We start from the raw sequence: 144179 nt of genomic DNA, 5'->3' as shown, positions 1-144179 counted from the left end.
TAGCGCTTTTCTCGGCACTCAAAGCGCTTTTAGAAGGGGGAATCTCCTCAACCACCACCAATGTGCAGCATACACCTGTAGATGCGACGGCAGCCATATTGCGCCAGTACGCCCACCACACACCAGCTTAATGGTGGAGAGGAGACAGAGACTATTGCAATAATACTACTTGTACAAATACTACTGCACTGTAAAATTAACAGCTTTGTATTTTATGATAATAATAATAATTATTATTATTAATATTCAAAATATTTTAATTATTTAATTATTTATTTATTATTTACATTTTAAAAATTAAACAAATCAGTAAAAATATTATACTGTAAAATAAAAAAGCTGAGTATTTAATAATAATAAATATTATTATTATTCAAAATGATATAGGAATATCCTACACATCCGGCTTTGGAAGAAATCGGAGAGAATGGGGAAGCCTCAGACGAAGATGACAGGTGTGTGGGCACATGGTGGTGGACCAAGACGTGATCGTGTTAAGACCAGAGATGAAACTGGAGATTTGCGGGGGAGCCTACCAAGAACAAAGCCAATATGCCAAGAAACAGAAAACTCTGTTGACACACACACACACACACACACACATCACAGTACCACAGTATCACAGTACTATCAGCAACAACACAAGTTTCTCACAGGCGGCCAGCCACTGCAGTGATCAAAGGAGCCTATCAAAAGACAGTGTCAGGCAGAACTGACTCCGGGATATTTAGACAAGACTAATCAAATTCAAGCACTCTGCAAATATTTATAAGCTTCTGCAGATTTGAAAACTGGTTCTGTGTGTAGTTGAATACAGTAAACCAATAGCCTACTGCTCTAGAAGTCTTTTGCATAATTCAGACTAGCGCTTTATCTTCATATCTCAAGGCTGTTTCATGCATCGGCGAACTTGGAGATAATCTCTCAGTCAAAACTCAGCATTTTCCTTCATAAAGTATATTCTAACAGTGATCAGGTTGGCATGAAATAAGGATCAGTCAGTCAAACATTCGCTATGAAAATAGCTACTTGAGCATGAGAGCATAAATTTCTACCAAAGACTCGGGAGGCAAAATGACATAACAAAGCATTAATTTATTAACAGGCTAGCAAGAAAGTGTTATGTTTTGAGATTCTTTGGCGTAGGCCCCATCCGTAGCTCGCAATCAGAGGGTAACGGAAACTGCATTTCCTGCCTGAAAACGAAGGCAGGGGACCAGCCGACCCCTTGGGAGGTATGGGCAGGGACCATCCTGGTTGTGGTGGGGAGAATGTTGTGAGAAGGATGTGAGAAGGATGAAGCTGAATGTTGGCATCAACATCTGCGAACTCAGACATGTGTAATTACCGATCTGTTATACTACAAGTATTAGAACATGATTGGTTAGATGTGAAGGTAATAAGTGACGTAACAATTGAGTCTTCCGGGCAGAATTTACAGAATTTACACTAGAGCTTTCTTTTCAGTAACAATTTTACATTTTGTCACACATGCAAAAGTGCTGTTGTTCAAAATATTAGCAAATAAACAGCAAATTTATTATTAAAAAACATACATTTTAGATAATATTTCCAATAACATTGTCTATTTTTGCCCACAAAAATTATTTCAGACAAAGTTAAAGAAAAATTGACCATTGAGCGTCTCACAAAGTATTCTTCATTCTTTCCTGAATGAATTAGTATTTTGAATTAATCCGTTGGGTAAAGGATTCCGTGACAGTCAGTTGTCTAGCTTTTAAACAAATTGGTTGAATGATTCAATGACTAGAGATAATTGCTGCCATCTACTGGTGTAATAAAATGTGGAACTGGGTGAGTAGCAACGGATCCAGGACATCATCTCGAGAGACCCATGAATGTTCCTCTGGACAGTACCCCTCCCAGACGATCAGGTACACTCAGGGCCGGCTCTGTAAATCTGGGGGCCCTAAGCAGGAAAATGTTGGGGCCCTGCCTTGCAGTAAATAATGGAGTATTGCCACAGCAAACCAGCAAATACAATCTAACCCCAATCTAACAAATCTTCAATAAAGTTGTTCCATTTAGGCTACAGGTGTTGCTGGAGTCTCCATCTTTGAACTTTTCCCTTTTCCACACTTTAAAAAGAGGGAGAAGTTGGACCAGTAATTTCTTTGCTTCCTTCTAAAGTGATTTAAACATATTCTTCTTTTTTTCTGCACCCGATGGATAGACTCGTTTCATTTTTGCGGTCAAATTTCCAAGTCCAGTGAAGACAACGATCTGACACGGTTGGTTGACTTAAAGGAGTAGTTCACTTTTAAAAAAACTTTTGCTGATAATTTACTCACCCCCATGTCATCCAAGTTGTCCATGTCTTTCTTTCTTCAGTCGAAAAGAAATTAAGGTTTTTGATGAAAACATTCCAGGATTTTTCTCCATATAATGCACTTTACTGGGCACCAAACGGTCCAAGGTCCAAAAGACAGTTTCAGTGCAACCTGCAAACTGTTCAAAGGGCTTTAAACGATTCCAGACGATGAATAAGGGTCTTATCAAGTGAAACGATCGCTCATTTAAAAAATAAATAACAACGTTTAAGTTTTATAAGCTCACATGCCCTCCTTGCTCTGTTCTGTGTGACTCTCCTGTTCGAACTCGTTCATCAAAATGAACAAATCTTTTTTCGAGTCATTTGATTCATTTAACGACCGAAATGAACGAATTGACTCGGAAAAAGATTTGTTCATTTTGATGAACGAGTTCGAACAGGAGAGTTACACAGAACAGAGAAAGGCGAGCATGTGAGCTTATAAAACTTAAACGTTGTTATTTTTTTTTAAATGAGCGATCGTTTCGCTTGATAAGACCCTTATTCATCGTCTGGTGTCATTTAAAACCATTTGAACAGTTTGCAGCTTGCACTGAAACTGTCTTTTGGACCTTGAACCGTTTGGCTACCACTGAAGTCCATTATATGGAGAAAAATCCTGGAATGTTTTCATCAAAAACCTTAATTTCTTTTCTACTGAAGAAAGAAAGACATGGACATCTTGGATGACATGGGGGTGAGTAAATTATCAGCAAAAGTTTTTTTAAAAGTGAACTAATCCTTTAACGCAGTGGTTCTCAAACTTTTTCGGTCATTCCCCACTTTGGACAAGGGGGAATTTTCACGCTCCACTGCCCCCATCGCCCCAACACAGTGCCAATGAAATACGCAACAAGCTGTTCCAATTTATTGAAGTAACAAGTAGTATCTAAATACAAACTAACTATATCTACATCAAATAACATAACAGCAAGTTCAAAAATAAAGAAAATAAAAGTGCAGCTGTGTCATAACTTGCATGGAATTCAAAAATAGAAAAGAAATAAAAGTGCCACTTTGCAATCTGTTAAAAAAAGAAATGAAGAGAAATCCATTTGGCAAGACAGGTCTATTTAAAAAAATTAAAATAGACATAACATAGGCTACTGTGTTTGATATGGGATTAAAATGATGGGCAGTGTATGAGATATAAACTAATGATTTATTATTTTAATATTCCTTTGTTCCGATCAGAGCATGTGAGCGGAGAGCGCATTTCTAAATATTCCTCGGCTCGCTCATTCCGGCGCTCAGGGTCGCGCGCTCAACCCTGCAGGTTCGAAAATATGTGGAATAAGGGCTGCCTCCGACTAAAGTTTTTTTCTAGTCGACTAGTAGTTGTTTATTTAAGCCATTAGTGGACAAATCGCCCCTTTATATTGATTTAATAACTTAAATAGGCTATACAGGATAATGAGTGTTATAAAGCCGCACTCAAGCGTACGAACCGGCAAAAGTAGCCAGGCTTATGATTATGAATGTGTAAAAAATAGCAAGGAGACATTTAATTGTTTATTAATAAACTGGTGTTTTCTGCGTCGTTGCAAAGATTAACCCTCTGGGGACCAGAAACGCGCCCGCGCGTTTTGCCGTTTTTTTTTCACATAGCAGAAAAATAGACTTAAAATACTCTGTTGATTTTGATCGTACATATAAGTGTTATACATCAATCGATCTTGTTAATTGTCTATTATTTTTCTGTATACTCACAATAAAAACAAAGTTTTGTGCTTTTTGTCAAATAAAGAAAAATAAACATGATGCGAGTTTTGCCTTCTCTCTGTCAGTGCAGTCCATTCTGAAACACGTCCGAAAAATTAACTCTAACTCTGCAAATACTTGTCATACAGGCACGAGAGATTTTTCTTTATGAAGCTTGAATTCTCTTCTTTTCAATGATGTAATTTATATAAAAAACAAATATTCTCAGTTTATGTAATCTGTACGAAAAGAGAGTGCTGTCAGATTTTTTTTCCCCAGCTCATTACACTTCATTACGCGTTAATCTGACACGCCCACGGAGGACGCGCGCTATTCAAACGCAAATGTTGAGGCAAGCCATGACAATGCCCACATCAGCCGTTCCACCGCGGCGGTAAAATGTGTGGTGTATTTGCTGCCTTTTACCGCCAAGAGGCGCTACAATCATAGACTCTGAAAAGTGTTTGTTTATTCTCTCTAATGCGTAATCTGCTGCCGCACCGCACTGATTCAGAGCGATTGAAAGCTGGTAGCAGATGAATTCAACAAGTGAAACGTATAGTTAAAATAATTCATAATCACAATACTGAAATTAGGCTACTGAAATGAAATTGAATAAATAATGAAAAAGTAAAACATTGCAATAAAAACATTTACAGACGTACAGACGATAGCTCAGTGGTTAACGCAACAACACGAGCTTCGAGGAGCTTCAATCGACTCGAGATCGAATCTCAATGTAGCATACATGTTGTTAACTGATGTTGGCCAACAGCGTTTATATTTAACCTTCTTGATGCTTAAATAGCTAACTGTTTATAACTGTTTACTTATTTAAAGTCAAGAGTTTTGTTTAATTATTATTACAACATAAATTTGCTACATTCCTGTAGAACCGCAGCCGCTGCACAAACGACAAAAACTGATGAAGGAAGATTGTCAGCCGATTGCATCAGAAAATGAAAATGAAGAAGCTCGTCTTTAGTCTGCTAAATTATTGTGTAATGTAAAAGAACACTAAAATTACTTAAGTTTGAAACCAAGTTCGAACATTTCAAGGTTTAAATAAAGTGTCGGGACAGTTTTTTTAATTTAAAACAGGGTTGCATCGGGTTTAGAGTTTATTTCTTTTGCGATGCAAAATAAGAAACACTAGGCTAATCTTATTCTTGCGACATTTTAAATTTGTATTGCCAAAGAAATGACAGCTATATTAAACAATTAAAACAGTAGGCCTACAAAACGAAAATTGTCCAAAGCAACATAATTAAATTAAAACATGCGTTTTTCTTTGCCTCTCTCGCGCTGAATCTCTTTTTAACAAGTTTATTTAGTCTCCCTCGCTCTCCATATGAAAGAGGAACATTAACACCTATGCCTATTGTCCTGCGCGCTCGATACAGCACTGAACTGTCCCTCCAACCCCCCACAGGCTATCGGAGTCTGAGGCTGACTTAACACAAAGAGAAGTCGCAATTCACACTTAAATCGCTATTCTAGACAGTGTTGATAATGAAGGAATTAAATGATTTAGTTACATGTAGCCTAGTGATATTTCTATCATAAAAGTTTATTACTAAATATTTCATTATTTCAGTAATTGATGAAATAAAACTGGTTTGGGCCAGCTTTTTCCAAGCAAAACTAAATATAATCTGAAAAAAACGCATGTTAATTTGTTTTCATGAACAAAATGTTCAACTCAATATTAAAGTCTACATGGATCTTTGGATCCTTTCAACCAGGCATGCAATTTGTGAATTAAGTTTTTTATTTTTTATTTTTTTATTCAAATAAATATCGAACCACGGTGCTTTGTGGTAATGCTGCTAAATTAAATAACATGTATTGAATAATTATGAACTTAAATGAAACAATATCGCAACATTTCGACAAATACATTATTTGATCTGTTTTTACATTTTAATTCAGGGCGATTTAGCCTGCTACATTTAATTAGAGCGAGATTTTCACCCTTGTCATTTTCTCATTGGGAAGCGCTTACAGGCTACATGTTTGAGTACATCCTCTGTACCTCTCGTTTTCATATGGATTACATAATCAGATAACATTTATTAGCCAGAATATTTAGACATTTAAAGGCTTTAGACAGAGCCGATTTCTTATAGTGACTGAGCTGAAGTGGCTTCGGTTCATTTTTGTGACGCGCAGTTCCCGGAGACAGAGACGACAGATAAACTGTTTTTGTCGTTAGCAAAAGTTCGAATAAAACCCGACTTTAGAAAAATGCATAGGGCCACTCGGCGTGGTCTGCCAAAACACTTAATTATAAACTTCAATATTTCATTCAAAATAATCTCAACACGCTTTGTAAAATTTTGAAAAGCCGTGCATGCATTAAGGCCACTTGAACTAATGAACAACTGAAACGCTGGTTTTGATTTTATTGTTTGTCGTTGTTTAAACGTGCTTGTTGCATATCTCTATTTTATATTTGATATGGTCTATTGGTGAAGTAGCCTATAGCATTGATTACTGTGGAGGGAGGGGTGTGGGGATTCAAATAATTCAGCAGAAGCAGGGATGTTTAGACCAGAAGGAAATCCCCGTCCCCCCTGGCAAATCACACTTTACTTAAAACCATGTTTTTAAAAACTCTAGGTTGTAGGGAATCAAAATAATAATGATAATAATAGGCCTAATAAAAAAAAATATATATATATAGGCTATATATGTAAAATTACTTTTTTTACAGAACTGCTTTTGAAATTACGATTGGTAGCCTCGTACGATTGGTACAGATGCAACGTCGTTGTGTTCGATACTATTGTTCCTAGTGTAAAATGGAAATGCATGGTAATTTTATTTTATAAATATAACCAAAAAACTGTATGGCGTAACAGAGTTTTAGAGCTAGACAAATCTCTCTGCATTAATAAATATAAAATTTGCAGTAGATCATGTTTGATCGGGATTTGAACCCGTGTCATCTTGATGATGAACCGTAAGTTCTACCGCTCGGCTATTAATTTCCTCACTGAGAAATGCCCAAACGTTTGTTTCTCACATGAGCGAGAAAACGTTTTGTCGTTAGCCTGTGTGAGTGTAGGCCTACTTTAGCCTACATGAATAAAAGTAGACCTTTTACAGTTTTAAAAGATGATATCTTATCTGTATGACCAACAATTACGCAGTAAGTTCTTTTAGCTGTTATGAGAAAAATAAATCCAAATGAACGCGCCGCCGCGTTTGTCAAACTCTAATTCAACATGCCAGAATAAAGCCAGATTTTAGAATAATGCATAGCCACTCGGCGTGGTGTGCCAAAATACCCTAATTATAAACTTCAATATTTCATTCAAAACCATCTCAAAACGCTTTGTGACATTTTAAAAAGCCGTGAATGTATTAAGGCCACTGGAACCAGGATCGTAACTGAAACGCGCTGCATGTCTCAATACAGGAGCGCTGGTTCAGATTGTATTGTTTGTTGTTTAAACGTGCATGTTGCATATTTAAAAATATTTGTTTAAAAATAAATGTTTGTTGTAGGCTTATTTGTAAATTACCATAACTTGTAGAATTTCATCCTTACTGTTGTTAATTGACATTAGCCCCACTTACGTTTTGATAAATGTCCCTTTGCGCCACCTGGCGGTCATTTCGCGAGCGACTTTGAAATGCGACTGGTTTATTTTTATTGTATTGGTCTACTTTAAAAAATAATACTTTATAAGACATTTATGGGAAAAGACTATTTTCTTTTCAAGATGTTTCCAACTGTAACTTTGAACCAATTCTGTAGAATGGCCCATATAGCATTTGACCAGGATTTGTTTCCAGGTATGACTAAAAATGTGCTTTTGGCTTTCATTTATATTTTGATTGTTTGTATATATATATATATATATGTGTGTGTTTGTGTGTGTGTGTGTGTGTGTATATATATATATATATATATATATATATACACATGTAGGTTATATATATATACAAGAAAGAATGCAATGACAAAATATATATATATATATATATATATATATACATGTAGGCTATATATATATATACAAGAAAGAATGCAATGACAATATATATATATATATATATATATATATATATATATATATATATATATATATATATATATATATATATATATATATATATTGTCCTTACATTCTTTCTTGTGTGACACCCCTGAATGAAAGGCTCATTATTATGCAGGGTCACTGTCTGAGAACCACTTAATTATTCATGATAGGGGTTGGGCCGTTCCGCCCATCCGCATATTGCCTTGGCAAACAAAAAAATGTTTTTCACAATTTAAAACAATCTATTGTTTTATGTGAATGATTAGGAAGGATGATTTTCAGATCATTTTGAAGCAAAAACTCTAGGCAACAACGTACATTAGTCAAAAGTCTTGTGGACTCATATTTAGTATGTTTTTTGTGTCCTTATTTCAAAAACTTTATTTTTTAGTTTTTTCAATAACCACGCATAAACAATATTCTCTCAAAAATACAAACATGTACATACATGTTGCTCACACATTATGGTAGACCTGTTTGTGCTAAATAGAGTTTAATTTCACCTGTGCCATTAATATGTTTATAAGCAACTGAAAAAAGCACAAATGTCAGAGCATGTCAAAACATCCAAAGGGCCCCAAAAACACTCTGGTCCCCAGAGGGTTAAGTTGACGATGCGGACTCGCCATGAACGAATAAAGATATTAAGGCATAAAAAGGAAAATTTCCTCCTGTTGGCGCGCCCCACCTGTCACGTCTCTATTCCCCACCAGTGGGGCGCGCCCCACACTTTGAGCAGCGACGCCGGCGACTACCATCTGTAGTTAGGGGGCCCACTAGTGGCGGCGGGGCCCTAAGCAGCCGCTTAGTTCGCTTATAGGGAGAGCCGGCTCTGGGTACACTAGGCGGGAGCCCCGTCGCTGTAAGTCGAGGATGGTATGGACTCAGTACACTAGGTCCTTGTCAGTGACTTCGGGAGGAGGAGGTAAGTCGTCCATGGTGGGTTCTGTGGGGGAAGAATGTTAATAAGAGGTGAATAAAATGAATAATATTGTAACATTTAATACTGGTGCAATTTGTACATTAAAATGTTAGTTTGACTTATAAAACATTAATTGATCAAAATAATTTATATTGAATAATTCTTACTATTTTTTTAGAATATATGTTAAACGACAAAAACAGATGAGATAGGGGTATTTTACAACTATGAATGCACCACGAGTTTTACCAGTTTTAAGTAAACGCAACCTTTATTCACGTCCGTGTTGTTTTTCCGACAACAGCAGTGAGTGACCAAGTGCTACAATACAGTCACACTTTTACACCGTTTAGCTGTCAGCATTTTAACTGTTTAACCGTGACAATTTCATAGTGGTTGGTGTAAACCGGACGTCTGGTCACCCTACTAATAGCCTACCCACAGCGACACTTAAAATTGAATGTCAACCTCCGGACAACTTTGCACTTTGATAGATTAGGCTAGCCAGCCGGCACATGATGGGTTTAAACAATGGATTTGTCTTCTCAGTGGATGTTGTTTTCCATGGATTTTGACCATGTTTTAAAAAAAGGTAAGCTGCGATCTAAGTTAAATTTGCTGGGTTGGTTTTTGTGCGTGGTAATGTTTTCTCCTCGCCAGGGGAGGTGTCGTGAGGCATCCCCATCCCACTCGCGTTGTTTTCTGTCAGTGAGTGGACTGTCAGATTGGCAGGCAGCTAGCCACCCTGTATGGCACGAGGAAACTTGTAGGCCTACTACTAGTACCCAATTTTATTTTCACTTTATTTAATGGGTGTGGCAAAAGTGTTTCAATTACATAGGCATAACACCGTAACTTCAGCGCGGCAAACGCGTTGCTGGTGGATTCCAGGAGATTCCAGGATGCCAGGGATCCAGGAGATCCAGGATGCCAAGAGATTCCAGGACAGAGACTTGGGCCGGTTTCTGAGGAGTGAGGTGAGCTGAGGAGACTGTAATTCTGGATGAATCTTCGATAAAAGTTGGCGAAGCCTAGAAAGCGTTGGCCTTCCTTTATAGTGACAGTTTGGGGCCAGTTAAGGATGGTGTCCACCTTCCTCTGGTCCATTTGGATACCTTGTTGGTCGATGATATATCAGAGGAACTGGACAGATGGTGTGTGGAACTTGCACTTCTCCAAATTGAAATAGAGGTTGTGTTCTCTCAGCTTCTTGAGGACCTGCGTCACCTGTTGGCGATGTTCGGCCAGGTTCAGGGAGTAGATCAGAATGTCGTCGATGACGAAGCATTGGAGATACTCCCGGAAACCCTCATTCATATATCCCTGGAATACGGAGGGTGAGTTGGACAGGCCACACGGCATCACCTGGTACTCATAGTGGCCTGTCGGGGTGATGAACGCCATCTTCCATTCATCACCCTTGTGTATTCGAAAAAGGTTATAGACGCTCCGCAGGGCTAGTTTGGAGAAGATGCAAGCCCCACGGAGCTGTTCCAATGTGGCAGGGACCAGAGGAAGAGGATAAAACACTAAGTCCACTGTAACTTAATAACAGCGTTCTAAAGTGCAGCGGTACAAAGCTAAAAGACTGTAACTCATGTTAAGGTCTTCTGCCTTTGCTTTCCCTCTGCTTTTGGAAGTTATGGCAAAAACAACATCTTATTTTTAGCAGAAAAGAACAAAATTGACACAAGGTTGTAAAGTATTTGGGCCATTGGGGAATATGTATTCAATATTTAGTAATTACAAATTAATAACTATTGATACGGGTTTGACCCAGATAACAATACATGTTAAAAATCACCCGGCAAAGGGGGTTACGTTGCCAATCTGTTATGAACGACTGAATACAATGGATGTATAATCAATTATTCATACAGATCGGCAAGATAGATCAATTTTATTTATCAATAATCAAATCATAACGAATTATAATTCAATATTCATATGCAAATTGTCTAGAATATATAGATTCTCAGGATATCCTCAATGGAATTAATTAGTATAGAATAATCTGTTTGTCCAGCAAACTGGTCATGGATCTTCATCAATTTCCACAGAGAAATTACCTTTAAGAGACTCGCAGGAAGAGACGATCTTTACGGCCGTAAAAGATAGCTCTCCTGTTTTGTCACAATACTATTTAAAGTATTATACCATTTCAAAGCTTGTAGCTGATCGAAACATTTAAGTGATTTGAAGTATGAGCACAGGCAGAATCAATCAATGAATATATGTATTTAATAAAGGTGATTACGTATACGGTTAATAAACGTTACAAGGAATAAATGTATTTACAAACACAATAAAACATCGAGGAAGGAGAATGCATATAGAAAGAGAGAGAGAGAGAGAGAGAGCTGGTGAGTTTGGCAAAATTCATCAGACACAGAACCGTTAAGAGAGACAACTAGAGTCAAATCGTACCCTAATTAGGGCAGGCAATCTTAGCAGTATTTAGATCTCGGTAAGAAACGAATACTTGCTGATCATGTTCTCTCGTGTGGGTGTGCGTGTGTTCCGGACCCGGTCAGAGGTCCTTTCCGGCGCGCCCGTGTGGCGGGATGTTCAAATCGTCCGTTGAAGGTGTTGCCAAAGAAATGATTCAAACTAAGTTCATTTCACTCGCCGGTGAGAATGAACAAAGGAGAATACAAAAAGGAAAATAAAACTGAACTAGACAAACAAAGGAAAGATGGGTCATCGCATGAACACGAGGTCCCGATGGACCAAGGAGTCACATGATGAAGGAAGGGAGAGTCCAGAGTACGAGCGAGCGAGAGAGTCAAGCGCGCGTCACATGTTGGAGGAAGAGCAGTCCAGGGTACCAGCCAGAGAGGGAAGACAGGGACAGGAAGAGCGAGTCCAGTTCTCTTTAAAGGAACTGGAGTCCACACCTCTGAGGTGCGAACTGGCCAATGACATTCAACGAAACTCTTGGCGGCAAAATTCTCTTTGTCTTGTCAAAGCTAAATTATGGCCGCATTCACAGGTTTTACGATCAGTCAGAATTTGTTCAGAATCATTTCAAAGATGGTAAAACATAGTAAAATACATTTTATGGCTTGTTCAATTACATAAATGACCTTGTCAGATCACAAGGATTCTGAACATAGGAAGAAAGACATTTAAGGAGAGTTATATTGCAAAGTTACATTAAAAGCATAATTAACTGCCCTTTTAGTTTGTTTTAAACTAACACACACTCATAGATCCCTTCATAGGACCTGGGCAATCGACAAACATAACAACATATCAAATATACCTCAGTAAATGTCTTTAAATGAGGAGAGTAGTAAAAGTTCATATATGTGTGTGTGTTTGTATCTGCGTGCATTGAGCACCCAACAGGGGGGGGGGTTCTCTGGAATTCCTTTGAAGCTTGGACTACGTGAGTGGGAGAATGTAGGGTTAGTCTCTGGCGAGTGTCGCAGGGTCGTAAAAGTGTTAGGAGCAGACTTGTTGGCACCAAAGTCCAGTAATTTTCATTAATCCTAAAAACTTTGGGTTTTAGGAAGAATGTGCTTTATTTGCGTTCAGGACAGAGTCAATGAGGTATATCCCAGATACCTTACAAGGTATTTGTCCACATGATAAAACTGATGTCCATTGTTCCAAATATGGCAAAAACTAATTTTGACCAAAATTGAAGTTAAGGTCTTTTGCCTTTGCACGGCAGAGTGGTTCAGTAAATGGTTTAAGGAGGGAAACATGAAAGGAAGGTGAGATACGGTAGTGTGATGGAAGGTTGAGCCTGTAGGTAACCTTGTTGACCTACCTCTGCACAGTGAAGGGACCTATATAGCAGGGACTCAGCTTATGGCAGGGCAGGCAAAGACGGATGTCATGGGTGGAGAGCCAAATCTTTTGTCCCGGTTGGTATTGGGTAGCCTCGGATCTTCGGACATCCGCCTGGCATTGGTGTCTTCGCACTGCCTGCTGGAGATGCACGTGCGCTGAATCCCACACCCTATCGCTCTCTTCAAACCAGTGGCTGACAGCTGGAACCTCCGAAGGTTCCCCGGACCAGGGGAAAATAGGTTGATTACTGAGGATGCATTGGAATGGAGTAAACCCAGTGGTGGATTGACGTAGGGAATTCTGGGCATACTCCGCCCAGGGTTTGCAGGCTTTGGAGAATCGGTCTACGACGAATACACAAGTGTGATGGTTGGACGGAGTGAGGTCGGTCATGAAATCAATGCCTAGATGAGACCAGGGGCTGCCTTGCAATTCTTGGTACCGGGTCGGTAGGTCATGGTGAAGTCGAACCGTGTGAAGAACAAAGCCCAACGGGCTAGTCTTGGGTTGAGTCGTTTGGCTTCTCTGAGATATTCCAGGTTCCGGTGATCTGTGATGACCTCAAAATGGTGGCGAGCTCCCTCCAGCCAGTGTCTCCATTTCTCTAAGGCGAGCTTGATCGCCAACAGCTCACATTTTCAGATGTCGTAATTCTGCTCCGCCGGGGACAGCTTCTTGGAGTAGAAGGCGAATGGATGCCGCCCCGTACTACTCCATAGCCTTCTGCCCCCCGGGATGGACAGAGGGTAGACCTTACCCTTCGGTGAAGTGGCCCCAGGCACGGGTCGATGGCGTAGTCCCATGGCCGATGAGGTGGTAGACGGGTCGCCAACCGCTTGCTGAACACATCCTGGAACACCCGGTACTCTGGAGGAAAAGTTTTGCTCTCGGTTTCTTGGCTCTCAACGGAGGTGGAGTTCACCTGAATATTGAATGAAGACTTCGAGGTATGTCAACAGGTACGGCATGTCGATGGTTTGAGCACAGATGAGAGACAGTACTTGAAACAGGATTCACTCCATTGCAGAATTTCTCCAGAGTTCCAATTGATGGTGGGCTCATGTTGGTTCATCCAGAGGCATCCCAGGATGAGGTCAGCGGTGGATCCTTCCAGCACCATGAATGTGATCTCCTCATGCAGGCAGATGACGCGGAGCATTTCTGTAGGGGAGAAGTGATGAATATGACCACGGCCCAGCAGTTTGCAGAGAATGGTGTGGATGGCTAATTCCTGGGAGCAGCGTTTCCTCTGGAGGTTGAGTCTTTGGAGATGTTGATGAGAGATGAAGTTCCCTGCGGACCTGGAGTCGATGAGTGCTTGCGCTGAAACGAGAAGTTTATGGGTGAGAATTTGGACAGGTGTGTGAGTGAGGGGTGCGATCTGAGGCAGGAACTGGATGGTACCATCCTAGCTCGTGATGTGGCCCTCTCCCCCACAATGCAGACATAAATGGTGCAGTAATATTTTTTGACGCTCCGCGCTGGTAAGATATGAATCGACCTGCATGGGTTCAGGTGCTGGAAGGACGACAGATGGTGAGGTGGGCGGAGGATGCGGGTTGATCCAGTGAACAGGCTGATAGACGCTGGGAGATACGCACAGCTTTCTGAATGAAACCCTCCAGACCGACGGTCTAATGACCATCTGGTGGCGCACTTCCAGGTTGAGACCCCGGCGAAAGGCTGTCAACACGGCCGTCTCATTCCACCCGCTAAAGTGCGGAACTGAAGAGCATATGCATTGATGGGAGCTTTACCTTGACTGAGGTTGAACAGCTGATCATGGGCGGATAATACTGATGTAGTTTGACCGAAGACTTCCTTAAAGTGGTTGGTGAAGGATGCCAAGGAACTCGTGACTGGGCCATTGGAATGCCAGATGGATTGCGCCCAATGCAGCGCTTGTCCAGACAACAGCAAGATCATGAAGGTGATACGCGCCCATTCAGTGGATAAAAGCTGTGGCTGCATCTTAAAGTACAATGAACATTGTAGTAGAAATCTGCTGCAATCCTCCACCTCACCGGTGTATGTCGCTGGTTGGGCCATGGGACTGGCAGAGGCAGGTGGCGAAGGAGCGGGTGGTGCAGAGGTGAGAGTTTGCCGAACTGCTTGCACGAGTTCGGCAAACGGATCTGGTGGATGGTCCTCGCTGGTTTCGGCAGGACTCTGCATTGTGGTCTGGTCTTCTGTCACAACACAGAAGGAGACAGACAGGTATTAAAGTGCAAACAGTGTTCATTAAGCAGAGTGGGAACCAGACGATGGTGAGAGGATGGTGACTTGTTGAATGATGGTGGTGACTTAGCTGGCGATGACTGAAGTGGATTCTCTGTGCAGGTGACGAGTGAACACGAAGACAGGATATCTGGATCAGGATAACGTATGGAAGATGGACAGAAGACTGGAGACTTGACGAGACAATCACAGGTAAGTAGAATGGTAAGGAGTCTGGCGGTAAGCAGCAACTGCGACGAGACTTGACACTGAGGTGAAAGTGAAGCGTGTAGATATAGGTTGTGTTGATGAGGGTGTGCAGGTGCAGCGAGTCAGTAATCTGGTGATTGTGAACGAGTGGGCGGGTCCTGGTGATTGGGTGATGATTGGGGCTGTGATGGTGTGGCTGACTCTGTGACAAAAAGACTATTGTAACTTCAGTTTCATGCCGACTTTAAAGGCCTGGATACAAAGTGAAACGTTTTTTTTTTTTCTATTATCAAAAATAACAACAGTTTAATCCAGGACTAAGCTTAAATAGAGTCTTGGAAAACAGTCCTAAAGTATAATTCCAGAAGGTAAAATTAATTTCATGCTAGTGGCTGTTGGAATAATGCAATAAGAGGATTCTGATTAATGCAGAATACAAGCTCATGGCAATGTTTGCACACATGTTATAATTTAAATTAACATTAGTTTCATTCAAGCAATGGGAAATAAACATAAGGGCAGCCTTATTCTCAGAATGTCTGTAAGGTAGAGGCCTGATATGATGTATATGGTGAGAAAAGCAATAAACATGAAAGAAAAAAGTCAAGGAAAACCTTAATGAAGTTTCTAAAACATGATGGAAATGCATTCCTTTTCATACGAGTTACTGTAAAAAAAGAGAAGGCCATGTTTAATATTCCAGGAATGAATCTATGACTTCACACCTCTCCTTCCGCTCTGCTGAGCACCCATTTCTTATTATGCATATCATTTTGCATCTGAATCCACTGCCTTTATAAGTATCCTGGGGATAGGAAACGCACAGAAAACCCTCATACCCAAACTCACCAAACATCAGCTCAGAACTCACCTGGGCAGCGATACTTACATGTGCCATGAATATTTTTATAAGAAGCACTGCGAGTAATTTACTCCTTAGAAACAAGAGCTTAGTATAATATGTTAAAAAATGAAACGTGTGCTTGCTTTTATCTGTTAATAAAACTAATTATGAAAGCTATGATAATACCAAAATTATTGCTTTAATGCTCCATTGCCCCTAATTTCACCATGTTGTTTCAGGGTCAACGTGGCCCTCCTTACTCAATAACTAAAATGAACTATAAAGCACCATTAAAATATGTCTTTGTAAAATATTTCACTTTTTTTCTGTTTTTGTCAAGGTCTAAATTCCCTTAACAGCTGCTGCTATGACAAAGTAGTTGCAAAACATCAGTTTTGGGTAGCTATTTAATCCATCTAGTCCTCTGGCACTCAGTTTAGACTCTAAAGCCAGTGTAGCTGTTTGTCTTTGCCTCTGCCACAGCATTCACGGTTCATTTACTGCCAATAACCGCGCACATAATCTCACCTAGCATGCACAGGTAGCGTCTCCATCGTTCTAACATGGCCATTAATGATTTTAGCATGTGACAGTGATCCATACTGGGGTAAATTTATGGATCTCACTAGGCATACTGTCTGATTATTCATGTTATGGTGTGCTGGGGAGCAGAGGTGTAGTGGTAAAAAAAGAGGTGGGTAAACTATAAATTCTGGTGGACCACGACGTGGTCACCTGGTAAGGTGGGCCACTGCCTACCGGTGTATGTGTATCCTGATGACATTGCTATAGGCAGGGCTCGAAATTAAGCCTTTTCATACGCTTGTCCTTCGGACAAGTAAATCTTTCATTCGAATGAAGTGATCACTTGTCCGAGTAAAAGTTTCTCGTTTTTTTATTAATTTATTCTGAAACAATATTCTCATCAGTGTTCAATCAGCTTTGATATTTAAATCGGCATATTGTAATATGCCGATTTAAATATAGGGGGTCACTGAAAAATTACAATTGCATAAAATAATGTTATGAACTTGATTTAAATTTACAAATAAGAAACGTTGGAAAGAATGATCTACTTTTAAACATAACACTAAACCGCCAGTAGGTGGCGGCAGTCGACGATCATAATTAGTGAGTTATTGATTCATTCAATCAAACGATTTGTTCAAACGGCTGATTCATTCAAGAATGAGACAGATGTTTATGAATGGGTCATTGAATCTTTGACTCAATCGATTCGTTCAAAATGCTGAATCATTCAGTAATGAAAACAGTGAGTGTTCCTGTGAGATGCGCCGTGGTTCTGCTGTGATTTTTGTTTGGAACTATTTTCGCTGCTGAAACAGAACAAAAAACAGCCAATATTGCATCTAAAATGTAAGTGACTTAATTTTAACTGTTTATTGAACTGTTGTAGGAAATCAATGTCACGTTTTCAATCGTGATGGTGTTCAGGAAAAATAATTGAGGTTGTTTAACATATGTTAAACATATAAAACTCCACATTTAGATTTTTTTAACTGAGTGTGTGCGCGCGCTCATTTGTGTAGATTTCTCCTCGAGAGGCTGCGCGAGCGTCAACAGCGCAACCGTCAGTAATAGTCAACAACACTGACAGTAATGCAGCGCAATATGAAAGAGTTCGTCTTAGGTTTAACAACCTATGAAACTAATAATGAACAATATGAAACTAAAACGACATAAGCTTAATTTATAGCTATTTAGAGGTGGATAAACGCACTTTGGAGGTGGGTAAACGCTATTTCCGAATATTGGGAGGTGCGTAAACGGCGTTTACGTGCGTTTAGCCTACTACATCCCTGCTGGGGAGATAATTGCCCATTGACTGTTCATGTACCCTCTGCAGTGAGCAAAGTAAATAGCAATGCTGGGCTTAACCATCTGTATGCACGAAACTCACAGGTAATAGGCACATTCTTTAAAAAAAATATATGATTATTATTTTTTTGTAAGCATCTATCATTCTTTTTTGCACTGGATCTAACAGGCTTTTGTCTCATCTAACTTAATAGACAGCAGTGTTATTTTAACATTTATATACTATTATAGTATTTATCAATATTTTGAATTAGATTTTATTATGGTTTAATTTTTGTTCATTATTTTTGAAATTTTGTGCTATTGTGTCATATAGCTTTATTTTCCACATGCAGAACACATTAGCAATGCCTTGGCATCACATGCCATGCCCATGTCCTCTAACATTTTCTTCAGAAAATCATAAAAGAGTTTTTAATATCTTTCTTGTTAAATATAATTAAATATTGGCAAATGAGTGACAAATAAAAATTGTAATTGTGGAAATGATTGTACATTTTGCTACTCTTTTTCATGGCTATGCAATAATCTTAGTCATATGGATCATGTGAACTTTCTAATAAAATAGAAGGTAAAGACAGGCATGGACTTGTTTATGGGTCTCAAATCGCAAGACATTTTGGGTGCTGGGGTCTCATGTAACAAAGCTGCCCCTAATGGACCCCTAATAACATTACTGACATTCCATGCGCAAGCCAATTAGACATGCTAATAAGTAATGCTTAAGTAAATCACTCCCTTGGATTTTATTCCCAGTGCCGTTTGCTATCACACGCTCCTCATACATTATTAAATTGCAATTCAGAATTTGAGGCTTGCCTCTCAGCAATACTGAAGACATACACCGTAGGTCTGAGGTCTTTATTTCATCTGGAGATGTTGAATTAAAACTGCAACTTCAAATCCAATGGAAGCAAGTTTCAAATCTAGAACACAGTGATTTAGCTGAGCTGAGCACATTCATTCCATGTTAAGTGAAGTTCAGTCATAAAAGTACAGTATTCACCTTTAAAAGACTGACACCTTACAAGCTGAAGCAGTCCTGTAGATTTATTTAGTATTGCTGCAGGCTTAAGACAGACTCACTCAAAATGATCTGGGTATATGATTTCGTTTCTACCTTTACTTTTCTCTCTATTCTTCACGCTCACTCGCTGTCTTTTTTCATGAAATCAATTTTACACACATCCTGCCAGGCGATTAATTGAACTTCATGATATTTATGGTACAGCAGATTTATCCTGCATACAGTCTGTCTTTGGCTGATAAGAAGAATGGAGAGCAGGTACTTTAACAACAGCTTAGTGATACGTCAAAAATAACCCCACAGCGAAAGACATGCAGCAGACTTTTAATATCATAAAAAAACATTTAGACGTTGCATTATAATATATTACAAAAATATTTTTTTTCACTTAATTATTTTTTTAATGTAATATACAAAAATAATGCAGTGACAAATATTATTTTAAAAATCCCAAATGGCTTCTATAAAGGACTTATTTTAAATAAAAAATAGATTTGAAATTCAATAAATATACATATAAATTATATACATTAGGTTATGTATGTTAAATAGGTTATAAATGGGTGATGAACCTGGAACTTGTTCTGAAAGGTTAACTGGAATCACTCCAGAACATTTTGATTGAAAGGAAAAATAAATTGGCATATTTGAAGGTTGTAAATTGTGCATTTGTACTTTCTAAAACTTCTGAAAGATGTAATTAGAAATGTCATAAAAGTTTGATTAATATATTTTCATATATTCATACTTAAATATACATAAACTACTGAAATGTTCAGCATGTTATTCTTGTTAATGACTTATAAATGAAAGATATTAATTGTTTCCCCATTTTGCTATCATAACACCACTGATTAATTTCTGGTGTCACCCATGTTCACACAGCAGGACACCTTGGATAAATTACTCTTTATCCACTATACGTGGGTGTCTGGATCCATATGCTGCAAAAATATGTTCATCTTTAAATGGAAAGCACAATTTTGCATAAACCAACTGCTTTTTTCCCTTTACATTCAAGGGCACTTATACACCTTTGTACTATGACAACGCTAGCGGTACTTCATGGTAAAAAAAAAATTAAGTTCAAGTGGATGAGTGCCAACTGTCAGTGAGGTTAATGTGGTATCTGTCCTCCTCTGTGCTCAGTGTGACAATGTGCTGATTGTAATTGCTGAGCACTAATAACAAGGAGGTGCGGCTGTGACTGTAGCACTAATTAACTCTCTGATGCAGATTACAGAGGGAGAGAAGAGATGAAAACACGCACCCTCCTCTCGGCCCCAAGAAGCAACTTCTAAAACATTTCATACTTATAATAACTAGAACTCATGTATACAACACAGGCACTCCACATTACAGATGTTTATAACATGTCTCACTGGAATACTTGATCCCATAGTCAGTACATTCGAAGTCATTGAATTGCTTACTCAACCGATTCAATAAACACTAAATTCACAGAACACAGAAATCTCAATACTACATTTGAATAAGTATTTACTTTGCAACTGTTAAATAAGTAGGTTCTGTATAGTATGGATGTGTTTATATGAATGAAATCTGTGCGTATCATATCCACCTTGTTGTCACTGTTGTGTGACATAAGGCAAGCAGTTGCTTCACTTCACTGCCATTTACAACTTCTCTCCTGTCGTCTCTTTGGACAGTAAAGTGTCCATCAGACGCCCACTTCAGAATCTCGCCGGAAGTAGATGGTCACCTAGAAATTTTTTCGCCAATATAGGCCGCACGTGAGCTGTATCGTTCAGTTTCGTTCCGACAAACGGGGCACTACATTTTCTTTTGCTCAATATGTTCAACGTTAATAAAAGGTATCCAAGCAAAAAGTTCTCCACGCATTATCCTGCAGTTAATGAGAAAAGTGTAATTTATTGGCGCACTATATATTGACTGCGTATTGAGACATATAAAACTGTTTAGCTAGATTTTCAACCAATCAGCATCGAAAATGTAAGTAGGTCACAGCCAAAATCAAGCTAATATCACTACGCACATGTAAACATTGAGGAGGACGTAAGCAGCGCATCTTCATCTGATAGCGGCGATCAAGCTCGATTAACACCCGTAAAGTGTATTCTTCATGTCGGAAAAGATGAGAAGGAGGTCTCTGCAGAGCAACAAGGGGCGTGCCTCAATTTGGGGGCGTTTTACAACCAGGTAGGCGTTTTACAATCTCTCTGCCTGGTTTGCTAAAACTTGAGTGGGTGATACTTGAATACGCTTTCCCCATCAGATATTCAGATATTAGTGATAGCGAGAAAACGGTACAGTCTATGGGTGAAATGAGGAGAGAGGTCACCTGTCCTGCATATGGATGTAAGTGGATTTGTGTAAATTCTCATTTTACGTCAGTTAACGCTAATTAGTTTGTGTAAACTTGCTTGCAACACGATTAAGAAAAGCTCCAAGAGGTCTGCCACTTACAATCTATCGCTAACCACTATTAGCAAACATTCGCTAACTTTTTGGTGCATGCGTTTGTTATTTTAGTGTTGATAGTGGTAGTTTGCTTACTGTCGGCGTATTGTAATATAAAAAAATAGTTAACGTTAGCTTGTCAGACTAGAAAACAATAGTTGTAAACAAATATTAGTGGGCTATTCCACCGAATTATGGCCCGGTTTCACAGACAGGGACAGGGTTTAGCCTAAACCAGGATTAGTCCATAGTTCAATTAGGACATTTAAATAATTTTCATAAACATGCTTAGAAAAAAAAAACATTACTGGTGTTCATCTTGAGACAAAACAAAGACACTGATATATTTTAAGATCAGTCAGTGCAAGTGTATTTCAGTTGGAACAGCTCGGACTTATTTGGTCTAGGACTAGGCTTTAAAATTGTTTGTGAAACCAGGGGATATAGGTAGCCTACTAATATGTTCTATAAATACAATAATAAATAAAAAAATAACTATAAATACATTTTAAGGAAAGTGTTGTGCACATTAATCTAACTGCAAATTCTGTCTAATTAAAAATGATTAAAAACGATTAATTTTTTTTTTGTGGATAAATTACGTTTTCATTCAGTCCAGAACCCACTCCCTTCATATAAGAAATGGTGTTTGAGTGTGAGGTGCGCTGTAAGAAAACAAGAAAAGCTGAAAAAGCATTGCTTGTTAAGTTTATTATTTTTAATATCAATTTTAATGTAATATTTATAATTTTTCTGTTATTTATATTATATCTCATAACCCTAACAAAAACCTCTGCAGACACCTAGATTTAAATAGAAACATGATTTGACCTTTTTTTAGCTGTGAGATCAGCTCACTAGTCAATGTTCAACACTCTTCATTATATCAGTGCAGGCATTAATACCTCACATGTGTAGTCAAACCTATAGACTAACATAATTATGTACAGTGGAGGAAACTTGTTAAATTAAAATGGATGAAATTGTTGTCTATTCACCACATCACAATTCAGCGGAGAGGACAAGAGCCTCAACCACAGCGCTACCTTGCAGATACTAATCTATTCACATGCCCCTTCTGCACATCTCAAATATGTAAACCCAGACATTATCATCAAATAGTGGCCCATATAGCTGGGCATAAAATAAGGCCCCAGCAGCACCTGATCCACCACAACAAACTCCTTCGCTGGCCCCAGCAGCACCTGATCAATGAAACTTGATATACTGTATTATTAATGTGTTTTTATGTCATAAATTTATCAAGATCGGTCATGGAAATCCAGCAAAGAAAGAGAAGGCGGACTGACAAGCCACACAAAACTGGTATGATTTATTTTGTTTGAGGTGCTCTATTATTTATAGTAAATGTTGACTGTTATTTACTGATGTTCTTCATTTGTCCCTTCATAGTGGCAACTGTTGACCAACCCCTGAACATACAGGAGGCATGTATTTGTTATTACTCAATTTATAAAATGCAAGGGAATCATTATAACCACAAGAAGTTCAGATTATGTTTTGTTCATGTATAGCTTCCTCCGCTGGTCCTTCGTGAAATCTTACTGGAGGTTGTGCTTCAAGATGGTGATGTTGCAATTGGCTCCCTTGCCCTCACCTGCAGGTGCTTCAACAGCATTGTGAGCATGGAAAGTTTCCGCCGAGAGGCTCACTTTCGGTGGTTGGACAGTAAGTTTTATTAGTGTCACTGTTTGGTTAATCACAGCTCTCTCTGTTTTTCTCAGTTATGTATGGTTGAATATTAAGACAATGATGAGGTCAGCTGACAACTTTTTTTTTAGGTGTCGTGAACTGGAAGGCATTCAGTGAAAATGTCAGAAACCTGTACAGGGTTCCATACAGTCTATCCAGATGTCTCCATTTTGATACTACATACAAAGACTGTGGCGAAGGCTACAGAGGAAGAGGGCAAAGAGGTGTGTTGCAGGGGTTCTATGGCTCTGATGACTCCCCAGGATACTGCGGAGACTGTTTCTATGTGGCTGTGGAGGAAGCATCTAATGTTTCATGCAATGTGTTCCTCATGTTTGAACTTGCCACATTTATTGCTTATTTTATTTGATTGGATTGGATGCTCTCTTTTTTACTATTACATTAAATAGAGAATGCTGCATTTATCAATACAGTTTTTCATCATATTGGTTACAGTATCTATACGGTCAATAAAGTGATGCTAATGTTTAAAGTTTTCAGAGTCATTATTCTAATTAAACACATTTTACCTTAATTTAAAGGTCAATACGTTTTACTTTATATATCATTTAATGTAAGCTACAAATATCACTTAAATATCAGTCATTACATATAAATATATTTTGAAAAATACAGGTGAGAAAGACCAATGCAATAATTTTCACCATTGCTTTACAGTAGGATTTGGTAACTTTATTGGAAATTGAATTTTTACTTGTTAATCACCGTTACAACTTGATTTATGTTGTGTTGTTCACACACACACAAAACGAAAATAAAACTAATGTAATTATAAATAGTTGAGTAATAAAGTAATTTTTAATACTTTTACCTTTTAAGGTTTACATTTAGAGAAAAATTGCATGTAGGTAGGAGAGAATATTATAAAATATAATACACACTCACAGGCTATAACAACATTTACATATACATTGCGACAACATTTATGTCAAAATAAAATCCAGCTACTTATTTTCTTTAAAAAGGAATTCTTTCATAAACCAAATTTCCCGTTATGTTATAAGATACAGATCTTGTATAGGCTAACTATCTTATGAAAGAATTCCTTTTTATATCTTATGAAAGAATTCCTTTTTAAAGAAAATAGGTAGTTGTAGCCTGTATTTTATTTTTTACATAAATCAAATGTTGTCGCGATATAGACATAATAGTAAAAATCAAGAAAAAACCCGAGAAATAATAATAACGCATTTCCGCTTCTGAAAGTGCTATATTAAAATTTCCGCTTCTGAAAGGGCTTCCGAATCCGTACGGTTATGATTGGATGGTTGGAAAATGCCTAGACCGGTTTGAAAACGCCCATTAATTGGAAAACACCTTCTTGTTGTTCCGCAGAGACCTCTATTTGGAAAAGATGGCGGGAAGGTCCGCAGCCCTTTACTGAACTCCGATGGGAACAAATCAAGCAATGTGCGAAGGAATGGCTCAAAACGTCGGACACTACGGAGCTAGCTATCCCATGCTGCAGGTAAGTTACTTTCATAACATATCAATATTTGTTCATTATCTTTGGGTGATGCTAATTTACAAACTTCCCGATCAGAATCCCGATAAAAACATCAACACGATGAGAGACGTTGTCCTCCGTTGCTTGATCTGTTATCTGGGTGAAAAATAGGATAACCTCATCCATGAGTACAATGTAAGTGACAAGAATTATTCTATATATTTATGGTGTTTTGAGAAATGTATTTGTACATCGTTTTTATTTATAAAAATAGAAATTTAACTTAAACAATAATCTTTTTTCTAATTAAATTATATAAAGCTAATGTGAAAATATTTAACACAAAATAGATTTTTGTCAGCCACTTATATGAAAAAAGGTAACACTTTATTTTGATGGTCCACTTTAGACATTCTACTGACTATAAGTAACTGCAACTACATGTTAACTTACTATATTAACCCTAACCTAGCAGTCTACTAATACTCTGTGTTAGTTGACATGTTACTATACAGTTAGTAGAATGTCTATAGAGGACCAGCGAAATTTAATTTCCCCCTCTACAATAGTGTCACCAAATGTAATTTTAAATTTATTTAATTTTTTCTTCCTGAATACACCCTCTGTCATTGGTGAAACTGTACTTATGTTATTGTGACAGTCTTTGTGGTCCGCAAAGTGGTGGTCTTTGTGGTTTCAGTGATTACAAAGAAAATAAACTATAATGGTGTCTTAGCATTTAAGCTGTTATAAGAAATTTTTACAACCGTACACAAATCAAGTTTATAATTATGGACAGACTTATAATGAGACAGACGAGATAAAAATACTTCTTTAATGTTTGTTTTTTGTCTATTGTTGTTTGTGTGACAATGGAGATATCCTGTAGCACATAATGAAAATTGCCATCTGCAAGAGGGATTCTCAGGAGGATTTCAGCATCATCTTGGAGGGGATGCAAGTCATGGCTGGCTTGGAAAATCTGACCAGGCCTGTGCTGTTCTTCTTGGACTCACGTATGCACTAAACCTCACCTACCCGAAAGAACTGAGGCACACTTTTGAGGCCTTTCAGAAGCTCTTCTTGGAACTGGATGTTTGCAAGTTTTCCCCGAAATTACTAACACTTAAAAACAAACTCATGACTTAGATTGAGACAATGCATTATGACCAAGTTCTGGTGGAAAAAAAACTGCATTGATTGATGAACATTTAATATTGTTCTACAAGCTTTCAGCAAGTACAAATGATTTGTTTTGCTACAAGTTATTTACAAGTTTTAGTCAAGAATGTGACTTTTCCAACAGAAATGTGTATGCACATGTTTTTGTGTAACAAAATTATTTTTCTCAATGACATGGAAAATGTTAGCATTTTTTTGCTTTTATTTTTCATATCTTAAAACTGCTGTCTTACATTTTATATAGATTTGTTTTATTTGTGCAAAAAAATACAGAATAAAAGCATGTTTGATAACAAAAAGTGCATTATGAAGTCATTATTATCTTAACCTGAAAAATGCAGTAAATGTTATAATTAAGTCAATTTCATTAATACAAACGAGTAAATTCTGCTTAATTTATTATTGAGACAACTTATATTAAAAAAGCACATTCCACACTAATAATATTAAATGCATCATGTGCCATAGACTAAATAATTTAGGAAATTTTACTTAATTTATTTGGGTAGATTTCACACAAAAAAAAACCTCAAAATCTACTCAAATATAATACGTGTAATATTGTTACCATAATTGTTTTAAGTATAGCATGTAAAAAATGTGTACATGCAGTGCAGTTACTGCTCGTGTATGCGAATTGACAATTCACCATTAAATGCGTTATTTTGAAAAGTGTTTTTTTAATATATATATAGCCTATATATATATATTATATTTTGGCTGAATTCTATTTGTAATTCAGATTTTACCTCAAATATTACCTTTGAATTGGAACAACATAATGAGAAGTAATTGGGATGTTAATGCTACAGTAGAAGTTTTCTTGATAATCTTATCATGTTTACTGTACATAATACTGTTTTATGAATACTATGAATTCAGACATACTACTCATGAAATTTTGCCTGCTATATAGTAGGGAAGCGGGCCTATTCAGATGCAGGATCTTTATGAGTGAGTCACTGAATCATTCACTGAACCATTTGTGATGCGATCTGGGAAAACCGTTGGATGTCGCGCTGGTACGTTTTCAGTAAGGTTTAAAAATAGGTTGAATGTCAGTTTTTTTTTCAAATTTGGGTTTTCATAAAATCATTATTCTATAACATCTTGTCTATCATCTCTGAATATATCTTGGCAAAATTCACTAGTTTAGTGCAGAAAAATAGTGATTTATAGTGGCAAGCTGAAAAGACTGTGTCTTTCTCTTTAAGAACACGCACGGTGGAGGTGCAAAACAAAACAAAACAACGCCCATAGCTCTCCTTCTCCTAACACTACAAAGACAGTTCACCTATCAAAATAAACCACATAACATCTAGAATAAAGGTATATCAATACGCATTTCCGGCCAGTCCTGTGTAAACTACAACGGCACACAAGTTTATCCAACGTTGTCGTGAGATGGAAAATTCCGTTCCTGAAAATCATAGTGATCAGCTGATTTCAGATAACCATACCTTGTGTTACCGACAAACTATGAAAGAAATAAAAACAGATTTGGAAAGGGTTTAATATAGTACCAGCTTTAATATGGTATCAAAACCTGTAATAGGTAAAATTTCACCATGTGATGGGTTTTCCCAGATCGCATCACAATTAGCTAAAAAACAGTTTAATTCAGAAACGAAACGCCACTACTGTGTGTTGCTTGGAATGGTTGATTCTGCTTTGACGTCGATTGAAACGTTTCATTTGCAGAGCAAATGTGTCTAAAAAATAAGTTACTCCATATTGAGTTATTGTATAAAAGAAATAAGCAAGGTAAAGATGTGTTACTTAATGGTTTTTTGATAACAGAGTGAGGTGTTTCACCATGGGAATCGCTTTGGGCATGACCTACTATACGGAAGCTCCTATGACACCACATCTTTGCCCCCACCTTTATCACTCAGGTCATCCCATGTCAAAATCATTAAAAAGAGATTTCTTCCCCTTCCTGTGCAAGGAGGGAAGTTTTGGTGAAACTCCTCGCTCTGTTATCAAAGAACTTGGGATTATGTTAAGTTACCCATTGTTCTTTTCTTTTCTGTTTGGTGTTTCACTATGGGCGATATAGTCCACTCCCAGATTAGACAACATATTACTGCTATACATAACAATTAGTTCTGACCTGCTGGCTCCTTGCACCGCATGTTCTAAGGACGGCTCAGACATATATATAAAACTGCACAAAATTTTGCGGTCTAGCCCAACTTGCCACTGCACAGATATCCTGAACAGAAACTCCCCTAAGTAGGGCCCATGATGTAGCCATGCTCCTAGTGGAGTGGCCTTTAAGCCCTCAGGCAGTTGAGAACCTCTGCATTTATATGCTAGAGATATAGCATATATAATCCAGTGGGACAGCCGCTGACGAGACAAAGGCTTCCCTTTGTGAGAAGTAGCCCAAGACTTAAACATCTGGTCATTCTTTCTGGAATCTGCTGTCCTCTGCTTCAAGACAATGAATTCAATCTTCAATCCTCCGGAGAAGAGAACGGAGTAGGGTGGAAAGCTGTAAGTTCTATAATTGGACATCCGTAAGCCGAGTCCACCAATTTAGTTATGAAAGCAGGGTTAGGACGAAAATAAACCTTTGTGAGCCCTGTAGCAAACTGCAAACAAGACAGACTGACAGACAGGGGTTGTAAGTTACTCACACACATGGCTGTCACCATAGCTACAAACAGTGCTGTCTTAAGAGAGAGAAACTTCAACCCTATGCCTTCCATGGGCTGTGTTGAAAAAGGCCTCTAAATCCATAGACAAATCCCACAAACGGACCATCTGCCCTCGACACCAAATGTAACCGGTCCTACTTGACCCTTTCCGAGTGGGATTTGAAACTTAGACTCCGGCGTGGGAGGCGGGTGAGCTAATCAGGATGCTAAAAACGGCAGCCTCTAGTGTCTCTTGAGGCCAGGGGAGTTTTACCCGCACAGCTTTTACTGGCCTACATTCGTTACACTAGAGGGTCTAGACTGTTGGGCTGGGAAGGGAGAGTTGTCTTCCTTATCATCCATGTCTAAGCCGAGGAGGTCAGAGTTAGCAATGCCCACTGCGTCCATGTCACCAGGTCCTTCCTCCTCCTGTGCGAGAAGGCCTTCAAACAGAGGAGGCTTATATATGAATTCGGCTTCTATAATGTCCACCCAGCTCGTGGTAGCTTGCGTATGATGGGAAATGGCCATAGATTTCACGGCAGCTCCTGACAGACATGGGTCTTGTTGGTTAGCCAATGCCACTCTCAGCCTTCTTTCTAAAATGTTCACAGGTATTGACGCACAGTGGACGCATGAATGCGGCTCCACAAGTGACGTTTGAGCGTGTTTAGGGCCCCAACACACAATACACATTGGGTGAGGGACCCCGCCTTAGATGGTTGCTCCACAAGATGATGGACACGGGGTGATGAATGTCGACATAAAGGCTGATGAGTGAAAAAGTAATCCCATGACTCTACACAATACGTTAGTCTATTCGTAGGGTTGTTAACCCTTCTAAAGACTCGCCTTAACGGTTGAAACCTGAAGTTTACTTGATGCCACTGAAGTTCCTACCATCATAATTTAATGATTAACCGATGATTATAAAGATTAAATCTTTGGCGCCCATGTGTGTGGCTAGCCGTCTGCCCTTGTTACCTGTGTTGTGTATTGTTTTATTTTTATTGTTTTTAATTAGTGATGTGTCGCCGTTACTAGTGTATGATCGCCTCACTCTTTTAAATATACGTGATTTTGTGGAAAAACTGCCGATCCAGGGTTGCAACGGACGACCAAACACACTGCCGCCTCTGCTGGCGTCCATACCTCCCCACCTGTGTCATTTTCCTAGCGGGTTGGTCCGCAACAGCCGCCGTAGATGACGAGGAAGGAGAGGTGGATTAAGTTGCAGATTGAGAGCTTATGGCCTCGTCCTCCGCTCATCGCTTGGGTCTTCCAGGGAGAGTGTCAGCTATTACATACGAGGAACAACTGATCCCTGCTACCGATGGCTGATACCGGCTATTTCCGAGGCTGGGTACCCACGTCCGTGCTGCCGGCCCATGAGGATCTGCAGACGGGGCTGCGTACCTGACAATCTTCGCCCGGTCGCTTATGCCTCCGAACGGATGGACCACAGTTTAATTCGCATGGCTCTGATCAACACTCGGTCAGTTGTGAATAAGACTTTTATCCTCAGTGACTTTTTTATTTCTCAATCCCTGGATTTTCTCCTGTTGACGGAAACCTGGCTGAAACCAGGTGATAACACCGCATTTTCAGAGCTCCTTCCACCTGGATGTTCCTACTTCAACTCCCCACGATCATCTGGTCGAGGAGGGGGTCTTGCTGCTGTTTTTAATGACAGATTTAAATGCCGGCTTCTTTCTACAAACGCTTACTCCAGCTTTGAGCTGCAATTATTTGTGATGGACCTTGTGAGCCCTGTTCTATGTGCCGTTGTTTATCACCCACCCAAATATAATAAGGACTTCATTCATGAGTTCTCTGAGTTTTTGGCAGACATCTTTCCAAAATTTGATAAACTCTTGATTTGTGGGGATTTCAATGTTCATGTTTGTTGTCCGTCCGACCAATTAGCCACTGATTTTAAAAGACTTTTAGAAACTTTTAATTTAACTCAATCAGTGGATAAACCTACACACTATCGTGGGCATACCTTGGATCTCATTATCTCTTTTGGGCTTTCAATTTACGTTAAAGAGATCTCTGAGACTGCCATCTCAGATCATTTTCCCATTGTGTTTGAATATATAGCCCCCCCTCCAGCTAGAAAGTCTTTGGCTCCATCGTGCCAGTGTCGCATCATCACTTCAACCACAGCTGATGAATTCGCTGCTGCATTCAGAGACTCTGAGTTTTTTGCCATGAATGGCATGGTTTCTCCCATCTGTCCAGACAATATTCTTTCTTTCTTCCATTCTACCTGTTCCGGGATTCTGGACACTATCGCCCCTTTTCGGCATAAATCGGCTAAACCAACAATGGATCCCTGGATTAATGATAATACTCGTACCATTAGGCAAAGTTGTAGGCAGGCTGAAAGGAAATGGAAAAAGGATAAACTGCATGTCTCTTTGGATATTTTGCGGGCCGGTCTTGCTGATTACCAGAGGGCCCTACGAGAGGCAAAATCTCAGTATCTTTCTGATATAATTTATAGCAGCAGTCACTGCCCCAGGGTCCTGTTTACTACAATTAATTATTTTGTGAACCCACCAATTTCTGCTCTTGCTAATGTCTCAACTGTCACCTGTGAAAATTTTCTTCACTTTTTTGTTGATAAGGTTGACTCTGTTAGACAGAGTCCTAGGAAAGGTTTTAATAAGGAATTTTTTGTTGCTCCAGCTCATTCTGCTGTGTTTGAGGAGTTTGAGTTAGTTTCTCTATCTTCCCTTGGCTAGATAGTGAAATCATTGAAGCCTACAAATTGTCCATTTGATATTATACCTGCTAGAGTGCTGAAACTGTTTTTTAACGTTGTTGGGCCTGGGCTTGTGGTTTTCATGAATAGCTGTCTTAGTCTAGGAACCGTCCCAGCTGCCTTTAAACATGCTGTGGTTAGGCCCTGTTGTGGCAAAAATTCATCTCAAACAAACATCACTGCGTAAGAGACACTCAGAGTCAAATTATATAAAATAGAAGTATTTATTCTTGCAAGAATAGGAGCAGTCTAATACACAGTTGTTACCCTGTGCAGAAGAGTGACACACCCCCAGACAGACTGAACTAGCTTTTATCTTAGTTTCAAGGCCTTCTTCCCCCCAGAGCCTTCCTCCCAGTAGTTTTCCATAGACGTCACTAGTTGGCCCACTAAGCTCCCCTGCACCAAATGGCCTTCTGACATCTAGGTCAGAGGTCCTTGTTCGTCCGTTCTCTGGAGTGTCTCCCTCTTCTGCCTCCCCAGGTACATAAACAGAATCTTCTCTCACTACAAGTGAGAGACACACATGTGACATTCTTTGAATCATCTATATTTAACTAAAGATCAATGAATATCATTAAAATTGCCACCACAACTCCTCACTTTTTATCATTCTGATTACCCATAATCACAATAATAAACAATAAGACAAATTTTAAGTCATATCACCACACTTATACTCTTACAAAATCTCTGATTTTTGCATAAATGATCACTCTCCTTGAACATGTGAAGAAAAGTTTAGAATGAAGAAGCATAAGGCTGTTTTTGTGGGGGAAAGGCCCCGTAATATTTTAGCAAGCAAGTAAACATTTTTACTGGGCCGGGCTAAACGAGAAATCTCTGTTCCTGCGCTCCTGTAAACAGACCCTCAGTCACACCAGTAAGGAGTAAATAGTTATAACACAATAAGGAAACCAACAGAAAAAGTATAATAAAAAATCCCTCAGTTTCAACCCCTGTCCTTGTACGCCATCTCGTAACACGGATGACCGCTGCTTGTAACCTTCTTTAAATCTTTTGCCCTTAATCTTTCTCAGAAAATAAACAAATAGAAGAAAACCAAACAGAACATACATTTAACACATATCTCACTGTAGCTCCCGCTACCTGTATCGTCACATAATTTTGTTCATCCTTGGGATAGACTGTCATTTTCACCAATTGAACAGACAGCATGTTTCACCTGTCACTGTAATCATATTCCCCCATGAATAACAAAATTATTAGAATAACAATCCTAACTCCTATCATTAAGCCTTTTCCATTAATCTACGCCCATCTCCATATTTCACCTCGGTTTTCCTAACCATATTTTGTTCACTTCTAATTCAATTTAGTAAGCTCTATTTAATGCCATATTTAACAAAATCTAACCAGAGAAGTCTTATAATTTTATCCATTCTTCTAACCAATGCAGTTGTTCAATATTAACTCTAATATTTCCATTACAGACACAATCAATATATTTTCTACATTTACAATCAAATCAATACCTAGTTTGATTCAATCAAACAAAATCATCACAAAAACAGATTCTTCTGTTAAACTTAAACCATCAGTTGTGTTGATCATCTCGTTCGCCCCACGGACGTTCCGTGTTCTTTTACCTCTAACTTTTAATTCAAACATGCTGTGGTTCTACTTAATAAGCTTCAACAATTATCCCTATAATTTACATTAATTAATAGATCTTCTCTTCCCAAAAACATTTTCCTTAAATATTTCCTAATGAATAAGTAACCAATCAAATCTTTTGATCTACTGTATATCAATACTAAGCCCTATTTTGATTTGATCAAATAAAATCCTCAAAATAATCACAAAACCACATTCTTAAACCTTTAGTTGGTTCACATCCTCCTCCAGGCGTGTTGATCATCTCTTTCGCCCCATGGACTATGGGATGGTTGTGGCCTGTTGGTGTAGGTGAGAGGCTTGGACCCAGGTGTCACACTCTCCAACCATTTTCTGATCCTTATAAGGTTTTCCCTTATATCACGACCGCACCCCCACTGGAGTGAACTGTCACCTGTGAATGTAGACCTTAAGTATTTTGTTAGTGACCGCTTGTCTAGCAGCTCGTCCCCTTTGGTGTGACCTGTGGAATCAACAACCTGAAACATATTATCACCGGATAATTTCTTGCTCACTTAATAGCACTCGGGGTCCTTTTACCCTGAAAAACACTCAACCCACTTTGCTCAAGTCCACACAATATTTATACATTTGGAACAGAATTAGTTCTGTTTGATCCAATCCATCCTGACATTCTGTAAAAGGAAAATTTTAAGTTATGCGCTGCGCAGGTGTAGCACCTTTCTGCCACACTAATAACCCAGGCCAGGACAGTTAGCCAAATTCAACCATAACCATCATTTTATTGGGCACATTTTGCCCTGTCTCCCAATCCTGCATGCTCTCTGTAAAGAGAAACAAATTTCGAGGTTATTGTCAGATAGTAAAGTACGTAGTTTCTTTTGTCTACTGTTCTCCCGTGTCCTTCGATGCCCTGGCGTTTCCTGTTGAAACAATCTTTGTTATTGGTGTGTGCACACTCACAGACATCAATTTTGTTAGGCAGAAAAAATGGCTTCTTTCAGGGCTTTTATCAAATTACCCCTAGTGTTCTCCCAACATTTATTCAGCAACTGTGAACCCCTTAATAAACCATATTTGGCAATTGTTATACCATCTCCCTCTTGATGCACGACACAACTCGAGCATCAATTTAACATAACATTTAACATAGTGTTTTTTATAAAGTTTGCCATCAACACTAACCCAAACGTTGTCCTTCAGACAAATTCTCTCCAGACATCTTTCTCTGCCTCTGAAACAAAAATATTACATTCTTCACTTAAAGCCACAATCTCATCTTCTTATCGAAGTATTTGAAAGGCAACGGCCCTCAGTCTCACAGCGTATTCTGCTTTTCAGGCCTGTTGTTCGGTCTCTTCAAGTCAGTCATCTACAAACATTTCCAAAGTCATCAATTTTCCCTATCAGGTCAGGTCGTGCTGTGCAGACTTGGTCAATGTCAGTCAATCATTTCTCCCCCTTTGTTCACAATAATCATAAATGTGAGGGGCTCTCTTGATAATTTCATGTTGACTTAGCCAATATGTCACTTTGTTGTTTCCCTCAAATCTACAACATTTTCATTTATCTCAGCCCATGCCAGATGGTGATCTACAACTACACAATTCCAATTTACTTAAACTGATCTTCAAATCTACATTATGTATGAAAAAAGTATTACTACCAGACAGAGCTTGATGGCCAATCAACTTAAAGCTTGTCCCATGTTCTGTATTGTCTTTTCATCAGAATTATCAGCTTCTTTAAAAGTTGTCATTTGCCTTAACCCATCTGTAATGATAAACTCATTCCAGAGGTTAATGACGCAATATACACACCATTCAGGCGGAATATTAGTGCCCCAGACATATACATACAAGACATAAAGTGCTGTCACCATCACACGCACTCATACTAGACACACATATGTTAACTGTTCATTTTCAATGTTCATTTTTCTTTATATTATTGCTAAAAGATTTAAATTTTAAATAAGATTTTAAACTTCCCATTTTCCTGTAGCTTCTACCTAATTTTACATGGTCTCTTAACCACTTTCAAAGCATGTCTTGTTCATTATTCATTTGATTTTTAGACAAGTCAGCTGGGTTGTTTTGGTTCCCTATCATTATTTTTCTTCAGCTTGCTCAGGCAGGCCGATAACAGAAAGACAGACACAGTTACCATCCCTTCCTCCGCTCAAGCAGTCTCTCTCACTATAAACAAATAATTTTTCCACCAGCCTCCTAAGGCTGTAACTTAGACAAAATTTCTATTCATTACAATAACCTTTGACCATTCACCTTTGTCATCCAGACTTTCCTTAAATCAAAAGCTGTCTTCATCTTTAGCCACCACCATGTCTAACGACCTTCAAGAGTTAAAACTATGTTATAGACATATTAGTTCAAAATCAACACATAAAAAGTTTTGCTACTGTCTCCACAACAACTAATGGGAATCACTCAATGGCCTCAGCTGGCTCCTGCTCGCCCACTCCTGTTAGCCCTTTATCTATAATCTCCATCAGGGTGTTTTCCCCTGGCATATTTGCAGACGCTTGTCACAATAAAAAAACAAGCCATACAATGAATGCGGTTTCTTCTGGCGAGTGGTATGGAGGAACTCACATTTTCCGGGTTAGACTGCCGTAACTGTTCCTCACAGCGCATCTCACCTCTCAATGCTCTGCTGACCCCGGTGGCCTCCAGTAATCAGCGCTCAACTCTCATACCTTTCTCACATATAACACCTCCATCCGGAGGTGCCCAATGTTCGTGACCCCCTGCGTTAGGCTGTCCCCTGGCCAGGAAGATCATCCCGTCATTGAGTAGCCACTGTACACACTGGTGACCGCTCTTTCCCATCACACAATCAGTTCTCTTCAACAGAACTCAGCTGTTTTCTGGAGCTTAGGAAAGGCACCTTCAAGAGTCACCAGAGCCATTCCGATTGCCTAATAGTGTTCACACAGGGAGACAGGTCAATAACAACAGTATTTAATCACTTAAATCCATTAACCATCTTAAAAGCAGCAACCTAGCTACTTGGATTATACTCAGTGAATTTAGATCACAACTGTACATTCAGTGTACTTCATCTGTAGCCGGAGCCATCGGTCCTGAATGGTGGAGACTAAATGAGACAAAGAAGTTACTGGTCCTAAAATAAGCTAATCAAAATGTCATCTCTATCTGTATTATTATTTTAAATACTTCTTTAAAGTCATTCAGTTTTATTTTTAAAACATCTCTGTGTCTATGATCTTCAACTGAAACACTGTGCTTTACTTATTATCACAGATACCAGCTTTTAGCTGACTCATTGAATGAGAGAGACTCTGAGACTCTATTGGATGGTACACTGCTCTCTCATATACATCAAACTTTTATCTACCATCTTTTAACTCTATCCCAGCTTAAGGCATCTTTGCCAGAAATTACATACGGTTTCAAATAAACATATTATTTATATTTGTCTTTTGCCCACCTCAGGGAATTTAGACATTACAAATTTCCACTCAGATTGAGTCTCTGTCGCACTGGCTGTTTCAGGCACAGCACACATCAGATTTTAGATAAGCGAACTGTTTCATTACAGCCCATAACAAACTTATCTTTTGAAAGCAAAACATCAGCTTCTAGTTCTTTCATGGTCAACTTTTCAAGCTGTTTGTTTAATCAGATGCCTTTCAACACATTTTACATTTAGCAACTGTTAATTCAGTAGCCTACTGCTTCTGCTTATTTGTTCTTACATAATGGTAATTATTCTAGTTCTCAATAACGTTTCACATTTCTCAATCTCATTTACCATAGCTTAATCTCTGACTTCAAAGTTTTCTCTTAGGAGTTTATCAGTCTCCAATCAGGATTCACACTAACTTTGACAAGGCTACTCTGCATCTTTTGCAGTTATTATAAATCATCTTTGAGATCTGTCTCTCTATATTACCTGAACCCTTTTAAAAATGTTTAATTAAAACACAATCATCCTTCTAGTTACCTTTACTGTATTTTGCAACTCACATTTGTTGCAGTCATTCATTTTGCATCAACCTGTATTCAATTCACTTATAAAAATTACTATTATAGATCTTTTCTTCAAAAGGATTCACTTTAAGACTCCAATCTTTTGACCTTGTTTTTATCTCTTATTTCTCAGACGAAAAAATGTTAATGTCGTCATTTAAACACTGATCTACTTTCAAACCCACATTATTATCAGAAATGTGTCACGTGTTAAATGGTCCTGCTGACCACAATCAAGATACTCTCTGTCATCTGGTTGGTTCGTGTGTCAGCCTCAACTACAGCATCAGACACCTTGCAGTTTGATCACTGTGAGCTTCCAAAGGGCTTCAACTTAACTGCACGCCCTTGAAGCAGTGTGTGTCCCATTCAGGAATGTAAACAGAGCCACTGATAAGCAGTTCTCTGTATTCTTTTTACAGTCCACCAATGGCGGATTTAATCACAATAGCCAAATCATAATCTTCATCATTATTATTGGCAGAACATAATTTCATGAGCAGCACAGAAAATGCTCAAAAATATTCGAATTTGTTTTCTGTCTTTACCTTACTAATTTGGTATTATCATCAACAACACTAATTACAAGTACTGTTGCTGTCATCCCAGCTTATCTTTTACAAAACATCATCTGCAAATCTCTTCAAAGTGAGATCTTCAGAGCAGAGCTGTTTACAGCATTTGCTCTCTTCTGTCTCACTATTTATTTACTTATTTATTTTCCCGGACTGTTCCGTTACTCTTCATAAAGTGTAACAATTTGTACATCATTATTTTCATTACAACTGGTTTGAAGCCTTTTTTCTTATTCCTTCACATTATTGTCTCAGTCTTATCTCTACTGTTTCTCCAAAACAGATTATATTACTCAGTCCGTAAATTACACAGACAACCATTATAGCTACTTGCTTCAATACCCTTATTTTCTTAACATTAATAAAATAAGGCAGATATATCATCATTTCAATCATTATTTTATCAAAATCTAGAATTGTTCCCCATTCTGCTTAAAACATTCTTCATATCATGTTAATCCCTGTCAATCATACAATGCCTTATTTTATTCTAAAACTTTTCAGATCATTTAAACATTTTACATTTGACTTCCATAAATTCTATCAGACCATGTCTATTTTCATCACATATAGTTTTCTACTATATTTCTCCTTTCTTTTCCCTACATGCCAGTTCCTTCATTATCCTCTCCTTTCTTTTCTCAAACATGCCAGTTCCTTCATTATCTAACCAGTACATGATTGTTTGAACAATCCCCACACACACATGTCTCACACACCACCTTTTTGTTTTTTCACTTCCCTTTTCCACCAAGTCTCACTTACAGTTCCCTCTATTTCACACAGACAGCCTTATTGCTTCTTGCTACTTCAATCCTTGTCATATAAATTTAAGTTCTATAGACATCTAATGTCATGCATCCATTTACTGGATGAAGAAGTAAAAAAACATTATTTCTCCTGGCAGTTCGACATTTTATCTTCAAGCCAACAATTTTTACACACATGTTGAACGCAGCCACAACAACCTTTTGTCCCGCTGCCCTGTTCCACTGATTCTCGCACACTCTTAGTCTATTTGTGCTCAGTGTTCCCTCCCTGGGGAAATCATGGTATTTTCTCAGTTTTTTTCAATATCTAAAACATACATTTCCCCCCATACTTTCCTAGTTCTACAGAAAACCGGTGTATCAAATTTGGCATGCTTACTCTGAGATTTTCCCATACTGGCTGTTTTCTGTTCCCTGTGGATTTCTCTTCAACGCGCGTTTTCTTTAATCTGTTAGGCGTCCCTAACAAATCCGACTCTTTTCTTTTAACCCAAATCGGTCGGGTTGCACTATTAGTGCCCTCCTAATTATGGTTTACCAAAAAATTCTGGTTCCCCCTAATTAGCCTCAGTACCTAAAAACAATTTGCTCCGTCGTGGAACAACTAATTTTCAGGGTACCTATCTGTTTGAAATCTCTTGATCTGTTACAGTTCTCACTTAATCCCAGATTATTTATCTACTTGAAATTTCTTGTTCTGTTACACCGAATTTAAATGACCCTTACCAGAGACGTTGTTTCATGCCACTTGCGGGTTCTTTAGATTCCAGTGGTCGATTCTCCCGGCCCTGATATCGGTCGGCCCCTCTCTCTCAAGTTTACGAGGTAGAGCTGGAACTTACTTAGTCCAGGTGGCCAAACACCGTCCGATCTCAGGTCCAGGAGGCACGTCCAAGGAATCCCACTTCTGACACCAAAACTGTTGTGGCAAAAATTCATCTCAAACAAACATCACTGCGTAAGAGACACTCAGAGTCAAATTATATAAAATAGAAGTATTTATTCTTGCAAGAATAGGAGCAGTCTAATACACAGTTGTTACCCTGTGCAGAAGAGTGACACACCCCCAGACAGACTGAACTAGCTTTTATCTTAGTTTCAAGGCCTTCTTCCCCCCAGAGCCTTCCTCCCAGTAGTTTTCCATAGACGTCACTAGTTGGCCCACTAAGCTCCCCTGCACCAAATGGCCTTCTGACATCTAGGTCAGAGGTCCTTGTTCGTCCGTTCTCTGGAGTGTCTCCCTCTTCTGCCTCCCCAGGTACATAAACAGAATCTTCTCTCACTACAAGTGAGAGACACACATGTGACATTCTTTGAATCATCTATATTTAACTAAAGATCAATGAATATCATTAAAATTGCCACCACAGCCCCTTCTTAAAAAACCGAACCTTGACTCTACACTGCTATCTAATTTTAGACCTGTTTCTCATCTTCCATTTCTTTCTAAAGTTTTGGAAAAAGTTGTTTTCATACAGTTAAAACCCTTTCTGGAAAATAACTCTGTCCTTGAAAAATTTCAGTCTGGATTTAGGTCTCATCACAGCACTGAGTCTGCATTATTAAAGGTACACAATGATATTGCTTTCTTTGTAGATAACAAGTGTCCTGTTGCCTTAGTGCTACTGGACCTCACAGCAGCCTTTGACGCGGTAGACCATACAATCCTCCTGTCACGCCTGGAGCAGTATGTTGGCATTCATGGCACTGCACTTAACCCTTTAGGCGCCAGAGGTTTTTTCCTAAAACGTTCGATTTTGACATCATAATTTCTAAAGGCTATATCTTAAAAGTGATAAAAGATAGAGACTTTCTGTAAATTAGAGAAATATTAAGGAAGACCCAAAGTTTATGTAGGGATTACATTTTCCCATCGAATTTGCATATTATGACGTCATATGGTGGTCATATCTTGTATTATAGAATTTTCATGAAAAGTCACATGTTTAAATGATAAAATGCAGCACTTCTTTTCCCCCAAAATGTCCATCACCTTCTGTATGCTATATTGCACAATACTGAATGCTCAGGTATATAGTAAGTAGTAAACAAACTGTGTAAATCATTACTAATAAATGGTAGAAACAAACCGAATGCATGTAGTGATTGGCCTTTTGCTGTAGAGATTTTCCATTTACTAAATACAGTAGGCACTCTGATTCCATGTATTGGGCAAATATATTTTATTCATATGACATACAAACACAAGTAGACACGACCTGTTTAGTTCAAACGCTCACTCGCCACGGCAAGGCACAGATCATGAGTGAGATGATACGAGCAGCGCGCCCAGATCTGCCTCGCGCAAGCGCGCCGAGTGTGCACAGCTCGGACTGCTGTCATTGTCATTGCGACTCCTGACCCTGCCTCCACGTTGTCTCCTAACTCTCCTATGAATACTTCGACCTCGTCTAACATACCCAGTGGCATTAGACAAAGTCTCCACCACAATACTGTCGCCGCGATTGCGGAGAGGATCTGATAACATGCCTCACTCGCACACTAGCTCCGCTTTTGATCGCACTGATTCAATGCGCTCTAATTCGAACATTTTGTATAGAAACATGACGTTTTTTTGATTTGGGGATGAAGTATGACATGTCTGCCATCCAGTGGAAGGGAGGACGAACGAAATTTGACACCCAATTTGACAAAATCGGCCGTTTTATTCAGAGCCGCATCTCGTCGAGTAAACTCGACCGTGGCGCCTAGAGGGTTAAGTGGTTTATGTCATACTTATCAAATAGAACTTTCTCTGTGATGATGGGGGATTTGTCTTCTTCTTGTGCTTCTCTTTCCTGTGGAGTCCCGCAAGGCTCCATTCTTGGCCCTATTTTGTTTTCATTATATATGCTACCGCTAGGGTCAATTATAGCCAAACACAACCTATCTTTTCACTGTTATGCAGATGATCTGCAAATCTATCTGCCATTGAAGCCTGGTGATGTACAAGGTACCTTAGTTGACTGCATCACGGACATTAAGCAGTGGTTTGCCCAAAATTGTATGCACTTAAATGAGGATAAAACGGAATATATTGCGTTTGGAGAATCTGTGTCTAACGGGTTTGGTCCCTGGTTTCCAACGGCCAGACAGACGGTAAGGAACTTAGGAGTGATTTTTGATAGTTCCTTTAAATTCAACAAACAGATTGATGATGTTGTTAGATTGAGCTTTTTTCAACTGCGCCTTCTGGCAAAGGTAAAATCGTTTTTAAACCGTCATGACCTTGAGAAGGCTATTCACGCTTTAATAAGCTCTAGACTGGACTACTGCAATGTCCTGTATATTGGTGTTTCCCAGTCCTCTGTTGACCGTCTCCAACTTGTCCAAAATGCAGCTGCCCGCCTGTTAACGAGCACTAAAAAACGAGACCACATAACTCCGATTCTTTATTCTCTCCATTGGCTCCTGGTACATTTTAGAATTCAGTATACAATTTTATTGTTTGTTTTTAAAGCTCTTAATGGCCTTGCCCCATCTTACATTTTAGACATGCTGATGCCATGAGGTTGCAGGATAGACGAACCCAAAAGCAGACTGCAAATAACTCAAAAGGGGTTTAATGATGGCAAAACAGAAAACAAAACCCACGATGGGGCAAAACAGGACTGGAGGTAAACTAAGACACGATGACAAACGAAGACTCTGACTTGACAGGAAACAAACTCACAATTCTCAATAAACAGGTTTCAGACAAAATACTCAGAGAATAACTCACAATGTTTGACAATGTACCGACACAGGACAGCAAACACAAGGGGATTAAATAGGGAGACACTAATGACAAAGACAGGTGAAGCTGACTAGACAAGGACAGGTGAAACTGACTAGACAATAATGACGAGACGAGGATAACAAGGGGGCGGGGTAACATAACGAGACAACACAAGCACATGGCTCAAAACACAAGACCATGTGCTTGCACACAAAACATGGGTCTGTCATGATCCTGCCTCAAGACTAGAGAAATGAAATGACAAGAGGGCAGAATCATGACAGAACCCCCACCTTAAGGAGCGGCTACCAGACGCTCCAAAAGAGGACATCAAACACGAGACATGACAGACTGGGAAACAGACAGAAACCAACAAAACATGACGAATAAAAGCAACGGCATACAAGAATATACAATAATGGGGTTGGGATGCATCAATAAAAATAACAAACAAGGGAGGGGGGGCGGGGGAACAAGAAAGTTCATGGGTGGTAGACCAGGGAGGGTGGGAGGGCTGGGGGTCTTGGGTTTACGGGATGAGGGCTTGGGACGAGGATTCCGGGCGGACTTGGGTGGAGGCACTCGAGGAGAAGCCATAGGGGAACCAGACTGAGACAGGGTGACACGTGGAGAAACGCTGGGGGAACTTGACTGGGACAAGGAAGGAGACAGCACAGGACAGGAGACAGGGTGAGAAGTAATCGACTCAGATGTAGTGCTCATAAAAAACTCAGAAGCGCTCTCCTGTGCAGTACTCTCAGGAGCTGGAGCAGCGAGCTCGGAAACAGCTCTCTCAGAAGATAGCTCAGGAAACGTTCTCTCAGCAGCGGGTGCTGGGACCGCCTTCACAGCGGCGGGCTCTGTGACTGCAGCGGGCACTGTGTCTGCAGCGGGCTCTGTGTCTGCAGCGGGCTCTGTGTCTGCAGCGGGCTCTGTGTCTGCAGCGGGCTCTGTGTCTGCAGCGGGCTCTGTGTCTGCAGCGGGCTCTGTGTCTGCAGCGGGCTCTGTGTCTGCAGCGGGCTCTGTGTCTGCAGCGGGCTCTGTGTCTGCAGCGGGCTCTGTGTCTGCAGCGGGCTCTGTGTCTGCAGCGGGCTCTGTGTCTGCAGCGGGCTCTGTGTCTGCAGCGGGCTCTGTGTCTGCAGCGGGCTCTGTGTCTGCAGCGGGCTCTGTGTCTGCAGCGGGCTCTGTGTCTGCAGCGGGCTCTGTGTCTGCAGCGGGCTCTGTGTCTGCAGCGGGCTCTGTGTCTGCAGCGGGCTCTGTGTCTGCAGCGGGCTCTGTGTCTGCAGCGGGCTCTGTGTCTGCAGCGGGCTCTGTGACTGCAGCGGGCTCTGTGACTGCAGCGGGCTCTGTGACTGCAGCGGGCTCTGTGACTGCAGCGGGCTCTGTGACTGCAGCGGGCTCTGTGACTGCAGCGGGCTCTGTGACTGCAGCGGGCGAAGAACGGGAGGCTCCCCTCTTCCTCCTCTTTCTCCTAGGTCGAGAAGCTGAGACGGGTTGGGGAAGCTCAGCGGAAACCACCGCAGGTACAGCAGGCTCTGCGGAGGAGGACTCTGACGCCGACTCCCACGACAGCCGTCTTCCTCGTTTACCACGAAGATCAAAAGGGGTGGACGGAGCTCTAGGAGTCATGGAAGAGTCCACCGGGCTTCCAAACATCGCGACCCCTATCCGGAGACCCTCAGGGATAACCGGCAGTCGAGCAGAAGGTGAAGACGATGACTCATAACGACCACCGCCCCTACTGCGGCCTCCACGGGTCCCACGAAATATGGCCAGACGGGTTCCCTCAAACGAACGTCCTAACATACTCTTGGCCCGTTCTTCTGTTAGCTAGTTATGGTCGGTACATTCTGTCATGGCGTTGCAGGATAGACGAACCCAAAAGCAGACTGCAAATAACTCAAAAGGGGTTTAATGATGGCAAAACAGAAAACAAAACCCACGATGGGGCAAAACAGGACTGGAGGTAAACTAAGACACGATGACAAACGAAGACTCTGACTTGACAGGAAACAAACTCACAATTCTCAATAAACAGGTTTCAGACAAAATACTCACAGAGAATAACTCACAATGTACCGACACAGGACAGCAAACACAAGGGGATTAAATAGGGAGACACTAATGACAAAGACAGGTGAAGCTGACTAGACAAGGACAGGTGAAACTGACTAGACAATAATGACGAGACGAGGATAACAAGGGGGCGGGGTAACATAACGAGACAACACAAGCACATGGCTCAAAACACAAGACCATGTGCTTGCACACAAAACATGGGTCTGTCATGATCCTGCCTCAAGACTAGAGAAATGAAATGACAAGAGGGCAGAATCATGACAGCTGAACATTCGTAATTATGGTAGGACGTTGAGGTCGTCCAATCAACTTATGTTGGAAGTGCCCAGGTCAAAACTGAAACACTGGGGTGACCGCGCTTTTTCGGTTTCTGGACCTAAGCTCTGGAATAAGCTACCCAGTGAGATGCGTATCGTTACTGACCTGGGCCTTTTTAAATCAAGACTTAAAACGGATCTTTTTAAAGTGGCGTTTTGTACCTAGTAATGTGATGGCACATTTATATTGATTTTATTTTTTATTTATCTTTTTCTTACTTTTTTCTTTTTTTCATTATTGTATCTTTGTTATTGGTGTGTTGTTGTTTTAAATTTGTTGTTTAATCAGTTGTGAAGCACTTTGGTTCACCTATCGGTTGATGTAAAGTGCTATATAAATAAAATACATTTACATTTACATTTACATTAAATCTAATGACGGTCCATGAGTGAAATCAACAAGAATTCAGATGTGCTGAAAAAAGCTTGTAGTGAGCAAATGATTTCCTGATGGTGCCGGATCACAGGTCGTCAAAGACAGACGTGGTGTCATATGAGCTTCTGTAGTTGGTCACGCCTAAAGCGATTCCCATAGTGAAACAGCGAGCGGAGTTAGAAAAAGAATCACAGCCACTCAGATTCCTCCAGATCAGCAGCACAATTGCGAGTGTGATATTGCTTAACTTTGTCAAGTGTAATGAATTACTATAGTAATTAAAAATGAAGGTAAACAAACACAGAATTACTACTTTGAATCTACTTTGCTAGAAATTCTTATATTGACAAAATAACTAGCTGCGATCATGTCCTCAGTGTTATTGTTTTTATTTACGCAATCGTGAGCCCAAACTGCCATTTTGCTTAATTTTCTGGGGAACTTTGGATGAGACCATGCTGCTTCAGCTGTTAATTTAGAATAATAAAAGCCATGATAACTTTTCCCCAAGCTCAGATGCTCTTTTCCACGAATTAGGCATGTGGACAGTAGCTAAACGAGCTTCTGTTACAATGCAAATGATAGCTTTGCGTTCCACAGACACCAGATCACCCATCAATGGAAACTCATGTTTCAGAATGTACCCCATGTGAAAGCTAGTTTGAAACCACAATTCTCACCCCTGATAGCAACAGAGCTCATTAAAAAATCATGTGTGCTGCTTTAATTTGTAATATAAAGCTGAGAAAGGTTCCACATTACTGAGCCTCGTGACATTTATGTGGGTGTGCGGTTGGTGTTGTAGAAATCAAATTGTCCCTGGCGATGTCATTATGTGACAAGCCGAAGCTCTCAGTCCACAAGGGTCAGTTCTGTCCGTTGTCAGGGGAATACGCTCAATCTCACTCAATGAAGCTGTTCGTTCACTCGTTAAATCTAATTTAAGGACCCATAATAACGTTCTAACAGACCAGGCAGAAGAATAACTCCACACAATTGCCTAAGATAAGGCATATTTTTTTCAAGCCACATTTTTTTTCTGAAACACAAGATAATTTAGATGAGAAATAAGATTACTAAGCTCTATACAAATGGTAGAGAGTCCCGTTTGGTCTGTAATGTATAGTTTAGGCCAATATTGACATAGATTCCTATTATAAGTGTGTGTGTGTGATGGTGTGTGTGTATTTAGGGATGGTACGGCCTTCTTGTCAGGGAGGTTTCATATACGCACAAGGCAGAGATAAAGAGTCTTTTAATCACCAATGGGAATATGCAGGAGAAACAGAATTACAACTACACTTAATACAAACAATACTGGACAGAGAACTAACTCAAACTGAGGGCTTAAATACACAGAACAAACAAAAGAGTTAATGAGACAACAGGTGAACAGGAAAATCAATCAAACACACTGGGAAACAATAGGTCAAACAGGCAAACGGAAAACAGAACACAATGAAAACTAAATCAAAACAGAACATACACAATACGCTGTGTCTATTAATGGGCAAAGCTACAGTAACGTATTCAGCTAGTCGGCTTAAAGGAGCTGTATGTAAGAAATTTATTTTAAATTAATCATAAAATGGCCCTGATATGTCACTAGACATTAAGAAATCATGTTCATTTCAAATACTTATATCACTGACAGCAGTAGTCCGGCCAGGATATTGTCCTTTAAAAAGTGAAGTTGCAGCCCTCAACTGATGTTGATGTTGTCATGTTGTGTTTTGGTCTGATGCTCCTCCCTCCACCTATCTACCAATCACGAAGTCAGTAGTGTTGCGGCATCCGGGTTGCCAGCTCTGCTCTAGTTACCACAGCTGCAGCTCGTCACGTTCCTGCTGGATCCTGCAGCCGATCTGGCAACCTCGAGTCAGGGGGGAGGGGGAGGGGATACACCGCTCTACAGTAATTTGAAAGTGATTGCAGTACCAGTTTTGGCCACAATCTTACAAACAGCTCCTTTAAGATCCTTTCCATCTAAACGTATCTAGTGAATGTTTTATGAGCAGTAGGATAACCATATTCATCTGCACAGTCACACAGAGCCAAATAACAACCAAAATATTTTTTTTACAAAAGTTACATTGTGTCCCTTTAAATGAATCATTTTATGTAGGTAAAAGTTTAGAAATCTATAAATGTTTATGAATCTGACAACTGGTCGGAACTGAAATTGCTAGAACCTTTGCTGGTGACGAAGTTACTCAAACAGAATTTCTCAGCAGGCTTCTTGTTTATTATTAAATGATGAAAAAGCATAGGCCCTTAAGGAAAAATACCTTTTTAGTGGCCAATTTATTTTCAAATAAAGTAATTTGCATTCGTTATGTGGAGGAATTCAATTATCATCAAAGCTCAACGTGTATGGAAATAAGTGTGTGTTCTTGAGAAGCTGCACAGAACAGAAAACCGTTATTATATAAAATGAGGTGCATACATTTACCTCATTAAATAAACTGTTTTAATTAACCACAGTGGTTATAAATAAAACCAAACTATTACATAAATTCAATATTATATGAATTCATAAACATTTCTCCCTCTCCAAAGTTGCATATATGTGGAAAAGGATTTATGTGTAAGTGATGCCAATATGTTGATATGGTAAAATTCAGTGTCGATGCAAAAATGTGTGTGACAGAACCACACTTATAGCCTACAAATACTAAAAACTAATGTGATCATGTTGTAGCCAAATGCTTTCATTTTGTATATTTTATGTCTAGCTAATTGTTTTTTTGCTATGGCATTATGATACAACAGATCCACCATAAGAATAATGAATGCCTTGTTATATGTTTCACTGTCTCATGATTCTTTTTCGGTACAAATGTTAAGTAGGACTCTGTTCGTGCCTTAGGCTATATTCTGACTTCAACAGGAAAGAAACATAAACTCTTCTCTCAAGCAATTATGCAAAAAATGAGAGTGAACAAGGCCATCAATTATTTACCACAAATTATTCAATCTACTACACATCAAAAACAAATAACAAAACTCCATGGGCAATGAGAAACTCGCAAGTAACCACTAACATACAAGCCATTACATCTATGGTCCTGCCCTTTCAGAGAGGGCAAACACTCCACCACCGCATTACAAACCGCACAAGCATTTTGCTTTGTGTATTTACAAAGGGACATTTGACAGCATTGAAACTCTCCAGGACTCCTGCTTTTACAGCAATGCCTCCTCGTGTGGTGAGATCTGTTAGATGGCAAAGCTGTCATATCTTGCCAACACGCCTCAGTGCTTTGTGTTTGTATCTGATCCAAGCAAAGAGTTACAACAGAGAGAGTTATGTTAAACAGATGTATACTTGATACAGTTTATGGCTAGGTTGACACGGTTCCCATCGCTTCTGTTCTGTGGATGTTCTGACAAAACTATTTACCGTTTTGGGAAACTGCCTTAAAACTGTAGAATGTCAAAATACAAGCTATTTATAATTTAGTTAAATCACCGTCAATGTATTTTTTTTTTTTTTTTTTTGAAAACACAAGTTACTTACAAAAAGTTGCTAATTGAATTTAAGGGCGCAATTTAAAAATTTAAGGGCGCAAAATATTAGATTACAAAGCAATATTTTTCTTGCCCAAAAATACAGTTTATTTGTATGCATTAAACCTTAAATATACGGTCTTTAGTGACCCGGGACATCATTCACTATACCCTCCTCTCATACATTTTTTTAAAGTTAGACATCAAACTTTTTAGTATTCCTCAATCAATTCATTATAGACAATACAATAAGAAAAAAATGTAAAAGATATTTCACAAGAAATTTTCTTCTGTAATTGTTAGTCTTATATCAGGAGAGTTTTATATTATCGCGACAGGTAGAGATCCATCCGTGTTAGACATAGATCCGGGTCGCTAAAGAGCCTAATATGTAATAATGATTGGCGAAACATTCATGCATTTAAGGGTTAATCTTGAATGGGGTGACAAAATCAGAACTTGATCAGACAGATTTACATTGCGTACCACAACAAAAATAATGCTACTTTTAGCATAAAAAAAAAAAAAACTCTGATCAAGAAAGATACTGACTTTTTGAATCAAAGTGTTTTTACCTGCTTTTACATCATCCAAGGTGCAGAAAAAAAATTGCTGTTCTCTCGAAAGAAAAAGTGACATTAATCATGATGATTTTGTTTGGCATTAAGGCACATTGGAGAAAGTCTCTACTGCATTATTAAATGTGACTGTAATTGCTTTTGATAGAGGAAGGTCAGTGCCTGCTTTTTAAAATCAACTTCACAGTGTCAGAGTCAGCGGCTTCTGTCACTGCCACTGTATTAAAGATAGAGTTTATACTGTTTAATGACTTTCTTGGTAAAAGTAAATCCAGACATACTCTCTAATCAGAGATGCTGCACAGATAGGATACATTTGAAGCACACCCCCACTTCTCGCTGCGGGTTTTGCATGTAATTATTTGAATCCATTATTTGTAATTTCAGATAAAGCAGAGTGATTGACAACTCAGGTTTAAAAAGAAGGATGGTGAAGCTTAGTGGTTAAAGATCTGGTTTAGTCAAAAGATAGTAGGTTCAAATCCCACCTACTTCAACTGTGCCCTTGAACAAGAGAATTCACTTCAGCAAGGCACTTAAGTTTAAATTTCTATGAATAATTCAACTAAATGACAAATTAGTACAGTTAGGTAAAAAAAAAAAACTTTTTTCGTTAAAGGTGCATTGCGCAACTTTTCATGTTAAAAATACCTGTTTTTCTATCCTATACATGCGTAAAGAACTGCCTGATAGGCTGAATGAGCCCTTCTCTGCGCACTGAGATTGCCTCTATAATCCTGTACAGTAAAATATATAAGAGGGATTCGGGCTCGAATTTGAGACTGGGCGTGACGTCATGCGCGTTCACGCTCACCAGGCTATGTCTCGCAGGTTTGTATATTCGTCTTTTTTCTTGATAAAACTGTAAGATATATAGCCCAGTCTCTAATATTAGATACGACCAATCTATGTATGACAACAAATGACGATGCATAAAATGTGTAATGCTTTAGTGTAAGCTAGATACATGTACAATCAGAATTGGTTGCAGTTTTGCTTGTCGACAGAGGGGGCGTAGTTCTGCAAAAACTCAGAGACTTGCGTTTTGCACCTTTAAAGTGATCTTATTCGCAATTTTTTAAATCACATGATCAATCTTTGGCTCTGTGCCAGTGTTTCTGCACTCTCACACATTAATCTACACAAGTCCTATTTTATCTGTTTGCAATTAAATGTGACGGATTAAATATGATGAGATAACCGAGTGATGAGTTACACAAGCAAATGATTCTTTTAAACCGATTCTTTTTAGTTATTCAAAAACACACAGCGTGATCAGGATAGTCCGATTCAATAACAAATGTCTCTGAGTCTGTCCTTGTTTTGAATCATTAAAAAAAAAACTCACAAAATTTCTGCACTCTTTCACGGAAGTGTATAAGTTAAGTCTTCATGAGTTTATAATTATAACAGTTTTACACAGGAAATGCAACTTGCTTCAGTTGGTATCCGCAGGGTAGTATTATATTTGTTGATTAAACTACATAGTTCGGGCACTGTTGATAATTTTCTAATTTAATATAATGTCCCATGTAAGAAAATTCACTGTATGATTTAGAGCTGAGAAAGTTTATTTCATATGTGAGATAAAAAATGGACATTATAGCATAAATATTCCCAAATGATTTAGAATTGATTTGGAGTTGAATGGGAAAATCTGTATCCATATACAAATCAGTAGGCCTACAATAACAATAATAATAATACAAATAATAATAATAATAATAATAATAAAACATCTAAGAGGACAGGGTTACAAAAAGAAGGAGAAAAAACAAGGATATTACATTGCTCATGCCCTACAGTTCAGCTGCAAGCCCTTGCCAAGTGTAAATGAGTCCCCAGAGTGTAAATATCTCACTCTAGCAGCTCTGCTTCCATTACTGTTATTAGAACTATATAAGTACATACAGAGAAAGGACTGTGAGGATCGAGCAATGCCTTGTTAACAATGAAATTTAACTAGAGAACACCTTAAAGAGACTTGCAAATTATATGGCGTATGTCAGCATATGTATTTACCAGGACTAGAAATATCATACAGCCAAATCTACAGATTTGAGAGGCTATAGAGTCCTTTTTGTGTCAGGAACATGTCTCTAGCAAAGGGCTTTTGGGCTAAATTGGTTAGTGTATAGATGCTAGTCAGTTGAGGACAGTGGATCTGCCCTTTATGGATTCTTTCCTGAATGCCTCAAAGGAATAATGCAGCATTCTGGTGATAACAAGGGGAGGTTAATGATTAAAGTGTGGTCAATTGTGCAGTCACCATCTGTGTTTAACTAGGCATGCAGTCTCTGTTATCACTGTTAAAAATCAGTGTGTGTGTGTGTTAGACAGACTAAACGGAGATTACTGAAGGTAGGGGGCAGCAACGCTTCGGTAGATGTAAATAGTCCAATACACCTGCTTTGTTTTTATACACACTGCTACACATGCACATACACCGGCACACATGCTGCCAAGAGAGCTGTGCTGACACCATAAAGCCCGAGAAAAGGTTTAAACAACCACCAGCGATGCTGTTAATCACAGTCAATCTCCTGTGCACCACGCTTCACAAAGCCTGAAGAACATCCAGCGTCCTCAATCCCTCGGCACCCGCAACATCTGCCTACTCCCCTACATAGCACTCATGAGATGAACGCAGTATACACCTCATCCTACTATATAATAGCAACCTTTGCTCATTCTTCCTCAAAATGTAGAATTACTAAATCATTTGTGGAAACATCCCTTCAGCCAAGGTGGATTCATCCAAACAGTATGCTCTGGAGAATGTCTTATTTGCATTATATGTAGTTGCAGCCCAACATTGTATTTGCATAAATAAGGAGGGGGCCTATGTCTGAAACCACACTGAAAATATGGGATATTTAAACTATAGGCAAGTATTAGGATTGGAATAAAAGGAAAAAGTCGAATGAAGATGTAAGTGTAAAGAACTGAATAATAAATAATTAAGATTCTGCACTAATTACAGACCACTAATCAATTGTCAGCAAATTGTTAGGTCTTTTGTAACTCTTAAAATACAGATTTATACAGATCAATGAATATTTAGCTTTTTTTTATGTTAAAAAAATGCAAAAGGAGAATACAAAATACCAAATTCAAATGTAAATTAAACTTTTTCAACGTTTTAACAATTCTAATGCTGATAATCTTTAGCACCACAGCTAAAGTCATATTTACAGTATATACAACCAGTTTGCATTGAATGAGATGAGATAACCACAAAAATAATGGCCAGGAAGCACAGCTTTCTATTGAGCTGTCCTTACAATCTGTACGCAATAAGATACAGCGCATCCAGCACAGTGCGATTCACAAACAAATGAATCTTTTAAACATTTTTGCAAGTGAATCAAAACCATACAATGAGAGTAATGTGTGTAATCCAATTCTTGAACAAATTATTCTTTTAAAACGATTATTTTTAGTGAACGAAAAACACACAGCACGACCAGTGTGTGCTGTTCCGATTCACGAACAAATGAGTTGATAATTTTATAATAATTCTACACTTTGTTAAATAACAGATTTACACAAGAAATACAACTTAAAGTTTACTTCAGTTGCTATCTTTGTGTTTATTATTTTTGTTAAAACGCGACTACTGCATAGTTTGGGCACTAATGATGATTTTTTAATCAATATTTTTGGAATGTCCCACGTTAGATGGTTCCTTGTATACGTTTCTGAGAGAGTTTCTGTGGATGATTTACACTTGCATTTTAGAAATACTAATGGAAGGAAATTGGTATCACATTAAAAAAAAGAATGCAAAATGGAAGCATTTTCCCTTGTGGTCCAAGATTTTGAACCCATCTGTAGTTAAAATAAAAAAGAAGAAATATTCCATGGGTGTGATTTTAATTGTAATGCTAATTCCTTTGATTTCTTTGAACTAAAAAGGATGGAAATGAAGTGACCTAAAGGATGGTGAGAAAATCCTTGGAGGTTATTTTGTTACTATATGCACAGTCAGAATATAATATATGCAGTGGGAGTCTTGAGGAAATATGCATGAACATTATAAAATTAATGAGCAGCAGGTGATCTGTTCCTGTAACAATAGGAGGAAGCCCAGCGGCCTTCAGTGAGAGCTAAGTCAATGGGAACCAAGCAGTGAAAAAGAGAAGAAAGCAGGAGGATGTGCTCACAGCCTCAAGATGGGGAGCACAGAAAGGATTTCCTCTCTCCTTTCACTCCTCTGATTATCCTGCTCAGTAATATAGGCAAGAGCTCAGTTGTGCCTCTCAGCAAACATCTCAGCTGTCTCTCTCACTGTTTCTTTCCTTCATATCCAGACTCACACCTCAGGGCATGTTCAGATCAGCGTTAAAACAACCAGAAGAGAAAATGATTCCCTTATGTTGTTCTAATGTCTGTTGTTGACACGTCTGAATTCGATTTTGTCTTCTATGCAGAGAAAAATCAGTCCTGACAGGCGAATTGAACCATGATATATCTGGCTCATAATGCTAAGAGGATGGCCTTGCATAGTATCTACAACCCCCCACACCTCAGGGGTGTCCCGTACGCCATTGGGCATATTCTGATTTTATTGTAAAAGAGCTGATATGTATTTGCTGGCGGCACCAAAAGACAATTTGAATTGCACGAGACAAACCTTAACAGAGCACGTCCTGAACACGGCAGAGATTCCATTTAAAAGATTTGACCTCGCTGAAAGTCACTGTATAATTTGCACACTGACTATTACCAAGTGCATTCTGGGAAATGTCATCTCAAAATACTTCCTATCCTTAAATTCTTGTGAATAGATTCTCCCTAAAAGTATGTTTTACAAATCTTTTTTTGTGTTTTAAAGATGTGCTAGCAGATGGAGTCTATATCCTGCTGAATTGTGAAAAATGTTCTCCTTCAGTAATTGGCGGAGAGAAGAGTTTTATTTTACTTTCTGCTTAATGACAGCCGATGGCCTGAGGCACAAGGGAGAGAAGTTCCATTTCACAGACACCTGCAGAGACGAACATTTTGCGGCTATAGAGACACTGTGTATGAACTCCCTATCTCACCCTCTAATGAGAACAGACTTTTTTGCTGTTTTAATTGCAGACTATATATGCAGAATATTTTTTTTTCAGAAGTTCATGAATATGATATGAGGACGTTTATTGATGCAGGAACACTTTTAGCTCTTTGCAAAGTAAGCTGAATTTGTAAAGCAATCAAGCATTTTTGGAGGAAAATCTGAACAGGTTTTAGTTCAAATGAAACGCCAAATGGTCTGGCAAGTAGATTCTAGTTAGTTGCAAATATATATAAAAAAACTTTTTTCCAATGAAACAAAACAAGGTGTTCACAAACTTGTATAATTTTGTTCTACTTATTGCCATAAAACACTACAGTTCAAACGTTTGGGGTCTGTAAGCTTTTGTAATGTTTTTGAAAGAAGCTCTTACGCTTACCAAGGCTGCATTTATTTAATCAATAATATGAAAGAAAACAAAACAATAATATTGTGAAATATTATTACAATTCAAAATATATGTTTTCTCTTTGAATATATTTTAAAATGTAATCTATTCGTGTGATCAAAGCTGCATTTTCAGCATCATTTCTCCTGGCTTCAGAGTCCCATCCTTCAGAAATCATTCTAATTGATTTGCTGCTCAAGAAACATTTATTATCATAAATGTGGGAAATTATTGTGCTGCTTAAATGTTTCACTTGAAAATACATCAGCAGCAATTCAAATTGTCTTTGAGAACAGTGCATCAAGGTCACATCCCTGACCATTGAGTTCATTTATTATCATCATCAGCAGTTAGAGTGGCTGTGCTGTGGCGGTACAGTAAAAGGGATCTGACACTAAATTAATGCCCCAATGAATTGTTCTGAAGCAGGTTTATGAAGTGTTATACTCCTCTAGCTTGTATTTCATGTGCATCTCAGTGGCAAAGACAAAGATTCAATGTCTTAACTTAAAATGTCAAGTTGCCAATACTTAAAATCTGTCATAATTGTAAGAACTATAATAACATTGTGTTATCTCGATTACCTTGGTGCATTACCCAGTTCGGTAACACTTTATAATAACACGCTATTAATCATTAGTTAAGCATTAGTAAACAGTTAATTAATAATTTATAAAGCATTATTATACATTAATAAGTAGTTTATAAATACAGCTACAAATGCTTTATTCTTGATTTATAAGCATATGTGTTTAATAATTGTATTTTCATGTTTTATTAATGATCAATTTATCATTTCTAAATGAAGTATTGCATTATTTACAAACCAGTTATTTAGGAGTTGCCAGTGATCCATAAAAACACTTAGAAAGTGTAAGTAAATAATAAACTATTTAAATGTACATTCATACATCTTATTATTCAGACATATAGTAATAGTTACTTGTGTAAATAAATGCTTATTTACATGTATTTCTACTGTAATTCATGGTTAATTCAGGTAGTTATTAAGTATTTAGTAGTAGTCAGTTAACTATTTCTGTCAGGACCACTATCGTCAAATACGATTGACAATTAACATACAGTTTGGATTGGCGGTATGGTTCTGTTCTGGGCAAGAACTCCCTGTGCATCCATGCAGCCTAGCATGGATAAGAGCAGGGAGAGCAGCAATAACCCCCCTTACGGTAAACAGAACAGAACCAACATGAATGTATTGCAGATATCAATAATTCAAGATTTTAAAGTACAACATAATTCGACTGCGGGCGAGAGGAGCTGGGGATGGAGGAGGGTAATTAGCTCCTGAGAATCGCGATAGCTGCTGATAATATTGAAGGAGCTTATATATGAATACAGTGATAGGTGTCATATTCGTATATATACGTGGATCAGCTGAGAGTCAGCTGATGCGAGCTTGACTAACGTGACCTGCCAGAACTGACGCTATGCTTAATTTTTGTGAGCTCATCTAAAGTAAGGACTATTTATGCCTTGTTAAGCATTTACAAAGGAGATTTAAAGGCTCATTTACAGAAAAAGGAAACAAACACAACACAGTGATACAGAACATAGAAATATTTAACTGAGCCTTTAAATCTCCTTCGTAAATGCTTTACAAGGAATAAATTGTCCTCACTTTAGATGAGCTCACAAAAATAGTTTACTGGCCACTGCTAAATGCTTTATAACTACCTGAACTAACCCTGAATTACAGTAGAAATACATGCTAATAAAGCAGTTATTAATACACAAAGTAACTATTACTATATGTACCGTTGTTAGCATAATCATTAATTTATATTATAATCTGTCATACATGAAAAATGTACATGGAAAGGAAAATGCTTGTTCTCTTAAACTATACACTGTAAAAAAAAACGTCTAACCATAGATAGACCACTCATCAATCAGATAACCTGTCAAAGAAATGAACACCTTAGTGAAACTAATCACTGTTGACTTTGCTTATACATGATGGAATATCATACATCTCGCAAGTTATTTCGGCAAAAACGTCATGTAACCAAATTCAAGGTTATTTTGGCTAGAAGTGGGTCACTCATAGCCGGACTATGGGGTCTATAGATGGTGAAATGGCGGCTAATGCTTGCTGGGAACTTATTGATCATATGATTTTTTACAGCGTACTGACATGCATTGAACACATAGACAAAAAAAAAAATCATGAAATAATAAACAAACTGATTATTCTGAGTAGAAGAGCAAACACACCTGATACCATAATTTACTAAACATGACAACAAAATCACAAACAGCATTGTAAGTCCTTGGTCAAACATACAACCATATTAATTACTCATGTCCCAGTGCATACTAAAGTAATCATTTCTTCAGTGTAGAACAAACAAAAATGCATTCATCCAAATCATATGCTTCTTGATTTGACTTAAAAAGCAGAGTTATCCTAATAGAAAAGCTTTTTGTTGTATTTCTGAAAGTTGTACTTTGCTAGAGCTCCATAAGTAAACAACACAATCAAGTAAATATTTTGTTGTTTTTTCCCAACATGGTTTACGTGATCTAGGAATGATTTTTACAGCCTGGCATACTACTGACTGAGCATGTATGATGATCGACACAGTCGTGTTAGAAGTAGAAACAACAAGGTTGATTGATCCCCAGCGGAATTCTGGTAATTATAAAACACAGAGATGCCTCGCATTAATTAACAATCCAATTACGCTTCCTTACATCTGATTTTTTTTCACTCACATTGTAGACTAATCTTCCTATCTCAATCTCTTTCTCATTTAAATCATGTCATCTTGTAACGAGGTGTAATCAGTGTGATAATACACGGGCCAGCCAATTAATATGCGTCAGTATTATTACTTACACTGATTACATAAGCTCTGTTAGTAAACTCAGATGAAAGATACGGCTGTTAGTAGGCTATAACCAACTAAACTGAACTGAAACAGGACTTCCCTCACCTCACATCTCTTCTGCTCTCCCTCCCATCCTTTATCTTTTATCTTTCTCTTTTCTTATCAAACACACGAAGTCTGCGGCAGCGGACGAGGAACATTGTCTGCGTGCGCGCGCGCGCCAACTGTCTGTGTTCTTGTGTGTGTGTGTGTGTGTGTGTGTGTGTGCAGTGCGCGCACACATGTGCCTCTCTCAGTGATGTGAGAAATCAAGAGGGACGCATCTCTTAAGCCTCCTTGAGGTGGGATTTCAATTTGACGCAAAACGTAGCGCGCATCTTCGCTCTCACATAGGCTACTCTCCTTGCATGTGTGTGAGTGTGCGCGCGTGTGTGCGCGTGAGCGTGTCCGCTCGCTGCAGCTCCAGCGTTGGGCAAACCCTCTCACTGCTGCACTTCAGCCAATGTGGAACAACTCGTCCGCCTCGCATGGCTCCTAAAGAAGCGGATATGCCCCAGTGCCTCGGGAGACTGACGCCTTCACTGTCTTCCTCTCCTCCGCAAATGGTCCTCTTGGGGTGAGTGTGCCCTCCGTCCAGCTCCGTTTTCACATCAAGGTCTAGAGCAGGAAGGTTTGTTTGTGCATTGCAATGTGCTTCGTTGAAATACGGCTGGCTGACGGTTACTTACTGTACTAGTGCTAAGTGACTGAGTGAGCTTGGTTTCAATTACACTTCATCTGTGTCAGTGCCACAAACTGGAGGATGATAATTAATTTCACTTTTTTTCTGTCCCCTGGAGACGATGGAGCTTATGAGGTTTGAGATTTATGTGGTTTGTTTGATCTATTTTATAGTTGGTTCTGTCATGCAAAAGTCGGATGTTTAGTTCCAGTCTTTCTACAGCCTAAAATATTGTATGTTAAAAGCCACGTCACAATACTTCCTGAATGCTGCAATAACAGTATTTGTAGGTGTAAAAGCAATTTGATGAATGTTTGATTGTCCTTCGTGGATGAGGTTTTCTCTCTCCCACGCCTCAGCAGGTTCATTATATGTTTGCGATTGTATGCTGTAATTCTTTTTCTCTTATGAATAAGGTGTATCTTCAGTTAAAGTTATGTATTTTAATGGTGCATACTTGTTTAAAACCTGTTTGTCACTATTATGGGTAGTTAAATAAGCATTTATTGGAAGCTATTTTTTAGACGTGACAAGCAATCATTTAGAGAACTTTTATGTAAGGTATAAACCTGTCAGAAAAGCATGAGAGGATGTGTCTTTGAATGATGGCATCCTTACCATATGATATTGTGCTACATTGTGTGTGTGTGTGTGTGTGTGTGTGTGTGTGTGTGTGTGTGTGTGTGAGAGAGAGAGAGATTTCCACTTGGACCACCCTGTATGATAGAATGACACTTGCTATCTTCACTGTGATTCAGAGTCTCATTTTCTTCAGATATGAACTTTTTGTCGTTTATACACATACCAGAATGGAAAATTCTCCAGCGTATTAGTTTTTACCCATTTTGAGTAAAATGTTTTCATCATTCTTTCATTATTTTTTCCTTGCAGGAAGATTAGATGCTGTTTTTTAGGTCTGAAACCAGATTGAGTGAGGTATATTACATCCTTCCATCTCATTTTAGTATACCATTTTCATCCACCGTCTTCCCCAGCTCTGCACAAGTCTTAGGCCTCTATTTGAACAGAGGATGAATGCTTTTTGTCACGCTCCAAAGCATCTTTACTCTCTTTTTCTTATTTTTTGCTCCTTCTTCAGTTTTTGTTCACGTTTTGTTCATCATGACTGATGATGGCCCCTTTGAAATAAGCCTTTGAGTTTAAATACTATAAATGTGTGAACAAAGGAAAGATAGTTTAAAGGATAAATTACAGTTTAGGCTATTATATAAAATTAGTTTAAAATATTTTTTCTAGGTCACTAAAACATAAGAACATCTGAGACATTTACAGACACTGTACAGATGTTCTTGCTTCAACTCAATATGCTCTTTAGATCATTTCTAAATCATGCTGAAGAACATGATCTTCAAGTTTTACACAGACTTGTGGAGTTCATGCAGCTTGAGTGCTGCTGTCAGTAAAGCAAAATGTCAAATTTTTTCAATCCCACCTAAATTATATTGATAACCATTTGTTATGGAAAACATTGTAAATTAGAAAAATGCTAAATGGAAGAATTTGTGAATTCAGAATTTGAACCGCAAAGTATAACATTTTGAATAAAAAATGTGAATGATTAAAATCATTTCATGCACCAAAAGGATTATTTTTTTGCACCAACACCAACACCAACCACTTACTGTGGTTTAATGACACCCAAGTGTACATCGAAAAAAAAAAGGGGATTCCTCCATTTTCAGTCACTTTAATACTTTAGCTTGTTAGTGGGATTAGTGCCACATTTCTCATTCACAGCCACGCGCACAGAGCTATGGTAATAGCAGTCATTTGATCCCACTGTACTCCTTACATGGCTTGTTGATAAGTCTGTAAATCCAGTGTTACAAACTAGTGCACTTTCTCTGTACCAGCCAGTGTCCAAAGGTTGTTTAGAGAAAATGGTGATTTTTGGCCTGTTCCACCTTTCGACCTTCTCAGCTGAATGCAAAAATGAAAATCAGAAATTGCATAATTTGTTTGATAGTTTATTTTAGTACAAATTATTTTGTACCAGTACCATTTTTTAAAACAAAATTTCCCCCAAAAATCTAAATGTTTACAGTAGCTGTGTTTTTCTCCCACTTAATAGATGATTTCAATCATGATAACTCCCTCGGAGTGAATTATTTAACCAGTATTTATTGGAATGGTGCAATGAATGTATATGCTTGATTTTGGCTTATGAGACCTGCTGCTGCTGCTGCTGTTGCTGAGCATGTACAGTACAATAATTTTTTCAGCTTTAGTTAAAATAATAAAGGACATGCTGCTGCAAGAATATTGTAAAACCTCCCATAGCAAATCTCTACAGCTGGTGCTGGGGAGGAGGAGGGGTAAACAGAAGTTTTTTTTATAATCATGCAGCAGGGCGATCGCAGGCTAGGGTAAAACTATATATGGTTACGTGGATTAGCAAGTACGTCTGGTTGGCTAATGCCACAGCGTTAGATAAACGAATCAGCGCTCGGTTAGAGTTTCATGACTGAACTATGTATATAGATGCTTTTTGAAGCATGATGAGAAGAAAAGCAAATACTCCCACTGAGAAATTTATTTTTTACACAAAATTGTAGTATTGACTGCATTTGTCAATCTAAAAAGTTACTGTAAGAAAAAAAAAGATCAAACTTTTCACAAGAAATATAAGTTTATCAGTAACTAATAACCTATATAATATATATATATATATATATGTACTGTATATCAAAATCATTTATTCTAATTTGGATATTTATTTATTATTTGACATTTATTTTACTCTCAAGAGCCATACTTTTTCTGAAGGTTAAACATCTCTTTTTCACTCTTTTTAAGATTGTCAGGCCTAATTTGTACCCTATTTGGAAAGTGCCATATATGTTAGACAGCAGTGTGAGGACTTTTGGCCTCCCAGGGAGCAACCTTCCAGTGACTCATAACTTTACACTGTACCGCAGTGTCAGTGCTTTCGGGTTTCAGACTGTGCAGCCATGTGGTGACAACGGAAGGCAACGGCAGCTCAGGAAAATCATTAGATTGTTTTTCACGTTAAGGTTTGGTGCTACAAGCAGGGCTCAAAGCCCTTTGCAGAATAAAAGACAGAGATTACAGCGCTCCCAATATTAATGACTGTTGCACCACATGCAGCTTGGGATTATGATAAAGGGAGGAGGGGGAGAGGATAAAAAGGAAAACATTGGACTGGCTGAGGATATTGTATTATTTGTGTGCTTTTGGAACAAGTAATACATTTATAAATAGCAAACACACAAGGTTTTCCAAAGGAGACAAATACATAGCTGGAAGTCCATTTACAAGTTCTTTTTGACTGAAGTTAATAACTCATGTTCATGTTTTTTTTTAAGGCTGAATTGTAAAGGTAAGATCTGACAAATCAGCACAGGTCAGCTTTCATTTTTAACGTGAACCCCAATGCTAATCAACGGTCATGCGTCACAAAAAATGTCACATTTTGACGTCTGTGACATTTCGAACAATATTTTTTTTACAAAGTGGTCAAGCCTTTTTTCAAAGGGACCTAATGAAATGTGTCAGTTTAGTGTGTTATCAAAAGAGCAACAGACAAGGACGGCTCAAGACCTCAGCGTGATGCAGAAGGACAGTCAGTCATGTGCTGTTTTATCTATGGCAGACAGGGCCTGATTTATGCATAGGCATTCAAGGCACGTGCCTATGCTAGCACGTCTCCTCAATTACAATGAGGAGAAATAATATATATTTTAAAATTATTATTAATTTTATTTCACTATAATGGAGAAGATGGTTTTAGTTTAGCGTTTGTCGTCGAGTCATAGACAATACTGTGTTAAAAAGCCTGTGAGTAGCACTTCATCATTTATAACATGAGATTTTGGACAAATTACATAGAAACTGAGCACCCATGTAGTGAGTTTACTTTCGCCCATGAGACCCCAATTATGTAGTGAGCACTTAAGATGTGGTTATGAGTACATCAGATGACCACTTTCCCCCTCTCTTAATTTGAGGCACCAGTCAAGGACTTTAACTTGGCAGTATGGGAACACTCCCAACAGGAGTCTGTCCAATCATTTAGAATTAATGTAAAGTGGAGGGAGTTGGTCAGTCAGCTGAATATATCTGAAAGATTGGTGAGATATTTTTAACTTGTAGAGCCTCTTCTGCATTATCAACACAAGTAAGACACAAGTGTAATAAAATACATTTTTATTAACAAAAGATAAACAAGAATAACTAACACAACAATAAATGAATACCATGAATGATAAAGGAATAAAGTGCATATGACGCAAAAAATACAAGTGATTAAGTTGGGTGTGGCTATGGCAGAGTTATGTTATCTTAATAAACTGTTGTTTCTCTAAAACCAATAAGGTGAAGAACCTTATTATGCATTAATCAAATAAACAAAAGTTTATTTGTTATTGCATTAGCTATATTACCTCTAATATACAACAATGGCAAGTTCACTGGAAAGAGATTTGGTAAAGTGATATATTTACGTTCCACGTGGTCGAGTGAGCAGTCCGATGGCGTTGACTTCTTCCACTGGTTGTGCTGTGTGACAATGCAGTGGGGAAAGGCGCCGGACTACATTTCAACAGCTCTGTGGGATGCTGATCTCCTGGAGCACCAAAGGGTCCTAAAATCTGGAACACGCAGATGAGGCCCTGAGGTAGGTGCAAAAGGTCCTTAACAATTTGGAACACGCAGACGAAGGAACCTTGAAGTGAAGGTTTGCTCCCCTGAGCTTAAACCTTGTTGCAAATGTCTGTTTGTCTTTTGCCTCTGTGGGCCAGACACTCAAAACTTGGTCAGTCCTCTTTTGTCTCTCTGGCATGGAGACTTGGAACGTGCTGCATCTGTTATTGTCTCGCTGGACGAAGACTCTGAACGTAGTGTTTGTTAATGTCTCTTTCCTTACAGACTGGAGGCTCAGAACGTGGTCGTATCTGTTGCTGTCTCACAAGCTGTAGACCCAGATTATGGAATCTGTTGTCTCTCTGGATGAACCGTTGTATCTGTTATGTCTCGCCCGTTTTGAGATTCAGAACTTAGTTGATCTGTTTCTGTCTCACCTTCGCAAACCCGAGACTCAGAACAAGTAGTGTCTGTTGAAAGGGTGCATTTATCCCTTTCCGGTGAGGAGGAGATTGCAATTTGGCGCTTCTCCATTCCAGTGCTGTGATTGGCTGGTGGATCAGAGGGGGCACACACAGTGTGGCCCACCCTTCTTTATCCTGTGGAACTCATTTGCATAAAGCATACAGTTAGAAGACCTTAAAGTGTCTTTAAAGTTTTACCAATGCATTTCTCACTTTCCAAACCACCACCAGAATACCTTTGGCAATATTCTAAACAAATAGAGTCCAAACAAGATGGGAAAAGATTGAACTGACATGCATTCATTTGTTCATTTACAGCTGAATTTGTGTAAGATCTTGCACTACAAATAGCTGTCACTGAGAATAATTATTTCTCTGAGTAAGTATGACATGAATGTGTGTAGTTTACATCAGTTTTAAGGTTTCCAAACATAGTTGTGAATGGATTTGGATGGATCATTGTGGTCTATTTGTTTCAATCACTGCTGCTGCATCCGGAGGTCCTGAGGAATTTTAATGGCAGTCACAGGCGAAAATCTTAGGAATTAGTCTCTAGATGGTTGAAAGGGGAAAAAATGAATGTGGGCCAATGTGAAGTCTTGTCCTTCCTGGTCTTGGTACCAGAGGCCTTCTTCTTGCCCTCTAAGAGGTGGCTGGCTGTTATCAGCATCTTTATCTGATGGTGTTTGACAGTTATTTTGTGTTAGTCCACCAAGATCCAATCAAAATGTACTGTAGCAAACTTTTTTTCCACTGTTACGAACAGAGAGGGGCCCTGTCATAAAACTGGGCACTGGAATGTGCTGTTCACCACAATAGCTACAATATAACCTGTAAGTTGATGAAAACGTATGAGATACAACATCTACCAGGATACAAGCATCGTAATGCGGACAAAACACGTATTTCTGACATTCACTGTTCAAAAACCTTATATGAGCTTGATTTTGGTACATTGTTAATAATATAATGACACATGCAAGTGTCTGATCATATAAAGCCACAATATCAGCTCTAAAATCTCTCTCTCTCTCAGACTTCTTGGTGGGTTGAAAGCTTGCTGGTAGTTGGTTGATTGCTTCGCTCACAGGCGCCATCATAGAAATAAAAAAGGAAGACAGAAAATCAAGTCGTCAAATCAGCTCAGTTCAAACTGATGGTTTGAACCAGGCGTGATATTAGAAATACCATGGCTAAAATATTCATGCATTCTCCACCATAATACATTCAAATTCATATTTAGCAGTCTGACAGAGAATCGTGGCTAGATAATCATTATAACAAAAACACAACCATTGTATGATATGAATTATATTTTAATATATATATATAACAGTTTAATATTTTGTTTTAATAGTATATGCCTACAAAGTCTTTATGATTTTATAATATATATATAGGCCATGTTGTCTCTAAGCATTAGAGAGCATTTCCCTGCTAAATGTTACAATGCTTCATTCACACATCATGCTTCATTTGCATTACAAAACATGAATACTTTTTGTAGGTTTTACACAACAGCTGAGTACAATAGCACACAATAAAGCTTCCGATGCACACACAACAATAAAACCAGCAAGTGCGGTTATATCACTGCGATGTAAAAGGAATACTAATTATATCTCTGTGGTAAAAAAAGTCATATCAGCTCACAAATCCACAGCCAATCTTATTATCCACCCAAAATCATGAGATTAGGACAGATTTTTCATTTGAATTCCCTGGTGGAACTAACCCCTAAATCTGAGGTCTCCTTTAATGCAGAATATAGAGGTTGTGTACATCAGGTTGTGCTCCAAGTTGATGGGATTTAAAAAACTGAAGCAGGCATAAATGAGATCTGAAACACAAAGAAACATCTGAGAATATGATGACATTAAATAGGGACGTAAGATGATGTTTTGAACAAGACATTGTTTGGGACATTGGCTCCCCTGCCAAAAGAAGAGCATTGGAAGCTTTACATATCTATATGATAACCATTCATGGACACAGCTGGATGAAAGTGTGGGTTAAATTAACAAATAAATATGCTGAAAACCTAAAAAAAAATGCTTATAGTTATAGAGTTAAGTCTGTTCCTTTTTTACAGTCGTTTTCAATAGGAGCAGCGGGCCTGTTTGAACTGACATGCTGCTAAAGTGCATGAGGAGAGTTAAGAGGATTACTTCTGCAATTTTAGATTCAATGCATTACTCATAATCCTGGGGTTGACGGTGGCCAAATTGTCAGGGTCGAAGGGGGACCTCTGCGTGTGTGCCTGTAAGGTCCCTGAGAGTGAGAGAGTTGCGGTTTAAAACCAAAAAAAATTATTTTGAAAGAATTTTCAAGTTGTTTTCCAATCACAGTGAATGACAACTGAGGCTTTTAACCATATAAAGGTGATCGAGGCTTCTGAAGTCAATACAATAGCTTTGCATGGCTGTCAGGCTATTTTTTCAGTTGTTTTTTACTGATAATCTCTAGTTGAACTTGAGAATCAGATCAGTCTGATTTGTGAATTAATCATTCAGACAGCTTTTGTGAAACAAAAAGTAATTCTTTCCTAAAATGGACATCATTACTTTTCTCATGAACACTCCAAGAAGAGCAAGAGCGGTTGTCAGTATTTTCAGTGAATAACCACCTGGTTCATTCATGTTCATATGGATTATTTTTATGATAATTTTATGGTGCTGTTGGGTCCTATTTGAAGCGTAATTTATTGTAATTGGCTGGAAAAACATAACCCGGGTGTGTAAATGATGGGAGAATGTAGATTTTTAGGTAAACTATCCCCTTAAGATTCCGGTCTCTATATGTATAATGTCAATGTATTTTTGCCGCGTACTCTTCGAGATGAGAATTATTCACTGCAAATTATTGATGATGACAGTAATGATGACAGTAATTGCTGCCATCAAGAAACACGATTACAACACTAAAGTGTTGCTGGGTCTTCTGGTATCGACCATTAATACCTTCCACAAGAGTAAACAGAATCAGTTGCACAAGTGTCCACCATTAGTTTTAATAATTGCCTCTATGTGGCTTTGAATGCCTTCCCAGGATATTTCAAAATCATTTCCCTGAACACCACAGTGAGTACTTACAAATGACCCAAAGATTGTTTTCAGTCCTAATCATTTTCACGATTCAGTTGGCACTCACGAGACGCAGGTGAGCCACTACCATGTGGATTTAATTAAATTACAGAATCAATGAATCAATCAGCAATCGCCATCTGTTTAAGGACAGATGGTGCTATAAATCAGAGATTGGTGGGAGTGCAGATGCTATGAGAGATCTCAAGATGTTGGCATGTGCAAGACAATACAATTCTGTATTGTGATTGTATGTATTAAAAGCATTTATCTGGAAAACCACAAACTACAGTGTTACAAACCCTTTTTGGCCTTGTACCAAATGGCACCTGCATCACTCCTCTGGGTCTGCCACATGGCCTGCTGGGTAATAGTCCACCAATGCCATGAAGTCCACACCTCAGCGGGCTCTGCAAAAGTGCAAATCGAGGGGCATAAAATGACCTATGATACCACACAACACTGATACCAAACCAGAAATATTTGCTGTTTGAATCCACTGTATATCATTTAGCATTATAGTTCATATTTTAAAATGTACATTATTACGTAACAGCGATATAATACTTTATTAATAGTTTGAATTAGCTTTTATTGTTATATTTTCAGTTATAATATTAGATATAATTTTAGTTGAATTTTTAGTAATTTTGTCAAACTTTTTAAAAGAATGTTTGTTTATTTTTATTTCAGTTTTAGTTATAGTTTGTATTTATTTACATGTAGTAATTTAGTAGCCAAGGCAACATTTTTTATTTTTTGTTTAGTTTAAGTTTATTTATTTATTTTAATTAAATTTTTTTTTTGGATAACAGTTTTAGATGTAGTTAATAATAACAACTCTGTTACATTACATAACCTTTTTAGACAATACTATGACTAAGTAGCTTCCTCTCAGACTGAAGCAGACTGAGGTACGTTTAACCTTGTTTGACAATCACTGCCATAATATACTGCATATTCTGCAGCCTGGACGAAAGTACCCACCATATTAGCTCTAAAAATGGACAGGACACCAGGCTCATTATTTTGAGATGCTGATTAAATCGTTAGCAGGGGCAGTTCAATGACTCAAGGAGGATGAGTGTTATCACTGTCGAGTCAGATAAGCTTACGGAGTGAAAATCAGACACCGAAAGAAACTGCTGCTGCCTGACGGATGACAAGGTGTCCATTTGCATTCTTCCCTGTTACTGAGCCTGCCAGACATTGCAATGACTAATAGTAAATGATGGACAACAGCTGAGTGAAATGAATATGATACAGAATGAAGTAGTCTTGGCACTATATTTATCTACATGCTGAAACATTTATTTGACTTCGTATAGCCCAGCCGTGGCATGTTACAAATTGTGTGAACGTGGAATGTGTACAACATTATTAGAACTTGGTGATCTGAGATAAGGAATCTTAAACAGAGTTATGGGGTTGAGCTGTAATTTAAACCAGTGCTTTGCTAGAATTGCTCATATACGGTGTTGGGGATTAGAACAAACCCCTAATCGTTAATAATAAACTATTAACATGAATGATATTTAAAATTGTACAGTTTATTGAGGAACAACAATTTGTGCTATTACTTTTCTGAGCAAGACTGTAAATCCAGTTCATTTTCATTGTGTTCATTTTCCCCTGTGCATTTCAGTTTATTCTGTTTGTTTTAAACTTATTTGTTCACACACACACACACACACACACACACACACACACACACACACACACACACACACACACACACACACACACACACACACACACACACACACACACACACACACACACACACACACACAATATATATATTTATAGGTGTGAATATTCTCAAAATTATTTGCACATTCGATATATTCTGTTATTATTTCAATGGAAACTTATTTCAATGGAAAGTTACTGTGAGTAAAAATAAGTTTAAAACATCAAGTACCTTAATTTATACTGTATATGTATGTATGCACGCACGCAGAGTCAACATCATCTAAAGTGTTGAAGTCTGTCACAGAAAACATGAGCTTATTGATGTGAATGTGATCCATTTGGTTTGCCGTTTTAGTCCAACTGTAACTCCTGGTCGTAGACTTCAGTATTTATTTATTGTATACGCAGGGTTATATTTCTACTTTTTCCTTTTAAAGTTTAATGGTGCCGCCTTCAAATATTTAGTAGTAAGCAAGCTGTAACCTAGTGGCTATTTATGCTAAGTTAAGGAACTTGCACAAAAGTAGTGTTACCGACCCTCTATATCACTTAGAGGAGTGCCTATTTTTGATTTGGACTAGCAAGCAACCACTGGCATCCACCCATAACACATTAGAAACCACCTAGCAATTCCCCAGAACCACCCAGAACACCATAGCAATGCATCAAAACCACTTAGAACACTTTTGCAGCTGTATAGCACAGCCCTGGCAACCACTCACCCAAGCACTGTCAGTGAGTTTTGCACAGCCATAGTTGAAATTGAAAGCAAACTGGCAAATTATTCACAGTCCACCAACTGGTAAAGCAGAATTTTTAGCACACACACCATCCATTAGCTTTTTCAGTACATGAGGAGCTTATTCTCATCCAAATTGCTAAAAAGAGACAACAGTGAAAAATTCTGTGCATCACACTTTTCCCTGCACTTCCACACACATCTTTGATTGCTGATGTGTTTACACCATTTTGTTCCTCTTAATTCAGGTGTCATGTTTTCTTGCGTGTCTGTATTTGCCATCAAGTGTTGAGTTATATTTCATATATGATGATTCAAAGGCCCTGCTCATCTTGCTGGCAGTGCTTTACCCCCCATCTCCCATGTACTGGCAGCCTCATTAGAGAGATGAAGCCTTACTGTAATGAGAGAGCTTGAATGCAGGTCACTCTGTGTCAGCTGTGACTTCCACCGCTAAACAAAACACAGACGCACAAAAAAAAAAGAAGAAAAAATTGCTTTGACTGCCAGGATGTTGTGCGCTGAGGAAAAGACAAAACTAGGCCATCTGTGCTTGAGCTGCAATCACTGCCATTTTATTAACTGTAAACTATCTTGCCATCCCTCATTCTCTCCCTTTCTCTCTCTCTCGCAGGAGTTATGGTCAGTAAGGAGGCAGGCCGCTGCACTCTGTCAAGCTCAGAGTCTGACTCGGAGTCTGGCGGGCCTTCGCTGGAACAGAGCGGAGCAGACTCGGTACGCAAGCGAAACAAAGCCCTGCAGGTGCGCTTTAAAGACATCTGCGAGGCGCAGAATGAGGCCGCCCATCGAGGTGCCAGAAACCACTCTGTTTCCTGCAAGGTCATCCACCGGAGGTACATGACCATGCCGGCACGCCGTTCCATCCCGAATGTCACCAAGAGCACAGGTGTGCAAACCTCACCCGACTTGAAAAAGCGCTACCAGACTTTCCCCTTCGAGCGCAAGAAGGGAAACGTCATCAAACACACCGCTCTGGTGGAGAACTACCCGGGTCAAAACAACGGCTTTCTCAGTGACGTGAAGGGTGGGGAGCGAGCGGAAAGGTGCGACGGACGGGTGCAGCAGACCCGAGTGTTGCTCCACACTACTCCGCAGTGCAGCGACGCAAAGGACTTATGCGCCGGGCTAGACTGCTCGGATGGAAAACCCTGCCCTGATCCATTAGATACGGTCTCTGATCAGTCGGACTCAAGGAGAGACGCCAACATCCCGGGGAGTGGGGCCAAGCACAAAGGATTATCAAGTGAGAGCGAGGCAGGGGCAGGCCAGCAGCCCAACTGTGCCTCCTCAACCACGCCGACTCAACCTCTGCAGGTCAGGGGTGACTGTTCAAAGATTTCCGGCCCTATTGCATGGACGTCTTTGACACAAGTTGAATGCCTGGAGAGTCCCTCAGGGAGCTGCAAACGCAAAAAAGACACAGCACAGCTGAACGGATTGCAGGGGCAGTCTCAGGCTTTGCCTCATTCGGCGAGCTGTGCTTCCCAGGCCCACATACATGCCCACTGTCACAGTAGCCAAAAGTCTGGCACCACAGAGACCAGGCAGGGCACAAGGGGGCAGATGATTGCTCTCCCCGGGGCCGATGGTAATGTGAAAGCCAGGCTTCAAGCCATGGAGGCTCTGATCAGCTCCAGTCAAGAAACCATCAAAGTGCTGCTGGGGGTCATTCAGGAACTGGAAAGAGGAGAAGCACAGCGAGAGGGGTGAGTTACAGTGTTCATGTACTATTCATCAACTGTATTTGCGCAGTTTTGGTGTTTCAGGTTTGTTTTCTCAATGTGAAAAAAGGCAGCATCACATGATGTACGTGTTTACAATATACATCTGTGACACGGTTTCAAAAGTGTAACCGTAACTAGGAATGCATCAATTTGAAAATTTTCGCCGATAAACTTCACAAAATATTTTAAGAGTTTTTGAATGCTTGTATTTTCTCTAAAATAAATATAAAAACCTAAATACTAAAATCAATCATTTTAAAGGTTAAGTGATTTTTGTCATCACAACATTACATGGTACAATATGAAAAATGGATATTCATTTAGCAATAAAGAGCATTTTTTTAGCAAAATGTAAATATACGGAACATACATTTACAATATCAACTGATATACAGCATATCCAAATATCAATAAATTAAAAAAAAATCTCAAATATTGGAGAGTGACCAATATGGTGCTGATAAATTGTGCATCCCTAATTTTAAACAACTTGACAACTCAAGTAAAAAAAAACCTTTGTTGCAATGAAATGTAATTATTGACAGATCTTTTCTTATTTGTTGTGAACTACATCCTAATTAAATGGATTATTGAAAATAAAATAAAAAAATCACTGTGGATTTGATTAAATTAATTGGTTATGTTTGAATGGAGAGAGAACTGAATGCAAGCTTGCAGACAATTTGCTAGAAAGTGTTGGCAATTATGCATGGACGTACTTTTCACAGTAAGATCAATAACAATAACATTTATAAAATAAATAGGGTGAATTTAAATTTTATGATGACTTAAACTGAAGACTTCGTGTTTAAATAAAGTTCTTTAACGATGCAATACAATCCTTATTCCTTACATACAATATCTGCTTTAAAACGTTCAGGCCCATTTGTCTAGACTTCCATGTTAAGTGTATTTGTATGTTTGTATGTAAATGTGATTCTTATTCATTTTTCAAATTATCATTGTCGGTGGTAATCAGCAGGGCTCTACAGAAGTGGTCCATATAACAAGTTGTAAATAATCTGCAATATTCCTTTTAGCCTGGTGTTGGTACCAAGTTACAGTAGGTAGTTAAAATCACGTGTTATTGACACTTTTCTTTCTGAGCATTTATGCGTTTAAATGCAATTGTTATGGAAATTGGGTCATTTATAATAGACACAAGTATCCAGAGGGGACCCAAGCAGTGTTTTTGTCCTTATCCAAATCATTAAATAAACCTTGACAAGTGCATGAAGTGAATTAAACTGTGACACGTTTTTATGAATTAACATGTTGAAGATCAGTAAGAACACTGACATTTGCTCTGGGATGAATTAATCGTAACGTCATATAATTTATGTATTGTTTCAGTTCATTGTAGTGTTGAGTTCACAGTACCATAGTGAGTGTGTTGTAGAAATGTTAGAAACAGTTCTGTTCACTTACACTAATGTTACTATCTAATGTGACGCTTTTCAGTTCCCTTTCGAGGGAACTCGCGATGCGTCACTTGACGCTTTGGGAACGCCCCCAGCGTGAATGCGTCTGAGCACCAATGTCAACTAGTCCAATGGAAAGAATGAGCGTCACGGGCGGGTGACGTCATGACCAGGAAGGCATAAGAGCACATCCGGTGAAACGCGGCATTAGCTTCTGTGTCTCAGCAAGCGATCTGTGTTACTCTGTCTCTGTCTATTTATTGTTGTCTGTTCGATATTATTGGGAAGAGTTATGGCGAAACAACTTTACAAACTCTGTGCTTCTCCCTGCCCGCGTTATTTAACGGGTGGGGACACACACGAGCTTTGTGTAGTTTGTTTGGGAGTGGAGCATGCGGTATCAGCCTCCGAGGGGGCTGATTGCAACATTGTGAGAAGCTTTCGCTTCGCATGCTCCACTCCCGCCTGTCACTTTTCGAGGAAAGTGGCCAGGCTCGCGATCCTCGGGGTGCAGGACACGCGTCTGCCGAGGCAGCGCGGAGAATGCATTCCTGTGGATCGCGAATAGGATCTCGTTACGGGGTTGGAGACGGGTCCGCGGATCTTATCTCCTCCCTTTCCACGAGGGATCCAGTGCTCTCTCTCCGGTCTCGGAAGCCCGCGCTGCGGTCTCTTCCGCCCGGGGAGAGAAATCAATGCTTCAGTGCTCTACCTCCGAGGAGGTAGATGTGCTGGGCATTGAAAGTGTACACAATCATGGGGGAAGTGGATTTGCCATCTCTTCCCCAGCGTATGAGAATTATATATAGCCTATATATATATATATATATATATATGATAGTTTATATATTATATATAAAATAAAGTGTATATATATAAAGAATGTATATAAAAAATATATATATATATAATAATAAGCTGGTGGAGGTGTTTACTAAGGCTGTAGATAAATTAAATATTGAATGGCCAGCAGAAATAAGGGGGCACTCGTCCTTAAAATAAATTGTACGAGTTTCCTTCTCTCTATTTTTCCACCTCCATCACGGGGCCTTCCATTTTTCCCGATCTGCACAGCGAGCTGTCTAGATCATGGAAAAAGCCTTACTCATTTTTTAGCCCCACATTCATGTATATTCAGATATTTGGGGGTTAAGAGAGTATGGCTATGGGGCAATACCCCGGGTAGAACAGACACTTGCGAGCTATGTCTCCCGGTTCAGTATCGTCCCTGAAGGCGTCGGCTTCTCTCACTAAACCATTAAAGAAAACTATTTTTTAATCTAGTGGGAAAAGCATATATGGCAGTGGGTCTAGCACGAGCCTGCTTGCACACTATAGCAGTGCTGCAAGCATATCAGGCTGACCTGCTGTGGTATTTGGCAGAAGTGAGGGAGTTTGGCCCGATGGGGTTTGAGAACTCCGTCGGGCCTCAGATTTATCTCTCAGGGATGGCAGCCAAAGAAATGTGGTCACTGAGAGACACCTCTGGCTCAATTTGATGGGAATCATGGAGAAAGATACTAGATAATCTCTCCCTCGCTATGTCCAACCCACTGGGGCTGCTGGGCGTGAGCAGCTCCAGCCGGCTAGTTTCTCATACACAACACAGCAGCCAAAGCCTTCAAAGCAGAAGCCGGATCCGAGGACCGTTCTTCATGCTGAGAAGGCTGCGGCTCAAAAGAAAAGGTCTGGCGCCACGGCGTCAGACCGGTGAGGGCAGCCCCAACCGGGGTGGAATGGTGTACACCTCATTATACGGTGCCCTTTCCATCTCTGTGCCCTCAGGGGACCGTTCTGCCAACCCCGCCACCCTTGGTGCTTCGGGGCGCAGCGTTCTCCAGCGAGCTTCTGGCGCAGCGTCAACTCGACATTGCGTCGGACTCGCGCCCTCTGAGGGGGGTTCGAAAACAGTCAGTTCGGGTGGTTCCTGCCAGTATGTTTCAGGTCCCCGAACTGGCTGTCTTTATTACACCAGAGGCCAGCCTCGAGGGGCTGGTTCCCTTGGTAGATTTTCTGGCAGCGCGGAAGCTACTGCCAAATATATCTCTATGGGTAATGGTAATCTCTCTGGTAATGGAGCAAGGGGTAATGGCCCTGTTAGCAAAGAAAGCTATAGAGCAGGTGTACTCACCCGACATTGCGTCGGGTCTTTACAGTCGTTATCTCATTGTTCCAAAAAAGGATGGAGAGCAGCGTCACATACTAGATCTTCGTCTGTTGGAGTGTTTGGTGCTGGAACTCAAGTCCAAGATGCTGACACTCAAACAGATCGTGACTCAAATCAGATCCGAGGACTGGTTTGTCACGATAGATCTAAAAGACGTATACTTCCATATCTCCATCCTCCCTCAGCACAGGAGGTTCCTGAGGTTTTCTTTGGGGCAAAGAACACCAGTATCAGGCACTTCCTTTCGGTCTAGCTCTATCACCCCGCACATTCACGAAGTGTATAGACGCAGCTCTGGCCCCGCCAGGCTGCAGTGTATACGCATTCTGAATTGCATAGATGACTGGCTGATTCTAGCGGAATCAGAACAGTTAGCGGTTCGGCACCGAGGTGTCGTTCTCGCTCATATGCAGATGTTGGGGTTGAGGCTCAATGCCAAGAAGAGTGTGCTTTCTCCAGTACAGAGAACCACTTTCCTTGGTGTGGTATGGGATTCAGTGACGATGCGGGCCACTCTGTCGCCCGTTCGTGTAGCTGCTATCCTAACAGCCACAAAAGAGCTGAGGCTAGGCCAGTCACGCACTGTAAAACAGTTCGAGAGACTGTTGGGTCTTGTGGCAGTAGCGTCCAACGGGATACCTTTTGGCCTGCTGTACATGAGACCTTTGCAGTGGTGGCGCAGGACCAGAGGGTTCTCCCCGAGGGGAAACCCACTTCGTATGATCAAGATCACGCGGCCGTGCCTTCGTGCCTTGGTTATATGGAGGAAACACTGGTTCTTAACCCAGGGTTCGGTGTTGGGAGCTCTTTGCCATCGAGTTGCTATCTCGACAGATGCTTCCCTCACCGGCTGGGGAGCGGTATTGGAAGGCCGCTCAGCTCAGGGCTTGGGAGGAGTCATCATCTCGCTTGGCACATGAATTGCCTAGAGATGATGGTCGTCTTCAATGCGTTGAGACATCTCCTCCCAGACCTGAGGGGCCATCATGTGTTGTTCTGAAACAGTGACTGTTAGGCCTCAGGGCAGCAGCGTTCAATGTGATACCCTTTGACCTGCTGTACGTGAGACCTTTACAGTGGTGGCTCAGGACCAGAGGGTTCTCCCTGAGGGGAAACCCACTCCGTACGATCAAGATCACGCGGCAGTATCCCCGCGCCTTGGTTATATGGAGGAAACTCTGGTTCTTGACCCACAGACAACACGTTGGTGGCCTATTATTTTGGTCCCTCAGGAAATTACGCTGTCTGAGGGCAGTGTATATTCCAGGGGGGCCAGAATATTGGAGCAGACACCCTGTCGAGGCAGGGGCTGAGGCCAGGGGACTCCACCCCGAGGCGGTGGAGCAAATATGGGAGTTTTATGGCCAGGCAGAAGTGGATTTGTTCTCGTCTCAGCATACGACGCACTGTCCACTCAGGTTATCCCTCACTCAACCAGTCCCCTCGGGGCTGGTTGCTATGGTGCAGACGTGGCTGAGGCTACGTCTGTACGCATTTCCCCCTGTTGCTCTGCTCCCAGGAGTTCTGGAGTGATTCCGCCAGGATGGAATAAGCCTATTTAGTAGCACCACCCTGGCCGAGCTGAATTTGGTTTGCGGACCTAATTTTTCTCCTCGACGGACCTCCCTTGGAGGTCCCGATCAGGAGAGACCTTCCGTCTCAGGCAGGGGATGCAATATTGCACCCCCGGCAGGGGATTTGGAAACTGTGGGTTTGGCCTCTGAGGGGGCCCAACTCATAGAGAGTGGTCTCTCAACCGAGGTTGTTGAGACCATTCTAAGCTCCAGTGCTCCCGCTACGAGGAAACTATATTCACTATTTCGAGAGTTTTTCACTTCTTGGTGTTACCAGCGTCAGTGGGATCCGGTTAACTGTTCAGTAAACACAGTATTCGAGTTTCTGCAAGAACGCTTTGTATCAGGTCTATGTCCTTCCACGCTTAAGGTATACGTGGCGGCCATTGCGGCTTTCCACGCCCTGGTGGGTAGTACATTTTTGGGTCGAGACCCCCTGATCACTCGTTTCCTTCGTGGCACTTTAAGGCTGAGGCCTGCAACTTGCACTAGGGTGCTGGCTTGGGACCTTGCAATAGTTCTAGAAGGCCTATCTGGGGCTCCCTTCGAGCCCTTAGATTTGGTCTCAGAGAAGTTCCTTTCTTTTAAGACTATTTTCTGCTAGCTATTTCGTTCCTATTAGAGTCAGACCTTCAGGCCCTTTCGGTCCCCACCTGCCTTGAGTGCACCGGGGATGGGCAAGGCATTCTTACCCGAAACATGGATATGTTCCAAAGGTGCCTACCATTATTCCGAGGCCTATTGTGCTGCAGGTTTCTGTCCTCCTTTTACATCTGCGGACCAGGAAAGGCTGAACCTCTTGTGTCCAGTGCGAGCACTGGATACTTATGTTCATCGGACATCTTCAATGAGGAAGTCCGACCAGCTATTTATTTGCTTTGGATCACCTAAGAAGGGTCTTCCTGCTTCTAAACAGACGGTTAGTAAGTGGATAGTTGAGGCTATTTCACTTGCATACGAGTACTCTGACCATCCGTGTCCCTTGGTGGTCAGAGCTCGCTCAACGAGGGGTATGGCGGCCTCTAAAGCCTTGTTATTTGGGGTTTCTCTCCAAGACGTTTGTGATGCGGCAGGCTGGTCTTCACCGCTCACATTCGTCAGGTTTTACAGTTTGGACCTGGATGCTGCCCCAGGTTCTCAGGTGCTTAGTGCTTAGTTCCAACAGACTGACACTCAGGTACTTGGAATTCTGGCGTTTTGGGTATTCTCGTTCCCAAAGCGTCAAGTGACGCATCGCGAGTTCCCTCAAAAGGGAACGTCTCAGGTTACTACTGTAACCATAGTTCCCTGAGAAAGGGAACGAGACGATGCGTCACCCTGCCATACTTCCTGCATCCCTGTGATCGGCTTGCTTCGACTTTTTGAAGCTAATGCCGCGTTTCACCGGATGTGCTCTTATGCCTTCCTGGTCATGACGTCACCCGCCCGTGACGCTCATTCTTTCCATTGGACTAGTTGACATTGGTGCTCAGACGCATTCACGCTGGGGGCGTTCCCAAAGCGTCAAGTGACGCATCGTCTCGTTCCCTTTCTCAGGGAACTATGGTTACAGTAGTAACCTGAGACATTGATTGTGAAGCATTTGCCTCCATTGTGATTTGCAGTCTCTGCAGTCTTTAATCACATTACTGCAATATTTAACACTTTCTTTAAAGGAAAATGCAACGTCACTATTCATTCGTTAAAGGGATAGTTCACCCAAAAATGAAAATTTTGTCATCATTTACTCACCCTCAAGGTGTTCCAAACTTGTATGAATTTCTGCTGAACACAAAAGAAGAATTGCGAACATTTTGAAGATTGCTGGTAACCAAACATTTGATGGGCCCCATTTACTTGCATAGTATTTTTTTTCCATAGCTGTTTGGTCATTCATACAGTTTTGGAACACCTTGAGGGTGAGAAAATAATGACAGAATTTTCATTTTTGGGTGAACTATACCTTTAACTGTTACTACTTTATGAGCACATTTTTCTGACAATAACAAAAAATATGTTTTGTCAAGTGTTAGATTTTGCTGTATTTGGTCGAGCAGTGGTTTGGGTGGCTTGCCAATGTATTAGATTTCTCCAATACATAAAATGAGTAAGCTTGACCAGAGTTCATGTGGAAAGACGAATTTATTGAAGGTTTGTAGTGTAGCAGTCCTTCAGCAGCGATGTTAGTATGTCACCCTTCAACAGTCTTAACCCAAAGTTCTGTCTGTGAGACAGAACTTTATACATGAAGACAATTGGGCTACAAACAATAGAAAACTGTTAGGGCCTCCCACAGGAGATAGATCTACCCTGCAATCTACTCTGAGCAATGCTGTTGCAATGCACACCAATCAGTTTCTGTGGGCCATACACCTGTATGGGCCATTCAGTTTCTATAGGCCAAACATCTGTATGGGCCATTTGGTTCACACCTTTACAGACACAGATAGAGTTGATCACATTTGATACACAGTCACAATGTAAATGAATCTGATAACTGAAAATACAAAATCTATCACAAGCAACAGTAGCAAAGGGATGCGGGGCTTAGTGAAGTGTCAAGTCATTGGCTGTATTAGTTATTGTTCACAAATCTAGAAGAATAATGTTTGTGCTGGAGCTACTCTTGTGTTGCACTATAGGCCTGCTTCATTTAGCAGACAAGGTCACTGGTAAACAAAGCATTTCTAAAATGATCCATCATACCTGATTTATGAATGAAAGGCAGGTAGTCAGCAGGGAATATGTATTCAATTTCAGCAGCTTGAATATTTTAATTTCACAGCATTTATGGTGTCGGTGCCACACAGGTATTATCCGGCACTGTGAGCAACATGAACATCCATTTATAACAAGTGTTTAAATCTTTTAAATGCACTTCAGCTCCATTTTCATGTCAGCATCTTTCATGAGTGCCAAAAATTCAGGGTTATGCTTTGTGTGGTGACTGTTGAAATTGCAATATGGGAAGCAAATGAGTTGAAAAGATGCTTTGGTGCCTGTTGAAAGCCACTTGCGCAACAACACAGGGACACTTCAATGTCAGATGTCATCCTGCATTCCCTAATACCTGATGCTGCTCCACAGGCACAGAGCCTACCTCACTTTCTCTCTGCCGCTTGTGACGGCCTGCCCGATGAGAGGAAAGAGCTCGATACAATCAGTGCTCCTCATGTTTAATAATGCCCCTCCATTAAGTGGACGTCTCTTCTGGTTGGGATTCTAGAAGCTTTAGAAGTGCCTGCCTCAGCTGTTGGCCGACGGGACGTGACAGTTTATTTAGTAAAGGTCGATAAGAGGCGCTTCTGGAAATATTAGCAGCTCTTAATCCCTGGTAGACTTCCAAAAGGAATGTTAGGCATTTTATGTATTTTATACATATACATTACCGGTCAAAAATTCAGGTCAGTAATATATATATTTTTTGAAAGAAATTAATTCTTTTATTTGTAAAGATGCATTAAATTGATCAAAAGTGATCAAAATGTTCTTGTGGCGTTGGAGTTAAGATCCAATGAACAAATGTCCTTGTGGGTTCAAAGCACACTTCTGTTAATTAAAATTAGTTTTTCAGATTTTTAAGCATAAATTAAGCATTTGAAAGAAAGCTGCGGCACAACCTGGATGGCCAAGTGGTTAAGGCATTGGATTTAAGATCCATTGGACACATGGTAATAACTCCTGGTAATAAAAAATATGTTTTATATCGTAATAATATTTCACAATATTAATGTTTTACTGTTTTTTTTGTGATCAAATAATTTAAGAGAACTACTAGGTATCTTAATAGTATTCTGAAACCAATAAAGGCTTATTTACATATCCCTAAAAAGTAATTGACTTCACTGAGCTCTGCCCCTATTGTGTCACATTCTGTTGGTGTTTTGGCTTCGTTTTCATGGACTTTTAGTTTGTATCGCATTATTTCTGCTATATTTTATTATTATTATTTTTTTAAATAAAATATGTATAATAATGTCTAATGTGGTATGAATTGGATTGAATACTTTTTTTTACATTGGCTGGAATAAATTGTGATAATTGTATCTGATGCTTTTCTTTTTTTATTGTTAAATTAAGCAGCAATGTGATTTAAAAACGGAAAATCTAAATCAAGGCTTCTCACAGTCAAATGCATCTGAATCCTCAAAAGCAACTAGAACTGATTACAAAATCCTCTCTGGATACCTTGTGCCTATTAAGAGTGACCTGGCATTTAACCATAGTTCTGGATAATTTATCTGAGATTACTCTTTCTCTATCCAAACACAGAGATCCTCTGTAGAATTGAAAAAGAGATTTTATATCTCAATGAGACAAACCTGGTAAATAAAGAATGACGTGCGAGAAACCAAAAGTTGCTAAGGTAGGATCGGTCCGTAACATTTTTAGGCTGGGCTCAGTGAGGGGTAAATTAGGTCCTGTTCTAAATGGTAGCACTTTACGTCAACCTGCCATACCATTACCCATTTAGTATGGTAGACGTCTCGTCAGCAGCAAATGGTTGGATTTGTGTACCTTAACTATTCCTTGAAATGAGTCAAATTTGCCACTCAGAGCTGGTCTAAAACTTCTAGTCTCAGCACTTAAGGTCCTTGAGGCATTGCTTTGGGCAGTTAATGGCCCTCAAGCCTAACTCACTGTCTAAGGAGCGCTGGGCTTCTTTCTATTCCTAAGCCAGGAGTGAGGGAAGCAAGGCGTATTTTTTTAGAGCACAAAACCACTACTCAAACAGCCTCAATTAGCAGTGCCTCATCAGGCAGCCCTTTCATCTTCCAAAGGACAAAGTGCGTCTGTTTTTTGCGTGTATGTGTAGCTTCCATCTTCCACAATGAGTGTGGGGACTATTATTAGAGGCAGGACCTCTGCGCCTGCTCTCCCACATGCTAGGTGTCATCAGAGCAGCTGAGCTCAGAACCGATGAGTGGCTCAGTGTGGGCACATGAAAGCCCAGCCAGTCTCCCTGGGTTAAACCAGCCCGAGCCAAGAGTTTGATGTTCTTCTCTGTCTGAGAGCAAAGCTTTTAGTGCAAACAAAGCGTCTGCATGCTGCTGACAGCCAGGGTGGGAAGAGCCTAAAATGCCAAGCACTTGGGAGCCCTGGCATGGATGTCTCTGGAACACCGGTGTAGAGCCTTCAGGTGTTAATCCAGCTTTTAGTGCTGATAGAGACGTGCTGCACCTGGGCATTTTTCCAGTTAGTTAGCTTTTGCAGGGTGTAGCTTGCAATAGAAAAATACTACAGTACTGCACAATATTATCTGTGCACTGATTCATCAGTCTAACAGGATTTAGGCCATTTTTTTTTACATACTGATCAGAGTAGGTAAGAATTCACTCCATGTCAAACAGTGAAATATTACTGTAAATAAATAAGCAATATCACACAAGTAGCCATGTAATATTGCTTGATTGCCTCGTGCTGTAGGCAATCACAGCTGTGCTGATATAGAGCCATATCGCACAGCTACGAGTGTGATATTGTGTGATATTGCTTTTATACAACAGTTCGACATGAAGGGATGTTTTTAAATTGACCAAATTAAGTTTGTGTCTTTCACGCTCTATGGCAGGCAGGAGGGACATATAATTACTTAACATGTTTTATATAAGTGATTTCTTAAGTTACTTACGCCTGTCGGCTGTGTACGGACGTTGGTTTTTGCCGTTATCTTGTATTGAAGTCTATGGGAAGTCTAGTTTGTTTTCCCCCAAAAAGGGGCGGGGACGAAATTGACAGTTAAGTTCCCGAATGTGCCGGTTGTGCGTTTACTATAATGTAATCTTTTAAACTTTGAAAGGATGCATTAAATTGATCAACAGTTACAAGGAAGACAACTTTCCACTCAAGCTTTTTCCACTCAAGTACGTATAGATACTAAACACAATGAACATTTTTCAAATGCTGGCATGAGTTTCTTGTTTTTTAGGGAGGCAATTGCAAGATAATTGTCAAGGAGGAATAAATGAAGATTTTGTGTTGCTTTGCTAACTTTACTGATCCCTCAAATGAGCAACAATACAACATTTTGTTCACAAGTATACTTAACACATTTATTTTTTCCTCTCACCGAGGCTCATTTCACCATAATATTAGATAATTGCAGCTTTTTTAATGCAGTACTTTCCAAGGACAGTCACTGGGTGATGTATCCAAATGGAGATCCAGCCGCCTGAACTGCTTTTTAATCATTATCACGACTGGCTCATTAGTATGTCAATGACTTCCGCAGCCTATCCAGACGGCAACAGATTGTCAGTGTCTGGATGACAATGGGATTTCGCAAAGCATGCTCTGCTGTGGTTTGAGGGCATTTGGATTCCTTTACACTTCTAGTGCATTTCCAAGTATTCACAATACATGACAATGCAAACAAGAAATAGTCAATGATGCTGCTAAGGCACACTAAATAGCTCTTTGAACACCTTAGCAATCCAACGTTTAGTTTATCCTGTCAAGCGTTCATTGTCACAGTTGTTAACACAGCAGCTTTCTTCTTCCATGAGGGCGTTTGTCATCACGACAGCTTTGTTTCCAGGTGGACCATTAAATAAATCCTGTAGAATTCAACCAATCAGATGATGACTTCAAAACTCCTGAAGTGTTTTCAATTTTGTGTGCCATATGCATCAGACTTTCAGCCAATGGTACGTGGGCGTGACGTCTGAGGCTGAGACTAACTTAACACTAACTACACTTTGTTCAGAGTAACTTGTTTGGGAAGCGTACTACACTGCTTGTATATAATCTTTTGATTCACTAAAATTAACTAGATAATAAGATTCATTCATTATGTAAACAGACTCATCAGCGGTCACTCAAGGTGAGTATGACTGTCCTCTCCATTAGGTCGTCAACTTGTGGGTCATCAGATGGCTGTAGAGGCCGATCCGCGATCCACATACTTTGGTGCAGTGTGGGAAGAGGAGAGTGGTGATCGTTGGTGGTGGTTGAGCCTTTTTGTCTTTCTCCTGTCGCTTTGTCTCTGCGGCATGGCAGAGTTCTATTTCATGACGTGCAGCACTTTCCTGCATGGATTTCTTCCAGGAGCTCCTGTCCAGTGCAATGTGTTCCCAGTTGCTCGATGTGATGTGGCATTTCTTCAGAATGGCCTTGATGTTGTCCTTGTAACATTTCTCTTGAAATCTGAAATTCTCTTCTACAGAATCTGTTTGTGAAGACGTGCGATGTTGGACATGGGGATGACATGGCCGGTCCATCTGTAGACCAGGAGCCTGTACGTGATTTTGTTTAGCTTGGGGTGACTGTTGCACTGACAACCACCACACGGTCTTTGACAGATCTGGGTCAGAATTCAGTGGCATGGGGTCCAAGAAGACTGGGGGCCCTTTTCTGCTGCAGCCTTTGTCCGCCTTCCCAGTCGGGGTGATGCTCCCCTAAGGCCAGCCATCACCCATCATCCTCCGCCTGTTCCACCGTTGAGTTCTTGGTTGGATTGGTCTTTGTCAGGGATCTCCCCCTCAACCTTACCGTCATGGATGGGCCTACAAGGAGCATAGCTCCAGGCGGCATTGCTCTCGGGATCAAAGGACCACACAAGCCTCTCCACTATAGGGGCTTTTCATAGTTCCTAGAACTATTGGCGGAAGTTTCTAGATTTTGACTACGCCAAGTTATGTCACAGGTCGGGGCGGGCCAATCGGGCTGCACCCACCCCTCAGGACCAGTACCACCCTTGGGGAGTCGGACAGAGGCCAGGCAAGGAGGACAGACAACAAGACTTCAAAGGAATAATAATTTATTAAATATAAAATAGGATAAAAGATTTAAAGGTTGAGTCTTCTGCACAGGGTCGTTCCGTCCGAGGACAATCCAGGTGCGCGTTTCAGGTATGTACTCTTCTTCACGGTGACAGACGGAGAGCTTATGGCTGGAGGCCTCAGGCTGGAGAACTTCAGGCTGGCGAGCTTCACTGCAAAGCAGACAGGTGAGCATATGGGCACGTACTCTTCTTCACAGGCGACAGACAGGGGACTTACGGCTGGAGAGCTTCTCTGCAAAGCAGACAGGTGAGCATACGGGCACGTAATCCTCTTCTTCACAGGTGACAGACAGGGGACTTACGGCTGGAGAGCTTCTCTGCAAAGCAGACAGGTGAGCATACGGGCACGTACTCTTCTTCACAGGTGACAGACAGAGGACTTACGGCTGGAGAGCTTCTCTGCAAAGCAGACAGGTGAGCATACGGGCACGTACTCTTCTTCACAGGTGACAGACAGAGGACTTACGGCTGGAGAGCTTCTCTGCAAAGCAGACAGGTGAGCATACGGGCACGTAATCCTCTTCTTCACAGGTGACAGACAGAGGACTTACGGCTGGAGAGCTTCTCTGCAAAGCAGACGGGTGAGTATACAGGCACATATTCCTCTCGTGGGGCCGGCAGACGCAGAGCTTGCAGCAGGAGGGTTTCGCTGCAAACAGACAGGTGAATATACAGGCACGTAATCCTCTTCTTTCCACAGACGACAGACAGAGAACTCACGGCTGGGGGACTTCACTGCAAAGCAGTCAGTCGAGCATTAACCCACGTGTTCCTCTTCACAATAGGCACTGTCAGATAATACACTCAATTGTCTGTGGAGTACAACAGTGTTAGCCTCTTCTTATATCTTCAGAACGTGATAGAAAACTCAGGTAAGTAATGGACATCCAGCGGGTTTAAGTTCACACTTCACACATCAAAACAGTGCATCACATCACTTCATCTCAGCACTCCGTGGGAAATACACATATAGAGGGCCGTCACCCATTTTCTGACCTGGCATTCACATCAAGGAGTCCCGTAGACACGAGAGAGGAAGATGGAGATTGATTGGACTACTCACAGTCTCTCGTAAACGATCTCAATGTCCAACGATTCCCTCCTTCCCGTTGAGTCGGCGTGCTCTTTCTCCCAAACTCACAGTGCCGCGCCCGTTTGCCGGCCCCACTTCTTCTTCTCCAATGCTCACGCTTCCTCCGAGATCACAGTCCCCAAAACAACACCACTCTCCAGTCTGCACTCTCTCCTCTTATCCTCCCCTAAGGGCAACGTGTCCCAATCGCGGAGCTTCACTCCTTTTTCGCGCAGCTGTCGGCGATCCCGATTAATTACCCCATTCGCGGGATTTTTCCGCTAACCCGGAACTAACCCGGTGTTCCATTGTTATGAGTCCGGCGGGAGGCAATCGCGGCGAACATTAGTTCCGCCTTGCACGGAGACAAAAGATGCAATTTCGTCACCTCGTGACACGCCCGTTCGATATTGTTTCTGGTAAAGGATTCCACCAAGTGGCCCAGACGTTGATTGACATTGGAGCTAAGTTCGGTCCTGTTGACGAGGGACGAGCCTGTTCTGAAGACTCCCGTTAATTTTGAATGCACGGGAAGAGAGCGGAGAGCGCGTCTTTTTAAGGCACAGTGCAATTTATTTTATACCATCAACAGGCCTAACAATCATATAATAAACTATAGAGCCTCGATATTAAAGAAACGCCGAAGTCACTATAGGCTTTTTCGTTGGTGCGCCATCAGCTATGCCTACAAAAGACAGATGAAATCTAATATTAATAATTGATCCATGTCGGTATACACAGCCTAATATTTTATAATGAAAAGTAGCCTACACAATCAAGATAGACTATTTACTTTTTAGCCTATTTATTAAATCCAGGAAATTGGTTAATGAAACATGGATTAAAATGAAGATACAATTAATACAAAACGAAATTCACTTTAAAGAAAGGCTTTGTGCTTTTTTGAGGCCTCTGTGAAAGTTTGAAAGTCTTTTAGTGCCGCTTTCTGAGTGTTCGCGTCCGTAATGGAGAACTGTCACGTAACATTGTTGGCACCCTATACAATAGCAGCATGTTGAAATTATGTGTCAAAATGCGTTTTCTATTAGGCTACAATGAACATATTGTACAGTAGCCTATCAGATAAGGTCAGGTTTGCCGAAGTGCGTTTAATTTAGGCTATTTATATATTTTTGTCCCTGCACGCCGATCGGAGAGGAGTTCACTGCTGATATTCTGAGAGCTTTCTAGTCTCGCGGCTGTCATCAGCAGCGCCTTGTATCGCCCAATCAGCGGATGGCGGGCGGGTGCGGTTTTGAAATTTGAAAATCAAAAACGTTGGTGCGGATGGATGGCGGACGGATGATGAGTTTTGTGATGCGGTTGCGGATGAAATAAGAGCCCATCCGCGCATCTCTAGTTCCTAGGGGAACCATTAGTTCTCGAGGAATCATCTTGGTGGTTAGTGGTGCAAAAGCCCCTTATGACAAGGTGGCAATCCCTAGAGAGGAAACTCTGCAGAATAAATTGACTACACTGGTTGGGGCCTATGTTTTTTTATTTATTAAAAAAATTGGCTCATAAGATTTATCAGTTAGACTACACTGGTTGCCCTATATGTTTTTGATTCACTGAAAAAACCCCCACTCATTAGAGTAATTTGTTTGGGAATATGATTACCCTGGTTGCACTGTATGTTTATGATTCACAAAAAACACAAACAAACAAACAAACAACAACTCACAAGAGTGATTTGTTCTGTAAACACACTATACTGGTTGCACCTAGTGGTGCACGATATATCGGCCGCCGATATAATATCGGGCGATATGGTCAATTTTTTACACACCGGTATCGTTCCGATGTCAAAATAGGGCCGATGTGAACAGGCCGATAATCATTCCTGTGTATTTGACGTGTGTGTAGATGTGAGTGTTTTTGCACGAGCGCATACATTACACGTCACATAATGTGCTGAAGCAGGTGCTGGAGGCGGCAAAAAAAGTCAAAGTCAGTTTAACTTTGCCTTTGGTGAGGGAGCAACGATGTCGTCTGTCTGTTCTTCAAAGTGTCTGAAGAGGATCCTCCTCGCTATGTGTTTTCTATACAGAGATATCGACATCGGTAAATATTGGTATCGGCCATAACAGCAATATTAATATCGGTTATCGGTATCGGCCACAATTCTCACATTGGTGAATCACTAGTTGCACCGTATATTTTTTATTCACTAAAAATGAACAGGCTCATAAGAATCATTCTTTCAGGATTCAGACTACCTATCAAGCTGTGTGTTTTGCACTGAAGTTTCTGTATCAGTGATGCGGCGCAGTTATGTAACTATTGCAGAAAGCTGTCTGAATATTTTAGTGTGGTTTTCCTTCTACATTAGCAGTTGATTGCCGTTATACTGGGAATCAAACGTCAACCGGTTCCTGGTTCCCAATCCTAGGCACGCACCAGTTACATTTAATTTAGATAACATCAAAATCTGGTTCTTCTTCTCTGTGTATTCTATCTTTGATAATCCACAGATGAATTATCCATGACCAACTTCCAGCACATATTTGTGTCTGAAGTCAAGGGACCTCAATATGAGTATCATCAGATGCTGCTGCTACTGGTATTGTCACATATTACTTTCATTAGCATGTGCTAACACTGGTATGTCCTAATAGCATTCACTGAATTTCAACAACATGCCGATCCATTGTAAATTCACGTTAGAAAGAAACATTAGCACGCTATTACACAGTGTGTAATGTGAGACGTGCTTCCTCTGCCAGTGTCAGTTTTTCACAGATTATTCCAGGAGCGTAGCAGTGTTCACCTCCCTGCAGACTCAGGGCACACCTCCAGCGAGAGAGGGCAGAGCCCGTCTTTCAACAGAGCTGATGTCTGCAATAACTGAGAGCCAGCTCGCAGGGAACACAGCACTTGTGTGATTCAGTGACATGCACACACTGTCTGATCAATATTTATTTTAAAAGAACTAAAATATAAGATACTGTTTATACATAATATAAATGTATGCTCCGCGCAAAAAATTGAAAAGGACCAAAGAATTTGTCCAGTGACCTAGAAACTCTAAATTATTTCCTGCTGGAAAATCCATAGGTGTGTTTTGTAACATGGTAGCTGCTTTCTAGTTGATCTAAACTGGTTATTAGTTGGTGTAAGCTTGTAGACCATCTTGGATGGCCATATAGCTTTAAGGAAGTTTACTTCTTGTAGGAACAAAAACTAATCTATCAAAGACCAGTAGTTTCTCCATGGGCATTGATGATTCTACAATTGCTCCATCAATGCAGTTTAAGACCTCAGGTGTCATATTCAACAATACTCTATCTTTCGAATCACATATCAATAAGATTACTCGGACGGCTTTTTATCACATACGTAACATTAACCGCCTCCGCCCAGCCCTATCAACAAGGAGCACTGCCATTATGGTTCATGCTCGTCACCTCACGTATTGACTATTGCAATGCTCTTTTTTATGGTCTTCCCTTCCCTTAAACTTTTACACAAGTTACAGTTAATGCAGAACGTATCATTACTAGAACTCCTAAGATGATGCACATTTCTCCAATTCTACAACAACTGCATTGGCTTCCTGTAAAACAGCGCATTGAATTTAACATTTTTACTCTTCCTTATAGCACTGCATAATCTGGCTCCTTCCTATTTATCTGACATACTTTCAATCTACACTCCCTCTCGAACTCTTAGATCATCATCCACATTCTCCTTAGTTCTTCATCGCATGCGCTTGGCTTCCATGGGATCTCGAACTTTTAGTTGTGCTGCTCCTTATCTGTGGAACTTGCTTCCACAGGACATTCGCAATAAAAACTCTTTCCTTATCTTTACATCTCATCTGAAAACGCATCTCTTTAGGCAGGCATACCTGTGATATTGTATATGTATCTCCAATCGGTTGTGATTTAAAAAAATATATTTTTTCTTTAATGCGTTTTATCTGCATGTAAGGTGTTCTTGAGTAAAACTTATAAATATAATGTATTATTATTATTAAGGAAGTTTACACAAAAATATATATTTGGTCATCATTCTATCATCCTCATGTTGTTACAAACCTTTTTGGCTTTCTTTTGTAAAACAGAAATTAAGATAATAAGAAATTAAGATATTTTAAAGAATGTACATTCAGTGTAAGTCAGTGGGGTCCAAAACAACACTGGACTAGGGGTGTGCAATATTAATAAAAATTAGATTTAGTCATAACAATAATTAGACAATATTTTGCTGAGTGTGTTTTTGTTCTGGTACTTTGTCTGGTTTAGGCCTGTCATAGACAGTATTCTTCAGAATCTTTTCAGTGGTTAGCAGTGACAGAAATCAACTTTTCCATTAAGGGGTGATATTTGACCCCTTAAACTGATTTCCAGGGGCATTATTTATACCTATTTATGGTCAATTGTTTTTCTAACCTTATTATATGTAGGACTCTTTTATGGCAAAGTCCTATATTTAATCAATAAATACAATTAGAATAAAAAGGACATTATAGAGATTTAAAAATAAAATTTCAAATATATGAAACATATTTTGAAATATAAAGCTAAAACCACCAGTATGCCAGTATAGGTAAATCTCTTAAATGTTAGGGATGCACGATATAGGATTTTGGCCGATATTCGATATGCCGATATTTTCAAACTAATTTTGCCCGATACCGATATCGATATATTTGTATTTTTTTTTAAGTGCAAAAAAAGCTTATTAAAGCTTCTATTAATGTTCTCAGTCAAGAGCAGTGAGTGATTTCCTCTGTGTTTTGTTGTTTTATTAACATTAACGGGATAGTTCTCCCAAAAATTTAAATTGTCATCATTTACTCTCTCAAGTTTCTTTCTTCTGTTGAAATTATAAAAGTTATTTGGAAGAATGTGGCTAACCAAACAGTTGCTGTACTCCAGTGACTTCCATAGTATATTTAAGCACAAGAAAGAAATGAATCCAGGTTTGAAACAACATTAGATAGACAGAATTTTTATTTCTGGGTGCAGTATCTCTTTAAAGACAAGCGGCAGAATATTATTACTGTCTCTTTAAGAACTGCACGCGAGTAACGCGACGCGTCTAATATACACGCATTTGACAAGCAGATTTTCTCTGTTTGCTTTCACTTTAGACATAACCAACTTTGTTTATGTAAACCATGTGTGTATTTGACAGTATCAGCGCAATAAGACTCGAAAGATTAGTCCAGTATGCAGGCGCTGTGACAGCTTTAGTTCCTGTGAGCGTCGGGTGTAACGCGCTCAGAAAAGCGGATGTTAGAACAGCGCATCAGCACGTGAATGACATGTTTACCTAGCAAGACTTTGACGCACATGCAAACAATGAACTTTTGTGAATTGCAGTGTCCCGTGAGTGTAACTCTACCTCTGCGTTTACATGTGATGTGATGTGAATGTACGTCGCGTTGTACAGTATGTTGAGATGAACTGAAGGCGCCAGAATTGAACTGATAGAATGCACGATACTATGATTTTTCTTCAAAAGCAGATCGTGGAGACATTTTAATCGTCCACGATCAAAAACCGTGAGACGCACGGCACACCCCTAGTTGGAAGTTTAAGTTGCTGGCGCTCATGCTTCGTTCACGGTCGTCAAGACACGGCAAGACTCATCGGCAGAAATATTCATATCGGCCGATGCCGATGATGGTCATTTTAAGCTTTTATCGGCCGATACCGATGTTGTCCCGATATCATCGTGCATCCCAATTAAATGTAAATGTAAATCTCTCTTAAATGTCTTAATGAGTCACTGAATCATTTATTTAAACAATGCGTTCAAAATGGCTGATTCAGAAACAAAACAAGTTACTGTCTTTATGAATAGCTTATTGAATAATTCACTCAAACAATTTGTTAATGCAGATTCATTCTGCACTGAAACACCGTGAACGTGCGCATTTTCAGGTTTGTTTGTTTTTTGCAAAGTGAGTGACATACTCGATAATGTCTGCTTGCACAGGGTTAAAACAACAATTACGAGATTATCTTAGATGATACATAATGGTTCACGCCTACATTGGAACTCATTAACTTTCATGGACAAAAAAAAACTGAGACAATTTACAAAATCTCGTCTTTTGTGTTCCACAGAGGGGGGAAAAAGTGTGAGTAAATGATGACAGAATTGTATGTACATTCCTAAACACACACCAACCGGGACACAGCTCCAACAGACCTCATCACATATGGGTCACATTAACCACCAATAATTCCTTGCCCTCCCTGACCTATAGGATCATTCTTCTCCAGTGCTTCTACCGCGATGAAGGTTTCAATCTCATCTCACTCCCATTTATTCCAGATCATTTTGACCATATTGATTTTCTTCCAGTTAAGTACTTCTCTATCCTACCATGACATCATGGGGCCCTGATTCTGAGCCTAAATAGGGTAAAAATATCATTATGCTTTTAAATATCACTTTAGTCTATAAGCAAATAAAGTAAAAACCCTGTTCAGGTATTGTTCATTCCTACTGCATGGCTGCAGCAAATATTGATCTTCTACGATTGGACATAATGTGTGTAACCACTGTCGCTGTAAACTCCTCAGCATCATCAGATCGAACTGAATGCAGAATATCAATGACCATCCTGACACTTGAGTGCTCAGAGGGATAAAGTGATCCAATTAGGCTTTCATTAAGCTTTAATGAAAATGCATAACTGCATGGCTGCTGGGTACAGCCCCGTTATTGTCTCCGTAGAAATGCAAGGCATGTGTCACAGTGTCACATCAGCACACAAATAATATATCAAAACCACTTCAAGTATGCCAGGCTAGTGCATGATCCATCATCCCCTTGTACATACATTAATGCTGCTGAAGCCCAAGGGCCATGAGTAAACAGCGGATAGATACAGGGAATTCAATCCCGGTGTCTTCCATCATGAAATAATCTATAGAAATCCTGGGCACTTGGTAGAATAAAGCAATAATCTGCAAGAGGCCCTGCTTTAATAAAATACATCAATGCACAATAACAAATTGGGGCTGTGAATCAATCAAAACATTTTATTGAATTAATTTAGATATGCTGTTTCATTAATCAAATTAATCAATAAATATTGACACAATTTAAACAATAAAGCTATCACCATAGCTGCATTTAATTGATTAAAAATACAGTATTGTTTTATTTTAATATATTTTAAATTGTAAAAAAAATTATGTGGTGCAAAGCTGAATTTTGAGCAGACATTTTCCATTCTTCAGAAATCATTCTGATATGCTGATTTGTTGCTTTATACATTTGGTAGCATCAATAGTAGCATTTTGGTAGAAAGTGGTCAGCAAAGAAATCTGTAGTAGAGGCAAAGGCTGCCCTTCAAATTGGGGATATCGTGGGACAGGTACAGCATGGAAGAGGGGGTTTTGGGCTCAGTTTAGCTCCTCCTAAATGGCACAAGGCAGGCCCAGCTCAAAGGAGGAAGCTGGTAGTCAACGAGGTGCGAAAGCAGGAGGAGAGGATGAGGTGTATAAAGGCCATTTCCCAGGCCAAGCAGGGAGAGTGGATGAGATGGGAGAGTGTGGAACAACGTAAGATGGGCTGGCAAGACCTTTGGTCAATGGAAGAGAGTAGGATCAGTTTCCTTATTAGGTCAACATATGATGTTCTCCCATCACCGCAGAACCTAAACCTCTGGGTAGGAGAGGATCCATCTTGTCCTTTGTGTTCATCACCTGCCACATTAAGGCACATTTTGACAGGATGTAAGGTGGCTCTTAGCCAAGGTCGGTTTACTTGGCGCCATGACCATGTACTGCGATGTTTGGCTTTAGCATTGGAAGGCAAGCGTAACATGACCAATAAGTCGCCACCGGTTCTAGCAAATCATTACACGCAGAAGACAATATTCCTCCGCCCAGGCGAGCAACCACCAAGAAAAGGTGTTAACACCAATTCTCACCCAGGACAACTGGAAGCTGCTAGGGACTGGAAGATGCTGGCTGATCTTGATCAACGGCTTATTTTTCCACCTGAGATTGCCACCAATAACCTACGACCAGATATTGTTTTGTGGTCTGGATCACCACGCATTGTTCAACTGATAGAGTTAACAGTGCCATGGGAGGATGCGGTAGATGAGGCATATGAGAGGAAGAAACTGCGGTATGCTCATCTGGCCACTGAAGCAGAACAGCGAGGATGGAGAGTCCAGGTTTATCCAGTGGAAGTGGGTTGTCGAGGTTTTGTGGCACACTCTACAACCCGGTTCCTCAGAGACATCGGATTCAGCGGCCAAGAGTTGCGTCTCACAGTAAAGAACTTATCTGAAGCAGCAGAGAGGAGCAGCAACTGGCTGTGGTTGAGACGGAAAGATTCTAGCTGGCTGTGTGCAGGCCGCCACGCCACGGTTTCGTAGAATTCTTGAAAACTTGAAGAGTCTGTTGGTTTATTTGTATACGTTCCTGTGGATATTGCGTGAATGACGGGTGGTTGGGCAGATATTGTGTGTTGCGGTAGGTGGTATGCCATACGGAACCGTTGTCCACTGAAACTGCATATTAACGCACCAGTGGGGCTCGACAGCCTTAGTCAAACGGGTTGGCGCGTATGGTCGAGTTGCGGAGAGATTGTGAGATTGTGGTTAGGTCTCAGCAGCAGGAGGGATGTGGAGGTCAGTAAGCTGGGCTGAGTTGAGTGGGGGACGGAGGGGGGTGACTCTGGGACGCCAGAGTCACTGTCGAGCCCTCTTGAGGTGTCGTGGGCTAGTCGACGAAACACTGAGGACGGAAGGTGCCCACTTGAAGACCCTAGAGATGTCCCCTACTCGGCTCAATCCAGACGGTTGTCGTGCTGGTCCTTTAGTTGCAGCCGTCGCGCGTGCTGACGCGCCAAGTACACTGCAGCCGTTAACGCCGGACAGAAGGGGAGTCACACCACCATATGGAAAGAAGCGTAAATGGATGGAGAAGCATAGTTTACTGTAAAGCTACGTCTTAGTTTTGCTTATCTTGGCGAAAGCCGAGTACAAATCAGCATGAAGTTTTAACATCTACTCTCGTGTAATGGAAATCTTATCTATCTATAAATTACAGGAACGTCTGTCTGTCTGTGTGTCTGTTATTCGCATATCTCTCGAACCGTTAGTCCGATGGATTTCAAACTTGACAGGTGTCTTGCTACGGGCACGAGTAAGTGCAGTGCCAAGTTTGACGGTCCATTCTTACTTTTCATCATTGAAACAACCAAGTTAGCTGTTTATGTGTTCTCCTTTGTTGTGCTTGTCGTTAACTGGATAGTAGTAGAAACAAGTCAAACATAGCCTGATCTCAATGCTAAATCTGGCTATTATGCCTAAAATCTGTTCTATGAAAAAGTTTGGAGTTAAAAAACTTTAGTACATGTAGAATGCGGTATTTCCTGAAACGTTGCGCTTATTCATTTGTGGATGTTAACTGAATTTGTTATAATGTTGTTACACCATACCACTTCATTAACTGTATACTACTGTCTACACTGCACTATATGTCATATACTGTTTACTGCACTTATATACTGTTCACATTGCACTTTTCTGCATTTTTGCACTTCTGGTTATAAGCTAACTGCCTTTCATTGGCCCTCATTTATCATTCTTGCGTAGAAACGGGCGTATATGTTGGCGTTAGATTATGCTTACACTCCTCTCACCGCCTGATTTATGAAGCTGTGCGTACCTTTGAAATCCAGGTGTACGCAATACCTGCCCTTGATAAATCCCGCGGCTGAAAACGATCGTCATTAGAATAACACGCCCCTATATATTCAAGTCTCCGCTTCCCCCACACCCTCATTTTACGCCATGTACTCACGGAAGACGGCATAGAAGAGAAACTTCTCCGACGTGGAGCCGAAATGTCCTATCACAATGCATTATTTTACAGCACGTCTTTTGAAACAATTAGCATTCAATTTCGAATCACGTCACATGTATTGGGGTGTACAATAGTGACGATGATGATGTGATGTGGAGTACCATTCATTCACATTAATAATTGCATGACAATTTGTAATATTCTTCTTATTATTATTATTTTTATTATTAATGACGCTTGTTGTTATTTAGAAGAAGAACGTCGTTATTATTATTTATTTGTATTATTATTATTATTATTTAAAAGAAGAAGAATGTATTTTTTATTATTTTGTCAGTCTGAATTATTTTTTGGTCATTGAAAGCCTTTCATTACCGAACCCAGTCCGTGCGCACCTGCCGGGCCAAACCATGAAACGTCAGGGTAAAGCGCACAGGCTCGCAACTGAAGGAATACATATGGCTACAAATCAAATGCTTTGGTAAAGTCACACAAATTAAACATTGAAGTCCATGTTGCACAAAAATAAACACTGAAGTTTATAATTACTATGTTGTTGTTGTTGGTCATAATATATCATATCTTTTAGTTTGTCAGTGCGTTTTGTGGTGTTAGGAATTGTTTTTCTGCGCATTTCTGCACTAACTAAAAACGTGCGTACACCACCTCCTGAGCTGGCGTAGGATTTGAGCGTGCCGTACACCAACGTCCATATTGATAAATCTCAAAGTCACCGTGGTTTTGGGTGTACGCCAGGTGTACGCTGGAAATTTGGTGTACGCACTTTTGATAAATGAGGGCCATTGTCTCTATAATTGTAATCTGCACAATGACAACAAAGTTCATATCCACGTTTTTATTTATTTACTTACTTATTCATTGCGCATGTATCCTTCTTTAGTTTTGCCTACTGTGGTGAACCTTGTTACTATATAGATCTTTGTGGAACCCAGATGCTCAAATAAATAAAGATGATGATGAAGTTCAAACTCATGTAAATCTAATCTAATCTAATGTAATCTAAACTCCTGCTACCTGTACACAGATACCCAAATACATGTCACCTAATATCACCATTATAAATTGTTATGCAACCATGTAGTTCAATTATTGTATGTCATTATGTCAGTATCAGTATCTGCTTTCTACCATGCACAAATAAAATTGTCACTGAACTTTTGCTGTGTAATTGTAACAATGAGCACTCAAACACACCAAACCAACAATTACTAAAAACACACACAAAAACTGATTTTGCACGGGCACTGCACAGTTATGATCAATGTTGAAAACTGTTGTGCTGGTTAATATTTTGTGGAAACCATGATTGTTTTTAACGTCACTTTTGATTAATTGAATGCTTCCATGTAAATAAAAGACAAAATAGTTCACCCAAAAAATAGTGGATAGTTCAACCAAAAATGAAAATTCTGTCATAATTTACTCACCCTCATTCTGTTTTAAACCTGCATGAATTACTTTTTTTGTCCATACAGTGAAATTCAATGGGGCCCAATGTCGTTTGGACTTCAACATTCTTCAAAATGTATTTTTTAGTGTTCCACAGAAAGTCATACAGGTTTGAAATGACATGAGGGTGATTAATTGATGACATAATTTTCCTTTTTTGAGTGAACTATCCCGCTAAGAGTTGTATTTTTTCTTTATGCTACAGTACATTTATCACACACTGTTTTTTCCACAGACTGTCATATCGAACTGGGCAGGACACATCCAACTGTGACACGTGTCGTAACAGTGCCTGCATCATCTACAGGTGAGTCTCAATCTGATACTATTTCTGAATCTTTGAGCTTGGCCCTAATTTTTTTTTTATTGCACATTTTGATGCTCCATGCATAATATTCACAAAGAGAGGCGACTGAATCCTTGATTCAAAGATTCATTTACATACCAAGGTGCAGATATTCCAAACAAACATTTGTACAAGTGCAGCTGCAGTGTCCAATCATATTGTCAAATTTGTCTCTGTTGCAGTAGAGCTTTGAAGAACTGAAGAGTATAAAATCCATGCTGTTAGCCTGAGCTCTTCTACCAATGAAAATTTTCAAGGGTAAAATGAAAAATATCATGACTGAGTGAGTTCCTTTGATGCATGCAGCATATAGACTTTATTCATTTTTACCAGACCAATTGAAAAATCCACTCGTAGATTAACTTTTTTTTTTTTTGTTATACAGGAATGCAAGTTAGGTATAGCTAATATAATTCTATGATTCTCAGAAACATAGCCATTCCTCCTAAATTAATGGGTTTGCTGTTAATTATCTTGTTATAAAAGCAATAATCTCTAAATGGTTTTGCCGTTAAAGGGCCTGTTGACTTTAAATGAAGCACTTTAAAAGCATCTTAAGTGCTCTCATTTTCTACACAAATAGCACGTTTCATCATTCCACATTCTCCTATCTCTCTTTTTCTGTTTGTTTTTTTCTCTCTCTCGCTACACACAAACATGAACACATATGGGTTGGATGATTTAAAGGGGTCATGAATTGAGAAATCAAATTTTCCTTGTCTGGCTTATAAGATGTCCTTGTACTGTAAAAAAATAAATCCTATACGTTTCAGAACTCAAAGCTTCCTTGTTAGTCCAAATACAGCTTTTATTGAAATCAAGCTGTTAAAATGACTCGTTTCAGATTTTGTCTCAGTATGAAATCATAGTGCAATGCAATACCGCCTCTGCAGGAGAAGATCAACGCTTACTTCTACATCATTGCCTCTCTAGCCCTGTCCACCGATCCGCGCTTGTCATGTAGTAGTAAAAACGAGAGAGAGGCGAACACAGGATTACTCCAGGAACAAAAGATGTTGTGGAAAAACAGTCTTTGCATTTCCTTCCTTGTGATCCTAACATTAAGAAAGCGTGGCTGAGTTTTATTTTTAACAAAGTTCCAGATCGCATCAGTAAGACACATTTTGTGTTCGCTTCATTTTACTGCGGATTCTTTTTTTCTTTTTTTTTAAAAACAAGACTGAAAATAAAAGATGATACAGTGACGACTATCTTGAATCTGACAGCAATGTCGCAACACGATTGTGAGTAACAATGTTTTTACCATGGGTCACTGCTTTGTCTGATACAATTCATTTGATATGTACTCACTTCACTGAAAAGTCACTTTACATTTACTTTACTGAAAATGATGAACGATGAATATAATAACAACAGTGCAGCAAACAATGGTAATTAATTAATTAATTTATAATTGCTTTACACAAAACACAGAAAGTTATCCTGTCAACTATAACTTTGGTAACTCCAAGTAGCTACTTAAACTTTATTTGCCACAACCAAGACTTTTAAAGCATATGTAATATCATGTTATTTTAAACTATCTCCGCTTCATCATTGCCTCATCGTTACAGTAACACATGTTTCACAAAACATGTTTCAACTATGTAACACTATCTTTTCAACACGAATATAAGGTCATAAAATACAATACTACCTAACGAATACATAAAGAAGAAATATACATTTTAATTCCTTATGTATTGTCTTCTGATTTGGCATCAGATTCTGGCTCAAAAATGTATGGCTGAATTTCACTGGTTGACATTTTTCAACATCGGAAGTTTTAAAACAATTTCTCATTTTTAATGGTGGAACATTGGAAATTATTTTAATATGCAAATCTGTTACCCAATAATTAGCAGTAGACGGATGCAGTCTTGAGAGTCTTGAATGGGGCACGTCTATCAAAATAAAGTGTTTCAAATAGGGTCAAAAACAGGATAGAAAAGAGCCTATTACTTCTAAATTAGTTTTTTGATTTAAAAATCTTGCTAACATTAAAAGTGGACCTATGAGAATATTATAACATTTTGTAAAAAAAAAAATTACTCACACTCGTGTCGTTTCAAACTAGTATGTCTTTGAAATTCAGAATGCAGCAAACCCAAATTACACACACACACACACACACACACACACACACACACACACACACACACACACACACACACACACACACACACACACACACACACACACACACACACACACACACACAAACACACAAACACACACGTGCACGCACACACACACACACACACAGACATCATACACACACGGCTATGTATTCATTAATGTTTGTTTTGCAAAAACTTTTTGCGTCTAAAGCATTTTTGTATTCATTAATTTACACATTGAAATCAAATGCAGTGACATGTACATAAAAGCATGCCATCTATAATCAGACAAATGCCGCACTTCACCGCAAACCAGACGACCTGGAATTCATTACCTGGGTCAGAAAAGAAATCAGAAATATGCAATTCAGTTTACACAGTGAGGGAAGTCAAATACACACAGATATGAATATAATGTATCTGAATGTCAGCTCTTTTTTGAACACTAGCCCAGAGGGCTGGAGTTACGCTACAATAGAGAAAAGCTAAAACACATTCACCAAAGAGTGCACACTGTCATGCACACACAGTAATTGGCAGATTATTTAGGTGTAATTATTAAATTAAAATAATTTAAAATCAACAATGAAATCTTTAAATGTTGTTTTTTGAAATAAATATTATTGTAATTATTATCACTATACAATAAATATATTATATATATTATTATTTTTTATATATTTTGTTTTGTTTGTTTATTTTGTTAAGTGTGAAACGATGTAATGGTGAGTAAATGATGCTAGAATGAGACTAAATAGACTAATTGAAAAAAACACATAAAAAGTCTTGGGGCCCTATCATACACCCGGTGCAATGCAGCGCCAAGCACGCCGGAAGTGTGTTTTGCTATTTTCAGCCCGACACAGCTTTCATTTTCACGTTCTGTGCCACTGTTTAAATAAATCTTGCAAATTCCGCCATGTAAATAGCAATCCGCCATGGCGCGAGTGCCATTGGCTTTTAAAGGGAATGGGAGATGAGACTCTGTTTGGTTTATTTTGTCACACCTAAAAACAACCCAATTACTCATTAAGAGAATAGGGAAAACCCTTTTAGACCATGCGCCAACCATTTTTCCCGTCGTTAAACTAGCAAAAGTGGATTCGGACACGCCCTAAGTGCACTTGCACCATGCGCTTTAGGCCATTCGCTTAGATCGTTTAAATAGGGCCCTTAGTGTCAATCCAAATTTGTGATTTTGCACCAGTAAGATATGATAAAATTGTTAACATCTGTATCAAAGGACTGTTTATTTGATTGTTTGTATGTTTATCGTAAATATTCATCCGTTCTGCTCAGGGGTGCTTCTGTTTGTTAAGCAAACCATGAAATTGAAGGATCTGATTCGCAAAAGCTATAATTGGTTTCGGTTCTCCGGTAGAAACAGTTCACAGTGGACGGGACAGTGAGTTTGGATGAGCAACATAGTGGGTTTAAATTGCAGTTCAATGCCTTTTCCAGATATCCCCTATAACCTCACCACTGGAAGGTTCTAACAGAAGAGGACACACTGTGACATTAGTATGAGAGGAATACTGAGCAGAAACAGAGAGAGAGAGAGAGAGAGAGAGAGAGAGAGAGAGAGAGAGAGAGAGAGAGAGAGACATGTATTGGTGAGGATGATGTGGTTGTCATAGTTACCAAAGTGATGAGGTGGTGAAGAGGGGAAAGGTGGTCCCCGCTTTGGTTGGGGTAAGTGAATCAGAGCCTGTCTGTGAGTGAGTGTGTGTGTGTGTGTGTGTGTGTGTGTGTGTGTGGTCAGACAGAGCACTTTATTCTACACTATAGTATTGTTATGAACCACTTTTCATATCTGATACCTATACCAGTGAAATTTCACAAGTCTCTGTGTCAATTACGATTCCACAGCCAAAGTTAATATATAACATATTTATTTAATAGGCCCTACTTACTGTAATTGTTACATTTAATAGTAATATTTTAATACATATTAAATTAAAATAATGGCATGCAGCTTTCAAGTATTTCAAGTAGTGGACAGTAACAAAGTATTTTAGTACAAGTACATTTTTCAAGTATCTGTAGCCTACTTTATTGCAGTATTTTTATTTCGGGAAAATGTTTCTTCACTGCATTCAAAAGCATAATATAATACTTTTTTACTCCACTACATTTAGTCTTTTCTCGTTATTTTAAACTGAAGAAATCGTCACCTGCTCCGAGACGCAATAGCAGTCTGATTCGTGAACGCGCTCATTCTTTTCAGTAAACCTGATAAATGGGTTCGCAAATAGCACTAAACAATTCTTCAGTGGATTGGGCCGATCCGATTGCATCTGTTCTTGAGTCAACGATTCACTGAACTCACAAGTCTGAATAAAAATGATCCAAGAATGAGAGATCCTCGGAGCTCTAGTGCGTGTGACTGATGGCGCAAAAAGTTACTAACGCCGAATTTTGGGATTTATTATTGTAAATGAAAACTAGTATGTTTGCATAGTGTTCTCCTTAAATTTTAACGCATTTTGCCAAATATGTGACGTCTGTTTTAAATTATATGTCTGTTTATATTTGTCAACATATTTGTCTCATTTTATATGGTTTATGTTATTTTACTTGTCTACACACTTGACTTATCAGTAATTATCAGGAATTGTTATCAGTGTATGACAAGTTTTAGTAATAAAGTAAACATTTTGAGCAGTAGGATGGAGTAGGCCCTAAAATGTCAAAATAAATAAACATTCATCAATCAGTACTTTTTACTTTTAATACTTAAGTACATTACAAAATAGTTTGTTTGTACTTTTACTCAAGTAAAATTGAAAATGATTTTATTAGAGTAACATTGTATTAGGGTATCTACTTTTTTCAGGCATGTAAGTAGTATTCAAGTAAAGTTTTAAGATTAGTTCTAAAATTTAATCAAATGTAAAATAAAGACATTTAAACATCTGGCATGCATCATTATCAATGTCATTACATTGTTTTCTTATTTTAGTATAAATTTCGTACTAATGTACTGGTACTTTGACTTTCCTGTACACTATCCAACTGCTCACAAATCCGTCTGGACAAGAGAATAAGGCCTACAGGGTCTAAGTTTATTGCTCATTCAGTTTACTCCACATGAAACATACAGACTTGTACAGGGTTTAAAATGGATGCCAGCATGATGTAAGATAGCTCACACTGTTCCTCCATCACAACTTTCACAAAGCAACAGAGAAGGCACTGTAAGAGAGCAGCATGCTCCCAGCAAACAACCAACAAGCTGGCTGCAGCATACTGTGCCACATTGTTGTTTTATGTCATTAAACAACGACACATCCTTCACTTAACCCAAACTATTTCATGTGTATTTCTCCTCCAAACCATTGCATTGATGAAAGCTTATCAGGTGTCTTGGAGTTCTATATCAGGACTGTGTGACATATTCTATTCTATTCTATTCTACGAAGAAAAATACTAAGAAGCTTTAATGAACAACTCTAGAACTACACAAAAACATATAACATTACCATAGAAAAGAGAACAAAGAAAACAGAAGGCTTGAATACACAACAGATAAATAACGAAACATGGAACAGGTGTGTAACAAATCAGAAACCATGGAAACAACCTACGAACTAGAAATCAGGCAAAACAGTGACCAGGAAACTATGATAAAGAAACTATGAACTAAGTAAGTCATAAATGTGTCATATTACAATAAAAGTGTAAAAAATATAGTATATACTTATTAAATTAATTAATTTTCAGTGCACTAGTTAACTGGCCTTCATCTTTGAATTTATACACTGCTAAATTTATTGACAAGAGCAATAACATCTTCATGAACAGTTAAGCACCTTTCAGCTAATATGGGCGTACAAAGTCCAAACCACACAACCTTGTTAAGAAAATTTAAAATAAGGATGCACATAGCAGATTAAAAAGATATTCTAGTTAGAAAAATCGAAGACTAGCAATATACTGTATTATCGGTCAGCACTGCCATTTAGCAAATTTAAAAGAATGACCCTGACTTTTTGCTATAAATGTTGTGAGTTGATTAGCATCATATACTGTGGGTATTTTTAGTTGTAACTGAACCTTTAGTGCACTTTACTTGTTTCTTGATGCTCGATTCTCATTCTGCGTTTGCATCAGCTCAACTAAGCTCAAATTCTTAGTGCTTTTGTTTGGCGCTCATATCTCAAAGAACACGGCTACAAAGAGTCTTATCAAAAGCCCAATGCACCAGAACATATGGCAAAAACAGCATCGGCTTTATAATCCAGGGACTTATTTCTTCACTGAACCACATGACTCGCTGAATATGCTCTCTAAAGCATGTGCACAAGTTGGTTAAAAAAGCAAGCCTGCAGGATGAGGCCTTGAACTGTATGTTAATGGTGTCACTGCTAAAGCATTAATAGAAATATCACAGGAAACATTCTATCATCATTTATTCTCCCTGATGTCATTCTAAACCTGAATGGCTTTCTCTCCTCTGTTGAAGAGAAATAATTAAATAATCGAGTTCTGTGGAGATAAATAAAGAATTTAAAATAAATAAAATATATAGCTGCAACATATGGCAATGCAAACAACGGACGCTTCTGCAAACTTCTGTGTATGTAAAGACAAAATGGTAACAGCATGCACATGTGCCTCAAAAGTCTGCACCTGTGTATTATACATTCAGGTACATGCACTTTTGTATATTTGTACATTCTCATATGTCATAGCAGTGAAGCCAGCATGGTGTGATTTTGTAGTTGGACACATACTGGGAGACAGATGGCGACAGAATGTACAGCCCGACCTGTGGTCGTCCTGCCGCAGCCTCTGTCCTCGGGGTGCGTTGACAGGAGACAGGCATGACTCATTCATCAGAAGTAGGAAAAAAACAACCATTAGAGTTTTGAAATAGTGGCAACCATCAGTTTTTCTGCGCGGTGTCCAAGATAACTCCCTGTGGTATTCATACAGTACACATTTAGCACCTTTTCCCTTCCAACTTCATTTATTTTGTGTCACATCTCGCGGCGGCCCAGTTGGTTTCTACAGACGTTTGGCAATACCTTTATGAGCTTATGAAGAAGGCCTATTAATGGTGCCAAATACAGTTGCAGTTTATTCCATTTGGATCTGTACATGGTATTTTATATTTCTTTGTTTATTTCCAAGCGGATTACTGTAAGTGTCTTTCGTGCATCAATTATTGAGATGGTGTGATGCAGATTTCCTCCTCTCACTTTCAAAGGCTGCAATAGTTCTCATTATAAGCAGCGAGTTGGTTTCCATTAAGTATTTATGAACCAGGAATAAACTGGGTAAATCTTGTGCTTTGTACAGGCTCCAGATGATTTCTCAAAATGTAGGAAAGTGTCCTCGTTCTTTCTCTCTATTTCTCAGCCTAACACCCTGGCAGCTCAGAGAAATGCAGCTAATCACAATGGCTACATTCACACAGCAGCAAAATATGGCTGTTTTAGAGTGATAAATATTACTGCGTTCACACAAAGTTTGTTATCAGCAAGAGTGACAATTGCATTTTATAATCGAACTGGCTAACATACATTTTTTGGGATTTACGTGCATCCAAGGTCAAAAAACACATTGAACATCACCTGATTTCTCAAAGTGTCTGAAATGGTTTGGACGAAGATTGGTCTCTATAAACTATTCCATTCCACGAGCCTACTCTGGTCTGATTGGTCGATTGGCCCAGTCTGTTGTGATTGGTCTACCGCTTACAGATTGTGTTCGAAACGAAACTTCAGCTCCGTGAAGCTTCCTCAATCCTCAGCAATAATACACACTGTAAGGACAGTAACAATGAGTTTACCAAAACATTGGAAGAAATAGTTCAACCTAGACCAGTAAAATGATGGGAACAAAAGTTTGGAGTAATACTGCTGTGGTAACATTGTAAAAATGTATTTTACCACTGACTCTTCACATCCTCATCTTTTGGAAGTGTATACAAAGAAAATGAGCTTTTGCAGCGTCTTCTCATTATGTCAACAATACAAACCAACTAAAGTGTTTGAGTGTTAAAGGTCAAAGTAGGCTATGACCAATGTTGACAATAGGCTTGCATTATGCAAATTGTTTTCTTAAAAATCGACGTAGATATGTAACTGAAGAAAGACTGGATTTGCAGACGACTCGTTTTGGCAGTTCAGAATCGATTTGTTCTTTTAGTAGACACAAACTTTATTTGTTGTACACTTTGATCTATAAAACTTTGCAGACATTTTACATTCAGAAACAGCTTTACACACTACATGCAAGGTAATATTAGAAAAAAAGCATAATAGGGACCATTTAAAAAGTTATTTTTAATCATCTTTTGACATTTTTATCAAATCAAATTGATTTATGTATTTTAATCAAACAGGATGGAATGTTTGAAAAAAATACAAATCAACAAATGACAGAAAACATCACAGAATTCAAGCTAATACTTACTAATGTTTGTGCTGCTGTCCCAACATGATGATGTCACTTCTTGGAGGTTCATGTTGTCAGGATTATGTTTTATTTAGTTGTATTTTCGTTCCTACAGTATGTGTTTGTTTCTTGTGCTTCAGTTCAGTTTAGCCTTGATTGTTTCCTAGTTTGTCTCCTTGGTTACTTATTGAGTTCAGCTGTCACTTCTGTGTAAGTACTCCCTCTTTTGTTCAGTTCTTTGTTGGTGATTGTCAGTATTTATTGTTCTATGGGTTTGTGTTCTTGCGAGATTCTCCTGCGTAACTCGATTTTGTGGATTAAAGCTTTATTGGACTAAATTCCTGCATCTCGTTGTGGGTGGCATCACCACACGTGACACATGCCAGTTAAATGGATATTACGAAAAAGAAACAGGATGAAAATCAATATAGGGGCCCACTAGGGGGCCTCAGAAAACTTCTGAGGGGGCCGCAGGATGTTTATGGAATCACAAAATTAATTGTGGTTAATTTAATATCAAATCTTCCCGTTTCTGTTAACAAAAAAGCCATAATTACAGCAGAAATACTGGAAATATTATAGTCTACATGGAAGGGGGCCTACAAATATTGTGTTTAACAACAGGGGGGCTTAAGCAGTATGAAGTATACAGAAAAAAAACAATATTACTATTTCCATAGTGATTTTTTTTTTATATATATATATATATATATATATATATTGATCAGAGATTTTTCTAATGAACTTCAAGTTTTTGGGAGTTATATTTATGTTCCCCTTCAGTGACTACCGCTGCGTGTAATCGCAGTGGGAACGCCCTCAGCGTGACGCGTCTGAAGCATGAATGAAATCAGTCAATGGAGAGAATGAGCGTACGGCGAGTGACGTCATCGACCAGGAAGCTATAAATATCCCCTGAGTACACAAGACGGCAGCTTTTAGTTACTTCAGCAGCTCTGTGTGTGTCTGAATCTGTCGATTGTGTTTGTCTGTTTTGTCAGGAGTTTTCACTATATATATTTGATATAAAAAAACCAATATGAGCGAGCAGTAGGCCTATAAGAAGTATGTGTGGCTTGTTTGGGAGTGCAGCAATGCCCAGTCGGCTCTCGAGGGAGTCGATTGTCAGCATTGCGAGCGTTTTCCCTTGAGAACTCTGCGCTCGCGGCGATCGCTCTTCGAGGAGAGTGATTTGTTGCGAGCTCCCCGAGGCTCGGGTCCCGCTTCTGTTAAGGCAGAGCGGCGGCGCTTGTCTTGGGGCTCGCAGATGGATCTCGCTGGCGACGTTGAGACGGGCTCCGCCCTATCTCAGCTATCTCCGACGAGATCTAGTGCCTCTCACCCGGCTCTGGAAGCACGCGCTGCGGCGGTTACTTCTGCCCGGGTGGAGGCACATGATGATGTTGAATTGAGATTTTCCAGTTCTGAGGAGCTGGATGTCGAAAGTTTTGCATCAGAGAAAACTAGTTTATCACATTATACTGCAAATGAAGAAGGTTTGATGGATGTATTATCTCGGGCTGTTGAAAAGCTAAAAAAAAAAAAAAAACAGTATCGAGTGGCCAGCTGATAGACAGGTTTCTAGAATTAAAAGCAATCTAGATGATAGATTTCTGTCTGCACGACCTCAACCTTCTCGCCGGTGCTTACCGTTCTTCCCAGATCTTCATGCTGAGGTTTCAAAAACCTGGGTTAGACCGGTTTCAAGCAGAATTTACACAAATCAGTCCAATGCTTATGGTAACATTGTTGGTGCTAAATCTGCTGGTTATGTGACGATACTGTAGGCGGAGGAGACGCTCGCGAGCTATCTCGCTCCTGCTTCATCGTCTTCACTTAAAGCACCGGCTCTTCCACCAAAAAAAAAATATATATATATATATAAATAAATAAATATATATACCTCTGTGCTGGTGGGGAAGGCTTACTCTGTGGCTGGGCAGGCGGCTGCATGTTTGCATACGATGACTTTTATGCAGGCTTTTCAGGCCGACCTGCTCAAAGGAAAATCTGAGGGGGGTCCCCGCCGAGAGAGACTTGCGTTCACCTCCCTTAAGGGTGCCCTGTCTCTCCCGGCGCCCTCAGGGGCCCGTCCTACTAACCCTGCCGAAACAGGGCGTAGAAGGGTCTGGCGAGTGCTTTCCCGAGGGACGCTCGCCGCCTCTAAGGAGGGTTCTGGTGTGTTCAGACCAGCCGTTCCCTGCTGGTGCGCCGTTACAGGGCACTGTGTCTGTCACGCAGAATGTTCAACCAGAGCAAAGTTTTTCGTCGAGTTCATCTTCCAAAAGAGCGCAGCAGAAGCGGAGTGTCACGTCTCGTGCCCCCCTGCAGAGAAACTGGAGGGACGAGGCGGGGCGCTCTCCGGCGCGGCCTTCTCGGGGCAGGACTGATCTGAGGACAGTCATTGTCGCCAGAAAGGCCGCGTCGAAAAAGTCCTGACGGGCTGAACGTGGGTGGGTCCCCATCGGGAAAAACTTGAGTTCACCGCACAAAGACACGGTGCCCTGTCTTTCTCGATGCCCTCAGGGGTCTGTTCTACTAACCCTGCCTATACAAGGCGTAGAGAGACTCGGCGAGCGATTTCCCGAGGGACGCTCGCCCCCTCCAAGGAGGGTTGTGGAGTGCTCAGACCAGCTGTTTCCTGCCAGTATGTTACAGGGCGCTGTGTCTGTCACTCGGGATGTTCATCCGGAGGCCAGCCTCGAGAGGCTGGTTCCCTTAGTAGAGTTCCTGGCGGAATGGGTCCCCCACCCAGCAGGGAGTTAGGATACTACTTCATCAAAAAAAAAAAAAAAAATCCTGACGTGCTGAACGTCAGGACTCTGAGGGTGGTCCCTATCGTGAAAGACCTGAGTTCACTGCACAAGAACACGGTGCCCTGTCTTTTCCGATGCCCTCAGGGGTCTGCTCTACTAACCCTGCCTTCACAGGGCGTAGAGAGACTCGGCGAGCGATTTCCCGAGGGACGCTCGCCCCCTCCGAGGAGGGTTGTGGAGTGCCCAGACCAGCTGTTCCCTGCCAGTACGTTACAGGGCGCTGTGTCTGTCACTGGGGATGTTCAAATCAGATCCGAGGACTGGTTTGTCATGATAGATCTAAAGGACGTTTACTTCCATGTATCTATCCTCCCTCAACACAGGAAGTTCCTGAGGTTCGCTTTCGGGGGCGAAGCGTACCAATATCGGGTTCTTCCGTTCGGCCTAGCACTGTCACCCTGAACATTCACGAAGTGTATGGATGCTGCTATAGCCCCGCTGTGGTTACAGGGCATCCGCTTTCTGTACTAATTAGACGATTGCTTGATTCTAGCTCAATCGGAACAACAGGCGGTTCGGCACCGAGATGTCGTTCTTGCTCATATCAAGTGACTGGGGCTGAGGCTCAACGCCAAAAAGAGTGTTCTTTCTCCATTACAGAGAACCACTTTTCTAGGTGTAGTGTGGGATTCAACGACGATGCAGGCACGATTGTCTCCTGCTCGTATTGCTTTGATTCTCGCTGCAGTAGATCAGGTCAAGCTAGGCCAGTCATCCACTGTAAAACAGTTCCAGAGACTGTTAGGTCTCATGGCAGCTGCGTCCAACGTGATACCTCTTGGCCTCTTGCACATGAGACTGTTACAGTGGTAGATGAGGACCAAGGGATTCTCCCCGAGGGGAAATCCGCTTCGCATGATCGTGAGTTCGCGACGGTGTCATCACGCCCTGATCATGTGGAAAGATCCTTGGTTTCTGTCCCAAGGCCCTGTGTTAGGAGCTCCTTGTCATCGCGTTATGCTAATGACAGATGCCTCTATCACGGGTTGGGGGGCGATCATGGATGGTCGCCCGGCTCAGGGTCTGTGGGAGGACCATCATCGTCAGTGGCACTTAAACTGCCTAGAGATGTTGGCGGTGTTTCAGGCTCTGAAACACTTCCTCCCAGACCTAAGTGGCCACCATGTTCTTGTCCGGACAGACAACACATCGGTGGTTTCTTATATAAACCATCAGGGGGGTTTGCGTTCTCGCCCGCTTTACAAACTGGCACGTCAGATCCTTCTATGGTCCCAGGGGAAAATTCTTTCTCTGAGAGCTATTTATCTCCCGGGGTATTTAAATCAGGTGGCAGACATCCTGTCAAGACAGGGGCCGAGGCCCGGGGAATGGAGTCTTCACCCCGAGGTGGTGGAACTCCTATGGAAACTTTTCGGTCTTGCCGAGGTAGACCTATTTGCTTCTCGAGAAACATCACACTGCCCGCTGTGGTTCTCTCTCAGCCATCCAGCCCCGCTGGGGTTGGATGCGATGGTACATCCGTGGCCGAGGTCACGCTTGTACGCTTTTCCCCCGATCGCTCTGCTCCCAGGAGTTCTGGAGAGGGTTCGCCGGGACGGGCTCAGTCTCCTGCTAATAGCCCCGTTCTGGTCGGCCCGGGTATGGTTTGCGGACCTAGTGTCTCTCCTCGACGGCTCTCCCCTAGAGATACCGATCAGGAGAGATCTGCTCTCTCAGGCGAGTGGGTCGATCCTTCACCCCCGTCTAGAGCTATGGAGGCTGTGGGCTTGGCCTCTGAGGGGGCCCAGCTCATAGATTCTGGTCTCTCGGCTGAGGTCGTTGAGACCATCCTCCGATCCAGAGCTCCCTCCATGAGGAAGTTATATGCCGCGAGGTGGAAACTTTTCACCTCTTGGTGTGGAGAGCGCCAGCAGGACCCAGTTAACTGCCCGGTTGGTACAGTGCTGGATTTCCTGCAGGACCGTCTCTCCACAGGGTTATCCCACTCCACACTGAAGGTGTATGTGGCGGCCTTAGCTGCTTACCACACCCCTTCAAGTGGAGGTTCCCTCGGGAAACACCCACTTATGTCTCGCTTCCTTCGTGGCACCTTGAGGCTGAGGCCTGCAGTTCGCACGAGGGTACCAGCTTGGGATCTGGCCATCATCTTAGAAGGTCTCTCCCTTGCTCCTTTCGAGCCCATCGAGGAAGTTTCGGAAAAGTTTCTTACTCTAAAGACCTTCTTCTCGCTATCTCATCTCTGAAAAGAATTGGAGATATTCAAGCACTTTCGGTGGCTCCCTCGTGCCTGGAATTTGCTCCTGGTTGGTTAAGGCCTTTCTCTTTCCGAGACCAGGTTATGTTCCTAAGGTTCCAACTGTTTCTGTTAGACCTACAGTTCTGCAGGTTTTCTGTCCTCCGCCTTTTCTGACGTCAGACCAGGAGAAACTTAATTTGCTGTGCCCAGTTTGGGTTTTAGATGCTTACGTCCACAGAGCTGCCCTGTGGAGGAGATCGGAACAACTGTTCGTCTGTTTGGGTCACCTAAGAAAGGGTGTCCTGCATCTAGGCAAAGGATGAGCAAGTGGGTGGTCGAGGCCATCTCACTTGCTTATGGTTCGGCCCATCAGCCGTCACCTTTGGCTGTAAGGGCTCATTCCACCCGGAGTATGGCTGCTTCTACAGCTCTTCTTTCAGGAGCTTCTCTTCAGGACGTTTGTGATGCGGCAGGCTGGTCCTCACCGCACACTTTCGTTAGATTTTATTCCCTCGATCTTAGCTCCACTCCCGGGGCTCAGGTTCTCTCGTCGGTTTGTGTCTCCTAATGACACACGACGGGGATTTGGTCGTATGGGGATGTGGGTATTGCGTTCCCACTGCGATTACACGCAGCGGTAGTCCCTGAAGGGGAACGTCCCGGGTTACGTATGTAACCCTAGTTCCCCGAAGGGACGGACGCTGCGTGTCCTGCCATACTCTCGGCATCCCCTTGGGTCGCTGCTTCAGTAACTTTTAAGCTGCCGTCTTGTGTACTCAGGGGATATTTATAGCTTCCTGGTCGATGACGTCACTCGCCGTACGCTCATTCTCTCCATTGACTGATTTCATTCATGCTTCAGACGCGTCACGCTGAGGGCGTTCCCACTGCGATTACACGCAGCGTCCGTCCCTTCGGGGAACTAGGGTTACATCCGTAACCCGGGACGTTCACCTACTTGATAAGTGTCGTGATATAAAAAAAAAACGTGTTTAATAATTCTAAAATATTAAGCTATACGGTGGGGTCCATATGTCTGGGACCACTAGTGAATATTTTTTAATTAATAATAATATTTTTTAAAAGATTTGATGACTTTTACAGTGAAAAGTCTGAATTAAAAAGTACAATAATGTCATAATTTGACATACCTTTTGTATTATTATTAGTTATTTTTCTTTATTTATTTTAAAGAACATTTGGAGCGCTATAAATATGATAAAAAATAATCATACTGTATAGTAGGATTGACCCAGAGAGTGAAGATTTTTGCAGTTGGATGCCGGTGCTCACTGGTGCTGAACACTGCGTGCTCCACTCAGCACTAATGAGCAGATCAGTTCTTCACTACCAAACAGAGGAGAGGAAACAAAAGACAAGAGAAAGTCTGATTGTCTGATTGCCAAAAATCTAATTTCCTGCCCTGAGCTGGGAGAGCGGCCAGTGAGGAAGTGCTGATTGTGATGCCTGTTGCTGGCATAGTGGACTGGATAAGTTCACTCTGCGGCTGCCTTTACAAGGCTCCAAGTACAATTTGGCCATTAGTCACATGACGGGCTTGTCCTTCAGCACAACCTTGGCCTGACCTGTCCACGCAGCACCACATGAATTCAGACATGGACACAAGAGGGTAAAGCGGTATAGTTTTAGAATAAGAAGTGGCAGAGAGACCCGGCAATGTGCACACCAGGGAAGGACAACGGAGCCACTCAAGCAAAAATTACAGACAAAGCTTGATAATAATCCACTAGCTTCTGTAAAACCCTCAGAAATGATCCAACTGATTTCTCGCACCAGCCTCCGCTCACTCGGATAAAAACCTTTAGGACTCCTTCTAAAATCAATTGTGATCTTGACTCGTACCATTATTTGACATTGTTGTGTCCAAGATTGAACTTTATTAAAATGTTTCCCTGCGGTAATATTTGTGGCATCTGACGTCTGTACCCTGTCATTGACTCAAGCACACAACTGAATGTTTGTATACCTATATATAAAGGATAACATCAGTGTTACTGTGATTAAATATTTATCTCCATGTTTACTGCCCCCCTGAGTTTGACTGTATGTTTGTGTGTGTATATGTTTCTGCATTACAGAGAAGCAGTGAAGCAAATAATTGAGCAAGAACCAGGGTCACTTATATTTGATGTTAACAACTGGGAGTTATTTTAACATTCGCCTATTCATAATCACAGCGGTTTATTCAAAAATCAATTTCAAATTAAATTCCTGTGAATTTACTGGAAGCCAAAAGGATTGTTCACACAAAAATGAACATTTACTCAACCTCATGTTGTTCCAAACCCATATGACTGTCTTTACAGGGAACATTAGGAGATATTTTGAGCAATGTTCAATCTGATATTTTCCAAAAAAATTCACCAAAAAGGTTTAGAATGACATTCATCATGTTTTTGGCTGAACTGTTTTTTTTGTTGTTGTTTTTTTGTCAAAGTATATATTAAAGTTCATAAATTGCTGCTCTTTTTGATGAACATTCAATTATTATTATTATTATTATTCACCATAAAGGTTTGGAATGACAAGAGTTTTTGGGTGAATTATTCCTTTAAAAGACTTCAAATTATTAAAATTTTTGTCAAAACATCTTTCAAAATGTATAAATTGCTTTTTGATAAAATTGTGCACAGTATTAATATTATTATTATTTGATTTTTCTTACATAAACATTTGTAGAAACAGAATACAGACGTTATAATATAATATAATATAATATAAGACTATCATAATTTGTTTCTATAGTAAGATTTTCATTTTGGTCAACAATATCATATTACAAAATCCTATTTGCTTTGAATGAGTATCGAGTATGAATTAAACTGATAATCAGCATTTGTTGTTGCAAAACCCTATCTGGGTCAAGAGAAAACAAAAGATAATTTCTTAGAATACATGACAACCTTAAGACATTATGATGGAAAAAGAGTAGCAAAACTCCTGAGCATGTAGATGTGAATTTGAGAACTTGTACAATAAATATTTGTACTTGTACGCTAAATTTTACACTCACAGCTCCGTTGTGAAAACCTGTAAAATAAAAATCTGAAGTTGAATGTTGAATTCGTACTCACAGACATAGTCACAAACCTGTTTCTGAATTTGAAGTTGCAGACAAGAAGTCACAAATGTGTCAAATGTCATTCACAGAAATACAATGACAGACACAAACTTCAAGTTACTACAAGTTTGTGTCTCATTGTATTTCTGTGAATGACATTTTACACATTTGTGACTACTTTTCTGCAACAACTGCGAGTGCAAATCTCAACATTCAACTTCAGATTTGTATTTTAAAGGTTTTCACAGGAACTTGTACAATAAATATTGTATACATTTTAGTGTGCAAGTACAAGTATACTGTACAAGTTCTCAAAATCACATCTACATGCTCTCGAGTTTTGCTTCTCTTTTACCGTCATAAGACATCCTCTTTATTTTGAGCCAGGTTTGCAGATTCTGCAGTTGTTTACTGTGCACTGTTCACCCTGTCGGTAGTGTACACAAGGTAACTGCTCAGGTTTGTCCCGTGATTAATTGCTGATTGTAGTATAGCTCAACCTGGAGCAGGAACACACTGTTGTTCCATTCTCTTTCACCCTCAGAGATTCTGCCGAGAATCGCTGCGCTTTCACAACTTCTGTAAATAGACAAACCATGCACTGCAGCTTCTAAATATATCATGCCAGCGAAGTTTTTCTGATCATTTGTGAAAATCCAGGGCAGACTTGAAAATGATATGCAGATCGCTTTGTCTCTGTGGGGTTTAGTCTGTTTTTTTTGCACGCTCTGTTGTCGCAGTACATATGTTTTGGGAAAAAAGTCCTTGGTTTTTAGGGTTTGTTTATGTGGATATGTGATAAAGCACTATGTATTTTTTAAAACGTTAAAATTCAATGCATAGCAACATTATTGGGGTTATCCAATACAAAACTTTGAAAGCCAAAGGGCTTGATTGTCTTATAAGAAGGCATTCCTTACCGCAAACCAAATAAACCCTCAGTGTAAGGACGTAGATAAAACATAATTGACTCCCATGCTGCAATTTGGTCAGAGAGATCTTTTTTTTCACAAATCTAAATAAATGGATGTAATTGATGAGTCAAACAGCATTGATTTCCAATACGCTCATTTGCATTGCAGGAAAGTAAAAAGAAGTGAGAAATGGGGCAGTTGTGTGTGATTGGTTTGTCTGTCTCTGTTCTTTACACTGATGAGTCAGACGCTGCTTTGTGAATGATTTCATTTAGATCAGATTAAAGCTGCCTCTGACGGTTAATCTGGGAGTTTAGCCACTGCAATCATCAGGAATCATCTGATTGTCATGGGATTATGACTTTAGAGAGAAGACGAGGTCAGACGGCTGTGCGAGGACATTCAAACCTATACATAGACATACACTGAGACTGAGCTAAACAGCTTAGTCATGATGTTAGAGGTCAGGAATGAGGTGCTATACGGGCATAACATTTGCTAAGGCAAACAGAACTCGGACAGGAAACGGCATTTGCACCTCAATGTACTTTCATAAAACAGGAATCAGTGAAATAGGATTTTCAACTGAAAAAAAAATTGATCATTAAAAACATTGTAAAACAATGGCTAAATAGCTATTTGGTGATTGGCTAAAATTATCTAATGATATTAAAATACTGTTCAAAACCTTTTGGGTCAGAAATACAGTAATAACAGTCATATTGTGAAATATTATTACATGTGGCTGTCACTTTTGATCAATTTAACGTGTCCTTTCTGAAGTATTAATTTCTTATTTTTTTCAAATGTTTAAAAATGTTTTTAAGTAATATTATTGTAACGTGCAGACTTGTTTTAGTTTAATGTTTCATGGACTTTTAGTTTGGTTCTCATTATTTTCTGTTTTTCCTTTCTGTTTTCTTGGTTTCTAAGTATGTTTGCATTTGTTGTCATAGTGATTCTTTAGTTGATTGATTAGTCCCCATCTGTGCCTTGTTTTCCTCAGTTAACCTGTCTACATATGGCCCTCATTCTCAGTTGTTTTTTTGTCTGTTCTTGTTGGTGTATAGTTTGGTTTGCTTTCTCCTGCGTGCTTCTGTTCTGTCCAGTGTTCCAGAGTGTTTTTTTTTTTTTTATCTATTGTTAATTAAAGTTGACTGCTCGAAATAGTGATGGGAGAAACAAAGCTTTTCAAAGCTTCAAATGAATTTAACTAATTGCTTCACAAAATGGTTCACTGTTTCGAAGTGTTTGAAACCCTTATACTGGTGACGCCTGCTGGTCAAAACAGTGTAAATGCAACAAAAAAAAAAACCCATAAAAACAGCTTTTACAAATCATTACAAATGTTTTAATGAAAGTATAATCTACCAAATGCAATTATCTTTTATCAATTTCCAGGGCTTGTTTTGTTTGTTCTATGGATGGCTCAGCTAAACAGGGAAATAAGAGACCACTAAGTCATTAAGTCTAGTATTATTCCTTTTAATTATTCAAATGTCGCATTAAAACATCTACAAAGGTATTAAACTGATCAGAGATCAGGTGAAAAAGACACTTGTTCAATGGTTCGCTGCTGGGGGGCGATCTCAGTGAATTTGCATGATTCATGGGTTCACAGAGATCATCGCCCCCCAGCGGTGAACCACTGAAATTTCAAATCATTTCGAAACAGTTATGACAAAATGAAGGCTCATTTTCTGAAATCACGTGACTTTGGCAGTTTGATATGCGCTCCGAACCACTGATTCGAGACTAAAGATTTGTAAAGGTTTCAAAGCTTCATGAAGCAGTGTTTCGAAAGCGTCCATCACTACTAGCTAAATAGATCCTGTTTCTGTAACGGACGTAGGCCAGTTCACGAGTTCACACTTAGGGGGCTTTCACACTGGCAGTTTAGTTCGGAACGGGGCACGGTTCGCATGAAAAAGACGCTAATGTGAACGTTGTCATGCGGACCCGGGTGCACACTGGGGTACCGAACCCGAGACTACCTGGAGGGGGTGGTCTGAGTTCGGTTGCTCCCGAACCGTGCCGCGGTTCGCGTGAATGTGAAAACAACACGGACTCGGGTGCGCACTTGTTCAGGAAGTAAAGTAACCTGCGCATGCGTTTTAGCTCATTGTGATGTATTCAGTTAAATAAAACACTTGTAAGGGATGATAGTGTTGATGATTTACCTTGGATACGAGCGAGAGTGAGCCTGCAGTGTATTCGTGCATTGCGCGTGGAATCAGGGCAACAAATTTGGAAATCCACTGTCTCCTCAAAAGAGTCCGTTTGCAAGCAGCAGAAGGCCACCTTATGTGACACACGCACAGTAAACCTATGTTGTTCACTCTACTGCGCATAATAGAATTAATAAAAAACACAATATAGACCTGCGTTCTGTTTTCTATCATGCGCCGTGCACGTTTGCGATGACGTAATATGCACGCAAACGCACCAGGGTTCGATAGAATCAAGTTGAGTGTGAAACCAGACCAGCGCTGCGGGGGGCGCCAGGAACAAACACGCTCGGGCTCGGAACACAGCAAACGAGCCCAGTGTAAAAGCCCCCTTACATACTGTGACGGGAGGAGCAACCGACAGACACAGTGGGAGTGGTGTCAAGCCTCGGAGAGGCATTTATTAAATTAATTAAACATAAAATGTCCAAAAGGGGGAAATAAAGTGTTAAAATAAAAGTGGATCTGGTGTCCTCGTTGTGCCAGGGAATCGTGGAGGAAGGTTAGTGAAGAGGTGGGATGGGTCCAGGTAAGGGGCGGTGTCCGACAGTCACACACGTCTTCCCTGTCTCCTTGGGCCGAGGGATGAGTGGGCGGCGGCTTCGCCGTCCTGGTCCGTCAGCGGCGTCACGCATCTACTGTGCTCGGACTGCGGGTCCGGCGACTTGCATCTCCGGCAGCGCGGGAAACTCTCCGCGCTCCCTTCCTGGGCCCACAAGGACAACAGTGTGCATGTACAGGGAAGAGACCGGTCTCCCGAGGAGAGACGCGCTCAGTATTTAATAGGCGGCGGTGATGAGGCTTCATTCTCGTCAGGTGTGCCTCATCACACGCCGCCAATTCTCCTCATCAGCGCCCCTCCTCTCCAATTACCCCCACTCCAGTCGGGAACCTGGCGAAGGGCGGCGAATTAAGGGACGGGGTGGCGCTGATTACGAGGGAGAGGCAGACGATCCGTCACAATACCATTAGAGGGAGTAAAGTTTAATGCGTATTTGGCGTGCTGTCCGGGGGGAGGGCTCCGAGCTCGGAATTCGTCCCAAACCGAGAGTAATCCCCCCGTATGTAAATGGTTAGGACTAGAAGAGTGGAGAAGGGGTGGTGGAGGGATGCTGCAAAACTGTCAATGGATTGAGGTGAGACTGCTGAATCTATATACACCTCTTATCATTGATTGCTGAGTGCTCTTCACCCGTGTTAATTATCTGAACGTGCTCCTCCCGAACTTTGTTAATAAAACATCATTAAGAGCTGTGTGTGTAAACCTCACTCCCCTGGCCTCAAGAAGCACCCTAGCGACTGCGGGTTTTAGTGTCCTTGTTAGCGCGCCCGCCTCCCACATTGGAAACCGCGGTTCGAATCCCGTTTGGAGTGGGTCAAGTAGGACCGATTACATTTCTACGCTCCCTTCTTGCAACCAACCGTAACAATTATAATTTTTTAATACTATCAAAACAGCCTGTAAGTGATGTTAGCCAAAAGGGAATGTTATTTCAGAGGTGGTTCAAGTTATTACATTTTGATAAAAAATTATGAAGACAAACTTTGTTTTTGAAAAATATTGATGCTCTAGCTTTTTGAGATCATGAAATGGGTACCATATGACTAAGGAGATTCATTTAACCTAACTAAATGGAGTCAACTTTGATTTATTGTTGACTTTATTATGACCCCCATTCAGACTTCATTTCAGATTTTATATGATCTCTACTCTACATTGTCCTCACCTAAAATGTTCCCCTTTTTTCTTTTAGTGTGGAACTAGATTTTAAACTTCAAGAGGACAAACTGCAGCCCTTAATGAAGAGACTGTGTCCTTTAGAAGAGCCGTGCTACCCGTCTCTGCCTTACACACACGAGGTGTTCACCTCCACACCCAAACGCAAGTCCAAGACTGAGACCAAGAAGCACGCTCGATGGAAACTCTGGTTCCTCTAACATATGGATTCAGGGAACCTTAAACCATCAGGCCACCACAACGAGCAAATTCTAGTGGAATTCTGCTTCACTAAATGGATAAACATGGAGAAATGTTCACTGCTAGCCACCGTTTTGGAACATGCATCATGGGATCCATCGAGTGACTGGATTTTCATAAGGAATAACAGTTGTTTTCTAATCATGACCCTCTGATAAACCCTCTGAGTTTGGGAACTGCTGAATTCACCTGATCTCACGTTTTCCAAAGGGATTACACAATGATCCTTTGGTTTAGACAAGTTAGCAAGGTAAGAGAGCAGGGATGTTTGTACTGTAGATGTGTGTGTGTGTGTGTGTGTATTGTTTCCCATGTTTAACTCTGATCTTTCTCTCTCCTTTCTACATTTATCCTGTTGTATTTAGGGAACCTGCAGAGGCGACAAGGAACTTGGAGCCTACTTTGGAGCCGTACATCAAAGACATCTAATCAGCAAAGCACAAACTTTTGAGAGTTATAAAGTAGATTTGATAGCTGAGATATACCTCTGTCTCTTTCTTTCTTGCTTTCCTTCTTTCTAAAAGTCTCACCTCTTCAATTTTAAATGAAAATTGGTTATCATTCTATGACTAAATAAATAAAAAATTGTAGTGAGTAAAAGCAGAATCAGTTGACGGCATGCACTAATAATCGATGGCTTTGTAGAGATCTTTTTCCTGAAAAACGTTGAAGATGTAAAATTAGTATGTCAGAAATGGTTAGGCTGTAAATGTATGAATGAAAATGGGTTTACACAGTTGTTTAAAAAAAAGTTTTAATTTATTTTTTGAAAATACAAACTGTGAATTGTCTTTAAATTATATTGAGTTCTGTATCAAATAATGGGCTATAAACATTGCTGAGATGAGAAAAGCATTCACAGAAAAATTTCTATTTGCAGGGTTTCAGGCCTGAATATTTTCTTGGGAATACGACGCTGCATTTACAGCATAAACATACATTTTTCAGTAAATATATTTGTCAGACTCATAAAGATGCTTGAAAATATTACTAAGTTGGCTGAAAATTGGTAACATATAATATGTCCCATGATGAAAAAGTATGTTATATGTTATATGGTGGAAAGTGCACAACTTCAAAACACAAAACAATAGATGCAGGCTCTATAATACACACCACTCTGTTCAAGCTGACGTGTCATTTGCTCAATTAAATTTGAATATGATGGAAGCCAATCACTAAAATCTTGTGCTTGTTTGCCCACCTAAAGCAATGTAATGAAATGATCACAACACACAATTTGGGAAGTATAATAATGCAGGTAACATATAGAGGGCTATGTATATACAATCTGTGCTTAGCATTTATTTAGCTTTAAAACGTGTTTGTATTAGATATTCACAAATGTCTTCAACAGGTTCACTACAGTGCAAACACTGTATTTAGCTGGTAGCCCAAGCACCTTCACACTTGGAGGGCATTTTGATAACTATAGGTTATATATTTAAAAGTAATAATAAGTTGGTCACTTCACAATATCTTGTTTAAATGGAGCACAGTTACCTGCATAACGTATTCTTGTAGCATAACACAGATGCATCATTATACCTTGAGAAAGTGCAATTGATTTATATTGTGCAATATTACATTTTATACAATTTCTACCCACAGTGCATTTACAATAAAGAAACTGATGCAACATATTATGACTCGACTGTGCTGTTCCCATGAATGTTCTTAAGACCAAAGAAATGTGGGTTGCTTTGGGATTCTTGCAAAGTGGATTCTGGTGGTGATACTCAATTCAGGAAGATGATTGAATAGTGCTTTGAACAGGACTCAGCTGGAGGACGAGATGGTTGCAACACTTCTCTCTAAAATTGATTGGCTTCAGCTTTGGCGCACACTCCACAGACGTGCTCTGTGATTGGACAGCCTCCAGTAGAACACCTGCTGCCAACATACTGTCACTCACTTTGACTCAAGGGAAGAAATATTCCTCTGAACTCATTCTGCGAACATAACTAATGTAAACATAGTGAATGTAATTCTGCTGAGCTTGACCCATCGAAGGGAAATGATTCCAAATGAATCTCTCAAGACTTTGAATGCACTTATTCTCTGATCAAACAGCCTTATTTTAGTATTGATAACAGTAGCCACTTCAGCTAATGAGCACATGGAAGTCATGACCAAAAGGACTTGGAAAACTGATTGCAGTTTTGTCTCCTTGCAATCTTTCCAAACAGATTCACAGAGGAGTCTTGATTACATTTTTTTTTTAGGTGCAGGGAAAAACAAAAACAAATGGATTTGCAAAAAGTGAAAGTTTTTCCAAGAACAGAAACCTAATTTATCCTCAAAGTCATAAAATCAAAATGAGCAATTCTTGGTCTTTAATGGAATATTGCCGTAATTATTAGAAATGATTTATCGTTCACATCATTGTTTTTTTTTTTTAAACCCCTTTATAATCTTTAATCAAAATAACTTCCTCTCTGACTTGCAGCAACATCTCTTCTCTGATGATGTTTACTGGCAGGAGGGCTGGACAACCTGTCACTCACATGACATCACAGCAATTAGCAAACCACAACCATCCAATCAATTCCTGATGGACAAAATCAACCCTATATGCAGTTTCTCTTGAATATACTGTGTCACAATAGGGAAGAAAAGACTATTGCAACTTTCGTTTCATACTGATTGTTTTTTTTAAAACAAGATAATTTTACTGTTTCAACGGAATGGAAACCTTGAGATAAAAAAAAAAAAAAAATGTCCAAGTTGCTTTCATTGTGTTGGAATGAATTTTTTTTTTTTTTTTTTTATGTATTCATTTTTTTTATTTATTTTTTTTAGAGAGAAGTGCAGACACATTTTCATGGAAATATTTTTATACTTCCTTACCAAAACTACAACAAAGGCTGTAGAGGATTGTGATGCTGGCAGAAAACAATTTTACCAGTGAACAGATAACCAGATCTCATTTCAAAGAGAACTGTGCTGAGGATAAATCTTATATAGCATATGGAGTGACTGTAATCTTCCCAATAGCCACTCATGCTTTGAGTGCCTCTCGTGTCTGACAAAATCCATATTTCGCCACTGGCCTTTAAAAAGCAGTGAAAAGTTATCCAGCTTGCCTGCTCCCATGACCTCAAAATAATAACTGTAGACTATCGAATAAATGTAGACCATAGAATAACAAGATCTCAATATAATATAACCCAAGGGTTTTTAAATAAATCAAAGAGAAAAAATATTTCTTTATAAAAAACTCTTTATAATTTATTATATATTATATTATATATGCTTATTTAATTTAACCATTTTTATTTATTAAATAAATGTTTAACAATATTTTAAAGCATTTTACAAATTTGCTATTTTTATTAATATTTTGCTTTCTTAAGACTGGATGGAAATCATGAGATCTTAGTTTTAACAGTAAAAACGTCTCGGTTACGTATGTAACCCTCGTTCCCTGAAGGAGGGAACGGAGACGTAGTCGACGTGTCGACTGATTGGGATCTCACTTAGAGAGCCTGACATCTTCGAGTACTATTAAAACGAGCCAATGAAATTGGCGTGCGTGAAATGCATCACACACTCCGCCCCCGCCCCGCGGGTATAAATACGGAAGTGGATGCACGCACAAGTGTTTTTCACTGAGGAGCCGAGCGTAACTCGGAGTCAGCGGTGGTCCAGCAATAGTGGCTACGGGACTACGTCTCCGTTCCCTCCTTCAGGGAACGAGGGTTACATATGTAACTGAGACGTTCCCTTTCAGTCGTTCACGTTCGACGTAGTCGACGTGTCGACTGATTGGGATCCCAATAAAAACGCCATCTAATGCTGCCACCTTCCAGCGCCTAGACAAAAGCCTCCAGATCCCCCCGCAATAGGCGGGGAAAGGACAGGGCTTAGGCCAGGGAAGTCACTGCTGTTCCTACAGGACCACTGGCAAAGCGTTCCCTGAACATGAAAGAAAGGGACGCTGCGGAAGCCACATCCTGCCCGAAGGGAGGTAACATGTGGAGAATACACATATGAACTGGGCGGATGACCGAGCAGTACAACATATGGAATGTCACTGGGGTGGCTCCAGCCAACAGGGGGGAGACTCAACCGAACAGTGACGGCAGAGCAGGCTCTGCCAAGGGAAGACACGGGCTCGCCGCAGGGAGCCATACCGTGGAAGAATACACATATGGGATCGCCGTAGGGATCACAGCATATGGACCCAGCCTAACACAGGTTCCACCAGTGCATACGAGTGATAGGCCTGGCTTCGGACATTCCGCCATCTCCGTTGCCGAAGGGTATGGAGGAACTCGACAGGGTTCGGCTGATAAAGGGGAACTCAACTGGAGCAAGAATTGCGCACGTATCCAGTCCATAGGAGGGGATAATGGCGCAGCAAGCCAACACAACGAACCGGGCTTACAGTGAAACTGGCTTCATGTGAAGGGAGCCCATGGGAAGCAGCGGTTCAGCTAAGGTGTCGCCCAGCCCTCAACTCTAGAATATCTGTCAGCGAAGCACTCTGTGTCAACGCCGAAGCAGGAGCACACTCTCAATTAAGAGGAGCTCACCACCTAAGTGGACATGTGCATCTTGGGAATTCACCAAGATGAAGGCAACATCCGTGGGCCAACCTCGCTTGGAAACAGCCTTCCCTCTCTGCTGATTTCCTTAACAGATAAGAGCTGATCTGAGGTCCTATGGCTTGCGTTCTGTGCACGTAACCCCGCAATGAAGCGGACGGACAGAGAAAGCCAGGGCTGGGTCTGCTTTCTCCAGGCAGCGCTTGCAGGCTCACCACCTGGTCCTTTTAAGGGAGAGGTAGGAACCTTGGGCACATATCCAGGCCGGGGTCTCAGCTAGTGAGAGTTAGCCGGCCCGAATTCCAGGCACAAGTCGTTGACCGAAAGCGAGCAAGTCCCTACCCTCTAGAAGAGACCATGCGAACAGGAGAACTGTAAAAAACAGAATTTTTAACTCACTGCCTGCAGTGGCTCAGGGGTGGTCTCTGATAGCAAATAGCACCAGAGACAGGCCCAAGAGGATAAAGAGGGGCGCAGGGATGACCCTTGCTCCCCCAGGAACCTGGCGATCAGGACGTGCTTCCCATTCTTCTGCATATGATGTTTGTATCATATTGAGGGTGAAGGAACAGCCTACTCCAACCCAACTTGCAGGAAGAGAGCACTGAATGACCGAACGCTCTCAGGATCTCCTCACGGAGAGAAGACTCATTCAACGAATAGGTTCCACTCCTAGCTAGCGAAGCACAACTGCCTTATATTAAGGGGGTGCTTGCAGAAGTGATGATCACTACCACATATCCTTGTGATAGCGACCTGAACCTCCCCGTCCAGTTCTTTGACTACGCGGGTGCCATCATGCCCCGTCCCAGAAAGTATTCAGGGGAAGTCAGGAAGGCTGTCGAGGGAACTAGATCTGGTTGGGCAAAAAAAGGGGCAACTATCAAGACCTGTTCCACTCCTGACTTAGCACAGTAGGTGCAAGCGACATGCACGCACAAGACAGGAGCACTGCTCAACACTAGATGTGATGATTCACTGAGCTTCAGGAGCATTTCTGCTCAATACCTGAGTGTGATGAACATCACTGAACTTGAGCAGCGCCAAGCGATAATGAATCGCATAGCCGCTTCCTTAAAAGGCTCACTGGGGAACGCATTTCTGCTGGGCCCCGGGGTCAGCTTAAAGCCCGTGTCTATCCAAGGGATGTCCGCTCAGACAGAAACACAACTGGCAGAGGGACGAGTCCGGAGGGGCAACAGATGCAACTGTGCGGCCCCGAAGTGGTCCCTGCCCAGCTGGACCGCCAGGGGATTGGAGTCTCCACTCTCCCTGGCCATAGCTGTCGTGAGGCTGTTGGCGGCACGATTGAGCAGGCTGGAAGAATTTTATAGTGGAATGAAGCGACCTCAGAAGCTTCTGACTCCAATGAGAAGGTGACGGGCGAGTTGTGACATGTGAGGGAAGCTTAGCGCAACGGTCGCAATGTTGTCCTTTCAGACCAGTACCAGCTCGCTGAGCAGCGGTGGCTCAAAGCGAGGTGAACTGCCAACTCGAGGTAACGAATACCAATGCAGTCGGAGGTCGCCCAGGCCTCCGTTAAAGCATGCTCTTTGTACATGGCCCCTCAGTTGGTGTTAGTGGACCTGAAGGTCTGAACACGGGCTGAGAGTTTGGCGGCAGGCCAGGGTGATCTTTTATCACACAGGGCGTGCCGCTCTGCCACGGTCACCTCGGGACTCGATCATAAAACTAGTGCTGAAGCGGTCTTCATATGGAAGAAGCCAAGCGGCTGCGTCTGCCATATGCCCCAGGAGCCTCTGAATTTTCAGTGGGACCCTTTCTCACTTCTAGCACTAGCCTAACACACTCCTCTTGAAGAGACGTGTTGGACCGAGTCCTTCTCCTGAACTGAAACAGAGATACTCAGCCCGAGGGCGAGATTACTCTCTTCCAGTTGACCTGAAGACCCAACTGGCTATGGAGCACTCGAAGGGTAGGACTTGTACTGATACTTCGTACCCTCAACGTCAGAACACAGAATGGTCTGTGGAGCGGAAGAATAGAGATCTGAAGTACTGTCCTTCAGGTCGAATGCTGCAGGCCAACCTTGGGGACGGAGGATTTGAAAATACAACTCTGTGTAGTTATTGAATGGAGGCTTTCGAAAACGGGCCCATTTCAATTGACACAGGTCCAAGATGGCCATAACCCACCACCTCTCTAGGGTACAAGAAGTACGGGTCTATAGAAACCGGCCTTCATATCGGCTGGAGGAAGGCAACATCGCGTCCTTCGCCAGTAGGACTGCGACGTGCGCACACAGGACAGGAGCAGCGCTCAACACGTAGGTGTGATAAATATCACTAATCTTAGGAGCATCTCAGCTCAACACCTAGGTATGATGAATATCACTGAGCCAGGGCGCAGCCAAGCGAAATGAATCGCAAGCCGAGTCTGCTGGTATTTTCGGGGCCAGCTGGGGCGGTAGGAAGCATCTTCAGGCTTACACACACCGTGCCAGGGGCCAGGAAACCACAGACGTACCCGAGGTGGTGCAGCGCGGTGGAGGACAGGGACCCGGCTCAGAAGGCCCGGAGGCGGCCCGAAGCAGGGTCTGAGTGTGGTGTATGACACTTACCTGTCTCCACGAGATGGCCAGGGATGCGTGAGAAGGCGGATGACCGGGTCCTCGAACCGCACCTGGGTGCCGGCTGGCGGACAAGAGGAAGCTGAAGGGTGCAAGGCTTTGCAGGGTCACACACCGACAACTAGCCCTCTTGGGGCCCAGGAAGGGAGAAATTGCTCTTTCTTTGAAAATGTAGGTACCGCTGGCTCCGCTTTTATGGGAACCAACGGCGGAACAATACACACACAAAAACAAAAACTTCACTCGGTCCTCTTACGAGTGAAGGGAGTGGCCGGTGATCATCTCCAAGAGCTTTCCCTCCATCCCTGGGTGGCCCGCCTCAGGTTCAACGCTTTCGCTGTCGCTTGCCACCTGGCTTGGCAGCGCCTGAAGCGGGCGGGGCGCCCCTTCTGCGGCCGGCTCCACGCTGAGACCTAGGTGGAGGCTGCTGCGATGGTCCAGCAGGAGCAGAGGCGGCTGCAGGCGGGCGCCCTCGGCGGCGAGCAGGCGGAGGATCTGCCACCGACGAACGGGTGGAGGCAGCAGCAGGTCGTCGGGGCAGGATGTGCCGGATGGCCTCCGTCTGCTTCTGGGCGGCCGAGAACTGTTGGGCAAAGTTCTCAACCGCGTCACCGAACAGCCCAACCTGGGAAATGGGAGAGTCCAGGAACCGAACCTTGTCCGCTTCTCTCATGTCCGCCAGGTTGAGCCAGAGATGGCGCTCCTGGACCACCAGAGTGGACATCGCCAGACCGACCGCGCGAGCTGCAACCTTCGTGCCCCGGAGGGCGAGGTTAGTTGCAGTGCGGAGCTCATCCACGAGCTCACGGTCTGGGCTACCCTCGTGCATATTCATGAGTGCCTGGGCCTGGTGGACCTGAAGCAACGCCATGGCATGCAGAGAGGAAGCGGCTTGCCCACAGGCTTTGTAAGCTCTGCCCGTGAGAACGGACGAGAACTTACAGGCCCTAGAGGGGAGACGAGGATCCCCCTTCCATGAGGTAGCGGTCGCCGGACACAGTTGCATCGCAACAGACCGCTCCACTGGAGGGATAGCCTCGTAACCCTTCGCAGCTCCCCCATCAAGGGTAGTGAGGGGGGAGGAGCTACTCAGGCGGTTTCTGGCAGAGAAAGGTGCCATCCACGCCCTTGTCAACTCCTCATGCACTTCAGGAAAGAAAGGTACCAGAGCGGCGGGCTGAGAACCAGACCGGCCCGCTCCGATAAACCAATCATCCAACCGAGACGGTTCGGGACACGGTGGAGGGTTCCACTCGAGCCCTACCGCCTCGGCGGCCTTCTTTAGCATAGCTGCCATCTCTGGATCCGGCTCGGGCAACGCTGGTCTCCCAGAGGGAGGCGGCGCAGCCAAGTCATCATTTCCAGAGCCCAGCTCCCCGTCCGATGCTGCAATGGACATCCTGTCCTCTGGAGGGGCCCCGAACGAGATAGCTGGTCGGTCCACGACAGAGGGACCAGCAGTCTCGTCGGGGAGCTCCACCGGCTGCGATGCAAAAGAGGAGAGAGGGATCCACAAGGCTTTGCCGGGCGGATTACCCCTCACAGTAATCCTCAGATCACCCAGCCCAGACGGCACTCCCTGCCTCTTCTGGGAAGGTAACCCAGACGAGACAGTAGAACGGGGCCTGGGGGTGGGGACTCCACCTTCGCGAACGAAGGCGAGTCTTGATCTTAGCACCGAGACGATCATGTTCCCGCAGTGAGAACATGAATCATCCACAAGAGCTGCTTCAGCGTGCTCTAAGCCCAAACACGTGATACAACTCTTGTGACCGTCAGAGGGGGACAGAGCCCTGCCGCACCCAGAAACGCACGGATGGAATGGCATCTTGAAAAGACACAAAACTCACCCGTGTTGCTCTTTCAGAAATGGGACCCGTCACCAGTGCCGGAGCACACAGGGAATGACCGCGGCAACACTGAATTCAGCGAACTGAAAACAGTGAAGCACTCAATTTTCCACCCTCAACCAACCGTCAGCACACACACAAATACAGTGAAATTTGCTTGCTGTCAAAACAGCAGTTGAGAGCTCAAAGCTCGCGATCACCGCTGTACTCGTGCTGTAGAACCACCAGCACCGGGAGAGTCTTCCAGAAAGAACACCGACACACTCGCTCGTTGAAACAACAGCACTCTTCAGAGACATCAAAGACGATCGGCTCCGAAGTGAAAAGCACTAGTGCGTGCATCCACTTCCGAATTTATACCCGCGGGGCGGGGGCGGAGTGTGAGCCAATTTCATTGGCTCGTTTTAATAGTACTCGAAGATGTCAGGCTCTCTAAGTGAGATCCCAATCAGTCGACACGTCGACTACGTCGAACGTGAACGACTGAAAGGGAACTGTATTTCCCTTTCGAAGGGAACTCAACAATACGTCATCGACGTTATGGGGAACGCCTCAGGCGTGACAGGTGTCTGAAATCACTATCAAATCACGTCAATCACATTGACCGGCGACAGCCCGTGAATCATTAGCGTGAATGATTAACGTGCGACCTGGAAGTATATAAGGGCGCCTTGCAAACATGACAAATCATCTTTTCGTCTTCAGGGACTGTTTTGTCTGTAACTGCTTTGAAAATCAGGTAATTATGAAATGCTTTCAGAAGTGTGCAGACCCGTGCTCAAGATATCTGAAGCCGGGTGACACACGCGAACTGTGCATTTTTCTGTCTGGGAAGGAAGACGCGCACAGGCAGTTCTCGAGGGAACTGCCTGTACAAATTTGTGATCGCGCCTGTCCCTCTTCTCGAGAGAAGAGGGTTCAGCGTCTGGATGTCACAGATGAAGCTCGCCGATCGCCTTGAGAGGGGTGTAATCCTCTCAGACGATGCGGCGGCTGACAAGAAGCTGCAATTGGATGAAGTTTTCCACAAAAAAAAAAAAAATAGGGAAAACTTAGTCCGGCAGCAAGCGCTCTCCTGGACAAACAGGAGATGGCTGATGAGGGTGGTAATAATAAGATATTTTCCTGTATCTTCTCAGCCACCCTGCCCCGTGTATGCTGAGCTGGTTGGTATTATAGAACGCGCCGCGGACAGGCTGCAGCTGCCGTGGCTGCTCGTTGGGGGAGAAATCGCTCGCGAGGAGAGCGTTTTTTTCCCCGGTCATAGAACCACCAGCTCAGGTGAGCCTTTCATTTCTTCCCGATCTCATACTGAAATCGAGAGGACATGGAAGAACCCATACTCTGCCTGTATCCACCAACATCAGCAGGCTAGTCTCGCTGATGTTGAGAGGATAGGAGAGCGTGGGTATGCGTCGATGGGAAAACAATCGACACTGAGAGCTCAAACCCTGCCAGTTGAATGGCAGAGCATACACGTCAGCGGGTCAGGCCGGTGCTAGCCTGCACATCATGGTGGTGTTGCAGGTACACCAGGCCGATCTGCTGGGGGATCTCGACCAGGGGGCAGGGATGTCCCCTGAGGCGGTGGCTGAGCTGCGCCGCACCACAGATCTGGCTCTCCGGGCTACCAAGCAAACCGCTGCCGCGATCGGTCGGTCGATGGCGGCGATGGTGGCCACGGAGAGGCATCTGTGGTTAAACCTAGCTGACATCGGGGAGAAAGAAAAGACCTTTCTCCTCGATTCGCCAGTTTTCGCCTTCCGAACTCTTTGGCACCTCTGTAGAAGAGGTGGTGGGGAAGTTCAGGGAGGCGAAGGCGCGCTCAGCAGCATTAAGGACATGTATACCGCTGAGATCCGCGTCCGCAGTCGCCTCTCGTGCGCCCCCTCCCTCGAGGAGCAGGTCGCAGAGGAGGCGTGACTCCCGCAACAGAAGAGATTTGAGGGAGGTTATCCAGAACAAACGCTCACAGCGTCGGTAGTGGATAACTTCCCCGGAGGGTCACGAAATCTGCCCTCTCTCTTCTGACCCCCAGGCGTTCATTACATCAGGCCTGGGGATGGGCCTATGGCCCACCTGGGCCTGGTTGGTGGAAACGCTCCTTTCAGGCATGTAAAGTGGCGGTTCCCAGGTTCATAAAGAACTGTCTGGCGAATCTTCGCCTTGCACGCCGCAGGTGAGCTGCTGGTCTTCTCAAAGAGTATTTTTTGTGATTAAAAAATAACATATTTCTCTTTACAGACCTCGTTCCCTGTATAGAGTTATGGGGCCATGTCAAGGTAATAAGGTAAGAGAACTTTATTGGATATCAGGGCCCTCAAGTTCCCCGGTAGGTGGCCAGAACGGTAACTATGTTAGCCTTCGGGCTGTTAGCCACCTCAGGGTAGAGTAGTTGGTCTCTCTCTTAAAAAAAATTTATTTAGAGTGTTGACTGATGCTAGAGCTTCAGATAGATCTTAAGTCCGGCCCACGGGACCGTTTGACTTTCCTGAGTATTTCGCCCTTTGAGCTCTGTTTGGGTTTCATTAGGCTGAGCGATTCTGCAGCCTTTTGTATCGAATAATACAGATTTTATTCCTTATTAGGCTGTGGCTCCTCTGAGCCCTCAGATAGATCTATGCTTACAGGTTGGCCCTCACCAGGGCCGTCTCTGTAGCTGGCTTAGGCTGTGCCAGGGATATTAGAGGCGTTCTGCTAAAATTAGCATTTCTTCCTCTGACCCTTCACTTTGTGAATGTAGGTTTTTGGCATCCCTGTATAATCAGCCTCCTCCCATGGGAGTCGTTAGGCCAAGGCCCGCCCCCTTCTCTGCATTCCGGGGTGACTAGAGTAATGCAGCGTGGTGCAGAGGATGGTTTATAAGGATACGGTAGGCCTCAGTTAGGCCTCCGTGGTATATAAGTCCTTTTGAGCAGGGTTAGGCCGTCTTTCGCTTCACGAAGAAGACTGAGTCTCCTGCCCGACCCTGCCGTGCAGAACTGGCTACGGATTTAGGCCACCAGTATGGGCTTCACTTACCTCGCTGAGCTACTGCTCGAGCGCCAGGTTGTAGGTGGGTGGCTTTCATTCAAGCCCCACTCCCCTAGGTTGGGCACAGATACATTTCTGTCACCCCTAGAGCCGCTGGCAGGCCCGCCCCCTGGTAACCTCAGGGGGAGGTGTGAGTATTCCCCTGTGATTCAGGGTAGGTCTGAGTACTTCACTCCCAGTTCTGTTTATCCTACCTCGCACCACTATGGCTCGGGTCGAGTATGAAGTAAGCCTTCACTTCTTCTTTGGTCGAAGTACGCTCCCCTGTAGCCAGAGCATTGCCCTGAGCTGACGCCCATGCATAGATGGTAGGCCCCTGACTAACTGGGGCCTCCGTTGAGGCAGAGTGGCGTATGTTGTACTCCCCTTGTTTTTAAGCTCTCTTGCTGAGCTCTCTCGCTGAGTACACTGCCGTGGGCAATGTGATTAGGCACCAGGATGCTGTAGGCGCTGTGTAAACAGCTTATCTGCCAACGAAGGCTGCGCCATCAGGTAGTAGGCCTCAGCAGGCCTCCTTGTATGGGCAGCCCCCAATAGGGCGCTATAGGCCACTTCTCGAGAGAAATAGTTGGCCTTGGTGGTTCGGGCAGTTGACTCACCGGTGGGTAGTAGGCCTTAAACAGGCCTCCTCGGAGGTGAGTCCCAACGTTGTGGGACATACTTTATAGCTGCTGCAGGTAGCTAGCCGTACTAGGCCTCCTGTAGGTGGGCCCAATAGTTACGTTGGTGTAGTATGGTTCCCAACAGTGTTCCTTTGTAGGAATTGACTTGCTATTAGCTGGTAGGCCCAACCGGGCCTCCCTGATAGGCGAGTCCCCAGCTGGTTGGCCTTAACAGGCCGCCTTGGAACTGTCACCCGAACTCAGCTACCAGTTGCTATCAGGTAGTAGACCACTCAGGCCTCCCTGAAGGTGATTTCCCATTTAAGATGGTTATCAGGTAGTAGGCCTCACCCGGCCTCCCTGAAGGCGAATCCTCACCTACATTGGCTATCAGGTAGTAGGCCTCACCCGGCCTCCCTGAAGGTGAATTCCCATTTGAGATGGTTATCAGGTAGTAGGCCTCACCAGGCCTCCCTGGAGACAAGCCCAAGGTCAGGTAACTGAACAGCTAGCCTGACTTTCTATCGGGTAGCAGAAAATTCTCCCAGATATTATGGCTGTCAGGTAGTAGGCCTCACCAGGCCTCCCTGAGGGTGAGTTCCCACATGCTGTGATTATCAGGTAGTAGGCTCCTCCAGGCCTCCTTGAATGAGAACGGTCAGGTAGTAGGCCTCACCAGGCCTCTCTGACGGTGAGTTTCCACAGGTTGTGGTTATCAGGTAGTAGGCTCCCCCAGGCCTCCCTGAGTGAGTACGGTCAGGTAGTAGGCCTCACCAGGCCTCCCTGAGGGTCCCCACATTCTGTGGTTATCAGGTTGTAGGCCTCTCCAGGCCTCCCTGAGGGTCCCCACATACTGTGGTTATCAGGTTGTAGGCCTATCCAGGCCTCCCTGTGAGTGGTTTCCTAGCGGTGCTGGGTTCAGGAGGCTAGTGGCCTCTTGCTATCATTTTCAGCTGGCCTTATCAGGCAGCTGCTGAAGGCGAGCTTGCGCCCTGGCTCGACTAAAGTGTACCAGGCGGACCATGTGCTCCCCCTCACAGAGGGTCACTATGAGCACGCGGACTCCTGAGTCTGGTCAGACGGTCGTAGGCCTCTCGTGAGGCCTCCCAGTTAGATCAGCCCTTAGGCCTTCACAGGCCTCCTCAGTGTTTGAATAGCAAGCACTGGGTAGATCCATGGATCGAGTAGAGAAACTCCCCTCGCTGGTAAGGGTTGGAAAGCACTTGCTGAGTCATACTCTCCGGGATGTCCCGTCTCTGAGATCTGGGCCGAGTGGTTCACTGCCAGCTCGCAGTCCCTCGGGTTGGATGCCTTACTTAAGGCAAGTGTCCAGAGGCTCTGTCTTCGGACAGACAGGAAGTGGCCAGACTAAGTGTCTATGCTCTGACGCCAGGTCAGGCCGTCCTGGTGGCACTTCGGGGTGAGTACGTTCCCCTGAATAGTGACGGGCTGGGGTTCCTTCGGGTTCCCTAGCCACATTCCCTAGAAGGGACCCCTTCTAATTGAAGTTGTGGTCCTAGGCCTTTGAGCAGGCCCAGGTAGGCCTTTTCATTTAACCATGTTTATAGAGGTTTTCCTGCTAGGCTTATAGCTTGGGCTATGACCGTAGGGAATGCTGTCACTGACAGCCCAGTGTGACCTGAAGGTGAGCGGTTCTAGCATTTCATTTGAATTTGCTGGTTCGGACAGTTGTCACTGCCTGAGGGCATGCACTCCCCTCAGCATGGCGGAGTGGGTATTTCGTTCCCCATAACGTCGATGACGTATTGTTGAGTTCCCTTCGAAAGGGAACGTCTCAGGTTACGAATGTAACCTCTGTTCCCTGAGAACAGGGAACGAGACAATACGTCTCCCTGCCATGCCTCGGGGCTTGCCTGCCGTACAGTCCCTTCAGACGATAAGGTGATTTGTCATGTTTGCAAGGCGCCCTTATATACTTCCAGGTCGCACGTTAATCATTCACGCTAATGATTCACGGGCTGTCGCCGGTCAATGTGATTGACGTGATTTGATAGTGATTTCAGACACCTGTCACGCCTGAGGCGTTCCCCATAACGTCGATGACGTATTGTCTCGTTCCCTGTTCTCAGGGAACAGAGGTTACATTCGTAACCTGAGACGTTTTTAATGAAATTATCTCTAGATTATATTTTTATTATTTGTTTTGGCCTTAGAACAGTGGAATTAAAGCTATTTATTTAAATTTGGAAACAACATGTCTTTATAATATGATGCATATTGTATTTACACATGAAATTATGTACATAATTAATAAAATTGTTATAAATTCAACATAATTACTTATTAAATAAATTGCAGCTGAATTTTAACACCTGGTGTTTACATTTAGCACTGCACAGTCAGTTTTGTATGGGAAATGATTGTGTATAGACTTTCCATATTCTATTTTTTAAACCCTCTAAATATGGGCTGGTGAGGGCAGTTGTAAAAGGAAGCTGTGTCCTTTTTGAAATGGCAGTAGAAGCCCAGACTATCTGCATTACTGACACACATACAACACACTTTTAGGTGTAGCCATGGTCACGAGCGAGAGGGAACAGCCTAAATGTAATGTTCAGTAAACACAGTCTCACACACAGCAGGAACAGGTTGAGCATTTTATACAGCAAAGTAGCTCAAAGCATGTTCCGTTAATAAATTAAGCGTTTGCATTAGGAGTAATTACAACTGCAAGAGAGAGAGTGGGCGAGAGAGAGAGAGAGAGAGAGAGAGAGAGAGAGAGAGAGAGAGAGAGAGAGAGAGAGAGAGAGAGAGAGAGAGAGAGAGAGAGAGAGAGAGAGAGAGAGAGAGAGAGAGAGAGAGAGAGAGTCAGCAAAAGCCGGATGGGCTTGTCGACAACCGGTTTGGGCTAAATGTTAATCTCCATCCCTCACTGCTTTAAAAATTCAAGGTTTCCTAACAGCTCATTAATAAATGATAGAGGACTTGAGCTTAGTGGGCTTTAAAAGTAAGCAGCCGGGGCCCGTGCCCCCAACCCTTCAAATGTTTATGAGGACACTCAGACTCAGCAGTGGACTTAACAAGGCCTTGTGACAACTGAAGGTTGAGGAGATTTAATGTAAATTACAGCCTAAGGTTAATGTGTGCAAGAACCACTGTACTTGTAAAATGCTTACTCTGCATCTGTGGGCCTGTTCAGATCTCCAAATGAACCATCTGAGCTACGGAATGCAGTATTATCCATTCAGTATATGATTTGTGATTAGTCTAAGCAAGTAAGTGCAAGTAACCTGTTTTCCCCTGTTTTACAATGCTGTATCTCAGTGAGCAGATATGAGGATCTGCCGTCAGTGACTTTATTGGGGTAATTGTTGATCCAGTTTACAGCTGTAAAAGACAGTTTACTGCAACTTTTTATGGTTTGTTTGGAGATTTAAAGGGGTGGTTGATTGCGATTTCACTTTTTTCATTTTAAATAGTGTGTAATGTTGCTGTTGGTGCATGAACAGTATCTGCAAAGTTGCTGCGCTGAAAGTTCAACATAAGCAGAGATATCATCTTTTAAAAATCAGGAAGTTTAATGCCTACAAAACGACTCGAATGGGACTACAACGAGATACTTCCCGGGTTTTATACGTAACTAACCCATAAATTTACATCAACCCTCCCTCCGGAATATGCAAAAAAGGGGGCATGGCCATATTTCTGCGGCTTTGTCTGAGGAAGAGTTATAGTGGAGAGCTGTAGCCATATGCCGTCGAAAGTGTGTTATTTTCACCCAGCTGTCAGGTCTTCTGTGTTCGGGCTTCCTACAGACGCTGTAGTTCGTCAACAATGGCTAAAATTTATGTTTGATTATGTTCCTGAAAATTATAAATCGTAATTTAGCTCTCTGTGCTGCGCATTTTACAGAAGACAGCTTCCAGAATCTCCACGAATTCAATGCCGGATTCAACAAGAAACTGTTACTAAAACATGAAGCAGTTCCAACTTTAAAATTAAAACCAGAGGCAGCAGTTGTTGGGCCACAACCTGTAAGTAAGACTTAATAATTTTAAATGTATTTGCATGTATAATCTTAGACATAATGTTTTAGTTTTATCAAGGACGTAAACAAATGTCAGCGCTGACTTTAGCCACTAGTTATGCTATTTCGTGTGTCTATGACAAACGCGTACAGATGACATTTTGGACCTAAATTTGTAATTATGTACTAATTTTGTAAATGTATTTTCCATGTACACTTTATGACGTAATTTTTCGATTTGATCAAGAACGTAAACCAATGCCAACACTGTTTGTTTATAGTAGCCAGTTAGTTCGATGCTTTGTGTGTATAAGACAAACGTGTATAAAGTTTTATTTTTAGGCCCACAATACCTTTTGTATTTCTTTGCAACAGATGTTTTCACGTTCTGTTGGCATTTTAACACAGATGCCACATGTACACCTAAAGAAAACAATACACTGAGCGAACTAAGTTTTGTGAATAGATAAACGGTTGTTCATTATATCAATAAAACAATAACTTTAAAAAACAGTAATGCTCAGTCATTTATTCAGTTATATTAAATGTTTAATCAGGAGAAAACCGTATCTCAAAAGCTAACATTAGCAGTAGCATTTTCAAGTAACAGCGTATCGAAATCCTTATATAATAATAGTAGAATAGAATAGAATAGAATAGAATAGAATAATAATAATAAAAAAATGTACCATTCAGAAACGTTTTGTAAGAGCCGTGTTTGGGGAGGTTCTGCTTGACTCTCTTCATCGCCGCTTTCTGGGTCTGATTCTGGCTCAAACTGATACGGCAGTATTGACACCATTATTTACATTTGACCGGAGCACATGCAACTTTCGCCCGTAAAGGTAATGGGCGTGAAGTTTCCGGACAACGTGCACTACGCAGTTTAGCCAATTACAACACACCGGCCCAACTAACCAATCTGAGCCCATTGCCTGTTTCTGAGGGAGTGGTTTCATAGAATCAGGAAGTCAACCGGTCGTTCAAATGACAGAGCAGAAAGCGGCTTACTATAAAGGTGAAATTTATGAAAAATAAGGCTTTTTAAAAAAAAAACACGAAGACATGTTATATTGCACCCCATAAACACAATCATGCAAAGAAAAAAGCAGTAAACCACCCCTTTAAAGGGTATAGCAGAAAAGTTATGGGAAAGAAAAAACACAGAGGTCTTTGTAATATTTCAGATTCTGTTGTGTAGTGAATTTTCACTGGTGAAATCCAGTCATTTCAATAGGAATCTGCATGATGTGTAGTTTCTTGTGAGAGTAAAAGATTTCCCCATGGAGATGTTGGTGATGTTCAAGATGGTTACGCGAATTTGCCGTGTTCACTAACAAAAAGTTTCTTGGTTTGAAAGTGACTTATGTACAGTGTGAAGTGTGCTTCATTATTACAATGGACCACATTTTTGCCAGCAAAAGCTTGCTTAAAGCATGAACGTATTCATTTTGAAGTTTTTTTTTTTTTTACTCAGTTCAGCAGCTTTCTATTCTGCTGTTTTTTTTTTTTTTTTCTCACTTTTTTGGGGCTCACTTCAATCAGCAGACTAAAAAAACAACCTGCGGCAACAGCGTAAAAGAACCGTGGAAAAACCGTGGATTTGGCAACACTGTGTGTGATAAACACATGTTAGAAAAAAAGGATTGAGACGTGCAATGAGCATGTTTAATAAAACAAGTAAAATAAGTAAAACAACCTTTATGTGAACTTGCCTTTAGTTTACACAGCACCTGATTTTGTTTGTGATTAAAAATGTGAAACGCAGGTAGTGGAATGGTAATAAAAAAAATAAAAAAATAAAAAATCCAAGGTCTACAGACACATTTTATAAAAGTTCCACATTATTAGACTGCTGTGTAGCATTTACATAAAAAACAGTGGAAAAGAAGTGGAATGTAGAGCCGCGTTCTGTTGATGGCAGTCAATTTCGAGAACTCCATTTAGTTTCCCTTGCTTTGATAGAGCACACTCAGACACTAAAATATATTTCCTTTGAGTAGGCAAATTCACTTGTAACCTATATCAGAAATGCAAAAACAAATAAATTAATTACACCCTTTGCATACATCTGAAAGAAAAAAAGAAAAGAAAAAAATAGAGTGCAAGAGTTTTGAAATCTCCTGCTTTTTAAGGGGAGTTAATCACTGGGAGAATTAAACTGTGGGTGTGAGAAACATAATGACACTAGCGAGTCGCGACTAATGGACTGAAATGTTGAATCAGAGGAGGAGTTAAACAGGTTCTTTTTTAAGAACTCAGTTTTCACATATGAGACCTGCCCTGCTGTGTCAGGAGGGGAATGTGATAATATGGGCCTGAGACTATAACACCACAGTCCTTCTATTATCCTGTGCCACAATGGAAGAGAGTGAGAAAAAATGACAGGTTAAGGTCATGTGAGAAAGCGAGAAACATACACTGATGTTTATAGTGCCATCCGTTCTCCCATCTGACCCTAACTGTGTTTATTTACAGTAAGCAACTAAGCTAGGTTTTTGCTTTCAAAGCCGTAATAGCCTCTAAAAGTCTCTGTAGACATTAAAGCCTGTACAATTTCACGCCGCCGTGCCCCACAAGTGCTAGAAGGCAGGGGTCAAAAAAATTCGGTTTGATTTAGAGCTTTAGAATTGGTCCCACAAAACCTGACAGAAGAAACGATCTAAACTTTCTTGCTGTACTTCATGGAGGGATCATACTGGTCTAAAGGCCCAAGGCGCAGGTCTAAGCCTGGAAGATAAGGCATGAATAATGCATGGCACTGATCTGCAGGGGGGGAAAAACATAGCTCCTTGGATATCATTCTTTCTCTTCACAGTGGAATGGAGGTTTCCAGTCCTGCTGGCCAACAGCTGCAAAACCCATCCAAAAAGACTTCCAGAGCAGAGCCACAGTATCAGCCCCCTCTCAGCAAACGCTAACCCACAAATTACCATTTTGGACTAAATTCATCCATCCAGATCGTCTCAGATGCACTAATCAGGTATTAACCAGGTGCTTCATCATTAGAACCATTCATTTGGGTAGTCGTTTAAGATTTATACTCCAATATATATATATAAATAATGTTGCATACCAAGTTGCACTACCAATATTAAAATACTTAAATGAATACAAATACATTATATTTATATGTCTCGACGAGTGGCTGGTGTAAATAGAGCGCTTAAAACTTTAAACTTAATGTCTTTAATACAATTATCCACAGAGGGGAAACACATCAGCATTCATATTCATGGAGGAATCATACTAGTCTAAAGGCCCATGGCGAAGGTCTAATCCCAAAGAGGATGATACAGGACAAAGAATCAAGGACAACTCAGGGCTTAAATACACATGGAACTAATGAGATAATTAATAGAATGACAGGTGAACGGAATGAATAATCAAGGGAAAACCCTAGAAAACTGGTCATATGTATTTAACATTCAGCAGGGAACCTTACAGTCGAGACACTGAGGAATGTTTACCTGAATCAGTCCATTTTCTTCCCCATCACTCACTAGTGTGAAGGGGGCCTGGCCACTTCACACGGTCGATAAGTGGACATTAGGGGCCAGATCTCACTATATGAAGGATAGGCAGTGGGGATCAAATGAACAGGTTTACTCCCAGAGCTCTGGCTTAAAGCCATGAAAACACAAGAACAATAAGCTAAAGCCGGTTCCCATTAGATGGGAAAATTTGATGTTAACACAAATGATTGATGGCTGCATCCCTAAGGGTGTAAAAACCCTGTAAGGCTCTAGTTATGGTCCTGATGTAAAGACATATTGAATGTGGATTTTCTAAGCTTAGTAATCATTATAATATCCTAATAAAGGCCAAATTAATTTCATGTCTTATCTCTCTATGGAGTTGATCATCTGCACAGGAAATTAGATCTACAATGTGTGAATGTCATGGGATATTGGGTTTAAGGATTTAGAGGAAAAATGTACTTGGAGAAATCTTGTGAATCTGCTACATGTCACAAATGAAAACTCTCACTAAATATCATTCATACATATTTCTGTGTAGAGATGAATTAAAGAATTTCTAACAAGATTGATTTTTTATGTAACTTATAATCATTAGTCCTTGAGTAATAACATCACTAGAAAGGCTATGCTGGTATGACTAACAGTAACAGTATGACTAAGGGCTGGGAACCAAATAATCAGGTAGTCTGATTCTTTTTTTCTTTCTTTTTTTGCCGGTTCTTTTAAGTAAATCAAAAAGCATGGCCAGTTCGATTTGTGAATGAATGTGTCAGGTTTGGTTCTGTTTAGTTTCATTGTGTTTGATTTTCCATGTGCTTGTTTCCCTGTGATCCTTGTTTGTTTATAGTTACTCATCATGCCCTTGTTTGTTTCCATAGTTTGTTCCCTAATTAGTATGTCACCTGTTCTTAGTTCTAGTACACTCATGTATTTAAGCCCTTAGTTCTCCCCAGTTCTTTGTCCTGCGTTAAAGTGATGTAATGAAATGTTGTGTTCACATCAATGTGGTTAATGGTAAGTGTTCTATCTTGTTCCTGTATTCTCTATTTTTGGGTCGTAATTAAAAACTACTTGAGTAAATCTCCTTCGTCGTATATTTACTGACCAGCAGTACATGACAGAATGACTCTATGAGCTATTTCTTTTTAGTGAATCAAAAACAGACTTTTTTGAGACACTTCACATGTAGGGCTAATGTTCTCTGTTTTTGAGTGGCTTCCTTCGCGGCGACAGCTTTGTTGTCCATGTTGTAGGTAACAAAGGAGGAAGGCAACCTTTGTTCCCAAATCGGTGCAGCTTTTAAATTCTCAACCATCTCTAGCCCCCTTGTTTATCATGCCTTGATTTTAATTATTATTTAATATATATATATATATATATATATATATATATTAGGTATTCATTAATATGTATTCCGTGCACATTGTGTTATTTATTTAATGTAGGATGTTTTTATGTATGTTTACGTTACTCTATGTGGCTTCATTAATTGCCCCTTGGGGACAAATAAAGTGTTTTGAAATTGAAATTGAAATTGAAAGCTTAAAATGCTGCCGGCCTAGGATTATATTCCAAGGTAGGAAGGCATCAAGACGCATCTGAATCCAATAGTTAGCTTTACTTCCTGTCTCCTGAGATACCTTCATCTGATCAATTTTTTAAGGCTGCATAGATGTGTCCTTCATAGACTTTAATATCCCACAATCCTGTGTGTTCCATTCCGTGACAGTTAAGATAAAAAAAAAATCGTCTGAAAGTTGCAAATGGTGGTCAGTTTGTGTGTAAATGTTTTTGATTAACACTTTAATGTTACCTTTAATTTCTTCAGGTCAAATACAGACAGTTTCAGGTTTTGTAGCAGATGTTGTCTTCAGTGAATAGCTCCTCTGTGCAGGCTATGTTGATGTCTGTTCCTGCAGTCGTGTCCCTATAGATGGTAAATCTTTGTAAACTCATTGTTTGAGATCTCCTGTCAGTGTGGGAGCAGGGATGCACTGTTCCATTAGCCAGATCACCAGTCCCTAATTAAATATTTCCAGCCCTATTCTGGCATCTTATAAAACACTAAGGAGGACAATCTGCCAGACCAGTCAGCAGCTGAGACTTTTTTTAAATGCTAAATAATGCATTCAAAAAGAGAGAGTGGGTGTGTGTGTGTGTGTGTGTGTGTGTGTGTGTGTCTGTTACGGCGGGACTGAGACGAGAGGCGTGCGGATCCATATGCAAAAGCCTTTTATTTACAAAAGATGTGTTCAGAACAGGCGGAGGCCTAAACAAAGGCAAACAGGTATATGGACAAGACAAAGAGAATTCCAGTGACAGGCGAGGGTCAACAAACGGAGAACGTAATCCAGTGGACAAGGCAAGAGGATAAACCAACTAACCAGGCTAAAATCCAGGTGTGAGGCAAACAGTATCCGAACAGGGCAAGACGAAAGAGGTAATCCGAGGCGAGCAAGAGTCCAGGGCAGGCAGAGAGAAGGCAGAACACGAGAAACCAGGCTAGGATCAAAACACAGGGCAAACAAGCAAGAGTAAGACTAGAACAGACTAGGAACACTAGGATTGGCTCCGTAAAGATGCTATCAGCTAGACAGCGAAATTCGCTAAGAATACTCGGCGCCCGGTGAGCTTGTGCGTGTTTTATAGTCCTTGTGATTGACTACAGGTGCGGAAATAATTAAAGCCATGGAACATGGGAAATGTTGTCCAGGGTAACATGTAACTCTGTGTGTGCAGTGAAAAAGTCTTAATGGTGAACGGGTGACCTTTGGTGGTGAGTGGATGGAAACGGCAGGCGTAGAATACAGTGTGTGTGTTTTGAGATGACACTGTCCGTTTTATTGTTGTTTTGAATTATATATCCATATATACAATCAAACTTTGCTGTTCAGAAATTCAGAAATTCATTCTAAAGCTTTTCTGAGCGAGCAACAGTAACCAAATTCTAGGAAACAATAACAAAATCCTGGGATTTATGAGTATATGTGTGCCTGGATTTCTCTCGGAACATTCAGCAATTGTTTTTATACAGTATATTATAAATGCCTGACATTTGCATATTTGCCATTACCGATTAAGGATTTATGAAGATTACAACCTAATCCTGTAAAATAAAGAAAGAAATAACCAATGCATGTGTTGATGCTTTACAAGTACTTCAGAGACATCATGAAGGATCATGAAAACGGATATCGAGCGGTCCCATTCAAGGAGATCAAAGTCTTCAAACAACAGCGCAGTGAGGAAGACAGATTCCACCTGGAGACCGATTTGTTTTTCCTGGGCTTTCAGACTGCTGTGATAACTGCATTATGTTGGCTGAGCTCTTCTGTAGTAGATCTCAGCATAACAGCAGAGCTGCAGCTTTGGCCTGTGAGAGCTGAAGGCAGCAGAGTGGAACTATCAGCGCAGACCAGCACAGTGCTCAGACACACACACACCATCATACGACACATACTCATATCACAGCACTTAACAATGTATGTCATTGATTTAATTTAACGACTTTAAAAAGTGAAATGAGAGTTTAAAAAGTGCAGCAGCTAACATCTTTATTTCGAGACATATTGACGGTTCTTTTACCACCTGAATGAAGTGGGTATTGAGCGAACACACTCCATGTACAATGTGGAAAGTAATCCTATTTGTCCAGTAAAATAGAAAAGGCAAGTTTCATTCTCGACTGGCATTCCAACATAAGAGCTTTTCCAAATCCAAACTGCGCACTTACAGTATTTATTCAAAGAGGTACTAAATGTTCTTGAATGATTGGAAAATCATTATTGGCACAAATGTGCTTTTGAAGTCAGCTGTCAACAGAACTGAGTTCATTTTGGATTATAAATGTTTTTCAGATGGATGAATTGTGCATAGGTATTCATATCAATTACAAAGTTAACATAATGTCTGTGCATTTTCAATTGTTCAGATTTCCATTATTCTCTACACTGAGGCCGTTTGAAAGGCACGGAAGTGAAGTTTTGAAATGTGGTATAATATAGGTTACAAGGTCTCTTGGTAGCCTTTTGTGATGTTTTTTTTCCAAAAAAAAAAGTACAAAGTTCACTGTCATGGTTGCATGCAGTGAGTCCAATGAAGATGATGTGTGATACAGAATGCACAAATAAAGAGACTTTTATTAAACACAAGGAGTACGAAAAACACACTACACTTTAACATTGACAACGAACACTGACCAGAAAGAACCGAGGGCTTAAATACACAAAAGGAATGATCAACAGAACAAGAAACGGGTGTGCAACTCAGTTAGAAACAATAGCAACAAACTAGAAAGAAGTCCTGGCAGACAGGAACAGGGAAAACCATGAAAATGAAACTAAACAAGACAAGATTGTGACATTCACATGGTCAGTGTCACAAGTTTGATTATTGGCTTAAAAATATAGCAAAAATCTGATCTGAAAAATGTTACCATAATATTTATCAGTATTACATAGTATAGTAAGAATAGTATATGTTCTTTTATTAGAAGTAAGGATAAAAGTTGGAGATGTAGGGGATTTTGGCTAATAGGATAATTAGGAAGGGAGGGAAGCCTATCAATCCTTTCAAAAAACATGTCCCGGCCTGTGCCTTTCTGCGTCCTTCCTAAACCAAACTGGGTGGCCTGTAGACAGGTCTGCCTAGGCTAGGGGAAGGCGTTGCTAATTCTACACAAAAAAAAAAACCTAACCTAACAGTCTAATACTCCAATGAGAGTTAGTTGACATAGTTGCAAATTAAAGAGAATTAGTTGACATGTAGGTGCAACGTTACTTAAAGTGTAAACCAATAATGAAACAGTTTATTGTTAAAATTTAAATCCTTGATTTTCACAGTGATCACAGACTATTGGAATCCAGCTGTACCTCAGATACTGAATAATTTTACATGAAGTTCCTAAACGTAAGTTAGGGAGGAGCGAGCCCATCCAATCTTTCAATCAACAAACAGAGTATATAAGCAGCCGCTTACCTCTCCCTAGTATCAGCTGTTCCAGTATCATTGCTGCTTCATGGAATAATGTCCGACATCCCGGAAATACAGCTCTTCCCGTCAGACGACGAACTGATGAGCCTTCCCGAGACTCCGACAGCCTCACCCCGTGTAAGATCGGAAATCACGGATCATCTCCACGAGCGTTCTGGCCGAGAAATCCAGCGCTCATACAAACCACGCTCCAAAAGACAACGCTCTCCTCCACCTTCAAGACCGCCAGTTTTAACTGTGCCTCGTCCGTCTTCTCAGATTTCATCTCTCCACGCAACAGCCGCTAATACACCGATTCCACCCATTTCGAAATGTTCAGTCAACAGCCTACGTCAAGTCCTTTCCAGTTCCGGAATCCATTTCTCCCGCAGATCGTCTAAAGTGCAACTTTACGATCTCTTCATCAGTTCCTTCAGTTCCAGCACCGGGCATCCTGATCCCACACAATCTCAACGCGCCGATCCAAAGGCTACCGGCAGCGCCGCGGCTCGCACTTCCTCGTCCGCCGGTATTTCCACCCGGCCAAAAACAGCGGCCGCAAAAAATAGTTCCGCTTCTTCTCCAGCTCCAACAAACTTCATCCAGTCAGCCCCACTCCCCAGGCAAGAACCAAACTTTCAATCACTTTTCTCAGCACTCCCATCTGCTTCTCCAGCTTTTTCTAATCCTCTTCATAATAACCCTTGTGCCAGGCCACCTTCGCACACGGTTACATTTCTATCATCCCCAAACCAACCTACCCAAAGAGCGGATCCTAGCGTGAGGTTGCCTTCGCTAGCTATCCCCCCTCCACCCCCTCCTCTTTCCTTCCATTCCAATTAAAGGTGCAGATATCGATCTTCCTTCTCTACTGACTTCCGTCCCCCTCAATGAATCCCACCACTCGTTTTTATTGCGGCCCATTAACCAATCTTAAAAATTCTGTACAACATTTAAAACGAGTTCTCACACTCGCAAAATTCTGCATCGCTTTTGCTAGATATACTGAAGTAATATGCACTTCATTTCCAGCCAGACGCAAGAAATTAAACGACTACCTCTCCATTATAGCAGAGCTCAGTCTCTCTTTCGGAGGTAGTCATTTTTATACCTATCATAAGCTTTTTTCAGCTAAATGTGCCGCCCGTGTCACCCACTGGAACCAGTGTCCTTATTGGGGAGCTCTGGACCTCGAACTTTACAACAGAGTCTTCTTAGGCGTTCTGAGCCTTTCTTGCGCCATCTGCAGGTCCATTATTCATTCTACTTCAGAATGTCCCCAAACCAACCCAGATCATCCAACCCATCCAGCCCCTTTCCAAGAAAAATCCACCGCCTACGTCCCTCAACCAAGGAACGACCGCAGTCAGATATTCACCTCAGTTTCAGGTAGACAAGTATGCAACAGCTTCAATTCCTCAGGTTGCAACAGACAACGATGCCGCTTCCTTCATGTCTGCAATTTCTGCGGCGGAGCTCACGCCCGTTCCATTTGCCCCGTGCGCCGCTCCTCTGCTAACCTCAATAAAAAATTTCAAAAGTACCTCTCTAGTCCAATCATCATTTCATCACTAGCTAGAGAACTACACAACCATCCAGACAAAAACTTCACCCAGTTTCCTCTTACAGGCCTGAAAGAAGGTTTTGACCCCGGCTTGGTAAGCATACCTGATTCCAGCCTGATTTGCAACAATCTTCAATCCG

General features: G+C 41.0%; 1 protein-coding gene across 2 annotated transcripts; it reads left to right on the top strand.

Moving 5' to 3' along the window:
- Positions 1-57259: 57259 nt before the first annotated feature.
- Positions 57260-117801, top strand: insyn2ab (inhibitory synaptic factor 2Ab). Of its 2 annotated transcripts, XR_008808919.1 has the most exons (5): positions 57260-57612; positions 68956-70048; positions 95559-95630; positions 117186-117659; positions 117775-117801. XR_008808919.1 is itself a non-coding variant. In XM_056266316.1 (4 exons), the coding sequence occupies exons 2-4, from the start codon at positions 68961-68963 to the stop codon at positions 117367-117369; spliced, it is 1344 nt and encodes a 447-aa protein (XP_056122291.1). In that variant the 5' UTR covers positions 57260-57612; positions 68956-68960; the 3' UTR covers positions 117370-117795. The 2 variants fall into 2 exon arrangements, 1 of the variants encoding a protein (XP_056122291.1); XM_056266316.1 differs by having other exon boundaries at positions 117186-117795.
- The last annotated feature ends 26378 nt before the right edge of the window (positions 117802-144179 follow it).

This window comes from Rhinichthys klamathensis, unplaced genomic scaffold, assembly GCF_029890125.1.
Source record: "Rhinichthys klamathensis goyatoka isolate OS25496 unplaced genomic scaffold, OSU_Roscu_1.1 h1tg000247l_1, whole genome shotgun sequence".
Classification (NCBI taxonomy): Eukaryota; Metazoa; Chordata; class Actinopteri; order Cypriniformes; family Leuciscidae; genus Rhinichthys; species Rhinichthys klamathensis.
This window is presented reverse-complemented; position numbering and strand designations above follow the sequence as displayed.

Coding starts and splice junctions, on each gene's coding strand:
- insyn2ab (XM_056266316.1), top strand. CDS start 68,961: ATGGTCAGTAAGGAGGCAGGCCGCTGCACTCTGTCAAGCTCAGAGTCT. Junction 70,049..95,558: donor GGAGAAGCACAGCGAGAGGG/GTGAGTTACAGT, acceptor TTTTTTCCACAG/ACTGTCATATCGAACTGGGC. Junction 95,631..117,185: donor AGTGCCTGCATCATCTACAG/GTGAGTCTCAAT, acceptor TTTTTCTTTTAG/TGTGGAACTAGATTTTAAAC.